General features: G+C 32.8%; 1 protein-coding gene across 2 annotated transcripts; it reads right to left on the bottom strand.

Annotated features, from left to right (window-relative positions):
• Positions 1 to 50,414: 50,414 nt before the first annotated feature.
• Positions 50,415 to 120,803, bottom strand: LOC118192760 (zinc finger protein 830-like). Of its 2 annotated transcripts, none has more exons than XM_035363772.2 (10): positions 120,679 to 120,803; positions 110,396 to 110,546; positions 106,898 to 106,997; positions 92,865 to 92,979; positions 90,321 to 90,351; positions 83,574 to 83,704; positions 79,230 to 79,378; positions 73,324 to 73,401; positions 61,188 to 61,264; positions 50,415 to 50,659 (listed from the first exon to the last, which is right to left on the bottom strand). In XM_035363772.2, the coding sequence occupies exons 2-10, from the start codon at positions 110,503 to 110,505 to the stop codon at positions 50,497 to 50,499; spliced, it is 954 nt and encodes a 317-aa protein (XP_035219663.1). In that variant the 5' UTR covers positions 110,506 to 110,546; positions 120,679 to 120,803; the 3' UTR covers positions 50,415 to 50,496. The 2 variants fall into 2 exon arrangements, with proteins under 2 accessions (XP_035219663.1, XP_035219664.1); XM_035363773.2 differs by having other exon boundaries at positions 120,631 to 120,685.
• Positions 120,804 to 144,179: the final 23,376 nt, after the last annotated feature.

Raw genomic sequence — 144,179 nt, 5'->3', positions numbered from 1 at the left:
ATATTCTTTTACAGTCTTCCAGTTCAAGTAGTTCAAAAAATCTTCCCACTGTAAACATCAAGCCAATAGTTAATATTTCTAATGTTAGTCTTTCAGAAGAACAAGAGAGAATTCTAAAATATAATTTTAACTTCTCACAAACCTGTAAACCCTCGATTCCAAATATTTTGGCTCCTATCGAAAAAGCTTTCAAGTTCAGTAAAGTTTCAGATTCACAAAAAGAAATGATTAGGCATCTTATCGTTCATAATGTGAAATTCAATAATAAACCTTTGAAACCAAATCTAACTGCGAGAGAAAGAGCTACAATGCGCGAAATTCATTCTAACCCGGATATTATCATTTCAAAGGCCGACAAAGGTGGCCAGATAGTCGTCATGGATAAGAACACTTACATGGATGGTGTCACTAAACTCTTAAACGAAGGACCATATAATCCGATCCCTAAAGATCCTTCACCTTCGGACTTATACAAAATAAAAACTGCCATCAAATCTTCGCAAATCATTTCAAGCAACTTAAAACATTCGCTTATCCCATCTGTTGCGAATTGTGCCAGATTATATGCTCTTCCCAAAATTCATAAAAGTGGTATTTCTTTCCGCCCTATTGTATCAAATTTAGGTACTGCCTCGTATCCATTAGCTAAATATTTAGTTTCTAGATTTTCCACTCTATTAGACAATAACATTTACACCATAAAAAATTCAATTTAAAAAAAAAAAAAAAAAAAAAAAAAAAAAAAAAAAACCTTGTAAAAAAAGGTTAAAAACATTTCTCCTAGTAATTTACTCATGGTTTCTTTTGATGTAAAATCATTATTCACCAATGTGGAGGGTGCATTAAGATGTCTAGAAACCAGACTTCGCGAATTTCATTTCTCTTGCATCGAAATTGTTGAGCTAATTTCTCTCACTCAACTCTGTTTGAAACAAACACATTTTGTTTTCCAAAATAAATATTACAAGCAAACTGAGGGATTATCCATGGGAAGCCCCCTCAGTCCCATCCTGGCTGATATCTACATGCATTATTATGAATCAAAATTGTTTGAAACTTTAAACTTCCCGGCATGGTTCCGCTACGTAGACGATACTTTTACCCTGTTTGAAGGTAATAAAGATGATTTAAATAAAGTTCTTTCAACAATGAATTCTATTGATCCTGCTATTCAGTTCACGTTTGAACCTGAGACTTGCAATTCTCTTCCGTTTCTCGACATTCTGGTCACACGTAACACATCCAACTTCAGTACTACAGTTTACCGTAAACCTTCATCGGTTTGCCTTCCACCACACTTTAAATCATGTCATCCGACTAAACAAAAGTTAGCTTCATTTTATTCCTATGTTTTCCGTGCTCTTCAAGTTTGCTCCTCCAAACTAGCCCTTGATGAAGAACTAAATTATTTAAAAGCAATAGCTATTGACAGGGGCTTTTCACCCAACATTATTAATCAAGCAGTTAAAAAATTCTCATCTCAACACACTAAAAGCCACACTCTTATTTTAGGAGATTATAAAAATTCTGTTGTCATTCCCTTCTTTCCATCAATTAGCTATAAAGTTGCACATATTTTGCAGAAATTTAACTTTCGAGTTGTTTATTCTCCCATCAATAAAATTCCAACTTCTATACTCAAGGACCCCATTCCGGATATGAATTCCTGGGGTATTTATAGGATTCCTTGCCAGTGTGGTTTAATTTACATTGGTCAAACTAAGAGAGCCTTAAAATTTCGCGTCAAAGAACATGAGGCATATGTTAGAAAAAAGGAAACACAGAAGTCTTCTGTTGCTCAACATTGTTGGTCCGAAAATCACACTTTCAATTTTTCTGCTGCCAAAATTATTCAAAAAACATCTTCCATTGGAGAACTGGATTTTCTAGAGGCATTTCACATTCATAAAAATCTTTCTGTTCTAGTTAACGATCCTAATTCCAATCCAAATTTGCCTTCGGCTTTTAAAGAAATTATGTTTTAGTTCTGGTTTCGCCAACAGATGGCGCCACTTGCTTATTCTTGTCCAGGCTTTCTTATCTTATGTAATCATTATTTCCTATCTTGTTCATTTGCGGTTTTGCAGCTGAAGATGATGGTTCGGTAAAACCATCAAAACTAGTCCTGTGAAAATTTTGTGAATATAACGCTGATTTTTGTTGTTTGACTTCTGAATTAGTATTTGAATTTATATTAAGAATATTTCCTGTCAGTAAGTTATTTTCTTTAGACTTTATTTGCAGAAGCTGCCAAGTATATTCAGAATTACTCAAATTTTTAGTATACATTTATATGTTTATAAATCTTTGTACAATAAAACTGTTTCATTCCTTAATTTTAACCTTATTTATTTCTTGAAAGAAGATTTTCATAAATTATTAATTAAATTATGTGCTTTAAACAAAATAATAAAAAATTCCTCCTGTTATTTTACTTAAAAATGGATGTCTAGCAGAGTTTTTATTTCCCATTTATAAAGTTTTTATTGATCTCTCCAAATCTTTTGTTCTTGAACAAAGTAATTGATTCACATGACAAAACACTGGACGAAAATCGCATTCTGTGCCTTCATTTTATTTTAATACTTAATTCTCTAAAATTGTGTTTCTCATCTTGTTATACCTCATGCACCCCATTCACCATTGCTAGAGGTCATTCCCTCCTTCCCATAGAGATTTAAATTTAGAAAAGCAAAGCTCATCCACTACGATTGTGAAAGTTTTCCAAAATTGTGCATAACTATTAACAGGAAGTATATACAAAAACTGGATTTTATGTTTATGTTGTGCAATACATTACAACTATGCTATATTTTTCTGTACTGTTGCGACCTTTCCAACTTGATTCAATGCAAATTTATGCACTTTAGTTTCATTATTTATTAAAATTTCAAAAACTGTGCTATTAGAAATTAAAGTACTTTGATATAAAATCTCATAAGCACTTTTTATTCGTTAATATATTATCAGTACCCAAAATTTACAGCAAACGAAAGCAGGAGCGCAAATTAAAGAGACTGAATTTAAATAATTAAAACTGAAAGTAAAACAAGCACTTTTATTATTACTGCAAGGCTCAACCCAGAGGTAGGTTATTACCTTGCATTAAATTTTAATCTATAAAATAATTAATTAGATTTCATTGAAAACTTTTGCTTTTATACTTCATGCTTTCACTGAGATACAAAAGAAAGAAAGACGTCTTCTAACTCCTTGCGAATAACAATTTTTGCCTAAAGGAAAGTTTTAGAAATACAAATAATTTCTCAAAATAACAAAACTACTTTTTTTTAATAGTTTGAACTCTTGCTTTCTGAGATAGATAATGCAAGTGGCTTCATCTTGGAAATAAGTGGTTGATAATATGCAGAACCATGTGCGTAGCAAAACTGAATTTTATATTCAGCTTCTTGCATAGGCTTTTGTGAGCATGGTTACATCCTCTGAGATTATCGCTTTTTCAGAGAAAGTGAAGAAATCTAGATTATACATTTTCTTTTTAAAAACATCAAAATTTTGTTTTTCTTCTTTCAGCTAAACATAAAAGCAAACTTAACTACAATTCTAAGTTCCTGTTGCATTTTAATTTTACTAATATAAATCCGATACCCACTCTCTTCTTTGCAAACTATTTCCATATTTATTCAGGCTATTAAATGGTTTTGCAAACTATTTCAAATTGCCATTCCAGAAACTAATAGCTTGAGGGGTATTGAAGAAGGAAATTGTTTATAAAATCTGCAAAATAATTCCTCAATTTTTGCAATTCATTTGAAATCTACACAAAAATTGTCCTTTTTTATAAATCAATTTTACCAGTAGGGCAGGTAGTTGCTTTTTCAGAAAACAGTAGACTGAAAACTATCGCAGGATAATTTTTTCAAAGAACTTTAAAAATAATTCCTTCTATTTTCTCAATTCGTCTCTAGTTTACACAAAATATCTTGTTTAAAATATGAAGAGCAAAGTTTCATTAATTCTTAGAATGTTTAACTAATTTTCATGATTTATCTTTTCAATACTGAGATAAATTCCTTTTTTACTGAAACGTAAGTTTATTGTGCATAACTTAATCATAATTAAGGAATTAAAATTAACACTTAGCAAGTTTAGCGGAAAATTTAAAACTAACAATAACTCAAACTTGAATAAGACATAAAACATGTTAGAATAAAGCAAAATTAATGTTTTCAGCGGTTCGTTTTCATTTTTATCTAAAGCTAATATAGAGTAACTTAAATAATAGATGAATATATTGTTACATGCGTGCAGATTTGTAATGGATTGAATGGACACAGAACCGATGACAGCTTGATGAAATATGTTTTCCCAAAATAAACAGTTCCGGAATTAATAGCTACCATTTCAAACTACTAAGAACGATAAATACAAGGCAATACACAACCCTCAAATGCGCATGCTCAGTGATCGCTCAATAATCTGAGCTAGACCTTGAACAACTAAAGTGATGCTTTCTGCAGTCTTATATAGTTTTCCCCCGTCCGCCGAGAAATTTCCAGTACCTACATTTTCTCGAAATTGCTCGAAGGCATGCAGTTACACTAACATAAGTTCGAATACAGTTACAGTTACATAGGATGAGACCAGTTACTACAAAAGTTATTCACTAAAATCATCTCCAGTTTGGCGTCATCTCGTCAGTTTGGCGAGATATACAAGTACTTTAATGTTAAATGAACTTACCCCTGTAATCCTATTTCTACGAAATTTGTACATAGATAAATTATTTTAGGGCAATTATATGTGAAATTGTTTTATTTTTCTGTGTAATGTCACATAAGAAAAATCTAAAAGAGATAACATATGCCGTAAAAATAAGAATACAGGGATAAGTCCATTTAACATTGAGTAAATGGGTATCTCAGTAATCGCCAAGTTAATAATGGTTTTGGCTATTTATTTTTGTCGTCAAATTTGGCAAGAAATCGCTAAAAGTCGCCATTAAACACCAAACTTAGCAACCATTGATCAACATTTCAGTCCGATCCCTGTATCACCGTAATATGTATAAAAATTAAATAAATGTGATTGATCACTATATTAGCTGCAATTCGAATCTCATATTGCTTTCCAATAATTTTGAAAAGCATAAAGTACTAGAAATATCTCGGCGGCTAGTTGAAACTATATAAAACTATATATATATGCCGGAGAGAGCATCTGCTCTCAGTTAGTAGTTATAGTTGTTGCGAGTTTTGCCTCAGCGTGAGATCGGAGGTATTTCCGGGTTAGCTTTGTCTTTAGATGCACTTTGCATTGCGTTGTATTTAACGTTGTTAGTAGGTTGAAGCGTAAGTACTGATTCTACTCTGTGATGCTGTGGACACTTGTACGCGTATTTCTGCGGAAAATTCCAGAACTTTGAAGTGTTTGTTTTGATAAAAATTTATTAATTTATCATCGTACCTATGTGCATTCAATCTATTACGAACCCGTACGCACGCAACACTATTTTTCCGGCGTAGATTGGGATTTCTGCGGTCTTTCATGTTACATTACACAAGGGATACTACAATTTACCTATAATTTCACTAAAATTGCTTACATATAAACAAAATTCGTAACAATATAATTTAATTCTTTCCTTTCTCCCCTCTGTACTGATTGTACTTAGTGTAAATTCTTCCCTAAACTAGCAAACATTATTTTCGGTGACTCCTTTTGGTATGCTGAGATGGTCAAGTTATTTCACACTTTATTCTTATTTCACAATATTAAATGAATACTTAGCTTTATAAAGGCAGAACCATAATATAAATATGAATAATTTTTCTCAGCTCTTATGTTATAAAAATGAATTCATGAATTTATTTTTTTTTTCACGTGCCATTTTTCCTGGTCTTAATGAATGTTATTTAATGCTTTGTGAAATTCTCAGATGATAATCAAGTCATTCGGTGGAAGATACTTCTTGCTTTTATTGACGGCAAATATAGGAAGTAACTCGTAGATGAATGGGTTAAGAAAAGATAATAATTTCAATAATTAGATAGCATCAACTCAATTCAAATTGCTTTTGTAATGATACTTGAATAAATATAGTCTGTAGAGCAATTTTAAATGCAAATATAGCTTAGAGGAAATACTTTCCAAATATGCACTGATTACTTTAAACTGACTAATAAAAAGAAGTTATGATTATCAAGATCTATTTTTTTCCTTTATTGAAGACGTAGTAAATGTACAAGAATTCACCAACAGTCGTCCAAATAAGTTCCTATTTTTTCCAACAAATATTTAAGTCACGCTTGCAGCAATAGCAGTATACCAGACCATTACATTGCAAAATCGCAGAGGATTTCTATGTCGAGAATATGAATGGATCGCAATCAGCCTGATCCTTATTTCAGTTTTCTTTCACGTATTATTTTTTTAGCCAATAGACGTGATGCCCATTTTTTTAAATAAACATTACACTTAGAAAGTTTCACTTACTGTAAAGAAGTTAAATGGTTCGAAACTATAATACTAATCTTTGTTTTCACTATGTGCATTCTTGAATCATTTCATACGAAAGGCAACAAATAAACGTTCTTTTTAAAGCAACATAAGGAACCGTTAAAAAACCTACACTGAATCTTTACTTTGCTACCATAATTTTTGAACTCTTATGAATTAAAAGTGTATCCAAATATTATTAGTTCTACACTCTTCTTTCAGTCAAATGTTATTCATGCGAACAACATAATACAGTTGGTAAATAAAAAACCTGCACATACCATCGTATCCAAATAAATTGTGTAATGAACCTTATCCTGATTATGAGAATCAGAGCTGTTTTAATTTCAAATTATATTGCATCCAAGAAATTAGGAAGTAGTAAAAACTGAATCAAATAAATACTTATAAATTATCCGATTATGAAGTCTTGCGAAGTGAACTGATTTTGATAGTGATGTGATAAAAATGATATTGAATGATAGTGATAGTGAAATTAAATTTTTACAAGGTCACTGCAGAGTTCTTTTTATCTTATTATGAAGAAATAATTCAAACTGATGTCTCAAAAACGGGAAGAACTTAGGAATGATTAAAAATGAGTTGTAATGAAATATGGGACGACCATATAAGAGCCAATGAAGAACCTTAAAGATTTCAGCCAAATCACGATTATGCGGATAAAACATTGTGAAAATGATGCCATCTATGGCTAACTGTTGAACAACCCGAGTTTTTTTCATGTGGAACAAACTTCAAACCTCAGGTTGGTTAAATCTAAAAATTAGACCAAAAGGGCTCTCAAGCTTTATGGGCAATCTGCTTTTAGTGAGTCGCCAAATATTATTGCGTAACGAGATTTGTGAATATATTATATTTCATTTGAGAAGCCGCCTACCAGTGAGCGAGCTTTAAAGTCTCTGAGTATTGGTAATTTGACTCGGGTTCACGAAGAACGACCTGGTTGCATGTGCATTTTCATAATTTTCCTTAGGTGTAGCTTGGATACGAACCAGTTACCGGAAATTTCTTCCACAAAGGCATCCTTCTCCTTAAGGAGGTATTCCTCGAGTGCTTTCCGCATTCAAATAACAAAATCCCATTGATAAACTAATTTTCATTTTAAATGTGATCGGGTATAGCTGCAATCACTTACGACCCAGGTTCAGTTTATCAACAGAATTCGGAATTGTTAAGGCTATAGTAGACAAATAAATAAGACGTCTCGTTCCCTATTCTTTCCCGTGGCTTAGATAAGGCTAGCTGGTAACCGATAATTAGTAGGGGATTGTGATAGAAGGATCCAATACAAGCCCACAACCACACGGGTGCAAGACACGGGTCCAGTATGACTATGCGTAACACAACAGTCGAGCAGCCTCTCTCCACGGTGTCTCCAAACTTTAATCCGACCATCGTGGTACTCAAGGCAGAAGCGTTATTCGCCCTAAAACTCAACATCATGTCATTCGGATGTCCATCTCTGCCGTTCAGTGCCCCATTACAAACGCACATGCCTGTGGTTTAAAGGTAGCGAAGCTATGAACGTCTAGCGGACTGTCCATTATACTATAAACGACGTCGAACTGTTCGCGCAGACACCTATAGTTGTATTACAGATTGCATTCATTGTGGTGTGCTTACGGGTGTGGCAGTGCGCTCTATCAATGCCATGCGTACAATATGCCTGTCTTCCCGTGTAATGCTGCGACGAAATGGTTGCAATTGCTCCTGTCCATCAATCGTTCTCTCCTGCATCCACTGATTCCATATTCCATATTGACTGTTGCATGGCTACATCCGACGCGAAGATGGATGATACAATTCTTCTGCCTCGGTCGAACTCAGAAATGGGCTCGAACCATGCTTGTATTTTAACGAGGCATACTGAAGCTGAACACACGCAAAATCTCACGAGAGAACAATTCACGCTATTCAGAACAGCATCGCGGATCATAGATCCTGGTGATGCACAAGCATTTAGCCACTGTGGGCTTTAACCTGTCTTTGGAATTGCTCTGAGGCAAATGGCTATGTATGGAGAATAAGCGCGAAGATACGCTGCCGCTAAACTGCAATGTAATGGGGCTGGATCTAACCTGGTGAGTGGCTTAAAAGATGCAGGCAGAAAATTGGAAAGGTCAAATTTCTATGGAGCCAACTAGAGCGATTCAAAGATGAACTACTGACGTGGAAGTTACAGCACAGGGACTGTGCAGAACACATGTTATGCAGATGCAAACAAATTGATTGATAAAAGTGACAGATGATACATACGTTGATACATTTGTATCATATTGGTCGACAGCAGGAGATTTCTTATACTACTCTTCCTAGTTCCTTAAGGAGTCCCGATTGTACCTGGCGGAGGTGAAAAACATGAGCGAAGTCTTCATTAGGAGAGGCATAAATAGATGGAGCAAATAGTGTGAAGCACCTTACTTCTTTAGAGAATATGCCTGACCGGAATGCCTTGATGGAGAGGTCCAGAAAACAGTCTGCTGGTCACTTGAGGAGGAGTGACGAATCCGGAAAATTTGTGGATGAAACTTGCCAACTAGTTCGTGAGAATATGAAACAAACAAAACTTGATCTAAGAAAATACCAGTGATAGCAAAAGATTAATGTACAATATTTACAAGCTATTGAGATCTCCCATAGAGAGCGTTGTAGCACCCCTCAACTATGTGAGAAAAGTTTCGATTTGAGCCAGAGATGGCGTGGGTTGTGAAAATGTAGTGTGAAGAGCTGTGTAACGCGTATTTGCTATGTAACTGTACTATGTAATATAATGTAATTAAATGTATTTATTTAAAATGTGGAGCAGTTTTGAAGGAGCACAGTTCACATTTTTTGGAACCACCAGTGAGGACAGAGTCGGTCTTGGAAGCTGTGGGTTCTAATGGTTTAGTTGCAAGCTTTGTTTGGGAATTTGTGGAATTTTGCAGGAAGGGAAGGTAGGCTATGTTTTGTTTCAAATTTGAATTGTTGTAAAATGTCAAAATTACCTAAGTTGAAAAAGGAACGTAGCGCAGTTAGGTCTACGTTAACTAAGTTAATTAACAAAGTTGAAGCTTTTATTAAGGAAGATTCTAGCGAGATAGATGCTACGAATAAGGTAGATACTTTAAAGGAATTTCAAACCCAAATAATAGATAAGGAAACTAATTTAAAACGATTAAACGATGAAGTGAAAAATCTTTGTAATTGTGATGATATAGAAGAGGAAATTACTGTGTCAGAGGAATATTCAGAAAACATTATCCTCTTTAAACAAAAGATAACTAATGTAATTGATAGATTAATGAAATATGAAATGAATATTAATAACGTATCCTTTTCTATTCCTGCAACTGATCAAGGTCTACAAGAAAACCAAATCTTTAGAGAAACCAAAACGGTTAAACCAAACCAGTACTGATTATCAATTTAGGAATAAATTGATAATCAGTAAATATTATGGTAATCCTGCTTCTTGGTTAGAATTTTATAACCAGTTTGAATGTGCTATTCATAATAACAGTAATCTTACAAAGATAGATAAATTTAATTATTTAAGGTCATATTTAGGGAGTACAGCATCTAATTATATAAGAAAATTATGATGCTGCTTTAAATATATTAAAAGGTAGATTTGGTAATAAGAATACCCTTATACAGACACACTTGAATAAGTTACTTAAAATTCCTATTATTAGAAGTATAAATGATTTAGCTGGATTGAGAAGGTTGTTTGACAAAGCTGATACTCAAATTAGAAGTTTAGAGTCGTTAGGAGTTGAAACAAAATCTCTCAACACTTTATTGATTCCCATTTTGTTAGAAAGAATTCCAAAGGAACTTGTTTTAGAATTCAATAGAACATATCCAGATAGTGATTGGAATTTTAAGGATTTATTTACCTTTTTAGACAAAGAGATACGGTCTAGGGAAAGGTCATATTTATTTAGTAGCAAAACTGAAAATTATCATAATTTGGGTAATGAATATAAAAGTAATTCTAGGAAATTTTAAAATAAAAAGCTTAATACTAATAGGAATGTATCAACTGCTAGTTATACTACAAATGTTAAAAGAAATTGCATATTTTGTTATAGCAAAGAACATGAATTTTGCGAATTTGAAAGTGTCGCGGAAAGGAAAAATAGATTACAAAGAGATAATCGATGTTTTCGCTGTTTCTCAAATTCCATTTAGCGCAATTCTGTAAAACTAAACTCGATCCATGCAAGAACTGCAACAGCTTAGCTCACCACTCCTTTCTATGCGAAAAAAGTAATAAATCAGCTGAAGTCGAAGGGGGAAAAGAGAATTCAAATGCGATGACTCAGTGCAGCTCCTCTCAGCGGGGGTCAAATGGCAGTGCTTTACTGCAAATTTGTACTGTCTTGGCTTGTTCGAAAGGAAACTTTAAATTATGTCGGTTGTTAATGGATAATGGGAGTGAAAGATCTTGGATAACAAAATCTTCGGCAGATGCCCTTAGCCTTAAAACCATTCGAAAGGAAAGATTGTCAGTTTATGCTTTTGGGTCCACGAAAGCCATAAATAAAACTTACAGTGTAGTAAAATTAACATTGAGAAATAGGAACAATCCTGAGAAATATATTGAGATAGAAGCATTAGTTACTGAAATGATTACTGCCGCACCCATTGCATTTCCCAATATAAATTTTCAAAATATTTTTGAGCAAAAGGTTTTAAATTTAGCTGAGGCACGCATGGATTCAGATGAAGATATTCACATTTTAATAGGAACAGATTATTTTTGGGACGTCATTAAAGAGTCGAAAGTAGAAAAAATAACCAAAACGCTAAACTGCATACAAACTATTTTGGGCCTTACACTCCAGGACATAAAAAATAATTCTGAGGATAAAATTTGGGGAAACATAATATCAACAAATTTTTGCGTTGGCACTGATATGCAGATGCTGTGGAATTTAGAATCGTTAGGAATTACAGATTCTTATAAGTTATCAATTGCAGATGAGAATTTGTAAAACAATTTGAAGATAATCTGAGGTTTGTAGATGGAAGATACGAAACTTGTTTGTTATGGGGAATAAAGCCAACGGATTTAAAAAATAACTTTTGTCTTTCTAAAAAAAGACTTAAGGACTTAAAAAGCAATTTCGGAAATAGTGAATGGTTGGCGAATGAATACAAGGACGTAATTAAAGATCAACAGAGTAAGAATGTTTTAGGGACGCGAAGGAATATTTCATACCACATAGAGCAGTTGTGAGAACCGATAAGGATACTACTAAAGTTCGCGTAGTTTTCAGTTGTAGTTTGAAAGCGAAACTAAATCTTTCTTTGAATGATTATTTAGAGACTGGGCTGAATTTGAATCCCAATGTACTGGATGTTATTTTAAATTTTAGGAAATTCAAAATTGCATTTTGTGCTGATATAGAGAAAGCATTTTTGATGATTGGAATTTCAGAAGAGGATAGGAAATTTTTTTAATTCTTGTGGTTATCAGAAAATACAAATGAAGACTACAAAATAATGCGTATGACACGTTTGCCGTTTGGTTGTAAGTCATAGCCATTTATTTTAAGTGCAACGATAAAAAAGCACTTAAATCAGTACAGGAATAATAAACCCGAATGTGTTGAAACGTTGAAATCTTCACTATATGTAGATGATTTATATTTTGGAGGAAATAGTGTCGAAGAGGCATTTAAGCTGTCTTCTGAAGCTGTGTCGATTTTAAAGGATGCAAGTATGATTTTGCGAAAATTAAAAACTAATTCTGAGAAACTGAAGTCATTGTGAATGCATAATGGACTTAGCGATGATACTTGCACTTCTGATTGTCAGTTGAAGGTTTTAGGCTTGAATTGGAACCCAGTAAATGATAAATTTTCTATAGATATAGCAAGATTAATGGATAGTGTAAAGTGTTTGAAGAGCACAAAGCGATATGTCTTGCATGTTGCAGCAATGATTTTTGATCCAATTGGTTTTGCAGCTCCACTTGTAGTTAGGATTAAGTGTTTGCTACAGGAAATTTGGGAACGTGGTATTGGTTGGGATGAGAAATTGCTAGATGACCTTAAAATCAAGTGGACTAGCTGTTGTTCTGAGGTTAAATATCTGAAGGATATTTCGAAATTTATTTGTGTGTTGTGATGACTTAAATTCAAAAATGGAAATATACGTATTTTGCGATGCGTCTCCTATAGCTTATGGTGCTGTAGCGTATTGTCGTTACTTAAATGATAAGGGTGACATGTCCGTGTCGTTTGTCATTTCAAAAAGCAGAGTAGCTCCTTTGAAGAAATTGACGTTGCCACGATTGGAACTAATGGCAGCAGTCATAGGAGCTAGAATAGGAAAGTATCTGAGAGAGGTTTTTAAGGATCTTATTGATAAATTTGTGTATTGGACTGATTCCTTAATTGTCTTGTTTTGGATAAAGGGTTCTGCGAAACAATGGAAACAGTTTGTCGTCAATAGAGTGGTTGAAGTGCAGGAAAAATCAGATCCCAGGTCTTGGAATCATTGCCGTGGAAGGGAAAATCCTGCTGATTTAGTTAGTAGGGGTGTGCCAGCTCAATGTTTGTTGGAAGGTGATCGTTGGTGGTGTGGTCCACATTGGCTAAAAAGAAAAGATAGTTTTTTCCCTAAGCATCCACTGAAGAATATCCCACTGGAACTAGTAGAAACTGAGAGAAAGGGATACGTTGTGCATACTACTGTGATTAAGAATTTTGTGATTGATGAATTGCTTCATAAATATTCTTCTTGGACAAAACTTTTATGAGTTATATCTTGGTGTCTCAGATTTATTGCCAATGTGAAACGATCATCAATAACAAGGACAAAATCAAATTTTCTCCAGACTGGAGAGCTAGCCGTAGCACATTCTTGGGTAATCAAGTCTGTGCAAATGCAAGAATTTAGTGAAGAAATCGATCATTTGAAAAAGGGAAAACTGGTGAGTCCTCGCAGTAAACTCAATATGTTGAATTCATTCTTAGACTACGAGAGTATTCTAAGAGTGGGAGGACGACTAAGTAATGAGAATGTAAAATATCCAATCATTCTGCCTAAATCACACTACATTACAGAACTAATAATACAATATTATCACTATAAATATCTTCACGGAGAAGCACAAATGCTCCATTCAGAAATCAAGCAGAGATAATGGATTATTAATGCACGAGCAGCCATTTGCAAGATCATTCGTAAATGTGTAACATGCTGTCGACACAGAAGTGAGCAGTCATATCAAGCAATGGGCGATCTTCCAGCATCCAGAATGAATCCCGCAAGAGCTTTTTCGATATGTGGTGTGGATTTTTCGGGTCCTTTCCAAGTTAAACCGAGGAAAAGGCGCGGTGTTCGGACAGTGAAGATCTACGTTTGTGTTTTCGTATGTTTTAGTACTAAGGCAGTGCATTTAGAACAAGTTGGAGACATGACGACAGATTCCTTCATAGCGGCTCTAAAACGATTCACTGCTAGACGTGGAAGACCGGAAGAAATGTATAGTCATTGCGGCACTAATTTTATAGGTGGCAACAAACAAGTGAAATCATATCGTTCGGAACAAAGGGTAGCTAGATACTTAACAGAGGAAGAAATTACACTAGTATGCAAAAATTAAGGACGAAGTCGAAAAATTAGCATATCAGCTGAACGAAGAGGCAGAGCGGACAGGAAGATCAATCAGGAGATTAAGTAAGGTGATGTACGGTAGCACATGCGCAGATATGCAGGTAGACGTAATGGGGGCAGTGTCTGAGTAGTATAAAGCATGTTGTCGGTGTAAGATCAGTATTTCTGGCAAAGAGATTGCACGCGGTATAGCAGTTAAAATCACACCGAGTTGCTGCCTCAGCGAGAAATGGCGAATAATCAATCTGTTAGACGACATCTGGATGCTTTTACCCGAGGTCGAATCATTGGGAAGTTGGAGGAAGGCCGCAGTGTGACAAGTGTGGCTGCAGAGTTCGGAATTGCTCACAGCATCGTTTCACGACTTTGGAGACAATTTCAAACTACAGGAACAGCTATCCGGGGGCTTAGTAGTGGTGGACCACGAGGAACCACACCCGCAGATGACCGGTACATTGCCTTACAGGCCAGAAGAAACAGGCGGCAGACAGCGGGAGAAATCGCTAGACACACGACACAGGCGACTGGACGACCGATATCGCGTTTTACCCTGGCCAGAAGACTGCACGGTGGTGGTCTGTTTGCACGACGCCCTGTACGGTGTGTACCTCTAACGCTTGCCCATCGGAGAAGGCGTTCTCTGTGGTGCCGGGAACACCGGAATTGGAGAGACAATGAATGGGGACGAGTACTCATTACAGATGAGAGCAGATTCAGTCTGAGTAGCGATTCTCATCGCCTACTCATCTGGAGAGAGCGGGGAAGCCGCAATCATCCCTCGAACATCATCGAAAGGGACAGGTATGGAGGTGGCGGTGTTCTCGTTTGGGGAGGCATCATGCTTGGTAGTCGTACAGACCTTCACATCTTCGACGCAGGTTCAGTCAACGGGACCCGTTATTGTAACGAGATTCTTCTTCCATATGGGCGTCTTTTTAGAGGCGCTATGGGCCCGCAGTTCCTTTTCATGGACGACAATGCACCATGTCATCGCACAGTAGCTGCCGAACAGCTCTTAGAGAGTGAGGATATTGAACGTATGGATTGGCCAACACGATCTCCGGATCTCAATCCCATTGAGCATGTATGGGATTTTCTAGGCAGACGCTTGGCAGCTCGTACCTTACCACCAGTAACGATTCCGGAGCTTCGATTGGAGCTGCAAGACGAATGGGCAGCAATGCCTCAACAACTCATTGGCACCCTCATTCTCAGCATGGGCAGACGCTGTGAAACCTGCCTAGCAGTCAGGGGAGAACAATATCCCCTATTTAAGACCGGATGTTTCTTGCTGGACACCCATCACAGGGATGTTTCGGCCTTCAGTCGCATTGCTCTCCATGTTACTTTTTCAATAAAGCTTCTTTTTATCCCTCTGATTTCTCTTTTAGTAAGTGTTGCTTACATTACTCATGTCCTTACGTATTGGGGATCTTACGGTATTAAATGTGTTGATTTGGAAAGCTTTTGTACAAAGTTATTTTGAAAAAACCGTCTCGTCCTTAATTTTTGCACACCAGTGTAAGTGAAATTTCAATCCGACTTCTGCGCCGCACTTTGGTGGACTATGGGAAGCCGCGGTAAAGGCTATGAAATATCATATGAGAAGAGCAATTGTTTCTCAAGTTCTAAGTTTTGAAGAATTTGCTACTTATCTAGCAGAAGTCGAGGCATGTCTGAACTCAAGACCATTAGTAGCGATTTCAAGTGATCCAGATGATTTTTCCGTGATTACACCGGGTCATTTTTTAATAGGAACATCATTAAAGGCTATTCCAGAACCAAATGTTTGCGACGAGACTCTAACACTTCGCAATCGTTGGAAACTAGTTCAGCAAATGTCGCAGTCCTTCTGGAGGAAATGGTCTAAGGACTATTTGACTCAACTGCAAGTTCGCACAAAATGGCATCGTGCTTCAGCAAATATTAAAGTAAACGACTTAGTAATCATTAAGGAAGATAACACACCTTCCTTAAAACGGAAACTGGGACGTATCACCGAAATTTACCCAGGTGATGATTACAGAGTTCGTGTTGTAAAAGTAAAAACTGCTGATGGTGAATTCAAGAGACCCATTCACCAACTGTGTGTGTTACCAATAGACAGTTAAGTATCGTGATAAATTTTGAACTTTAACTTGATATTCATCGATATTCATTTGAATTCTTGACGTTTTAATGTTATTATGTTATTACTTACTTATTTATGTTATTAATTTTGTGTAATTCATTGTTTACATTTACATGTTGTTTAGGCTTAGCATTATTCATTTATAAGCAAGAACTATTTAATCAGGAAATTATATGTTTACTAAGAATAATAATTTCATGTAAGAGGTAGTTTGATGTCCTGAACAGCCATCCGTGGGGAGTATGTTGAGATCTCCCATAGAGAGCGTTGTAGCACCCCTCAACTATGTGAGAAAAGTTTCGATTTGAGCCAGAGATGGCGTGGGTTTTGAAAATGTAGTGTGAAGAGCTGTGTAACGCGTATTTGCTATGTAACTGTACTATGTAATATAATGTAATTAAATGTATTTATTTAGAATGTGAAGCAATTTTGAAGGAGCACACTTCACACAAGCATAAAATATGCTGTGCAGAAACTACATGGAAGAATGTTTGTAGGTTCTACGTCCAGTCACAGTCGGCCACTTATTAGGGCATATTTTCTTAACTCTATATACAAATCCTATAGTGTGATCACTTGAATAAATCAGGAAAATAATGCACACACGTTGGGGATCTTAATGAGTCAAAACAGTACAAATATCCGGCGCCCTGCTATCTGACTGGCCAGCGCAATCATGTGGACTGTAACATAAATGACGCTTGAATAGCGTAGGAAGCACTAAACGTTCACTACAGGAAAATAAAATAGTCGAAACTACGACTATGAGCACCCAAATCGATCACAAAATTATAGTCTATATGTTGAAGAACTGAATGAGTTCCTAGAATGAGTAGAAAATGAGAAGATGAAATCTACGACCGAGAAGTCGGTTCGTGAGGTTCTACTTTCTGATCCATTGACCTGGTCACGATGGTCACAATGCAAAACATGTGTAGCAAACGATTTGATTTTTCTTATCCTCTTTTAGGATTTCGTAGGCTAAAACATTCGAAAAATTTTCAGAATCATTACTCATGGTCCTCTTGTAGAATCTTTCTTTCAGTCTACTGATGGAATCCCATATTGTTTCCATTTTAAGGTCCGAGTGAAAACTTCTATTCCTTACAAAGCAGAGAGCATTGGTGATGAAGCTTAAAACCTTGTTTTGAAGAGTCTGAAGTCGTTTAATTTCGTTTTCACTAGCGTTCGCTCATGCGGACAAGTAAGTAATAATCGGCCGGATGATGAAAGTATACAGTCCCTTTTTTAAGATTGATAGAAAGATGTTTGCTATTTAGTAGTGGAAAAAAAATCTTAATATAATATATTCAAATTCTTTATACAATGCCGTAAGTTTTGCCACACACTCTGTATATGTGGGCAGGTTAGGTGAAATTTCTGTTGAAGGTGATTCCCAAATAGTTAACAACAAAATTTATCCTCGGCACTTGGGCACCGAAGAGCTTCATGCTGCTATCAGATACACTATTTGTTGCCGGAACATAACGCTAGAAGGAACAATTCTCGAAACTGCGCTTCCGCGAGATCGGGTTACCATCTTCACTTGGTAAACAGGCTGAAAGCCAAACAAGAATCAGTTATCGCTCAGATTGGCGAAAGAGACGTTTCCTTTCAAGTGACGATTGCTTTTCCGTGTTGTATTTTGTATCGCTCAAACTTTTCGCTTTAAACTTTATTGTTAGTTATGGAAGATAATAAAAAGTTGATGACTAGTATGTTAATCACTTTCATCTCGACTTTGGAATTTCTAAAAGCTAAAGAGAAAAAACGTGCAAAGAAAAGCCCGATTCTTTGTAATGATCTGTATATTTTTATATATCTGTATATTTTATATACATATATATATATATATATATATATATTTGATTTTATTATTGTAAATAGTCATTTTTGTATACATATATGTATTTAATAACTTTAATGTACATGATACAATGTCATTTACTGATATTTGTTTTGCGATGAGTCAAAAATTTCTATTTCGTCCCCAAAATGTTAAAATATTTCATTAAGGCTACTTGCTCTTTTTTTTTTTTTTTTTTTTTTGTTGTTGTTGTTGTTGTTGTTGTCTAAATTGCCAAGTACAGTTACAAATGCAAAGCTCGTGTGTAAGTGAGTGAATTTTAATGATTAGCCTAATGCACAAAATGCACTTCAATTATTTTTCAACTTTGTATTCCATAGCCATAATAATGTGCTAAGAACTGATGACTACAGTTGCTGCCAATTACGTAATCGTTATATGAAATAGAAGTAACTCCAAATAAACTTTTTGGCAACATTCATTTTTGTATTCATATATATCTTTTTCTATATATAAGCGGCTTAAGTGTTTGTCGCCGACAGTTTATTGTTGCCATTCGGAAAAATGAGAGCGGAAATTAACGTTTCCGCACTTTTTAATTAATATCTAAGCCGATTAAAGTCGTATGAAGATGCGAACGGTATCGATGGATTCGGAGAATTTTTTGGAATCCAAGGATACGCGTCTCGAATTTCAACTCGGTGCCGAGAAAAAAGAATTTGGCACGTAGCCAAATCCCTCTAATAGGGAAAACCCAAGAAAGAAAGTGGAAAATGTAAGGAAAACGTAGGGGAAAATTAGTTTTTAATTACGATTTCGGCTAATTAAAGTCTCACGAAGACGCGAATGGTCAAAATGGCGTGCCACGGACCTGCGGAATCCAACGGTGTGTTTCGCTAAGCCCGGGAGCCAGCCGTTTTGGAGGAGATGATGTTACTTCCCCCCATATTGTATATATGCGCCGATAGTTTATTGGTTGCTTGCATAACTGTACTAGCCACTAGGGTGAAGTTGCCACGGCGCACGGTTGCTGTTTCAATTGAGACGTAGACAATTTCCTGTAAAACTTGCCTTTGCTATGACCATCAATAAGTCACAGGGCCAAACGCTTCAGCGTGTTGGCATTTTTTTACCTGAGCCTGCGTTTGGACTCGGTTAACTTTATGTTGCCTGTTCAAGAGTTCGTGAAAGAACGGACGTAAAATTAAAAATAATTGATGGTCCTCTGCAAGGCGAGCTTAAAAATGATGGAAAGATCTACACCAGAAATGCTGTGTACAAAGAGATCTCTGACATGTGAATTAACATTTTATTATTTAAATTACCTTTATTTATTGAGCTAGCGGTGGCTCTTAAGAAATGTACCGCCAGTGGTTTCCTTCATTGCACTCTACTTTAAGCAATTAAGCAAGTAGAAGAGGGAAACCCCGCGGGGCAGTAACCAAAGGGGCGTCCTCGCCGCCTGCCCTGGGTAATTAAGTTTGAATTAGCATACACCTTTGCACAAATCATTTTAATTTCAATTTATAATATCTAGAACAGCGGTCATTTCGTATGACCGCCGGGCTTCCTAATTAATATATATATATATATATATTTGATTTTATTATATATATATATATATATTATTTTATTATATATATATATATATATATATATATATATATATATATATATATTTATATATTTATATATATATTTGATTTTATTATTAGCTGTGTGTGTATATATATATATATATATATATATATATGCACAGCTAATAAATCATATATTTACATACACATAGAGAGAGAGATGCGATGGTTTACAAGTTGTTGATATATGTTTTAATGTAATGAATAAGATTTATGTTAATGAATGTATACACAAATGTTCTTCATCATTCAGAATAATAAATCCATAAATTTACAATATTTCAATATGTAGCATTTATAATAAAAATATAGTTCTTAATGTGTTTATAATCTGAAAAGCATTTCATTAATAACGGGAAGATAATAGCATATAAATTTAATGTATATCCTCATTATTAGTTAATAAATGTTTTAATAAATATGCATATTCGCTGCTTATGCAGTTTCATTTTAAAAGTAACAAAAGTAATTAGCAGAAAATTAAAGTTGCGCATATACAAACATATTTTTAAAAATCATTCCCCTTAATAAAAAATTATATTGTATAACAATAACATTCTTCTCACACGATCAGCACGAAATACGACAAATTTGGCGAACTTTCGGCGACGAATCATTTATAAACAAATCATCAGAAATAGCACGTCATCACCGAGCACGTCATAAAATATTGTCTACTCTGAAATTTCCTCGATTATAAAGTTAATGAATATATAAACATTTAAAAATGACTTAGACAGTTATGCTACGACAAAGTTTTTCCGTATTTCTTCAATCAAATCGGCTTCTATTTCCACAGTCCATGATTTCACAAAGATAGCCATCGCCATATTGAAAATTATCCGTGATCCTTCAGAAACAGTACTTTCATTTGATTGGCTGATCTCTACATGGAACACGGCTCCAGACGGAACATTTTCGGGAAGGTTTCAAAATGTTGCTCATAGCAGGGACATGTTGAACCTAGCTAGAAGAAAACATTTATCGGTAACCTCCCGTTTAAACCAGTACTACTTTTAGATTCTCGTTTCTCGGAATTTTCCTGCCTAGCCGCGCTCGTCCCTAGAAGTGATAGCCGCTTAACTTCCGTCGTGATCGTATCCCTTGTCTTAGGTTCCAATCACATTATGTTTCGGCTACGCGGGACTTGACGTCGAAAAGGACAACTCTAAGAACCCGTACAATTCCAGGAAACCCACGTAGCTAGGTTATCATTCTCACTTACTACAAAGACCTTGAACGCCAAGAGTAATCGATTATCGCTCAAATTGGGATCACGTGATCCTTCAGAAGCAGAACTTTTGTCTGATTGGTTGTCTCTATCCGGGACCTGAGACATTTTCGGTAAGGTTTGAAAAAAATCGCGCGTAGCCGCAACATTGCTTCCGTAGCTAGGCGGTACTTCCCTTCAGGCGGGGCTCTTTTTTCTAGGAATCCTCCCGTTTTAAGCAGTGCTACCAGAATCTCGTTTCTCAGAAAAGTCCCGTCTAGCAGGGACTGTAGCCATGTGTGATAACCTCTTTATATTCCCTTATGAGCAGTATTTTTGATTTTTCTGGTTGAATGCCCATCTTCCACCTGCTGCACTATCTCTCGATTTCTAGAAGTTTCTCCTGCAGTTTTGCTAAGGCATAGTGGAAGATATAGACAATGCAAAAGTAATAAACATATTTACAAAATGCGTACAAACTGGTAATAAATTCAAAATGCTTTTCTGCTTTTCTAGGACTTATAAAGTCCTTAACTGCATCGTTGAAAACTTGAAGCAGTGGATTTATTGGTTAAAACAATAAGTTACATTATGAAAAATTGTGCGAGGTCTCTTGAATGGCTGTTCAACTGTGGGATCACAATTTGCTAATATGGGCAATATAAGAGAAATTTGAGTTCATCACTTTGGCATCATGATGTACACATGAGGCAAGTTTCATGCTGTTTAAATGCTTCCTTTATAGTGTTGCATTTTGGATGGCCAACAGTTTAGTTTAGTTGCCTAAAAATATCAAAATTCTATTAAACAAATCTATAAAAATCTCACAATTACTTTGCTTTATTATCAAACCAGAGCTACCACTTACAGAAGCGTTAAGTGCTGACATACAAATATACATTTCTGACCCAAAGTGTACATATAACTACTAACATAACTATTTGCTTTACGTGTAGCTTAAATTCTCCGGCAGGTAAATAAGGAAACTTAACTCAAAATTCTATCAGGATGACAGAAATTCAATGAAATTTGCATAGATAATAAAAAATTAAATGATAAATAACTAAGCATATAATTACTCAAGCAAGCTCATTCAAAAGTTTTCAAGAAACTTAATTCTGAAGTTATTGTTGAAAAGAATAAAAGCACTTTGTCGTGGTTTAAGTGGTTCGAGCAGAAAAATTTATGGAAAAGAAAAAATTGAACGCTTTCGAGGATCTTTCTGTGAAAAGGAAGCAACGAAACAAGAATAAATGTTGAATAAATCTGGCAGAAATGGCGGAATGTTGATAAATTGAATTTGACAGCTGTGTGAGACGGAATAATACTTTGGAAGGTGAAACTGGCAAGCTGTCTTTGTTGGTTTCGAATGTTTGATGCTAACTTTTCATCCCGTACATGTCGGAAAATTTAAAAAGCTTTGACAAGTAGGCGTCATAGAAAAACCATTGTTAAATTATCAAAGCCATAACCTTTGGATATATCAGCTGCTCAAAATAAATATATTGAATAAATATTAGACGAAATTCTTTCACAGCGACAACATTCTTTCTTTCTTATAATTCTATTATAGACTGATGTAATTGGTTTCACAGCTCTAACTAAAAAAAATAGAAGCACCTGTTACGTTTTTTGAAAATTTAAGAATAAAGACTTAACGTTTTTAAGTTACAGATAACTTGCATTGCTTGGAACCGAGTGATATTATTTATTCCGAGAGGTTCTGGCCAGAGATTAAACGAACAGTTTTCTAGACCGAATTCAGAACTAACAACGAGATTCAACGGCGAGAATGAATTTCTAGGTAAGAAGAAAGGCAATCACCAAAATAAGCCGTAAAATTCTAAACAGGGGCACCAGTTAAACTAGGCCAGGATGCTCAAAAGAAGAGTACAGTCAGCCCTCTTGGATAAAAATCTTCGAAAGGTGCAAATAAACACGGTAATAATAGAAAATTTATCCCTCCCTGTTATACAGATTCTACTGAATAACGTGTCAACAGAGGCCTTAGTGGACATTGAGAAGGAAGCTAATTTTATTTTGGAAAAATTTTAAGAAATATAAATTATTTAAAGTTCAAAACACGAAGGTTACTGCAGCGCAGGGCAAACATTCTGTGAATGTATGGGTAAAGCGATGTGATGATAAAGAATGATGTTCAAAAATCAATATTTTTTGTTGTGCGTAATTTACAGGCTACAGTCATTTTAGGCACTGATTTTCTAAAAACAGCAGGGGCAAAATTTAATTTTCAGGAAGAGACAGTAGAGCTGCACATGCAAACAAGAGGTATAGAAGCTGGAGAACGTCCAGTATTGAATCTCTGACATGTGCAAGCCGAACACAGAAAAAATTGGAAGAATTGCTATTCTGAATTCTAATGAATAATTTTCTGATTTATTTTCTAAAATATCTGGTCTAACACAAAGAGTACAGCAGGATATCGAATTAAAGTGAGGAGCCCGTGAAAACCAGGCCTTACCGATATGATCTCGTTAAAGAAAAGATTATGGAGGACCATATTCATCATATGCTCAAAAACAAAATAATAAAACACCTATCAGCAGCCCATATGCTAGTCCGGTAGTACTTTGCCGTAAAAAGAACGACCTGCCTCCCTCAAATTTTAAATCCTGGAGACTGACTATTGATTATAGAAAATTAAATAGTTTAATTAAGTATCCTTTTAACCCCTACGCATTATTGAAGAAATCATACGTAACATTAAATCAACTAAATATATGAGCACGACAGACCTAACCTCAGGGTATTTTCAGATAGCAATGAAACACGAGGATGTGCCTAAAACAGCATTCGTCACGAAATCAGGAACGTGTGCTTTACTTAGAATGCCTTTTTGCTTGTGTAGAGCCCCGGCCACTTCCCAGCGAACTATGGGTATTATAATTAAGACACAATAACACGCCGAATAAATACTAATTCAGAAGTCAAACAACAAAAATCAGCGTTATATTTTCAAAATTTTCACAGGACTAGTTTCGATGGTTTTACCGAACCACCATTCTCAGCTGCAAAACCGCAAATGAACAAGACTGGAAATAATGATTAGATAAGATAAGAAAGCCTGGACAAGAATAAGCAAATGGAGCCATCTGTTGGTGAAACCAGAACTAAAACATAATTTCTTTCAAGGCCGAAGGTAAAGATGGATTGGAATTAGGATCGTTAACTAGAACAGAAAGATTTTTTTGAATGTGAAATGCCTCTAGAAAATCCAGTTCTCCAATGGAAAATGTTTTTTGAATAATTTTGGCAGCAGAAAAATTGAAAGTGTGATTTTCGGACCAACAATGTTGAGCAACAGACGACTTCTGTGTTTCCTTTTTCCTAACATATGCCTCATGTTTCTTGACGCGAATGTTTAAGGTTCTCCTAGTTTGGTCAATGTAAATCAAACCACACTGGCAAAAGAATCCTATAAATACACCAAGAATTCATATCCGGAATGGTGTCCTTGAGTATGGAACGCGGAATTTTATTGATGGGAGAATAAACAACCCGAAAATTAAATTTCTGCAAAATAAGTGCAACTTTATAGCTAATTGATGGAAAGAAGGAAATGACAGCAGAATTTTTATAATCTCCTAAAACAAGAGTGTGCCTTTTAGCGCGTTGAGATGAGAATTTTTTAACTGCTTGATTAATAATGTTGGGTGAAAAGCCCCTGTCAATAGCTATTGCTTTTAAATAATTTAGTTCTCCATCAAGGGCTAGTTTTGAGAAGCAAATTTGAAGAGCACGGAAAACATAGCAATAAAATGAAGCTAACTTTTCTTTAGCCGAATGGCATGATTTAAGTGTGGTGGAAGGCAAACCGATGAAGGCTTACGGTAAACCGTAGTGCTGAAGTTGGATGTGTTACGTGTGACCAGATTGTCGAGAAACGGAAGAGAATTGCAAGTCTCAAGTTCAAAAGTGAACTGAATAGCAGGATCAATAGAATTCATTGTTGAAAGAACTTTATTTAAATCATCTTTATTACCTTCAAACAGGGTAAAGGTATCGTCTACGTCAGGGCTCCGCAACCTTTTCTCACCTGCGACGCACAAAAAATCTTTCTGGAATTTCGTGGCACACCAAAAGCTAATGTATATATGTATTGATTTATACACAAAATTTACAATAAATTTTTGTGTTTAATTTGAAAAGTATACAATTATAAAACCATAACATATTTATTTATATGCAATCATAATAATTATCAAAGTCATACCTGCGCTTAAAAAAAAGTTATATATTTTTGAGTTCGAGTTATCAAGGAAGTGCCGAAAAAATTCAAATGCTGACACACTTACAGTCACACACACAACCACACAACAGTGAAATATATAAAAACATTTAAAATAGACATTATTAAGGAAAAAACTGTCATTGTGTATTAAATACATGATAAAAAAATTGCAAAATGTCAAATACATGTATTTGATTGCGGCACACCTATATCCTACTCATGTCACACCAGTATGCCGAGGCACACCGGTTGCGGAGCACTGGTCTACGTAGTGGAACTATGCCGGGAAGTTTAAAGTTTCAAACAATTTTGATTCATAATAATGCATGTAGATATCAGCCAGGATGGGACTGAGGGGGCTTCCCATGGCTAATCCCTCAGTTTGCTTGTAATATTTATTTTGGAAACCAAAATGTGTTTGTTTCAAACAGAGTTGAGTGAGAGAAATTAGCTCATCAATTTGGATGCAAGAGAAATGAAATTAGCGAAGTCTGGTTTCTAGACATCTTAACACACAATCCACTGGAACATTGGTGAATAATGATTTTACATCAAAAGAAACCATGAGTAAATTTCTAGGCGAAATGTTTTAACCTTATTTACAAACTCTATTGAATTTTTGATGGTGTAAATGTTATTGTCTAATAGAGTTGAAAATCTAGAAACTAAATATTTAGCTAAGGGATACGAGGCAGTACCTAAATTGGATACAATAGGGCGGAAATGAATACCACTTTTATGAATTTTGGGAAGAGCATATAATCTGGCACAATTCGCAACAGATGGGATAAGCGAATGTATTAAGTTGCATGAAATGATTTGTGAAGATTTGATCGCAGTTTTTATTTTGGACAAGTCCGAAGCTGAAGGATCTTTAGGGATCGGATTATATGGTCCTTCGTTTAAGAGTTTAGTGACACCATCGATGTAAGTGTTCTTATCCATGACGACTATCTGGCCACCTCTGTCGGCCTTTGAAATAATAATATCCGAGTTAGAATGAATTTCGCGCATTGCAGCTCTTTCTCTCGCAGTTAGATTTGGTTTCAAAGGTTTATTATTGAATTTCACATTATGAGCGAGAAGATGCTTAATCATTTCTTTTCTGTGAATCTGAAACCTTACTGAACTTGAAAGCTTTTTCGATTGGAGCCAAAATCTTTGGAATCGAGGGTTTACATGTTTGTAAGAAGTTAAAATTATATTTTAGAATTCTCTTTTGCTCTTCTGAAAGACTAACATTAGAAATATTAACTATTGGCTTGATGTTTACAATGGGAAGACTTTTTGAACTACTTGAACTGGAAGACTCTAAAAGAAGTTTTTCGAATTTAACTGCAAGGGTGTTATTTTTATGACGGTTAACTGCATGCTCCGTTCTAAACCAAGACTTTTGTTCTAGGGCAGTGAATTTTGGATATAAATTAGCGAGTTCCAGATGAAGCTTATAGAGTTCATGTTCAATTTTGGACAATTGTTGACGTGTATCCCTTATGATGGACCGAAGTAAAGCAAGCTTGCAAATTTAACAGAATTCTTGAAACGCGACTGGAAGGTTTTTGATTACATTTGATTTGAATAAAATTGGTGATAAATTTTTTACATTTACATTTAAGTAAAAAGTCAAGATGATTCAGAAATTTTTGCCGTTTCAGGCGTAATTTAGTGAAACGATTAACGTATGAAAGCATGATAAACAATGCAGAAAATCAAACTAAATTAACTAAGCAATAATTAACACACACAAAATTCATTCTAACCCGGATATTATCATTTCAAAGGCCGACAAAGGTGGCCAGATATTCGTCATGGTTAAGAAAACTTACATCGATGGTGTCACTAAACTCTTAAACGAAGGACCATATAATCCGATCCCTAAAGATCCTTCACCTTCGGACTTGTCAAAAATAAAAAGTGCGATCAATTCTTCACAAATCATTTCATGAAACTTAAAACATTCGCTTATCCCATCTGTTGCGAATTATGCCAGATTATATGCTCTTACCAAAATTCATAAAAGTGGTATTCCTTTCCGCCCTATTGTATCAAATTTAGGTACTGCCTCGTATCCTTCAGCTAAATATTTATTTCTAGATTTTCAACTCTATTAGACAATAACATTTATACCATCAAAAATTCAAAAGAGTTTGTAAATAAGGTTAAAAACATTTCTCCTAGAAATTTACTCATGGTTTCTTTTGATGTAAAATCATTATTCACCAATGTTCCAGGGGAGGTCGCAATAAGATGTCTAGAAACCTGACTTCGCGAATTGTATTTCTCTTGCATCCAAATTGATGAGCTAATTTCTCTCACTCAACTCTGTTTGAAACAAACATATTTTGTTTTCCAAAAATAAATATTACAAGCAAACTGAGGGATTAGCCATGGGAAGCCCCCTCAGTCCCATCCTGGCTGATATCTACATGTATTATTAGGAATCAAAATTGTTTGAAACTTTAAACTTCCCTGCATAGTTCCGCTACGTAGACGATACCTTTACCCTGTTTGAAGGTAATAAAGATGATTTAAATAAAGTTCTTTCAACAATGAATTCTATTGATCCTTCTATTCAGTTCACTTTTGAACTTGAGACTTGCGATTCTCTTCCGTTTCTCGACATTCTGGTCACACGTAACACATCCAACTTCAGGACTACGGTTTACCGTAAACCTTCATCGTTTTGCCTTCCACCACACTTTAAATCACGTTATCGGACTAAACAAATGTTAGCTTCATCTTATTCCTATGTTTTCCGTGCTTTTCAAGTTTGCTCCTCAAAACTAGCCCTTGATGAAGAACTAAATTATTTAAAAGCAATAGCTATTGGCAGGGGCTTTTCACCCAACATTATTAAACAAGCAGTTAAAAAATTCTCATCTCAACGCGCTAAATGGCACACTCTTGTTTTAGGAGATTATAAAAATTCTGCTGTCATTCCCTTCTTTCCATCAATTAGCTATAAAGTTGCACATATTTTGCAGAAATTTAACTTTCGGGTTGTTTATTCTCCCATCAAAAAAATTCCGAGTTCTATACTCAAGTACCCCATTCCGGATATGAATTCTTGTGTTATTTATATTATTCCCTGCCAGTGTGGTTTATTTACATTGGCCAAACTAGGAGAGCCTTAAAATTTCACGTCAAGAAACATGAGGCATATGTTAGGAAAAAGGAAACACAAAAGTCTTCTGTTGCTCAACATTGTTGGTCCGAAAATCACACTTTCAATTTTTCTTCTGCCAAAATGATTCAAAAAACATCTTCCATTGGAGAACTGGATTTTCTAGAGGCATTTCACATTCAAAAAAATATTTCTGTTCTAGTTAACGATCCTAATTCCAATCCATATTTGCCTTAGGCCTTGAAAGAAATTATGTTTTATTTCTGGTTTCACCAACAGATGGCGCCACTTGCTTATTCTTGTCCAGGCTTTCTTATCTTATATAATAATTATTTCCTATCTTGTTCATTTGTGGTTTTGCAGCTTAGGATGGTGGTTCGGTAAAACCATCGAAACTAGTCCTGTGAAAATTTTGAAAATATAACGCTGATTTTTTGTTGTTTGACTTCTGAATTAGTATGGGTATTATATTAAATTCTGTCTTCGTAAATTCTACCTTCATATACCTCGACTATATTATTGTGCCTAGCAAAACTAGTAGGATTGAGCAGCACATAAAAGAACTAAATGAAGTTTTTACATTATTATGAGACGCAGGCTTAAAAGTAAATGCTAGAAAGTGTTGAATACTAGAAAGGGTTGTGCAGCACATAAAAGAACTAAACGAAGTTTTTACAGTATTATGAGACGCAGGCTTAAAAGTAAATGCTAGAAAGTGTTGAATACTAGAAAGGATTGTGTAGCACATAAAAGAACTAAACGAAGTTTTTACAGTATTATGAGACGCAGGCTTAAAAGTAAATGCTAGAAAGTGTAAATTCCCAGCAGTAGAGCTTGGGTACTTAGACTATAAAATTTCTAAACGGGGAATACAATCGGAAGACTAAACAATAATAGCTATAAAGAATTACCCGCTGCCAAACACAGCGAAAAACCTCACCTCATTCTTAAGCATATGTTCTTACTATAGAACGTTCATAAAAGGGTTTGCGCAAATAGCAGAACAGCTGTTAGAATTGAAGCGAAATTTCCGAAGGGGAACGAAAATCTCGAAATTTTGACAGACGCATCGGATTATGCTGTAGACACTATTTTGGTTCAGAATCATCGGCGTGTGGACTATTTTTCGGTAACCCTTAATCAAACACAGCGAAACTACTCGGCCACGGTGAGAGAAACAATGACCGTACACTTAACGGTACAGAAATTTAGAGTATATTTTGTTAAGGCACCGATAATCGTGTATTCAAATCATGCTGCGATGGGACGATTATACTCGGGAAAAAATTTATCGCCAAGATTGATCAGATGGGTATTAAAATTGCAAGAATTCAATTTAATAATCAAAGATACGCCTGGTAAGGAGAACAGAACAATCATAGCAGATGCTTTATCCCGAATAAAATTAGACGAAGAAGAAAAAGAAATAAATTGCTCATGTTAACTTCAAAAATATTAGATTCCCGTGAAACTTTATTTCTGAATTGCAAACTGATCCAGAGTATAGGCATATTTATGCATACTTGCAAGACCCGGAAAATTTTGAACATCCGGATATAGTGGCCATCAGGAGTAGAGCAGAAAATTACGAAATAATCGACAAACTCTTATTTTATACTAAAATAACAAATGAGAATAGTGAAGTAAGACCAGTTATTCTAGCCAGGTTTCGGCTTAACATATTGCACGAATTACATAATGCACCTACTGTCGGTCATCTTGGCATTCGAAAAACGGTGCAAAAAGTGCGCGAAGCGGGGGTTTTTCCGCATATTCAATATGTTGTCACGGAATATGTCAGGTCTGGTCATACGTGCTAATTAGTTAACAATGTAAATTACAGCCCGGCCGGGTATTTAAATAGTATACGAGCTACTTTTCAAACGAAATAGTTAGGATAGATATTTATTAGGCCTTTACCCAAAAAGTGAAAGTCATAAAAATAGCTGTTTACTAGTTATTGTCGATCATTTCTCGAAATTGTCCCCCTTAAAACAGCTTTAGCGAAAATTGTATCCGATGCATTTCTAAATAAATACATTCTAAAATATGATGCACTGCTTAGGGTAATATCAAGTAACAGCCCCCAGTTTATTGGCCGAATTTTCGAAGAATTGTATGCAGGGCTTGGCACCCGCCACCTCGCAGTCAAATATTGCCGAGTGCGTAAATAGGAGCATTCTAAAAAATCATCCGCAGCTATGTAAAAATTTATCACTGACGCTGAATGACTGCATCAATGATTTAACTAATGTCTTGAGAACGGCCGAGCACGATACCACAGGAAAAACTCCTTGTGAATTATTTTGGGGAAGAAAATAGTTACTCCCTTAGACAAGCTGTTCTTTGCCAAGACAAAATTTAAAATAAATTATATTAAAAACATAATAGACGAGGCACTAAGAAACTCAGGCATAGCCAGAGCAAAATAGAAACTGTATTACGATAGGAAAAGTAAAGAATCCAATCTTAAGATGGGAGATAAAGTGCTGAAAGTAAAAAGCGCCGTGTCTTGCGCCCCTCATGAGAAAATATCCAAATTTTATCTTCGTTTTGAAGGACCGTTTATAATGCTGGGTATCAGTGGCACAATGGTGTACTTCAAGGGAGAAAGAGCAGGCAATATTACTTCCAGTGCGGATCAAGTTAAAATGTACTATGACCGAAAGGATATACCTATTTTTAAAGATATTTTACAGGAAGCACCGAACACAGGAGACGGGCACTCAACATCTAAAATGCTACTGCCAGGGTAAAAAAGGAAAGAATCTAGAGTGGTGAAGCCGGAAGGAAAGAAACATCGACATGATGAGCCAAGTGGCATTAACAAACGAAAACTGCAGCCTGCGCAAGAGTGGAACAAGTCAGCCAGGAAGGAAGGCGAAACAAAACCCTATACAAGATCTACCAACCGGCAAACGGGGAAGGAACGGTATTTAAGACATCAGAGGTCACGAATCCAGCCACCAAGGAAGGAAGGCAAGGACAAGATATCAACGCAAGTTCTACAGCGGAAACGCTTAGTAGAAGAGGAATACCCCAGGTGCAAGAAATTACTGAAAAACCAAAGAGCTCCCCAGACGACACTCTAAGGAACTTCTTTAGCCACAGCCCACAAGCGTCCAGCACATGTAGAGTTCGAGCAACAGCAAAAGAAGGTAGCTTGGGACAAAGGAGTGAGAAAGAAGCAACCAGTAACGAGGAATGGGAACAACAGGTCAACACAACGAATTCGAGTCCAACAGATGAACCAAATTCCTTCTTGAGGAGACTTCGTAAAGAAAAGGATATCGGATTTCGCCAAACAAAGCATTAAGTCAAATACTTACGTTCAATGTTCAATCAGCAAGTAATGTCAAGTCAGCAAGTAATCTTGCAAATCCGCAAGTAATCTTGGCTGAATCAAAACGAAATGTTTTATAAAAATTTAGTACCTTTTCAATTTTTAATTTTTGTTTTCACTTTCTTAATGGTTACACAGATAATCAGTTTAATTCTATAATAATTTTAAAAACATAATATTTGACACATAAGATTTAGATTTTTAATTAATGAGTTACAATAGTACTTTTACTCATTTCCAATATTTCACGTAAGATTGTGCAAACATTTGATCTTAATAAAAAACTAATATTTTAGCAATTGCTCAACTGTTCACTGTATTAAAGAGCTAAACGATCGTGTCTCACTTTCAAATGAAGTGCAGTAAAAATTGCATATAATTTAATTGCAATTCAAGGAAAGACATGTGCGGTGTTCACATCAGATTTCTTTAATTTATTTAAATAGTTATTTATTATGCATTATGTTTTATTTAATGCAATGACCTGCGTTATTTTTATTGTGAAATAAAGCTTAACTATTAGAATTTACGTGGAATATACAGAATTCCCTTTCAATTTCCCAAAGAGGCAATTTTTTAAGGATGCATTCAACTTTGGCTTAATACCAGTTTCGTACAGCATCCTTTTCAATGTACCATATTTTTTTAACTGCAACATGCTTTTACACCGTGCGTTTACGAAGTTTTAGGACTAACTTTTTAAACAAATTCGTGCAAACGTGCCAAACATTAGTTCACAGCATTTATTACTATTATCATGACTGCTGTTCCTTCTTATCTGTTTGGCGAACATGACGTGTCCTGACTAGACAGTGAGTTTGACTACAAACTATGACTATGTCCTATGGAGTGTAGCAAAGACGACAAGATGAGAAGGGTTAAATTACCCTTTCTTTTCCACGATATTACAAGCGCTCCCGCACTTCGGGATCACTTGTGATCTGAACGTAAAAATATAAAAACTGCTAACTAACTAAATATAACATAAGAGTTAACTTTGAGTGCTTTACAAAATGACTAACAGAAAGACTGGCCTTTTAAATTACTACGTATGTAGTACGCGGAAAACTACAATACGTGTTTAGCTTTCAAGAGGATTAAAACCTCTGTCTTTAAAGGCAGACAGCAACTGATTGAAGCTCGCGTGAAATATAGTCGCAAGAAGGCTCACTCTCTTCCTATCTAACTCTGCTCTTGGCAAAAAGCCACAACTTAAATACTTAAGTGTTAGCAAGTACAATTTGCATAAACATAGTTAACGCGTTTATTCTGGCTGGAAGTAGAAAATAAGAGATGGTTGTAAAGTTTTAAAACAAACGTTAGTCAAAACATAAGATCCTTACACTATGACATCTCAACTTGCTTATTAGTCCGCTTATGGGCAGAAGTTTCTACGCACTTGATTTTTTTGTTTTTCTTCAGTGATCATCTGTTGTCATAGAATCGAAAGCTTCGTAAAAAAAATAGCAATAAAGTTTTACTTTAAACTTAAAAAAACTTCGACTACGACATTTGAAACATTATATAAAAGCGGTAGAAACGTTTTCTTTCGTATGATCGATTTCGTGATAGATGTGTCATAAATCCAGAAGTCGTCGCCTTTGGCAGTCTCGAACGGAAGGAAACATCGAATCAGTTTGGTAATTGTTCCTGAAAAATCATCACCTTATATCTTCCCAATGCTAGCTTATGATACCTCTCTTCTGTAAAACAGACGGTCCATAAGAGTTTCATGAGAGTCCATAAGAGTAGGTAGTCCATAAGAGTTTCAACTTTAACAAATATAGATTTGCTTTTTGTATCTGCTTTAAATTCTTCCGAACATGTTGTATGCAAAATTTCCTCGATTATCTGCCAATCAATAGCTGTGCTTTGGAATACAATAGGTGGAAGCTTTTCCATCTGCATAGTTCCTCCCTCTGACTCCTCCTCGCACTGCTGATCTAGACTCTTAAGCCTATTTTCTGTACTTTTTTCCGCATCGAGACTTTCAAAGCGATTTTTCTTTTCAATTTCCATCGGATCTGCAATTTTTGGCGGTTTTGCTGCTTTCTTGGAGTTAGCCACGGGCCGTTTTATTCGGACTTTACCTTTTCTTTCTCTGCTTCCTTCTCTGCGTTTTCCTTTGCATACCTTGCTTTGATTTCGGCTATGTATTTTTCCCATTCTGGATTTTTATAGAATGGCATTCGCGAGTTCGTCTTAGAAGAACAGGACATCGAAGAAAATAAAATCTTGAAAAATCAGAAACGTCAAAAATTAAATTTCGACATTATACTTTCAGAATGTTATAGGTCTTGGTAGAAATGAAAATTCTCCAGCTATTTTTCACCGAAATGCACTGCTTGGTCGAACTCAAGTCTCGAAGCAAAATGGCGCAATGAATTTTCCCCTGGATTCGCTTCTGAATTCTTCATCCTAGCAGTGTGCACAAAAATGAAAAAATATCTTCATGAACGAATATTAAAGACATTCATATGTATGAAAACAAATAATTACATAACGAAGCACAAGGACTTGCTAATGAAAATTGTGGCTCCGAATCTATGGAATTGTGAGAAAAAAAGCCACCAGCCACTTAAATGATTTTAAGATACCAAAGGCACAATAGTGCGTAGATAAAACTTTAGAGGACTTCGTAGAAGTATATTGAAAAGGTATTTATGTAATACCCTTATCCGTATTCATTTCTTCAAGGAATGTAGTGGTTACATTTAGAAGCATGAATTGTTCCTTTGTTTTGATGAAGTTTCACTCTTTGAAAGCCGATGAGATAAAGAAATAAAATAAATGGAATTTCTTCTGTAAATATCGAACGTAAAACTTTCTGTTGATAGTACGTTAGGTTGATTTAAAGATTTTTTTCCACTCTTCTTATTTTTAATTTTCCGTTATAAGAGAATCCTGCGACAATCATAAATCCCTTACGGAAACTTTCTTTGCGTTGACGACATCCATATTTGTAGACTTTCTTCCTCCGTTTTCGATAATCAATAAACCTTTTTGTTTGCTTTGTTTTGTTTTCCGTTGCAGTCATTTAGGTAAACCCATGCTTTATCAAGGTTCACGATGCATTTCCATTTATCTCCTTTAAGTTGTAAATCTTGGTTAACTATTTTATTTAGTGTTGCTACAGGTGTATTTAAAAACTTTGCAATTCATTTCTAGGTCGGAAAATTTTCTGTTACCAACGATTTAACATTAGGAACTGTATGTAATTTTTTCCGTTAATCGTTTGAAGTCTTCTTTCTATGTAGAAGTAATGACTGACGGTTTTTCCTCTTCCGATTAATAATATTTTTTATTTTGGGCTTTCTATCTCTATTCTAAAAATGTGTTAACGCTTTCTGTCAGTGTAAAAGCATAAAGCATAAACGCGCGGAAATACAAACGTATAGTGCATTTAACACTGATAAATCCACAGAACACGGACAGTACTTTTATTGACGTGAACAAATCACTTAAGCAAGAAAAGGAAAGTCGTATATTTTTAGGTAATTAACATAACAGATATGAAGTGAAAATGAGAAAATTTGTTTAAAAAAAAGGTTAAATATTATTGTTTTAATCTAAAAATCTTGAAATAATTAAAAGGTTAAGAAGAAATTAAAACCGCGCTGCTCTCGAGTTAACGAGGTAACTGTATGAAACTTGCAGGGGAAAAAAAAGAAAGAAAGAAAGGACAAGGGCTTTCTCTTCAACTGCAGTGCAACTACGCGAAATCAGAACGAAAAAATGACTGAAAATAAATTATTTTTACTTGTATAGATCGAAGACTGCAATCAGAGCCACATTTCGTTTAATACTGGACTGTCAACAAAAATGTTCTGAGACCTTCTGTACTTTGAAAGGAGACAACAAAGCGGAGCAGTAAAGAATTTTTTAGGTAGCTCTGGTTTATTAAAATGATTGATCGAAATCATGAAAAGCACGCAGGTTCTCAAATGATTGATAATACGTTGACCAAACATCAGTAGGCTCTTCCCAACACTGATGTGACTTTTACAGAAGTGAAAAAATGAAGATACAAACGGAGAAGGGAAGAAATTCCTTTTGAGCAGACGTCTGTGATGCCAAACAAGAGCAAAATAGTAGTATAGTAACGTTGCATCGACTGCATCGACTTACAACACGGGAAAGTTGACCTACAACACGGGGATAAATAATGTCACAACTACTTCTATATAAGAAAAAAAAAATTACATTTTATAAAAACATTTACGTATTTTATTGCTTGACCATCTTTCAATTTCACATAAATATTTAAAGAGAAATCTAATTATGAAAAGAAATTTCGACAAACAGTTCGGTGGATTACTGTGTTTCGCATATACTCTTAATTCTACATTTGATTAACACAGTTTCATTTATCAGAGAATTTTACTGCATTTAATTAACTACATTACGTAAGAAATCGTTACATAATTTCCACCAACAGGTTATCATTTCCTCCTTAAAATATTAATTGACGTAATACAACACTTCTTAAGTGTCTATCGACTATGTTGGGTAGAAATTACCTACATATTTGAAAACATACTTTCAGCTTTCTCAACTCACTAATTTACCTTAGTGTTTGCTAGCAAATTTTTCTTTATATTCGGTTTTATTTGTTTGATAATGTTTGATATAGAAAACAAATCTAGATTGTCTACCTAAGAGTCAATGAGGAAACTGGATACTGCATTAATTTAACAAAAGCAAAAGTTTTTGTTGATCGATCAACGATACATCGAAATTTTTTTAAACTATGTAATTGTAAAGTGTGATTCAAAAATATCAAGCAAAAATATAAAGGCAGCTAGAGGGGACTGAAATATGTAGATTTACTAACAGAAAATGCCACTTTGAAGTGGTACCGAAAGCTATTGAGCTAAAGATAAAAGCACTCTGATGGCATAAATCATCATTTCACAAACGGTTTTCAAAGTTATGCATCGTTACTAGCTCGCCGATATGCATTTGTTCTGTGGGGCAGCATCCAGAAACTGAGTACTTTATACACACTTTAAAGTGTACACAGCTCGTATACACTTTAAAAACAAGTAGCCGGGAATAGTTCTCTGTACTTCCTTTGAAGTAGCTGCTCGGTTTTAACCCCAGCATAGTTGGTCAAATGCGTGTCGGTGACGTCCGCATTCATGTATTGATGCATAATCTTTCGAAATCCGCACAGGAAATAATGATTTACGACAGCGAAAAGTTTACTTCTCAGTAGCAGCCCGTACCACTACACTGCGCCATTTCCGCACACACATTCCGTTACATAATCTTACTGTTTCGTGTTCTTTATCCTGCTGTACACTTTTGTCACGCATTTTTTAATCATCATGCATATAAGTATGTGTTACTTTTAAATGACCATTGAAAATTTCGACAGCTATGCAATAGTGCTAACATAAACGATAATAACAGAATTATTCGTCCATTGTTTTTCACAGACCTCGAATATCTATCATTAATGCAAAAAGAATATTTAGCAATGAAAATTTTCCTGACTTCTTACACGAGTAAAGCTTTAAAAGCTGAGAAAGATTTAGAAGACAATTTATGGGATGATAATGCTGGTTTAGATTAGAACTTGTGTAAGAGAAATGTTATGCATATGGCACAGCGAAAATGCTCTGAGCAAAATAAATGTTCTAAGGTCGGAAATCTTCAAACTGGATTTTAAAACGATGTGTGTGACTCTGCACGTGATTCACTTCTCAAAAATAAAATCGCTTAGTGAAAAATGCTTCGGAGCCGAGAATAAAAACGATATGGAGTTGGAAGGAGGGAAAGACAAAAGAAAAATCATTTATCTGATGTGAATCGTCATGTTTACTTTCTACTTACAAACAATTTCGTTCTGGTAAAATAAATCGCTTTGAATTCAGCGACTTTTCTACTACTTCGTTGCAATTTTTTGTTTCTTAATTCTCTTAGCTTGCAGTTGTTCTAAAATGCCAATTCTGAAATCATTCCACAGCTGTTTCTATTTGTAGTTTTTCTCGCATTTAGGTATAGTTTTGAATTATGGACTTAAAAAGAGGAGAGAGAGAGAGAAAATCGGAACGTTATACATCTGACATGGTTTGCACAATAGATTTATGAAACAGGGAAGGAATGTTATAAGAATTTTTCAGTAGTTATAAACCATTTCATACATTTCTCGCTAAAAAGGATTGAACTGGACCACTGATTCAAAAAAAAAAAAAAAAAAAAACTTCTAAGGAATTATCGCATAATGTTGCTCATCATCTTGTGGTCTAAGTGCCTGACACATACAGCTAATAGTTGGAAGTTGGTACCCCTTCATTAGATGGATTAATTTGAATTATCCCTAAAGCGTATCGTTTCGTGAAGGACGTTTCGATCGAAACAGGCTGATGTGCAGTTAAACATGGGAAAACCCGAAAATGCCCATGCAACCAGCCGTTCACCAGGTTATGAGCCCTTATCTATCCCCCAGATGTCTCATGTGTCTCCCCAAACACCTTTAAGTGGGGAAGAATGTAGAAGAAACTGGAGATGGCAGTTTTCTTTTTACATATTTTAATCATTTTCCGTGGTGCGAATGGATACTTTTAAGGCCTTTTCAGAGAATTACTGGTATACTGTTTCCTTCCATAATATGATATTTTTATTGAATAATAATTAAATATATTTCATTCTTTCAGAAAATGGAATCATGTAACCTTAATTAAGACACACTAACACGCCGAATAAATACTAATTCAGAAGTCAAACAACAAAAATCAGCGTTATACCTACAAAATTTTCACAGGACTAGTTTCGATGGTTTTACCGAACCATCATCTTCAGCTGCAAAACCGCAAATGAACAAGATAGGAAATAATGATTAGATAAGATAAGAAAGCCTGGACAAGAATAAGCAAGTGGCGCCATCTGTTGGCGAAACCAGAACTAAAACATAATTTCTCTAAAAGCCGAAGGCAAATTTGGATTGGAATTAGGATCGTTAACTAGAACAGAAAGATTTTTATGAATGTGAAATGCCTCTAGAAAATCCAGTTCTCCAATGGAAGATGTTTTTTGAATAATTTTGGCAGCAGAAAAATTGAAAGTGTGATTTTCGGACCAACAATGTTAAGCAACAGAAGACCTCTGTGTTTCCTTTTTTCTAACATATGCCTCATCTTCTTTGACGCGAAATTTTAAGGCTCTCTTAGTTTGGCCAATGTAAATTAAACCACACTGGCAAGGAATCCTATAAATACCCCAGGAATTCATATCCGGAATGGGGTCCTTGAGTATAGAAGTTGGAATTTTATTGATGGGAGAAAAAACAACCCGAAAGTTAAATTTCTGCAAAATATGTGCAACTTTATAGCTAATTGATGGAAAGAAGGGAATGACAACAGAATTTTTATAATCTCCTAAAATAAGAGTGTGGCTTTTAGTGTGTTGAGATGAGAATTTTTTAACTGCTTGATTAATAATGTTGGGTGAAAAGCCCCTGTCAATAGCTATTGCTTTTAAATAATTTAGTTCTTCATCAAGGGCTAGTTTGGAGGAGCAAACTTGAAGAGCACGGAAAACATAGGAATAAAATGAAGCTAACTTTTGTTTAGTCGGATGACATGATTTAAAGTGTGGTGGAAGGCAAACCGATGAAGGTTTACGGTAAACTGTAGTACTGAAGTTGGATGTGTTACGTGTGACCAGAATGCTGTTTTGTGTGTACTTTATTATTGCTCAATTAATTTAGTTTGATTTTCTGCATTGTTTATCATGCCTTCATCCGTTAATCGTTTCACTAAATTACGCCTGAAACGGCAAAAATTCCTGAATCATCTTGACTTTTTACTTAAATGTAAATGTAAAAAATTGATCCCCAATTTTAGTCAAATCAAAACTAATCAAAAACTTTCGAGTCGCGTTTCAAGAATTCTGTTAAATTGCAAGCTTGCCTTACTTCGGTCCGTGATAAGGGATACACGTCAACAATTGTCCAAAGTTGAACATGAACTCTATAAGCTTCATCTGGAACTCGCTAAATCATATCCAAAATTCACTGGCCTTGAGCAAAAGTCTTGGTCTAGAACGGAGAATGCAGTTAACCGTCATAAAAACACCCTTGCAGTTAAATTCGAAAAACTTCTTTTACAGTCTTCCAGTTCAAGTAGTTCAAAAAATCTTCCCATTGTAAACATCAAGCCAATAGTTAATATTTCTAATGTTAGTCTTTCAGAAGAACAAGAGAGAATTCTAAAATATAATTTTAACTTCTCACAAACCTGTAAACCCTCGATTCCAAAGATTTTGGCTCCTATCGAAAAAGCTTTCAAGTTCAGTAAAGTTTCAGATTCACAGAAAGAAATGATTAGGCATCTTATCGCTCATAATGTGAAATTCAATAATAAACCTTTGAAACCAAATCTAACTGCGAGAGAAAGAGCTACAATGCGCGAAATTCATTCTAACCCGGATATTATCATTTCAAAGGCCGACAAAGGTGGCCAGATAGTCGTCATGGATAAGAACACTTACATCGATGGTGTCACTAAACTCTTAAACGAAGGACCATATAATCCGATCCCTAAAGATCCTTCACCTTCGGACTTATCCAAAATAAAAACTGCGATCAAATCTTCGCAAATCATTTCAAGCAACTTAAAACATTCGCTTATCCCATCTGTTGCGAATTGTGCCAGATTATATGCTCTTCCCAAAATTCATAAAAGTGGTATTCCTTTCCGCCCTATTGTATCAAATTTAGGTACTGCCTCGTATCCTTTAGCTAAATATTTAGTTTCTAGATTTTCCACTCTATTAGACAATAACATTTACACCATAAAAAATTCAATAGAGTTTGTAAAAAAGGTTAAAAACATTTCTCCTAGTAATTTACTCATGGTTTCTTTTGATGTAAAATCATTACTCACCAATGTCCCAGTGGAGGGTGCATTAAGATGTCTAGAAACCAGACTTCGCGAATTTCTTTTCTCTTGCATCGAAATTGATGAGCTAATTTCTCTCACTCAACTCTGTTTGAAACAAACACATTTTGTTTTCCAAAATAAATATTACAAGCAAACTGAGGGATTAGCCATGGGAAGTCCCCTCAGTCCCATCCTGGCTGATATCTACATGCATTATTATGAATCAAAATTGTTTGAAACTTTAAACTTCCCGGCATGGTTCCGCTACGTAGACGATACTTTTACCCTGTTTGAAGGTAATAAAGATGATTTAAATAAAGTTCTTTCAACAATGAATTCTATTGATCCTGCTATTCAGTTCACTTTTGAACTTGAGACTTGCAATTCTCTTCCGTTTCTCGACATTCTGGTCACACGTAACACATCCAACTTCAGTACTACAGTTTACCGTAAACCTTCATCGGTTTGCCTTCCACCACACTTTAAATCATGTCATCCGACTAAACAAAAGTTAGCTTCATTTTATTCCTATGTTTTCCGTACTCTTCAAGTTTGCTCCTCCAAACTAGCCCTTGATGAAGAACTAAATTATTTAAAAGCAATAGCTATTGACAGGGGCTTTTCACCCAACATTATTAATCAAGCAGTTAAAAAATTCTCATCTCAACACACTAAAAGCCACACTCTTATTTTAGGAGATTATAAAAATTCTGTTGTCATTCCCTTCTTTCCATCAATTAGCTATAAAGTTGCACATATTTTGCAGAAATTTAACTTTCGGGTTGTTTTTTCTCCCATCAATAAAATTCCAACTTCTATACTCAAGGACCCCCTTCCGGATATGAATTCCTGGGGTATTTATAGGATTCCTTGCCAGTGTGGTTTAATTTACATTGGCCAAACTAAGAGAGCCTTAAAATTTCGCGTCAAAGAACATGAGGCATATGTTAGAAAAAAGGAAACACAGAGGTCTTCTGTTGCTCAACATTGTTGGTCCGAAAATCACACTTTCAATTTTTCTGCTGCCAAAATTATTCAAAAAACATCTTCCATTGGAGAACTGGATTTTCTAGAGGCATTTCACATTCATAAAAATCTTTCTGTTCTAGTTAACGATCCTAATTCCAATCCAAATTTGCCTTCGGCTTTTAGAGAAATTATGTTTTAGTTCTGGTTTCGCCAACAGATGGCGCCACTTGCTTATTCTTGTCCAGGCTTTCTTATCTTATCTAATCATTATTTCCTATCTTGTTCATTTGCGGTTTTGCAGCTGAAGATGATGGTTCGGTAAAACCATCGAAACTAGTCCTGTGAAAATTTTGTAGGTATAATGCTGATTTTTGTTGTTTGACTTCTGAATTAGCATGTAACCTTATTTCAAAGGATACATGATCCTTCTACAGCAAATACATTTCCCCTAGGGAAAAAAAAAAAAAATGGATACGTGTCATTACATATCTATTATAATATAATAAATAATATTTAATATAAACAATGATCATTATAATTGTTTAGTTATGATTAGGTTTGGTTTATTTAATTACGGCAAAGCACACTAGGTGTGCCCAAGGAGAGGGATGCCTTCGTGGAGGACTTTATAAGGGGAACTGGCTCGTATACACGTTACACATGAAGAAAACCATGAAAACGCCCATGCAGCCAGCCCATTCGCGGGATTCGAACCTCGGACTGAACTACCAGTGTTCAGCGACTTTACCGCTCGGCCGCTGGTGGACTCTAATCATAATTAGGAGATAAACTTGTAAATATCTTTTTTGTCTAAAATCTAGCTTTGAAAATCTACATAATATTTATGAACACAATTTTATTATAAATCTAAATATACACATAGTAGACTGCCAGATTCGGACACCACAAAATATCGCAGATCTGGAGCGACAACTGATGAATTGCCTGGCAGAATGTGTCACAGGATGACATTAGGAACTTCTACCACTCCTTGCCTCGACGATTTCAAACATGCATTGCCGCCAGGGGCTTTGAACATTCAATGGGTGATTGTGAGCCGTGAAGAACAGGTACTATGACCTTGATTTTCTAATCATTTTATTATCTGTGTATGAGCTATACACATATTTAATTTCATCAAAAACAAGCACTTCCTTCATGGTGCTTTTTTCGCAAAGATTTTTTTGCAAAAGAGTGTATTTACCAGTGTGCTATCGAAAATGGTGAACCATTTCGGATATAGTATGTCATTTACTGTAATTTTCAATTATGATCCCGATTTTAGGCTATATATCCGAAATTATCAAAGGAAGTTACTATCCTAATTACGCAATTGTAATTGATAAAGTATTTACACTGTAATTACAATTACAAAGAAATTGAATTGCATGAGTTTAATTAGATCAATTAATGCATGAATTGTAATTCCAAATACATGCTCCAATTAAAAGGTAATTGTAATTGCATTTTGCTATCTGATTACTAATTGAGGTGTCTTATTGATTTATCCATGTCCTACCACAATACCGTACAATATCTTTATAAAGTACGTTTACAGCACGACTGAATAATCAATGGTATGGTTTGGTTTGATTATGGCAAAATATGCTAGGGTGAGCTGTCTAAAGGAAATGTTTTTGAGAAGGGCTTTTTAAAGTAAACTGGGTTTATCTACATTGGCCATGTGGAAAAAACCACAAAAATGCTAATGCAACCAGCCCATCACCTGGAATCGAATCCAAGTCGAACTACCAGTGTTCAGGAACTTTACTGCTTAGCACTGGTGATCGTTAAACTAGTTAACAATTTTTTACAATCTTTCTCATGAACATTTCAGGAACTTATTTCAGTGTAAGTGAATTCATTAAAGACTATTACCATTTCATCATAAAAATTAATTTCATATTTGAAAGGTTCAAGAACTTCTCCTTTTGTATGATTCACATATGAACAACTTTGCTTTTCATTTGGAATCTGACAATAATAAATACATTCACATTCAATCATTCAAATAAAATTTCTTAATTTACATTAAAATTTCTCCATCAATTATTATATCTTATATGCATTATGAATTTAAATTTATATTAGTTTATAAATTTTATTTTGTGTAATATTTGCTGCAATATATAAAGTAATTATGTCTTTATTAGATGGCACTTGCTCATACATTTGATCCCTGGAATTACGCATTCCAGGGATCAAATGTATGACTAGATGAAAATGACCAGATATCCCAAACGTCTGATTTAAGTAATGATACAGGTCAGCGGATCACAACCAGGCCAGTATGGCCACCTCAGGGTCGATGAAATTTAAATGGGGTCAACAGCCAAATATGCACCTGCAATTGATCAGCAGGATCAAGCTACCACTGATCACAAAACAAAATTTATTATTAAAACTGACAACCCTTCAGCTAAACAAGTAATAAAATTCAAAAAACATTTATTCTGCTTAGCTGATATATATCCATTCTTTAGTAGCACTCCAAACAAACTGCAAGGAAAAGATATCAATCTCACTCAAATTAGAAGGATTATCTTTGATTTTCATTCTAAACCTGACTTAGCACTAAATCCAAGAAAAAAACATAGGCACTAAATCCAAGAAAAAAAAAAAAAAAAATCTGCCCATAACCTAAAAAGGAGACAAGACATGGTCAATCTGGATATTCTAGCATGGCTCAAAAACCACTGAACTGTGATATATCTAATCTTGACATTACGGTGCAAGATGGAGATTTGAATTGAAAGAGGATGGTTCAAGCACAAGTGAATCAAAACACATGGTTACACTACTTTCTGGAATTGAAAAGAAACCTAAGAAAAGTATCTCCAAATAAAAGATTGTTAACAAACGAACATTACCATCTTTTATATCTTCTTACCTAGTGAAAGCAGGCTTCTGCCAAGTGAATAAATCAGTACGGAAAAACAAGAAACAGGTTAAATATTTTCAAATGAGGTGATTTATGAATTAAGGTATGCAGTTTTATGTCAGGCATTGAAAAAAACTACATCATCATCAAGCACAATCATCACATTAATTATAATCGACTTTTACACAATTAGAATCAATGATTTTATTTCTAAAACTTGTTTATATTTAGTTGTAAAATTAAAAAAATAATAAAACATAAATCTAATAAACTTTTTTTTTTCAAAACTTTTGTTACTATTCTTAATCTATATGATTATGTTGTATGCTATATATTGCACAGAAAAAAAGTAAGGATTCTGTGAAGAAAACCATTCTTTTAAAAGGCACTGAAGAGAAAGTTGGGAATTCCCGACACAGACAATAAACAAAGTAAATTTACAACAGCAATTACATTAATACAACAAAAATCTATGTTTTAAAATAATACACAATCTTTTTTTTAACAAATAAGAGAAAATTATATTATATATTAATTTTTAAGGACTTATACTTTTAAAAATCAATCCTCATGTTACAACAAAATGGCTCAAATGATTATTTGTTGCTAGTATATGTAAAAAGATATTAAATGCATTACCAGATTTCAAAATTATGTCAATTTATTTCCATGTGTCAGGGGTCAAGTATGTTTAGCAAACAAGGATTTCCTATTGAATTTAAGAAATCATCACATTAAGTGTTGAATGATCCAAATTTGAAAATCAGAGAAAGCCACATTGTTTTTTCATGTTTCCTGCTCTGAAACACCTAATAATTCCTAAAGCCTAAATATTGAAAAGTATATAAAATGACAAACAAAATTTAAATTTTAAATATAAAAAAACCCTCAGCTAATGAACTAACACTGAATTATATTGCAAAAATACATGTAAAGAGCTTGATGTCAATGTTTTATTAGCCCAGGATTATAAATTTTGTTTTGGCATTTTACATTGAAAACTTTAAATGTTGGTTCACTTTTAAAACTGTTGCCACCAAATATTACAGTCCTGCGTTATATTTAAATAAGTTAAATAATGAAGAATCTGCGTAAACATATATATATTTCTCACACTGTGATAAAACGATAGTACCTAGAGCTATCAAATTTTTAATAACGTATATTTCACCCAAATATGGGAATCTGGAATTTGTTTCATTAGCTATTTCATATAATGTAAACCTTTAACGAATTTTTGATTAACAAGCTCAATGATTTGAAAGCGAGCAATGGTAACACTGTACAAAAAAAATATTTTTTTTTATCTCTAGCACGCGAGACTGTGTATCGGAAATTCTAAAGATATACTCATATTGAAATTATTTTGCGATATTGCTGTTTAACTGAAATTTATGGTTTAAGTGCAAAGATCCTGATATGATGTTTAATAAATAAAGATAATCAATCCACAAAAAGGATTAAAAATGTCTCTTTGGGCATAATGTAAAATCTGAAGGCTTTCAGATTTTTTTATTTTATTTTTTAATTTTAAACTCATTCAGTAATATGGTTGGTCTTTTATAACAACACAATTCCCTTAATGAAAAAACCCTATTTTTGTATTACTTCTGTGATCCACTAATAGTCAAGTTGGTAATAATGTGAAACTGTCAGTTTAAATATTTAAACTACAGTGAACAGCTAGTTGCAAGAGTGTTTTCCAAATGTGTAATGCCTTAGGAAGTCCTACAAGAGTACACTTCTCTCTCTTAGAAGATAATCATCATGTGCTTTGTTTTCAGCAAACCCAAAAATAGACTTTGACAATGATAAGATACCCAATTTTCAATCTTCATTTGTGAATTCATGACTATACAAGAAATAAAGCAGCAAAACTTTGTAGAACTGTGTTAAATGGGTATACATTTTTTGGATGGAAGTTTTAAGAAAATTAATATTTACAGGCATATTATGAATTGTCTGTCATAGTATTTAAATTCTTTTCATTATAAATCATAGCTCAAGAAAGCCACAATGTTCTTCAGAATTTCTTCAAAACAGTAAGAGATTGCACACTTCTGTAGCATTTAAAACACCCACAAGTGGGATACGTGTAAATTCACTGCCGCGGGTAAAACTACAGAAAATACTTACTTTAAAAATATTTATCTTTTACTGCTAGTCTAGTAAATATAATACATAAGAAAATTAGTAAGGCTCTAATTGTGCCTGACTTTGGTGGATAAATAGTTCACTAAAATGTGCAGCAATGAAACTTATTTAGAAGTGCACTTTTATCACAAATAAATGTTCAATGTCTCTCTTTTAATCCGTAACAGGGGAGGTCAAATATTGGGACATAACCGGGGATGGCGGTCAAAGAAACCATGTCTCATTATGGTTTAAATAAAATGTTCTAATCAAAATATTAAAATTTTATTTTACCCATACATTCTATAAACACTTATCTTCAAACAGAAAAAAAAAATTATTTTACAAAGAAATCAATCAACACTAGAAACATCTTTTCTGCAACATGAACTTTTTTTGTGAAAAACTGCTTGCAAATGTAAATTTTGCAAATAAAACCTATTATTTTTTATGAATAATAATTATTTTCCATTTATTTAACATGTGATAGATACATTCAGATGAAAAATACAAATATTGTACAAAACATAACAGTACCTTACAATCAGTAATACCATTGTGTTCTTGCAAATGTATCAACCTACTCAGCATATTCTTGTGCACATTCGTGACATAATTTTTGTGTACATACCAAACAAACTGGCGTTTTACAACTTAAGCATAAATTTGTTACTTAAGCATATTTTGTTTGTGAAAAAGACTTCTCGAACGCTTTTAGAATCCGTATTTTCACCCAATTTTCCATATGCTCTTAATCCTGGAAGATGAACTATATTATGTGCGGGAGTTCTCGCATTTCATTGAGGTTCAATAGATGACCACTTGAAGCGGTTTCTCCCATAATAATATTTTATAGATGAAAGGGATTCAGTCTCTGGTTCAGTGCATTCGTTGCCAGATTCAGAAAATTCTGATGCCGTAGAATGCAAACTTCATTTGCAAAATCTTCTTGGAATTCATCTTCATCGCTAAATTCACTTTCCATTTCATCAAGAATTCTTTACAGCACTTCTGTATAACACGAATTAGAAGGATATATGATATTTCTTGGACCGAGTCTCATAGCTATGTTTCCACCTGGGACAGAAATCGTAACACAGAGAGGGAGGTGCGGTCTGACCTACTGCTCTCCGACAAAAGAGTGGAATTTCACAATGAAGCAGGTGCAAAAAATGTTAGCCAATATGTGAGAATTATCAAAGTCACAAAAGGAGAAGCTAGCAGGAGAATCCACTCAAACATACTAAATATAGAATAGGGGTGATAGGAACATACCTATAGCGGTCTCTGAGACCGCACCTCCCCAGTTACAGGTTAAATGCTAATTGTAATATGGTCCAGAATCATTTTGGGATACCAGTGTTCCAGTGAAAAAATAAGATAAGCACATAATTTATCCTTTTTTTTCCCAAGTAATATTTCTGTTACTGGCTGTTGTAAAGTATTTAACAGTTAACATGCATATATCTTTGCAGCGAAAAGAGGGAGCTTTTTCACAATTCCTTATTATTTTCCTCGATAGATCACATTACATTTGTTTTTGTTTGTGTCCATTTCTTTCCATATAAAATTGGTTCACTCCTATGTCAGACTGCTCTTGAAATTAATTTTAAAAATCATCACCAAAATAATGTTGCTTTTCTGACTAATTTGTAGATTTATAATCTCTTTAGCATTAAATAAACATAAAAATGTGTTCATAAACTTCTGCTGCTTGTTCTGCTGAAAACAGTTTTTTTATAAGATAAAAATGAACAAATTTTATTAAAACATTGTCACTTTTTTTTATTTTATTTTGTTTCATTTATTTTATTTATTTATTTATTTATTTATTTTGTAAGCATTATCAGGTATCCATAATGTTGGCTAAATTTGTTATTGGTTAAATGGTTCTGTCGGCTAAATGTCCCTGTCCGCTAAGTGTCCTGTCGGCTAAATATCCATCAAGGTTCTGCCGGCTAAATGTCTGGTTAAGTGTCACAAACCACCTAGAAACTCCATAAATCACAAAAATTCATGTGGATCTAAAATTAATCTTAATTCAGTTATGCATTCTTAAGTTTTTTCACAAGATGCACAACACTGCATTATACTCACACACACAGGGGGAAAAAAAAAGCTATTTATATCAGAAAAAATGAATTTCATTTAAAATTTCTATAATCATCCTTTTAGTATTAATATGTAGCATATTTGCATAACAAAATATTCAAGCAAATGCTTGAATAGTAGTAATTTTAATCATAAAACAAATATTCAAATAAATATCAATAAATCTATAATTATGATTCATTTCAGTCTTGAAGATTTACCTATAGTAATATAACTATGACTTGCCTTTAATGAAAATCAAAATTATACATTTTATAGAAATTACAAAATTGGTACTTTATTTGCTTTGCTAGAGGCAATTTTAGAAAAACTGTTATTTAGAAACTAAAAGTTAAAATTTTTATAATAAAGAATTATATATTTTAAACAACATAATTTTTATTAAGTACTTGTTGGCAATTAATTTAAAAATTATGTTGTTGTTTCTAGAATTGTATTGAACATCTAATTTTTGTCATAATTTTCATTAAATGCTAATTAAATTCCCCTTATATTTTTAAATAAAAATGTATTAAAATAACAAACAGCATCAGTACTTTTCTATCTTATCCAAACTTGGCAATGTCATAAAACCTTATAACAATCAAGATGAATTGTACATATGAGAGTAGTTCAAGAATTCTAAGCATAAATATGATGGGTTAAGTTACTCAAATGACAACACATGCAAGGATAATCAGCCTAAAGAAAGGGATGCCTTTAGGAAGGGCTTTCCAAGGGAAACTTGATCGTATTCACATGGGAAAAACCACATACACAGCCAGCCCTGAGGGGGGGCAAATATGATGGAATGATTCAATGTTGTGAAATGACTGCATTATCTTTTGAGAGTATAAAAACGAAAGTATACACAGTAGTTATCGTTCTTTCATTTTTGAGAATTTATTAAATACTATCAGTCAACAATGTCTGCTAATATTAAAAATAACAATGATTATTTGATGACTGAGTTGAATGGGGAAATCATGATTGCCACCTAAGACAATATTCTCAAACAGTTAATTTAATATGTTATTTCAATGAAAATTTTGAAATATTGTTTAATATGCTGTTTAAACATAACAAAATTTAATATGTTGACTGCCATGAGGCACATGCACATTTTAACCCCAGACTGCTAATACTTGTGCATTGTTTATTTACAATATGTTATTTACAAATTATTTACAAATGCACAAAACTATCATTGCAGTACAGATACTATTATACATGACAGAAAAGAGTTTAATTTCAAATAATTTATATGTGCATAAATGCAATAATTATTTCCCATAAAAAGAAAAGTATCCAAAAAAGAAGTTAGAAGAATACACAAATGTGAATGATTCAGAACAAAAAGTTTTTCTATCAGACAAGTCAGATATTAATAGAAATTATATCCATGCTTTAGTTTATTCTTATAGAATAATAAATAATAAGGCTAAAGAAGTTTTTGTGAAAAATGTTGATTTTGTATTATTTTATGAATAAATCTTTTTTTTTTTTTTTTAATTTCTTTCTACTAATACATATTTACTGTTCATACACTAGGCACCCACTTCATATAATTAACATGTATTTGCTTGCTTGTATGATTTAATAGGTAGTATGAGAATATTCATAGCTGGAAATATAAATTAAATGGACAAATATGTGTACACTTGTCATGGATGCCCAGGGCCAAAATGCTGCCATTAGTTATCTGGCAGGTAATAAACACATTAACAAATTTTAGTGTTTTTTCATCCTCCAGATAGTTTACATAAATTAATAAAGTTTCATTTACATTTAGCCTACAGAAAATGGTCAATACTACTCACCTAAACAAAAAATGGTCAATTTTCTATTTAAATATTTTTATAAACATTTTTTTTTTTTAATTTTTATTTAAAAAATATATACAAAATTTTACAATAGCAGCTTGGTAAAAATATTGTCACATTTTTTTAATACTCTTAGACCTCCAATCTAGTAAATCATCCTCCTCAAGATCTTCATCAGTACTTCCTGATATGTCTCCATCTCCTTCTTTCACTGGAGCCTTCATTTTAACTTCTTCAGCAAGGGTCTCTAAATTGTTTACTCTTTTCCATTGCTGTCTGGAAATATAAAATTATTCCCAAATAAATCTTTAACAATTCAAATACCATTTAAATCATATATATTTATAAAAGCAGATTCAAATTTAATTAACAATTTTCATTATTTTCAGGCTTGTTTTAAGGAAGAAAATGATAGTATGAAATTCATAATTTAGAATCTCGAAAAAGTTTTATAGATAACACTTTTAAGATAAAGAGCATAAATAGAATCTAAAAACCTACTAATTTCTTAAAAGATCTAGAATCAGTAAAGCATACAATTTACAATAAAGAAAAGGGGGGAACTGTGATTATCAATCTCTTCTATTGAATACACACAGTTAAGGCATTTGTTGGGCTGAAGAAAAACTGTAAATTACTGTAAAAAAAGTACCCTAAGTAAATAATGATAAATGTGCAAAACAGATGTGTTAACATTTAATCAAATTTGAACTGAAATTAGAGAACACAAATCAATGAATCATGTAAATTAAAAGCTCATACATCTAGTTTTAACTGTAAAATTATACTTAGCTTTTTATTGTTATTTATACATGTTGTCTATTATTTATATGCCTTTTAACTAATAAATAATATACAACATATTATAAATTACTATCATAATACATGCATAGGTTATCATGCTTTAAAAATGCAGTCAAAAACAAGTCATCATTTACATTTACTGAAATAAGTATTACACTAATTCTGATTTCTCTTTGGCAAAAGAAGTTACACCGAAAAATTTAATTCACCTAAGTAAAATGTAACCAAAATAATAATAATAATAATAATAATAATAATAATAATACAGATTCAAATCTTATTTAAGATAATAAATATCTTAAGGTCACTGTGAAGTTACTTTGAATGCAGAAACAAACACGATTCTTGCCCTTTTAATTTGAAGTCATTTTCATCTAGACTAAAACATACTAAACTAAAATTATTTCAAACTAAAAAGAAAAACAAACTTGTTCGTCTACCCATTTAAAATAACTTCACAATGATCTTCAAACATTTATTATCTCAGATAAGAACTTCAGTACAAAGATTCAGTACCTTCTGATTTTCTAATCATAGAAGCAATTATACTAATTGCATTGAGCTGCTAAAGATCTCCAATATGGTTGGCACTGAACTTTCATTCACAGAATGTAAGGGCTTTTTCCTTATCAAAACATATCCTTAAAGGTTTCAAAAAATTCATCTATGACAAAAACTACTTATAATATGATTCTGATGTAAAATATATTGTTTACATATATATTCTTGAAACCCAATTTTTGCATTGTTCCACTTTTCATTAGAATCTGTTACCATTCAGAAAAACATAGGATATTATTCTTTCATTTTTACTGTGTTATTAATTAGCAAACTAAACTATTTAAAAGCAATAGATGCAGTTCTTAAGAATATTAATTTTTTACATTTTAATCTAATTTAAATAAAAATGCATTAATTCATGTTATACCTAATTAAAAATATTCAATATTTATATAGAATAACATTCTATATTTTATTGCATATTTATTTATTCCTAAATGCATACTCATCTAATGTCCTATAAAATATTTTGCTATTCCAACTGGACCATCTCTATCAATAATCTCTATTGATAAACTGCATTAAAGAAATTTTTTGGGTGATCAATAAAATTTGAACCTTTTCAGGTTTTTTGTTTCGTTCTTGTAGTTGATTTTAATGCTTTTTGGCTAACTGTACATTGCTGGTCATTAAAATTGCAACAACAGGAAGAAATGATCTGAAGAATGTCAAAATCACACGAAAGCAAGAAGAGGTTGGGACATGCAAATGATTAGTATTTCAGCGCATTTAGATGACACAGGAGGGAGAAACAACATCTGAAGCACTGCATAAAAAAAAAAAAAAAAAAAAAAAAAAGTTGTATAGTGGATTTCTCACTTGGGAACCGCTTTGCAAGATCAGAGCTTGCTCAGAATATCGTGTTATAGCTCAAATAAGATGAAGAAATGTTTACCAGCAAGTGTCGGAATTTGAGAGGCAGGTTTGTTGCTTATCAAGAGCATGGATTATTGTTCTGTGATGTTGTCCATCACACTGGTCGACATTCAAGCCTTGTCATGAACATGAAAATCAGTGGGTTGCAGAGGGTCATACTAAACAGCGTGCAGGATCTCAATGCCCTCCCATAACTAACGTCCAAGATAACAGACATACTGTGAGGTCAGGCCAACAACATCACGGACCATTAGTCATTAAATGGGCATGTTTCCATTCGTATGGTGCATGACGTTTGCAGCAGCATGGAATATCAGCACGGCAACCATTACTTTGGCTTCCCTTGACAATGTAGCATAGAGAGAGACAGCGACTCTGATGTGCAGAAAGACAAAGCTGGATACAGGAGTGGCACAATGTTGTCTTTCCAGATGAGTCCCGATTCTGTGTGCAGTATTTTGATGGCCGTATACATGTCTGGAGGCTCTGAGGAGATCATGTGTAAGCTGCCTGCATTCAGTATCAGCATAGAGGCCTTATACCTGGTGTGATGGTTTAGTCAGCTACTGGGTACACGACACGCATATCTCTAGTTTGGATCAATGGCAATTTAAATGCAGGTTGGTACATTTCTGATATCTTATGTCCAGTGGTTGTGCCTGATCTTTGAGGCCTACCAAACACCATATCCCAACAAGATAATTCAAGACTACACGATGCACATCCTGTTCTGACTTTCCTTGATACACAAGGTATTCGATTGCAGCCCTGTCCTGCATGGTCTCCAGATCTGTCACCCATTGAAAACATTTGGTCATGGGTTGCCGAGAGACTGGCCTGCCACCCCTCTTCAGCTAATATGGTTGATGAAGTGCAGCAAAGACTTGAAGTAGCATGGAATAAGTTGCCCATTTCTGTCATACAAACCCAGTTTGTCTCCATGCCTAACTGCGTAAAGGCTATTTTAGCTGCCAGAAGTGCCAGCTGTTTCTACTAATTTTGCACCCCTGGTAAACACCAAACTGCTTAAAAATTTAATCATTTTGTCCTCATGTCATACTGTTTACATATAATAACTATCTTTTTTGTATTTGCTTTCCTTCATGGTGTTGCAATTTTTATGACCATCAGTGTATTTTGTAATTTTCTTTCATTTTTGTACTGATAAACTCTTCAGTACGGAGGTAAAGTCTTTATTTACTAAGTACTTTTAAGTACAATGACGATGTAATTAATGTACCCTTTATTGATGTTAAACAAAATTAAATACAAACATTTACTTATTTTACATCGGTTGAGTTCTCATAAATAATTCTACAAATGTCTACAGTAGATTAAGACAATATAGATGAAGTAATACTTAATAAGGAAAATTATGCTGAAGAGTTCTAGCAGTGGGGAGTTTGAAATTACACAATTTAGGTTTCATTAACCCTCTGAACTGCATGGCCAGCTTTATCCAGTCATGAGATTTTGTATCACTTGGTATATATTAGCTTATAATTAACAATATTTTGCTTTCTTACTTTCTTTTAAATATAAATGTCATCTTAATAAATATAAGTTTATGAATATAGAGTTAGTAAATATACAAATTTTGCTAATAAAGGCTCTTTAAATCATGACAAGTCTTTATGACAGATCCAAAAACTCGAGCCGTTTAGAGGGTTAATACAGTAAATTTCATTCGTTCCTAGGAACAAACTTCCTTAGCAAAGGCTAAAAATGAAAACTTGGTAGATTTGATGCTTTACCAGTTCAGAAATTGCAGTCTTAACTAGTTAAGAGTAACCATAGGTTAGTAAATCATAATGATTTGTCATGCAAAATTAAAAAGCTGATCAAATACGTGAGTTTACAAGATTACTATACTTTTTTGTCCATCATATCCTTAAACATGAAAGACATGAAACTACTAGTGAAATGTTTCAAATTAGGAAAAAAAGCCAACTGAGAGTTACAGGTTTTAAATAAAACTGTTGATTTCAAGAATGATCTGACACAGGTCCCTCTTCTTGCTTCTAACAGGTGGCTGAAGAAAAAAACTAAATACATTGTTTTCCTTCCCTCAGCAAACATTTTCTGCTCTTGCAGAAAAAGAGCTATTGTCAGACTGCACTTGAAATTAATAGATTTATTGAAAAACTGATTCATTACATATTTGGTTGTTTGTTCTTTCCACTCTTTAAAAAACTTACCCTTGAAATCATTGCCACATTTTTTTATGATAACTTACTTATTTTCATTAACAGAAAATAAGCAGATTGATTTGCAAACAAGAGTTCAGAGTTCATTTTCTTTATCACAACATAGAAAAAAATTTTATTGAATTACTTTCAATTCTACAGATGAAAGGAATATGTAAATAGCCCAATAAGCAAAAAATTCAAATTAACATATTATTCATAACAGAATCTTGAAACATTCCATTTTTCAAATCTCTTAAAAAATATATTAACACTTTTTAGATTTATTTCAAACAAACTACATCAATTTAAAAAAAAAAAAAAAAATTAAGCTTACAGCAGTAAAATAAACTTATTTGTACATCAAACATTTTTCTTCTATTCTAATATTTCACAATCAGGTGGCAATGTAAACAAAGGTAGTTCCAGTTTGCATAGTCTGGCACTTTGTAACATTTTGATTTGCATCTTCTTGGAAAACAGTCTAGTGAATCATTTTAAGTAAATTAAAAGCATCTGTCAGAAAAAGTATTAATTCTTTAATGCTGTGAGTCTTTTATACTATTTTTAAACTGTTTTTTACATTATGACTTGTTACATTCTTCTAACAGATCTTTCTTTAAAGTCTTCTATATAAACCTTTAAACTATTTTGAATATTGTCATCAAGATCCATATGTCAATCCAACAATCACTTTAACCCTTTGAGGGTTATGAGCGAGTTCAGCTCACAATCAAATCGTGCTTCATAATGCGTACAAACGAGTTCCGCTCAGGAGCAGGATTTCGACCGAAACAGTTAGAAGCAAGCACTACTCGCGTAGTGAAATTTTTCCCCAATGTGCACTGATGAGCTGAGCTCATTTGCCATTATTATTCTGCATTGATTATGTTATATAGGAATCCTACTCAAGAAATTTAGTTTGTTTTACTGTCTACAGATGGCAGTACGGGTTCCATGAATTTCTTTTCATAATGAAGGGGGGGATTTTTTTTAACCTTGTTCTTTTTATGCGTACTTTGGCACATTTTTTAGAGTGTTTGTAAAGTAAAATGGCTCAAAAGCGAAAGTTAGATAATTATGATTGTGATACAGAAAGCTTATCAAGTTTTGAGTCTGATGAAGACTTTTCACAGTATATCAAACTCAGAAGACGATTCAAGTGATGAGGAAGATTTTTCGAGTGTTCGACAGTGGTGTAAAATTGATTCAAGTTCTCATGCTCCTAGCCGATTTAGTTTTACTGGTAAGATGGGCATAAAAGCTTGCGTGATAAATATTTCTGATCCACTAGAGTACTTCAAGCTGTTTTTAGGCAATTACTGTATTTAAATGCTTCATAAAGTTTTACATTAGTTGTATTTATTTAGTCCTTTCAATTTAATATTTGTCTTATATTTATAATTAACTATTATTATTTATATAATTGATTATAATCATTTATAATTTACTATTTAATAATTATCATTTATTAATTATTTTAAAGTACGTAAAAACTCCTATTTGTGTACTACAAATATTGTAAGAAATTTTTAAAATGCATGAGGCAAGCTATCTACGGCATCGCCAGAGCAGGAAGATTGGTGGGGAAAACAGCTGCCACTTTCGACTACTGTTTACTAGTAATACTGCGCGAATTAAGTAAACGAAAACTGCTCATTTCCCTAACCGTCAAAGAGTTAAAGAAAAGAAAATTGTGTGATAAATTTATGCACTACATTTGTCCAAAAGATGTACATTTGTTCAATGAAGAGCCTCTTGCATGAGTATAATTCAAACACTGGTAATTTAAAAAAAAAAAAAAGACATTTCAACACTTTAATTAAAGCAAATGCAAGTGCAAGTTAATATTTATGGACAACAAAGGTGGCTTGATGCACCACCTTTTCTCGTGCATTGCAATGTATAAATTGCAAATTATATTTTCTCATTTATATATACAATCTCTCTTTCTAATCACAGTATTGTTCTTATAATTATTATGAGTGATACAAAATATACTTTTACTAAATTAATATCATATGATTTATCTGAAAAATGTTTGGAAGAAAAACTCAGAATATAATTAATCCATCTGTTTGTCTGTTCAAAAGCATATTTCAAAAGTCCTGAGCACATATTTGAGCGTACTGTGAATTACGATATTATAGATTTAAGGCATACAGTATGCAAATGCTACACAGAAGTTAAAATGGATAATTAACTGCTATTACTAGAATGTAGCTTTTAAGGAAAAAATTTTTATGACTAAAATCAAATATAATTATGGCCGAGTCAAATTGTAGATGTTTCTTAGTTTAATAGAATGGGAAAGGAATGGGAAAAATTAAATGAAAAAAAATCCAACAAGATGAAAGTGTATTTGATGAATTGACATTAAACTTTATTTTGGTTGATTTAAAATGTATGAATGAATAATTCTGTAGACCCCATTCCTGAGTTTTTCATGTGCATGTACTAAATCTAAAAGTGATGAATTTAGTAAAAAAAAAAAATTTGTGAAAAAATGCATTTTTCCTTTGTCAATAAATAAAATTTAAAGAATAGCTCTTCAGTTTTTTCCCAAAAAAACATTTTATGATATTTTAGTTTAGGAGACACAAATATTAAATAACACTATTTTACTGAAAACATTTACTTTCATGAGTTAAAAACATGGACCTTATAAGAGATAGACTAACCCAGTGAGCGGGGCACGTGTCACCGACGTGTCCGCAAGAGAGAGTAGGGAAGATCTGGTTTACTTTAACACTGAAACTTATGGCGTTTGTATCACATAACTGTTTTTAATTATTAAATGTGATACATTGTACAGTGATGAGATTATGAAAGTCACAGTTTTTTCCCAAATAGGATTTAATAAATCCCATTAAAGCACCTTTTACTGCATTTCGTCCATTTTTTTCACGTGTAATTCTTGTACAAACATCTGTACTTTGGTAAAACGTTAAACACTGTAAGCACAAAATTTATGAACTTAATTTTGCGTAAAAATAAAGTAAAATTAAATAATATTGATAGCACGTGATGTTTTTAAATAAATAAGGTAAAATTAAACAAGATCTGATATTTTTTTTTTTAATTTAATGAACATTTTCAGGCAGTGATTTTCAAAACTATAATAACATTACAAAATGATCATTTATTTGATCATATCATCATTAAATTATTAACATTAAAGTGGATTATTTATTTTAGTAATTTATAAAATTTGGAGCATAAAATTTTCTGAGTGTAATGAAGGATACGCCCAAAATAAACCTTTTTTTTTAGCGTTTTGTGTGTTACCTGTTGAATATCATGTTCTTCATCTGCAAACCACATACATTTGAAAACAGCATATCTTTAGAATTTCTGCACTGGAAATAAAAATATTTATTTTCCGTACAGCGTTATCACTGCTCGCTTTGAACTCGTTGATTTTGTTAATAAAAAATTCGTTAAAGTTTTACAAAACATGAAATAGATTAAAACAATTTTGAAATTCGACCGTCCAGATGCCCATGTTCGGGTGGAGGATTACATTATTCAAAATTTGATGGCTCTAGATTCCGTCGTTTTTGTCACAGTGTGAGAAACATACATGTATTCATGCAGAATCTTCATTATTTAATTTCTTTAAATATAATACAGGGTGGTAATGTTTGGTAACAACAACTTGCAAGGAGACACCGACATTTATAGTGAAACAGTGCAAAATGCCGCTTCAAGCTAATAAATTAAATTAACAGTAAATTAAAAAAATCTTATGCAGAACTAAAAATAAATTTAAAAAATAATCACTGTAAAATACAAGCAAAATTAATTATTACGGTTAAATACAATTTTAACATTAGAATTAAATGTATAAAAATTAAGGAGTCAAAAATGTTTATCACTATGATTGATTATGAAATATAATTGAAATAAAACTCCTTTATAGAAATTGTGCTTTAGTACTCTTCTATAATTTTAAAAGAGCAGCACAATTTAGAATTTTAAACAAAACTTTAAAAAATTTGTTTTTAAACATTTTACTATTTTTTACTCATTTATGCTAATAAAAAGCATAAAAATTGCAAGAGAAAATTGCTTTTTTGAAATTTTCTATTAGTTCAGATTTAAAATATTATTTTCTAAAAGAATAGTTACAAATTTCCTTACAGCATAGGAAAAGCTAAAAAAATATCCAGCCCTGAAAGCAAGCAATAGCTTTATAATTATTTGCAATGCTAATTATGCTTGATAAATATGCTAATTTTTTTAAATCAATCTCAGTTTCAAAAATAAAAATATGGAGAAATTCTAATTTGTGAAATGAGGCAATACAACCAGCTTTTTCTTGACAATCATACACGCTGCAATAGGCAACCACTGTTAAATTTCTGCAAGTCGCCCCTACCCCTCCGGATGTGATCAAGGTGACAGCTGAGAACGCGTTAGACAATGGAGAAAACTGATTTGGGTTGGTTTATTTCTTATAAGGTCCATGGTAAAAAATAGTTGCAGAAAGTAAGTTCTATTTATTTTTATTACTACAGTCAAAAGTCGTTAATCCGGACTCGTCGGGACTTCGGCGATTCCGGATTATCGATTTTTCCGGATTATAGATCATCAGTTTAAATCTCGTAAGATGGCATGCAGAAATTCTAAAATTAAAAATGTGAAACCGTAATTTATGAAATAAAGAACAATTGTGATCTAAAGGGTATCAAAATTTGGAAAAAGAAAAAGCTTAATATTTATTTGTTTACTTTATTAAACATTTCTTTCAATGTAAGTTGTTTAAGTTTTGCTTCGTTTCATGTGATAATACTTTCTATTTAATTCTATTAAACAGACATAATTTCTTGTTCAGTTACAAAGCTCCGCCGTTCAAGTCCTATAATTGCTGTGTCAAGAACACCGACTAATTTGTCAATAAAAATTTTTTTGTTTTCAATAACCTCTGTCACTTTTCTTCGCTATCGGAAGCGAATTATAATGACGAGGAACTTGTTTTAAATCATATCAAAGACGGAGCATATCGAGATGAAATACTACGTTTGGTAAGGAATTATAAGCCAAATAAAATAAAAACATCTGCGCTGAAGATAAGGATAGTGCTGACAAATCAACTTCCAATTCATTAGGCGCCCGCCGCCGAGCAACGTGAAATTGATAAACAGATTTCGGATTTCAAAACATACTTTCGCTTTAGATCCTTTATATACTAACAAATATATATCGGAAATTCTATTTGATATAATCGAAAGTTTAAGCTTACTTTTATAAAATTGCTCTTACAGTCTGCAAAAAATAATAAGCCGGAAGCATTTCGAAAATTAAGGAACAACGCAATCATCAACATTAACTGAAATAGATAATTAGATAATTTTAGCTTATACGTCCATTATACATAAAATGCGCACGCGAAAACGCATTCTGCACTTGCGCACACTCATATGCGCAGTCGTAAAAGGTCTTACGCGCACGTGTGAACGCCTCTGCGCATGTGTCAACGTGGCGCATGCGCAGAAAGTTTTTAGTTTTGATGTCCGGATTACAGATCATTCCGAATTATGGGTGTCCGAATTAACGACTTTTGACTGTATAACTTATCTTCAAATTCAAATTTGACAAAATATGTTAATTCATGTCTTGAAAAAATGGTGATGTTTTCATGTTCACATGTTGTGCAGCAAATATACAAAAACAAAATAAATATATAAATAAATTCAAATTAAAAATATGACAAATTTATTCATTTATTCAAGACTGGACTGTTTGACGTATGTCACAGTGAGCGAGGGTATCCAAAGGAAGGGATGGATGTATGCTTTAATGAAGGAAAGAGAAATAGGTGATTATTTATACAAAATCAAAATTATTAGAAACTGTGTATGATTTTCAGCATTAAAAGTTACATCTCCCTTAATAAAATGCATACAAAAAGTTCCATACTTCACATAAAGAATTTTGGAAAAAGGCATGCAATATTTTCATGAAGCCAACAATAATTAGATAAAAACCCTGTTTTACACAACACAAATCTATTAATCGGCAAAAGAGCGACATTTTATAATTGCCCCCTAAATGTGACTGAAAAATTCTAAATTCCCATTGCTAATATTCATTGAAAAGTGATATATGCCAGAAGATTCATTCTTGTATATCCCCACACGTTTTGCATAAAGTAATAATGGGATGGACAACAAAAGAGATACATTTTATATTTACAGAATCTTCCCACTCAGAGGGTTGAAAAAAATTTTTTTATAAAATTCTTCACCAACTTTGAGTAACACTTAATTGAAGGATATGCTATCTAATTAGAAGTACATGTGAACATTTAAAGACAAAAAGTATGCAGCTACCTTTCTCAAACAAGATTTACTAATATATGATTTATAACTTACATTTGTTCATCTATCTGTACAATATCTCTTTCCAATGTACTCTCTTCAAGATCTTCTTCAATAATTGTTTTTGAAACCTAAATAACATTTTGACATTAAAATAAAACAATAAGTATATATCCTGCATTTATATACCTACTTTTGGAAAGAAGGGATAACAAACAATAAAAAAATAAACACATAATTAACCATGTAATAGCTTTATATACCTATTACAATATTTTAATTTACTGATACTATCTCTACTACAAACAATGACCATCGATTTTACTCCTAGAATGGCATAAACATATTTATCTGTCATGAGAACTGTTGTCATATTATCTTGTTACTTAAACCATTCCATATTCCCCCAATGACCTAAATATAAATGAAAAGTTTTGAAAACAAAGAATAAATAAGTAATTGCATAAATTTAGTTAATATTTTTTTTAAATCATCCTACTCTTCAAGAAAAAATCCAAAATGTTCTGTTATCCAAAGGGTTAAATTTAAATTTGATAGTTATTCTGCGACAATATAAGACATTTTCAGTTCATCAAAACCATATTATAATTGGCTATTTTGGCAACTGTTATTTTATTTTCATAAAAAGTTAATAGTTATTCAGCAACATACAGCTATGCTACATAAAAATGTAAATATAGGAGGTGTTTACACTTTCTTACAATGATTTCAATAAAGAATTAAACCAAACACTTTTGATCAAAATTGTCTGGCAACAGCTTATTATTTAAAATTTGAAATATCTCCTGCTACTTTTAAATTTGTTCCTCTTTCAAAATGCTGCATGTAAACAAGCTGTGGACTGAGAGATATGTTTTTGCTATTTCCAAAGAAAAATATTCCTATTCCACAACTCAAAACCATTGAGAAATGCACAGTATTAGAATTTCTAAGTGCAAAATAAGCAACATTATTAATCGCAAAGGGGAAAATCAACAGTCATTTCTTCTGCATAAAAAGAAGACTCCAAATGATACCTAAAAAAAGATATGGACTTCTTCTAACGTTAAGTTAAATTGTTGGTAACAAGAAAAAAATCCACTGATGCAGAAGTCAGTTGCAAAGTCTTTACATACATCTATAGCAACAATAAATAATACATCAAGATTTACAAGTTAAAACAGATAAAAACATAACATTCAAAAGCTTTTGCTAAGGCATGTGACTCAATGCAGAACACTTTATAGAACACTGCATGAAAACTATTTAGCAAGAAAAAAAATTGAAACACACTGTGACCCTTGATGAAACATGGGTTTACCCAAATGCCTGAAAAAAAATTAACAAAAACAAAGAGAAAAAATTGTAAAAACCTGTTTCCATCAGGAAAATTTGGAACTTAAGTATTATCACAACCACCTTGGTGCAGTTTGCAGAATTTTACAGATAAAAAAGAATAATTACTTTTATTGTAAAAAAAAATATTATATTACACATATACATATTGTGTTCATATTCTACATTTCAATATATATTTATTCCAAAAGGCAAACAGTAAACTTAGTTACAAATAGGTTTTTCTTTCTGTTATGGAGAAAGTTTCATAGTAATCGATTTGAGGAATGATTCAAAGCATTGTTCCTTTATCGATTTTGCAATAAAATTATGTATTCCTGCAGAAATTTCACATTTCTTTTCTTATAGAAAAATCCTGCATGCATGAATTTTAAAAGAGAGTTTAAAACAAAAAATAATCATAATTTTTCTATAAAAGCCATTGGAACTTAAAATACAACAAAAAGAACTTGTATGAAAATGGCAATGTTGGAAACTGAATATTTGTGACACACATGGTTGTCTGAATAACTGTTATACAAGTGGTTCCCAGAGTTCAGTGCATTCTACAGCTTTGGCAATTTTTACTAAAATGGTTATGATGATATGAAGTACTGAAAATTCCAGTAAGGGATTTATGATTATCATAGAACTCTCTTACAATGGCAAATTAGAAATAATATGGGGGGAAATTAAAATCAACTCAGTGTACTATCAAGAGAACGTTATATAGTTGATATTTACAAATGAAATTCTATTTTTTTATACAAGTGACTTTCAAAGCGTGAAACTTCATCAAGACAAAGCAACAAGTCATACAGTAGACTCCCGATTATCCGCGCCTGCTGCACAAAGTTTTTTTTTTTTTTTTTTTTTTTTTTTTTTTACAAGTGTAAAGCAAAGAAAATAAAAATGTTAACAAAACTGAGCGAAAAGTTAAATTTGCTAACATCGTGCTTATTTATGGCAAATCCCAAGCCTTCTCAGAACCTTCCCTTAGGGCTTCTCGGAGCCTTCCCCTCTGATGAGTAAGTGATTTCTTACTCACCCTTGCAGTGCTTGCTCCACCGCCCTGTCTCGTCTGAATCTTGCTGACATGTCCACTTCCTCCCACTCGCCATTGTTAGTTTGAGCCTGATAGTGTTTGCGAACCAGTCAGAGTTAATTTCTTATCTTTTATTGTGTTCAGTGCTTGTGCTTTTTGGTTTTGTGTTTTTCGTTATCAATTTAAAATGTCAGGAAAATGAAAGAAGTTTGTGTTGCCGACTGCGCAAAAACAAGAATTAATTTCCAAAGTAGCAAACGGCGCTACAAGGCAGCAGATGGAATTGGATTACGGAATCGCGAAAACAACAGTACGTGACATTCTAAAGCAAAAAGACAAACTGGTGAACTTTGCATCAATGTCGGACAGTGCTTCCGCAATGAAAACGCGAAAAACTATGAAGAGTTCTACCTTTGATTAGCTAGACACGGCATTGACAGAGTGGTTAGCTCAAGTTCGAAAAGAGGGTACTCCTGTAAATGGTCCTATCATTGCAGTGAAGGTAAAAACCTTTTTTGAGTTGTTAAGTCTGAAAGGAAATTTTGATGCGTCTTCTGACTGGTTGACTCATTTTAAGCAGCGTTATGGAATTCGAAAAATTGGACTTCATGGGGAGAAACTTAGGGGTGGCCAACAAGCAGCCGGTGATTTCCACCATAAACTTGAAGAATTTGTTTTAAAAGAAGAGCTATCTTTTGAACAAATTTACAATGCCGACGAATCGGGACTTTTGTGGAAATGTCCTCCCACTCGCACTTTAGCATTTGAAAGTAGCAGGTCATAAAAGCATCAAGGAAAGGATAACTATCATGTCTTGCAGTAACGTTACCGGTGGACATAAACTTATTGAAAGTAAAAAAAAAAAAAAGAGAGAGAGAGAGATCTTTCAAAGGCACAAGGATAGAAAATTTGCCCGTTGATTACTTGAACCCAAAAAAAAAGGATGGATGAACCGAAACATTTTTCAAGAATGGTTCGAAAAAATCTTTGTTCTTCAAGTGCGTAAACATCTTAAATCGAAAAACCTGCCTGAAGAAGCTGTGCTATTTATCGACAACCCACCTTCTCACCCAGCAACAAGCGTGCTAGTCTTCTGATGGACAAATTTTTGCAGTTTCTCCCCCAAATGTTACTGCACTAATCCAAACCATGGACCAAGGAGTCATTGCAACAATGAAGAGAACATACCGAACCAAGTTGCTAATGACCAAAATTAAAGAAGGTTATGATCTGGAAGAGTTTTGGAAACACTACACAATCTTGGACAGCATCTACAATATTGCATCTGCATGGGACTCAGTGAAACTGTCAACCGTCATAAAATCATGGAGAAAACTCATGCCTAATGTTGAAGCCAACAACAACCTAACCCCTTTGAGTTGTGAAGAAGAGAATGAAGATGTAGACACGCACATGGCAACTCTTGCCGATATGGTGAAAACAGTTCCGGGTGGTGAGAACGTCGATGCTGAAAACATTAACAAGTGGTTGGAGTGTGACGTCAACAAGCCTGGCTTCGAACGCTTGACAGATGACGAAATTGTGAAGAAAGCAAGGGGAGAGACCGAGAATGAAGGACAGCGAAGTGAAGGCGAAGAAGAGCTCACTGTGCAGATGTGGAACACTCACAAAGCGGCTTTGCAACAAGTGATATGGTGAAAACAGTTCCGGGTGGTGAGAACGTCGATGCTGAAAACATTAACAAGTGGTTGGAGTGTGACGTCAACGAGCCTGGCTTCGAACGCTTGACAGATGACGAAATTGTGAAGAAAGCAAGGGGAGAGACCGAGAATGAAGGACAGCGAAGTGAAGGCGAAGAAGAGCTCACTGTGCAGATGTGGAAGACTCACAAAGCGGCTTTGCAACAAGTCAATGGACTGAGCTATTTGGAAGAACAAGACGACGTGGAGTTGGCCAAGAAACTTATGCTAGGAAAAATGCAATCTCGGATCAAGAGAAAATGCTGCCAAAGCAAGAAGCAAACACAAATGACTGATTTCTTCAAAAAAGCGTAGTTTTATAGTTATGCTTTTGTAATTACATAATACATTACAGTATTAAAACAGTACATATGTATTAATTTTTCTGTGTATCCTTGACGCCTCTTGTAAGTACAAAGCACTTTTCTGTTTTCGTTAACAAAATGCATTTTAGGTTATTTTTGAGTGATATACTAAAATATTAAGCATTAGTTAAACATTTCCTGCTGTTTATTTTATGTTTTATTGTACATAAAACGATTTTTCAAAGTTGGAATGACTGTTTTCTCTTTTGCTATACCCATTTTTAGCTTTTTTCGGATTATCCGCGATTTTTGTTATCCGCGGCGGCCATGCCACCCAATTCCGCGGATAATCGGGAGTGTTCTGTACTTCGAAAAGACCCACCACTTAAAAAAATGGAGACACACCCATCTTGAAAAAATTAAGATTGATAAAGGTAATACATATGTACCCTTTTAATGTATTCCTACAGTCTACTGAGATTTCACCTATAGACTAAGGTACCCTTAGTTCCTTGAAAAGAGCTCTTTCTAAATGCAAACCCACCACAATCGATAGACTCTGGAATGTAGTGAAAGAGGAATGGAAATCCTTGGAATCTCCTGGAAATTTTATGAAAAGCCCGTCTTTCACGGAAATCAAGAGGCAGACATATAGTATATAAAAAAAAAAAAAGCTACCACACTGAACATTTAAAAAAATTACTTTTTACATTTTAAACATTAATTAAATGGCCCGAAATTGTTCAAAAAATGTGTAAACACCCTCTGTGTGTGTGTGTGTATATATATATATGTTGTAGGATCTTAAATTCACTTAGTGCGAAATTGAGTTATTCTACTACTTGTGCAATTGCTGCAAAGTAAGTTAATAATAATTTATTTACTAAAGAAATATTGATTATATTATCTCCTAAGATTAATTTTAGTAGAATTATCTTAAAAGAGTGATTGATATATATATACTGAATAACAGAAATTAAAAATCTTTTAGAATCAAAATATGATTATAAGGTCACTAATTTCTTTTTTAATTACTTGATTGGGGAAAATGTCAATTTACACATTTATCACTCCTCTAATTTATTCACATTCATTCCCAACTTCTTATCTATTAACAATGCATATTAAATTGGAAATTAGATACCTGCTTAAAAAAGGGTAAAGATACTAGGACAAGAACATTTCTGACAGGAATTTTATCACTGCTAATGAAACAGCAGTATGATTAAATGTTAACAAATAAATTTGAAAGAAGCAAATGGAAGCATTTTAGATTTATTGCCTCATATTTTGAGATACCTACAGATAATTTAATTCCTTGAGGGAGTACTTTCACAAGAAATCATACTTATTTACAGATTAAATTTTCAACACTGAGGAATATAAAATTAAAACAGAAATGAGAGGGAAATACTGCCATTAATAAATATAAAATAACTTTAAGGCAAAATAAAAAGTACTTTTAATACCAAAAGTTTAAAATAAAATATTTATAATAGTTCTTAATCTTGAAAATTCAAAGTATTATTAGGAACATTTCAGAACATGAAAACCTTCAAATAATTTTAAACAATGTATGCCAAATCAAAGCATTAACTATGAAGCAGAAAATTTTAATTAATTTATTGACATAACTGTATTTAAAATGACAATTTTTGTCCTTCCAGTAGTCAACAAACATATTTTTAAACAAAATTGCTTCAAGTTGGATCCACTGGAGGTTTCACTATCTCTCATACACAGACATATGGTAAATAATGATAACAGCACATTAAAGTTAGTCATACTATGAAATTCTAACCAAATTTTGGTAGAAAGTATTGTATCGGCCCAAATATAAGATGAGCTTTACTCTTTGAAATGGCCATTTGAAAATTATAGCCTTCTTATGCAAAACCTAACATTTTAAGCATATTAAGGTAATTAACTTATATCTTAATTATTCATAAAAATATATTTACCTAGTTTTGCCTCATTTAGGTCATTTAACTATCTTGTAAGACACCTTGATATCTATGAAATCATCTCATAGAAAAGCCTTTTTCTCCCATAAAACACTTTCAAAATTATTAAGTTATCCCTACACACATTACGGTTTTACATATTCAAGCCAATATAGTGCATCTCTGCTACAAAACAGCCTAATATATATATGTTATTTTTAAGCAAAATACTGAAAGACGGCCTAATTGGTTGTTTATAAGCGGAAATGTTTCCTCCGTCATCTAATGACTGTCAGAACTGACTATCCTTTTCCCTGAATTCTCATATGACAGTAGATCATCAAATATTAAAATTATTCTCAAGTAACAAAGATGTTGGAAAGACACCATATAAAGGTTAGGTCACACGGCAAAGCCACAAAGGCTATCTGCTTAAGCGGACGGATGCCTTTGTGGAAGACCTTTCTGGGGAAAACTGGCTCATATTTGACACACAGGAAAAACCATGAAAACAAGCCATGCAGCCAGCTTGTTCACGGTTTTAAATCCAAGCCAAGACAAACTACTAATATTCAATGGTGTTAGAAATATGCCATGTGAGACAAACAGCAGATAGGATTTCCCCTCCCCCCTCAATATCCCAAGGGATAAGGAATCATTTTCCTTGTAAAGTACACAGAATGATGCTAACTGAAGGATTAAAATTTTTAGGTTAATGAGAAAGAAAAGCATTATAGCAATCTCAAACAAATTTTCAAGAGATGTGTTCTGATTGTGCAGCTAGGTAATTAGCAGTTAAAGGGTTAAACCACATTCACAATATAGAAAGTGTCTGCTAAATTCTTTAATAATTTTAACACTTACATCACTGTGGACAAAATATCTCAACTTCCAAGTATATTCCAAGAATGCTAGCAACAACATAACTCATTGTCTACACAGAATGTTTTCTTAAATTTTTGCAGCATGTCTAGTGACTCATTTTTTTAACTTTACAGCACATTTTAGTCCATATAATTCCCCCACCCCAAAATTTCAGTAAGATGGTACCAACAACACAATTTTTTAGCTTTGACAAAACTTCTGTAACTGTGTAATTTGTTTTACACTTTTTGTTACATTTCTTGAATAGTATGGATATTTATTACTTTTTTTGAAAGAAAAAAAGAGCAAACAAAAGCTTTTTTTAACTGATGATGCAATAAAATTATCTGATGAAAAACTTATTAACAACATCACTCAGACAGGAAAAACAGTTGTAAACTTGGTGACCATGTTTCTGCTTCAAGCACTAAAGACTGACATTGAAAAAAGTGTAGAAGGAGATAAAGCAAATATGGATTCACTTCTGAATGTTGCAACCTTGAATACTGATATTGATATAATAGAAAATATTTACGTTGAATGGTTATATGATTATGAATGTGCAGATCTCTTGGCCTCCTCTTATTTTTTTCATTTAAATAAATTATACAAATCACTGTATTAGAAACTAACAAGCACATGGAGCAATGCATATGTGAATCAACAACCAAACTAAAAAGTAAGTACATCATTGGAAACTACCTGATGCTGCAGAAGTAGACAAATTTTTGGGACTTATCAAGAAATCTTTCTTGAAGACTACTGGTCAAAAGATGCAGTGTTAGCAATACTGTTTTTAGAGACAAAATGGCAAGAGATCAATTTTAATTTTTACTAAAGTTTTGGTACTTCGGCAGTAATGAAGACACCAACAGGAATATGCTACATAAGTAGTAAAAGATTTGTAATGTTCTCCTGGATAATTTCAAGGAACTTTAGATTAGTCAACAGTTTTGTGGCAAAAATCCATTAATTAATTAATTATGTGGGGGTGAGTGAGTGAGTGAGAGGTTATTGGTGCAAAACCAAAGATGATTGAAAAGCGCCAAACACAAGATGGGATGATTACAATTGATACAATTAAAATACAATAAATAAAAACAAGTGGACAAATGTACCAAATCCAGAGGATGAAGTCATATAAAAACAAGGTAAAAGCAAACATTAAAATCCAAGACACAATCTTCAAAACAAATTACATTAGGTGATAAAAGCCAGTCTCTTTTAAATAATAAAATAAATTACAATTGACCTCTCTTCTGATTAACACTAGAATTACGGTGGTCTTCGTATACCTAGAATTACAGCGGGTGTCATTTTGACCCCTTGATAAGATATCTGCATATTTATCTATATGATATAATATATTTGTGAAAAAGAAATTAAAATAACGCAAATTATGACAACTACAGTTTATTTTAAAGAATATAGAGAATTTGTATGTATGTAGTCAAATAATGAACAAGCATTTAAATATTTCCATCAGAAAATGTAATTTTTTTTCATTTTCGATAGCTTACATTTCAGAAACACAGAAAATAAAATGTATAAATATTTACACAATTTTTTCCAAAAAAAGTGGTTTTTAATCCAAATATTACAGTATTTTAAAACAAACTTTATGCTATTAAGAGTACGTAGAAATATATAGAAATATTTTATTTACAGATAATATATTAGTCAACGCAGCAATTAGCACACACGCTTACCTTTCTGATTTTTTGTGTACAATATCCGCATACATATTTATTACAGTTGTCGCAAATATTAGAAGTTTTGTTACCTCGCATTTCCTTACATGACATTTCTTCCTTTTTTTTTGATTCTATTGAATCTTGTCCATCCACAAAGCCACTTGAAGAGAGAACAAATTTGTTTTTACTAGATATATATTCTTCTCTTAGTTCTTCTGCCAAACGCAATAGAAAATCCCTTCTGCTGATATTTCCTTTTGTAACTTCCTCATACAGAATTCACGCATTTATGCCTGCTAAGTCCAAAATATTGTAGAATACATGTACTGGCCAACGGCATGATGGTGCTTTCACGGAGTACTTTCTTGCCATTTGGTCCAAAACATCTACCCCGAATTTTGTAGAATTGTAAACTGTATTACATCAAGAACCTTTTTTTCATTAGATTCATATTCAACTGATTTTTCCTTTTACCTTGATATGGTGTAAGTGTTATATAGTCGTGTTTCATCACAACTAAAGAAAAAGTTCGTTTCTTACATTTTTTAAACTAGATGAAATTTCTCTTTTTGCGCGATTTACTCTTCCACATGACTCAATCCTTTTTATTTTAGGGATTTCGCAAGTTTTACTGATGTAAAGAATTTTTTTGTAGTTATATTTCGGCCAGTATTTTTGTAAGGATCAACTAAATGATTTACTACCTTCTCTCCTAAACTTTGATCACTTGGTCTCCTTTCATCTTTTCCTAAATATGGAAATCAGTTTAATAAGTATTTTGTCCTAACGTCTACTGCTAGCTAAAATTTTATTACGAATTTATCGGGCTTCTTAGGCATATACAGCAAAAAACGGCATCTTGTTTTTGTACGGAATAACTGTTCATCAATCGTAATGTTTTCATTTGGTTTGTAACAAAGCTTACAGTTTTCTGTAAAAGTATTCCATACCTCGGATATTAGTGCAAATTTATCACACTGCAAACGTGAAGACCTTGTTTGTTTATTATCAAAACGGAGAAATTTCATAATTTCCAGAATCCTATCTCTACTTATAGTTTCATGAAAAAACTTTGGTCCCCAAGTCTTGGACCACAAACTAAGAATTGGTAAGCCCTTGGCGGCTAATGCCCCCCTTACGTACAACAACGCTATGAATGCTTCCAGTTCTGCTAATGAAATAGTGAAAGAGTCATTATGAAGTTTACGCTTGGCTTCAGCATCAGTACACTCCTTTATGACGCGTAAAAGGTTTTCATTTATTATTAACTTCCACGCACTAAGAGCTTTACCAGAACAAATGTGACATTTAGCATGGATGTTGGTCCTGCATTTTCTCACAAGATATTTTGCAAGGGTCGCCGACCAGAAGTATTTGAAGTATTTTCTACTTTCCATACAGTTCCATCACGAGCAATTTCTTTACAAGTGTTAGTCTGATTTACGTTGAATTTCATTGCCTGATTACTCTCTATAATAAATTCAAAATCATGAGATGTTTCATCTCCATCTTTATCTGTAGAATTATCTTCGATTTCAGAACCGGAAGCGGCATCAGATAGTTCTTGCATCAGCTTCATGATTTCTTCATGCATTAGTCCTTTTCTACGTGCCATTAGTATGTCACTATAATAAATTCAAGTAAACAGAATAAAATTTTCCACTAAAACTTGTTATGAATAATAAACAAAATATCTACAAACATTCAGCTCGTAATAATCTCTTTTCTCTGTTTTCTTTTCACAAAAAAAAGTATTGCATATATTTCAAATCATGTGACGGGCAAATGTGAAACTACGCAGACCAACCATATTCTTTTCCTTTGTTTGTATTTTGTTTACCAGGTGCAAATTTTACAGAAGTAACAGTGTTCAGATAATACAACGGAATGTATTCACATTTCTTTTCTCTCAAAGGGGTCAAAATGACACCTGCCGTATTTCTAGGTAAAATCATTTGATAGGGCTAAAATAAAAATACGATTTTCTTGAAATCTTTACTATTTCGTAAATCACAATGATTTAGGAAAAGCCGAGAAAAGATTAAGATATTTGCAAAAAAAAAGAAGAGCTGTCAAAGATAAAAGTTCACTAGGTGTCAAAATGACCCCTTCCGTAATTCTAGTGTTAAACGGTCGAGAGGTAAATCACAGCTATTAAAATATTTCTGACGAAGACTATTAAAACAAGGACCCTCCATTAAAATATGACAAACAGATACACAAATATTACAATTTAAACAAATAGGCTAATTTTCAGCTTTCAGAAGATAGTTATGTGTCACTCTAGTGTGATCAATTCTGAGGCGAGTCAAACGAACGTCCTCTTTGCGATTTCCAGCAAAATCCCAATACTCAAGGCTATTGCCCCTAAGAATATGTTAATACAGCAATACAATTAAATATAATACAAATTTAATTTTTAAAAGCTCAGTTTGGTAATCTTTTCTCTTCATTATTAATGCAAATCCTTATTTCTATGACATCCATTAATTAATTTTATAATGGGAATTTCTTCCTTCTCCTTTGGCAATTTCTTCCACTAGGTTCTTATCACTTTCAGATTTCTGTTTACATCTAAATTTCATCTCTAGTTGCAATAGATTTTCCTTTTTTGCACAATAAATTACTTCCATAAAGAATTCTACATTTAGTTTTATACTACATTGCATGTCTCAGACGATGCATAATGATTTTCCTTTTGGGAAAGAGTGGTTTTATTAAATTTTAATCTTTATTATTATTTTATTCTAAATACATATATTTTGAAAGCTAAAAATATTGTACATCAGTATTAAGTTTAACTACTTCAAAACTCTTTTCAGCCAAAGATTTAATTTTTGAATGGCCTCTGACAAATATACCTTATTCAGATACACACTATAAACTCTACTTCCAGTAAAAAGCAATGAATGATATCTTACATTTACTTTTTCATTTTCTTATAAATGATGTTATTTATTGATTATAGATATCTTGATATTTATATTGTATTTGCATTGAAAAATGAGAAAATTTTTCCTTAAAAAAGCCAAAAACATATCCATTTTATCCAGAAATAATTTACATGTGTCATTTCAAGCTGATAAGAATTCTATTTGCAACAGATGATGATTTATCTTCAGTATAAAAGCTGTTGTCATTTATTTTTATGCTTTGTTTAATTCAGTGGTTTGCTTTATTAAAATCATACAAAAATGTACAAATAATGTTTGATTAGTTAAATAAAAGCAGCCTTTTAAAATAGAAAGAGCTATTTAAGAACATTATTTTGTAACTTAAATCAGTAAAAATAAAAAAACCTTACATTAGTTTCTTCAGCTATAGTTTTCTGGAATTTTTCCCATTCTAGTTCTTTAGGATCTTTATATTCAATATTTCTTGCCTAAAAAGATTATACAGATTAAAACTTTCAAAATTTCAAAAATATTTTTAAATAATAACAAACAAGTATATACATATCTGTTCAGTCTGTTCAGCATGTATATATTTATTAAAAAGGGTTAAATATTATTTTCCAGCAGCATTTAAATTTATTTCATTCAGAACCAAAAAAAACCCACAAAGAAACAGAAATATAATAGCATGCACAACATCATGAAGTACAGTACACACTATTTAAATCCGAAAATCATTACATCAAGCAGAATACTTATATTAGTTTAACTTGAGTATATTATGATTAAATTAATTGGTAGAAATATGAATTTAAAAAAAAAAGAAGAGAAAAGGGAGATGAAAGAAAGTATTCTGAATAATTACTACAGATCTATAAGAAAATTATGACTCAGCAGCTAATCATATAACATCATAAATGCATTTTAGGAACTGCACTAGTAATGTAAGTGTTTATAAAAATGATCAATTGTATATACTATATCAGTGGTATTCAATCTATGGATTATAACTTCATTAACTATATTCGGATCACAAGGTGGATGAAACAACTGTAAATGAATTTAATTGACTATAAATACATCATTGACAAACTTTTGAGGATGATCTGATGACACACTAGCCTCTCAAAATCTAGCTAATACAGTCCAGTCCATTCTGTGCTATTAAAAATAATCAGATGGTATGCAGTTGGAGTACTAAATTTTGGTCCATTAAATTTTTATTTCAGTCAGAGTTAATGGTTATTATGCGAGCAGCTAAATCGGCACTAAATCAACTCAGATAGTTTTGGCAATAACAGGATTTTGGCATAACAGGTTAAAAAATAATATATATAGGTTTATATATATATATATATATATATGAAATAATAAGAGCACAAGGAAAAACCAGAGCAGTGTCAATGCTTGCTTAGATCCATACTAAAGAAGAATTTTGATTGCGTAAGTATGCTAATAATGTTAACTTGGTAATCTCTAAAGAACTTGGCAGTCGAGGCAATTTTAATTCCATTTTTATTTGCAGCGACCACAATCACTTGGCACTCTAGCCGTGCCTTTCCACAAAAGATTTACATTTTTGCTATTGTTAAGGTAGAAAGCAAGACAGCGAAATTACATCTTAGCACAGTAGAGAGCAAAAGCTGAAGTGCGTAGTTAAGCAAGATGGACGCCCGTGAAGAGAAAAGTTTTGGTTTGCAATTTGGTGATTAGTCAAGAGGCACCTGCATTAAGGGTTATGTAAGATTGCAAGATTAATTTGAATGACGCAGTTTACACTTAAGGGCTATTTCTAGGACAGATAGATGAAGTTCCCTAATGAAATAAAAAATATAAGAGATTATAGTGAATTAAATTTAGATTTTACTTTCATATTTTTTATCTTACACAAATATATAAGATAATAAAATATGTGAATCAAAATTATAATTTAAATTAACGGTAAAACATTAATTCTCCCTCTTCTAAAAATTACAATAACTTCTCTGGTTTACATCATTTCTAGATCGTTCTATGGCCTGCGCAGCTCTGATGACATAATAATTGGGAACTGAAACTACCACTGTAAACCAAAACTTTTCTCTTTGCGTGCTTCCATCTTTCATGACTACGAACTTTAGCTTCTGTCTGTGCTGTGCTTGGACGCAATTTCGCTATGCTGATTCCTATTGCAAAAATATCAATAATGTAAATGTTCTTGAACAGCATGATTAGGGTCAGAGTGATCTGTGGCCACATAATGTCAATTGGAAATAAAAATGGAATTAAAATTGCCTCAACTGCCCCTTTTTATTTACGAAGTCAACACATTACCTTATGACGCAATCAGAATACTTCCTCTTCAATATACGAGGGTAAGTTGAAAAATAAGTTTCCCCTGTCGACTGTGGTCAGAGTTGTGTATGAAAGTCAAAAAATAGAATGAGACATTAAAGATATGACACACCTTTATTTTTCCACATAGGTACCAAGTACATTGAGACATTTGTCATATTGCTTGATAAGCTTCAAAACGCCCTCCAGGAAAAATCAGAGCTTTGCATATGGAAGAAGCGTTGAACGGCTTGTTTCACTTCAGTATTGCTTCCAAAGCGCCCTTCCCCGAGATTTTTCTTCAAAACCAGAAACAGATGGAAGTCGCTTGGTGCGAGATCAGGACTGTATGACGGATGGTGTAGGCGCTCCCAACCAAGAGTTGCAATATGGTTTTGCGTTGCCGTCGCCGAATGTGGTCTGACATTGTCATCCAACAGCAGAACGCCAGATGTGAGAAGGCCAGGCCGCTTTTTCCGAATCGCCTCTTTCAATTTCGACAGGGTGTCACAGTAGATCGTAGCATTGATGGTTCCAACCTCCAAACAGTCTAGCAACAAAACTCCTTGTGCATCCCAGAAAACTGTGAGGAGCACTTTACCTGCAGAGGGAGTTGTCTTGAACTTCTTTCGGACAGGACTTTTTGATGACGGATGTTTCAACTCCATAGATGCGGCCTTCGATTCTGGCGTGAAATGGTGGACCCACGTTTCATCCCCCGTCACAATCCGAAGCAGAAAGTCATTGCCATCTTCATGGTAACGCATGAGATGTTCCAGGCTGACCCCCATGCGTTGTTCCTTGTGTGTCGAGGTCAATTGTCGGGGCACCCATCGTGCTGACACTTTTCTGTATCGAAGAATGTCGTGGATGATGTTTTAAGCTCGCTCATGTGAGATTCTAAGTTCTTCTGCTACTTCATCGATGGTGATATGCGGTTCGCTCTAATCATGCCATCCACCTTCCTGACATTTGCATCTGTAGTGGCCGTGCACGTCCGTCCAGCTCTCGGTATGTCCTCCACTTGCTGACGTCCATCATTGAATGTGCGACACCATCTCCGCACCATTTGCTTCGACATCACACCTGGCCCATAGACTTCCATGAGGCAGTTATGAATTTCTGTTCCTGATACTCCACGAGCCCATTCATAGCGGATAACTGCTCTCACTTCCTCCTTTGACCACGAATTCAAAACGCACCTTCTCTCCATACCTACCGGGGCTCAAATGAGAGGCTGGTCTCCGCTTTGCGTAGGCACTGCAACAGCACAATCCGCTTGATTTGCAGCGACCTCTACCCGATGGTGTATCGGTGACTTGCGCGTTTTCCTGCTGTGTCGCCTTTCGCCCACAGCCGTTCAATGCTTCTTTCATACGCAAAGCGTGAATTTTTCTTGGAGGATTTTTTTAAGCTTATCAAGCGATATGACAAATGTTTCAATGTACTCGTACGAGAATAATAGAATAAAGGTATGTCATATCTTTAATGTCTCATTCTATTTTTTGACTTCCATACACAACTCTGACCACAGTCGACAGGGGAAACGTATTTTTCAACTTACCCTCGTAGGATAACTACACATGAACAGTGCTCCGTCTTTTCCTTGCTATTATTGCTATTAATATTTCATATATATAATGCCATTCTTATAAATGCTTATAGTAAAAAAAAAAAAAAAAAAACTACTCAACTATTCACTTAATTGCTAAGCTAATTTTTTTTCATCATAATGCATTTGTTCTGTTTCTACTTATTCTTAGGGAGGAAACTAATGCAGAAACAGACAGGTGAAACCGTAACTAACTAAATATCAACAGAGAACTAAACTCTTAAGAGTTAGCTAATTTCCACACTTTTAGTGATCATACTAGTGAAAATATAGTGCATTGTGTTGTGTAAATGCATCCGGGACCGTGCCGTGAGAGGATCGGATAAACAAGAGATAAATACAATAAGAAAACACATATAAAGAAAACATAAGAAAGAGGTTTCCAGATTAAAGTACAAGTTTATTCAAATTCCTCAACAATTAAAATTCGGTAAATTAAGAAGGGGAAAAAGGGGAGGCAAATTTTAGCCATTTAGAATTAATTTAGAGATTCAATTTAAAAGTCAAGTTCAATTCCCAAAAGTTCATAGGAAAAATTGATAACAAAACAAAACTTATCTGTTATGTAGACGACTTGAAACGCATCCGGAAATGTCTCGGGCAGGCCTTGCATTCTAGGAGAAATCAGGTATAAATAATCCTCTTTTAAATCCTGGGAGAAATACAATCCGTAAGAGGAACACTGACGACTAATGAGTCTCACGCTTTCAGGAACACGAACCGAAATATTGAAAAACAATTCCTCCATCATTTTCCAGCAACACATCCACACGCTCAGCATTGAAGAAAAATTGCCACTGGAACAAGCACCAAAGAAGAACCTTCAAAATTCGCTGACCGGCTGTCGAGGATAGAATCTCACATTGACGTGGAGGAACTTGGCCGATTAATGTTAGGAATTTAACAAAATGCTGGAGGAAACTTTCTTATTTTTAAGATACTTGAGAAAGTCCTCCTTGACGATGAAGACCAAAGTCTTTTAGATATTACATAATAACTTGCCCACTCTTCAATTTCGCCTTTTTGCCAAAACGCGGCCGGGGAGCATATTTGCCACTCCTTACCGGAAACACATCTCACTACGAAATTACATCTCCTCCTTTCTATCGTTCAACCTAAGAACAAGTTCGAAGTCCAAGTCTTAGTCAAAACATCAGTCCCAAAAGTGATTCAAACTCGAATTTTCTTAGTCTCCTTCACAAACAGGGTTCCCACAATGGCTTCATTTATCGCCCCCTCAATTTGGACAAAATTTCCGTTTCTTTCCCCGAATGACAGAATTAGGGTGATCACACACACGCGCACCTCATCACTTAGCCAACAACCAGACCCCTGATCGCCAAAACCAGAATGACTTACATCGAAAGTTAAGTGGCAACCTCTGACCCTTCTGTCAAGTACTTCCTGTTCTAAAGGTCAATTGCACAAAAGAAATTTCTTCTAGAACATTCTAAAGGACAAAACGTGCGAAATCATGACTTAGCAAAATCGCCTCCCTTCCCTGCTTCTTTTCACAATGAATCAAAGCTTGGACAAAAATTGCAAATAAAAGAAAAATAAATAATATTCTTTGAAACTAAATAATATGCTTAGAAGCATCTGTTTTTCCCCGAAATTAAAGCATTAAAATAAATAATTCAGAATAAAAAAAATTAAGATTTTCTTAAATCAAAAAATCATTCACCTAGTTTTTTATAAAACGATCAGACAATTATCTACACAACACATTTAATGTTTTTTATACATAAGTTTACACTTTGCGGAATCTGGAATTCAAATTTCTATGGAAAGCTGGCATTAGCGTATGAACAAAGTACACGAAAATTATCTTCAGGAGGGATATCTTCCATAGATGATCTTTCAATTTATGTCGATTTCTATAATACAATGCTTCATGTACTTGAGACACTTCCATAAAAACATACACTTAGTTAATTCTGTTATGGCAATTGATTCATTTCATTTTCATTCACTGAGCAATCAGAACTGGATTTCAATTTAAATATTTTCAATCTACTATTATTCCATAAATCACAAGTAAATCACTAGTTTTGCTTAAAATTTATACTAATTTATTATAATATTTAAAGCACCTGAATTTTATAGAATCACTATCATTAATGCAAATATATCTATGCATAAAATTCAAAAATGTTTTAAATGTCATTTTTGTTTATTGCAATATTTCAGTCAAGGAATTTCAAAATGGGGGGGGGGATATTAAGGAAAAAGACATTTTATAGTACAGCAATATATATAACTAACAGTTTAACTATCACTACAAAATAATGAACACAGAAGTTTTAAGAAGAAAGCATCAAATATTTCAGGTGCCTAAACCTGAAGTATAATAATAAGTTAACATAGCTTTATCATACTGATAAATATTACCTTTGCATCTAAAACTGGATCATCAAAAAAACCTTCAGGTAATTGATCATCATTCACAATTTTTGATGATGAAGATTTAAGCTCTAATGTAGGATCAACTGAAGCAGCAGTTGTAATATCAGAGCCTGTTGGCCCATTTTCAAAAAAATCTAAAAATATAATGAAAGCATATTAAAATACTAATCAAAATGCACTTTACTACCTTTATTTATAAATTTTATGCATACTTATAATTACTGAAAAACTAATACTACTGGATAAAAAATTAATATTCACATTTAGTAATAAAATTAATATAAAAACATGGCTCAACTCGGCATTTACATCTAAGGATGCAGCATGTAGCTGAATAAATGGTAACAAAAAGTATCAACCAAAACATAAAAATCAATCAATTGTCGAAGAATTTTAGCATTTCACTCTACTTCGCTGCTCATGTTTCATCTCTTTTTTAAAAAAATAAGTTTTGGCAAAAATCCCTCAGAGCACTGGAATTGGGTTAAAACTGTTTATATTACAAAAGAATAATATCTAAATTAAAAGTGAAGTATTACATGAGGAAGCTTATAGTTATTTCAAATACAAAATAAAAACATTAAGAATGAAAGTAAACTGAGCTTTCTCAATACCTTTATGCATAATTGTCACAGTATCTTTCTTACATTTCCAGTTTAATCATTCTGATGCAGGTTCAGAAAGTATGCTTATTTAGAAGCTATAATTTAATATAAAAATATATACAGTACGAAGTCCGAGATCCGGACTTGTCAGGACTTCAGCAATTCCGGATTTGGGATTTTTCCGAATATTAGATCATCAGTTTAAATCTAGTAACATGGCATGTAGAAATTATAAAATTAAAAATATGAAATAATGATTTATGAAATAAAGAGCATTTATGATCTAAAAAAGGGTATCAAAATTTAGAAAAATAAACTTAATAATTATTTGTTTACTTTATTAAACATTTCTTTCAATGTAAGTTGTTTAAGTTGCTTCGTTTTTTTGTGCTAATACTATCTCTTTAATTCTAGAAACAGACATAATTTCTTGTTAAATACCATTGTTCAAATCCTGTAATTGCTGTCCTGAGAATTCCGACTCATTTGTCAATCAAAATTTTTTCGTTTTCAATAACCTCTCTGTCACTTTCTTTACTATCAGTAGCAGCTGAGTTAGTTTCTGGATCTAGAACCATACTACAGATTTTGCCATCCGTTAACTGATCGATGTTTGGGGCACTTTTATCGCAATGAAAAAGTTCTGTTATATCATCTTCATTTATTACCGCTTCTCCACATTTCTTTACAAAATCCATTAACTGGAAAATTTCCCCCTTAGTTTGCGATATCCGAAAACCTTCAAACTGTGGCTATCAGCTTCATCATCTTCCCCATCGAATATGATAACTGGCCATAAATTATGCTAAGTATTTTTTAAAATATCAGGACACATATCCTCCACGATCTTGCTACTGCACACAGCAGATTTTATGCTAAAATATTTCAAAAATTCTTGAAATAGTCTTCCATTGTTCAAGAAATTTAACATGGATTTTAAAAATGCTACTTTATATTTGCATTTCAGTGTTTCGATATACATCGGCTGAATGATGGACGTACAATTTGGAGGGAAAATAATACTGATACACTATCTTTCACTAAAACTTTAAGTGAAATACGAGCCGAACAGTTGTCTACAATCAGGACTACTTTTGAGTCATCAGGTAAGCCAACCAATTCAAATGCTGCCGAGCCTCGGGTATAAAATGATTTTCAAACCAATCATTCATTAACGCTTGTGTCATCCATGCTCTTTTATTTGCACGATATATAACAGGGAAAATTGTTACTCCTTTAAATGCTCGAGGTCATGTATGTTTTCTGATTACGAAACGTTTGCACTTGTGCATTCCTGCAGCATTTGCGCATGCTAAAATAGTTAGTCTCGATTTGGAATCTTTGACACCAACTGGAGCCTTTTCTGTAGAGGTTGCCAAGTTATTTGGAAGTACATATTTCCAGAAAAGACCAGTTTCATCAGGGTTGTAAATTTGTTCTTGAGATAATTGTTCAGTAGTAATGACTCCAATGAATTCATCTGTTCATTTCTTCATGAAATATTTTGGCTTGAGCAATTAACATTGGACCCATCCATGGCCTGCCCTCACTGACCCATTCAATCAACATTTTGTCATGATCGTCATGTTTAGCAAAACAAAAATTTTTTCTGTTATTCATTGCGAGTGGGGTGTCGGAATGCACAAAAAATTCAAAAAGTTCTTTTTTCTTATGTCATATACAGTTGACTTTCCAATGCCATACTTCTTGCATAATTTTGAGATGGATATGGCTTTATCCATTTTTTGCAGCAATTCCACTTTTTGTTTAATGGCCATCAAAACATGCTTTTGCTTTGTAGATCCTTTGGCAGCTCCAGAATTAGAAACTCTTTTCGACATAATCAAAAGTTCAAGCTTTAATTTTTATAAAATTGCTTTAATAATAACAGTCTTCAAAAAATAATAAGCTGGATCAAATTAGAAGATTAAGGAGCATTGCAGTCTGCTACATTAACTGAAATGCCTTAGAATCAGTAAAGATAATTTTGGCCTAGCTTAATAGCATCCACTATACTTTATTGGTTATGTATAATAAGATTGGCAATGAAAGACAAATTGTTCCGCTAAATTCTGTCTTGCTTCTATTGCATATTGAATTAAGCCTGAATTGTATTAGTTTAATTATTTATTACCTGCATCTATTTCTTGTGCATGTTTAAGACTAATATGAATCCTGAATAAATAAACTCCCCACATATACTTAAGGCTTTATCTAGGGTCAGCGCTAAATACCGCCTAGTGCAGGCTCTGTGGATCCTAAATTCTGCTACAAAGCACCTTCCTAAGTTTTAAATTTTCCCCACCCCTAAACTTTGGATCCCAGTGCTTTCCTTAAATTATAAAGAATTCCTCATTCCTTAATTTTACCACTCGGTGCTTCCCTAAATTCCAAAAATTTTGTCTTCCCTAAAATCTGCCATTCGGTGCAGTTATATTCTGCCATCGTTTCTGAGTTTATGTGAATAATATATCAGTTATTCTTAATTCAAATAGCACTAAATGTAATCTTTTGGGCTATGAGATTCATTAACAAAACTCTATTTTTAACATATGAAAAGAAACTTCTCTTAAATTTTTCCTTGTCAACATTTCTTAGCCCATTTAACTTAAATCTGTTATCATCACCAAGTGTAATGTTAGCATAAAAGGTTGCCATACTCTTCCTATTCAATTACTAATATAAAAAAAAAAATTTTAGACATCACTGCAGGAGTCATTACTGAAGCTGTCATGTATTGATAAACATGCGGGGATGAAAGCAAATTATAATAAATAATGATTCGGCAGGTCGGTGTCAGAGATATAAAATACTAGTAGGTGTAAAATAATGCTGTTCCTATGTAGAATGTTTCGGTCTGAGATGTATGCCAAGCAGATACTCAGCTACAGTGCCAAAATATTAATCTCACAAATTTATGCTTATATGATTGTTTTTTCAATAACAAGGTATTTTAATTAGTGCCTAAATGAAATTAAGAATTGGGACTCTCCACATGTTTCATTATGGAAGGAAAAGTCACATGCACATGCGTAAAGCATACCGAAAAAAAAAGTTTGTGTCTTTGAGGTCCGGATTTTAGATCATTCCGGATACTGGACGTCCGGATCTCGGACTTTGTACTGTATTAAAAATACAATTTAAAACTAATGATGGCAAATTAAAAGAAAAACTCTATTCACAAAATAAAATTAGGTTTACATAAAACAAAAATAATAAATTTCCTAAAATTCTTGGCCTTTATATCATTAAAAATTCCTATCAGGAATTTTTATTCCACAAATAAGATGCATAGTTTTAATTCCTAATACATTAATAATTACCATTTTAAATGAGACTAGAAATGTATTTTCATTTATTTATTGTAAATATGTTTAAAAATTAATTAAATTAAAAATTAAGGACGAAAAGCTTAAATACAGGCTATTAAACTATTCTGTATCATGTTAAACAAGCCAGTTTGTTATAATACAGCATTGTTTCCTGAGTGCTTTAATGTCTTATTTTAGCCAAATAATTTACAAACATATGTATAAAATTTATTTACACATAATGTAAGATGTACCTTGAAATATATATTGTTATATGATGTACCTTGAAATTAAACTTTTAACAGAAATATGGCAGATTATATGATGCATTCTTTTAAAAACTTCTGCAATGCGATCTAGAGTTTCACAGAAGTCGGTAAACAAAACTTTTTTTTTTTTTTTTATTTAGTTACCTGGTGGTAAAACACCTTCAGATACATTCTCCATCAACTTATTTCCTTCTGCCTCTTTATCATCATCTTCATCTTCAGATGATGATGAATATGCTTCCAACAGTGCAAGTTGTTTGGTATTCTTTACTTGCCTTAAATGAAAAAAATTTCCTACCAATCAAATTCAAATAAAAAAGGTACTAATTTAATAATGCAAAGTAAAAGCATAACAAAGCAATAGTTCATTCAAAATGTCTGCTGAAACTAAAATAAAATCTTTAAAAAAAAATTGAAAGTGCCAAATGTGCCCTGTCAATTTTCAGTCACGTTTTTGCAAGCCCCTATCAGATACAAAAACATTTTCATTCCAAACATCCACTTCTTGCATAATTTTACATTTTATTAGTACTTAATCAAATACACAAATTGCATCCATGTGAAGATCCATTTCCTCATTCAAACTGTCCTGAATTTCTTTTGTCTTCCTTAGTAATATAAAATCAAATTTTTCCATGTCTTCTAAACTTCATTTGATCACCCTCTCCCCAAATTTACTAACATTTTAGCTTATATTTATTATCAGCAACTTTTTTTCAGATGCTGAAATATATTCACAAAATCTTTAGTTACAGTTGCTGCTTCTGTAGCTGTAATAGTACCATTTGCAATGATGATGATACATGTTTGGAATATAAACAGTTTTATACCCATAATTTCAAACAGGGTCAGTAAACAACTTTTGTAATGCAAGAAAATAATTTTGTTAAAGAAAATAGAACCAAAACCATTAACCATTCAAGCATGCTTAAAATTGTGTCAATTAAGGAGGGTCAAAGGACAAAAATCTTACCTCTGTGTTTTAACAGCATGTTGCAAATATTTAGAGCAAAATCATAAATAATTCCAAGTTTTTCAATTTTAAAGTATTCAGATACTTTTACTGTATATGCATTAAAGTATTTATATACTTTTACAATATATATAATAAAATATTTAAACACAATGCTGTTGCAAAACATTCAGTATCCATTGATAAACAGTTGACAGCACACTAAAGGCAATAAAGCATAATTTGTTTTATATCCTTTACATATTTACAATATAACTGTGCCAGTGGTGCTATTCATACTTATGTATTATAGCATATTTATAATACATAATGGTAAATACATAACAATACTTTTACATACATATATAATAATATTATATACATGCATGCAGACAGCATCTTGCACATGAATATGCAGAGAGTATGTACCGAGCATATACAGAGCATTTTGTATGTGAATTATTTTTCAGGAAATTTTATAAAAATTTTATAATCTTTCTTTTCTTCACACAGAAAGGTTTATTATCCTCTTGTATTTTTTGTAGATTCTCATCAGTACATTAATACATTTTGTCCTTCAATCTTTTTGTCAAGTAGGTCATTTTCTCAATTTAATTTAAATTTTTGAAAATTCCAGAGTGCTCATTATTTACTTATCTTGTATTGCACAATTCTTCTCCTAGAGAGGAATATGACTAAGAGTTCTATTTTTTCCTTAGTTATTTGGTTTTAAATGCTATTTGAAGGCACTGGTACATGCTAATCTCTGGGAGTTTTAAGTGATAGTTTCTGTTAATGAGCACTTGACGATGTAATGATTAGGATCCCCCTTTTCCCCACATATAAACTGCCTGGAATAAGCTATGTTTCATTCAGAAAAATAAGGGGGAAAAGGGCCTAGTCCTCTTTTTGATTGGATGGTTTGTACTGGTTCTGTATGTACTAACATGATTTAAGTTGGAACAGCCTTCTTCCCTTATTCAGCCTTTACTTTGGTACTTTCCAATTATTCTGTTAGGAATAAATGTACCTTTCCTTTTTTGCAGAAAATAATGAATATATTTTCTGGGCAGTTCGAGTTCCTGAGGGCCAATATCACTGCAGGCCACTACGGAGAATCAAATGCTTTTTCAAATCAAGGCAAATTAATGTTGAACGTACATCTTGAGTTCTGTTTTTAGCCCAAAGTGTGTTAGCCCAAAAGGGCTATTAATTTCGTTTGGGCATTTTGCATTGATTCACTTTTCAAACCGTTGCCACCAAATATTATAGCCTTGTATTATAGTTAAAGAAATTAAATAATGAAGAATCAGAATAAATGTATGTATGTTTCTTGCATTCTACTAAAAAATAACTATACTTAGAGTTATCAAATTTTGAATAACATAATTCTCCACCGAATATAGGCATCTGGAAGCCCTAATTTGGAATTTGATTTATTATCTATTTCATACTTTGTCACACATTAAAGAATTTTTGATTAATATACTCATGATTTCAAAGCGAGGAATGGCAACACTGTGTGGAAAAAGAAAAAATATTAGCTCCAGCGCGTGAGACCGTGTATCGGAAATTCTAAAGATATGCTCATTTTAAAATTATTTTGTGATATTGCTGTTGAATTGAATTTTATGGTTTAAGTACCAAGACCATGATATTTAATAAATAAAGGTAACACACAAAACGTTAAAAAAACGCTCTTTTGGGCATGAGCCACTGTCAGTTGCATTTGCGGTAGTCTAGTATATGGATAAGAATCTAAACTGCTTTTCACGTATAGCCTTGTTTATGATTAGATGGTGACACAGGCAGCCTGTGTACTCTGTCAAGAATGTTAACAATTAGTGGAAGAAGGTATATTGGATTGTACGAGTTTGGCCTTTCTGGATGTTGATCTGGCTTGCTGAAGAGGATCACTTGGTCTATTTTAAAGCAGTATGGAAAAATTCCTAGCTGGAGGCATTTATTACATAGACTTGTGAAGATATTCCTTTTTAATTTATGAATTATCTGAATTAACTTATTGATGATCACATATGGGCAGGTGCTTTGTATTTAGAAAGCTTTCTTATGATATCTGTAATTTCTTTTATTGTGAATGGTATGTCCTTTGGAGCATTAGATAAAACCTAATGTCACATTTCTTAAGAATTGTTGGTCTTGATTATCTAGTGATGGGTCATCTGAAAGAAAAACATTGCTTATTATTCCTATTATCATTGCAATGGTGACCAAAACTGCAAGTCTACAAACAACTAACTGAACTCAAGGTCTAAATATTCCATAACTCTGCTAAATCATATGCAGTGTGCTGCAGACACTCACAAGAAAGGAAGCAATGTTTTTTGTTAGAATTTATTTTGTTAGAATGATATTTTTTTGTGAATAAAAAAGTTGAAAAATCACTGTTACATAAAAACATTGCACTACACAAAAGCTTACAGTGACTGATGGGGAGGGATGAAAAATTTTACACTGTAGTTGATCAGTCAAAAAAAATCTAACTTGCATTTGTTATCTAGACAAGCAACTTATAATATACACTAGATTTACACACGGCATTCTCTAAATGCATCAAAGAAATAATTATGCCAAAATATCAAGTTTTGTCAGAAACAGATTTTGAAAAAACTCGCAAACTTTTACTGTTATGTTACACAGTAGAAGTCCAGAAATCCGCAAAGCTTGGGACCAGAGGTTGTGCAGATTTTAGGATTTTGCAGATTTCAGGACAGAAAAGATAAAGTATAATATTCGAACTAAAGTGCAAAATAAATAATGCGTATTAGATACATTTAATTAAATTATTACATACATTATTGCAATAATTTATTATATTCATTAAATTATTATTACATATATAAATTGATTATATTATTCATTGTATTATAGGTACACAGCATTGAGGTTTGCTGATTTCACCTCATGCAAAGGTTTCTGATTTAGGATTCCGCTGTTAGAATCACTGTTGCTGTAAAATTTCAACAGCTTTTCTTTATTTTTCCATACATCATACACAATCATGTCGCAATTCCACACCAATCTGCTATAAATCGAGGAGTAGCAGCTGCCTTCATCTTTTGCAGAATTTGCACTTTTTTGCGTTACCGTCAATGCAATGTGTTTACGTTTTTCAACGTTGCAAGCAGTAAAATCATGAGTGCATTTCTTATCTGTCAATGTATTAAAAAGGGCTGAAATTTAAAATATTCTTAATTTATCCACAAAATATCAGGATATAAAAAAAAACAGCACTAAACAACCTCGTGAAATAACAAAGCTCAGAAAATACAACCTGAATAGTGAACTTGAAGAGTTGAGTAAATCGTCTGCTTTTTTACCTCGATGCAGACATTAGAGGGAGAAAACTTTTATCTTTTATGACTTACCTTTTTCTGGTCATTAACTACTAAAGATTTTCGCCAGTAGATCACATTAAAGTGCACTATGCAAAGATATTTCCAAATAAATGGTACTAGGGAAGTACCAACACCCGTGGGCGAAGAAAATTCAGCTGCTTGAGCAGGCATATCTTAATACTTACAAAAATAGGCATTCATCATAAAAATTGTGCAGTAATAAGCAATGACATTAAATTGAAGCATGCAGGCAGGTGTAGTGAGTTATATGGAAACTTTCATCTTATTTTTTTAACTTTTCTTTTATGTCAATAATTTGGTATTTCCATTATGACTCATTATTATTTGGTAATTATGATGTCATTATTCAGTAAGTATTTTTTCTTCGATATTTCATACTCAATGTTTTGGTTTCCAGAATCTACAAACTGAATGTTTATATTATGAGGCAGAGTTCAAAGCCACATTTTAGTTAAAAAAATAAGCACCTATAAGCACTTTTCAAGCACATTTTAAGAAAAAAAATAAGCACCTGTCTAATTACATCATACACGACTGCATAACCTTAAAAATTAGACTTGTAATTTAAAATATGAGAAATGAAGTACTTATTAAGAGACAACAAGCATTACCTCAACCATGGAAAATAATTACTTTTTTTTGTTGTTGTTGTTTTTAGTTTTAAATAATAGTTCAATTTACAGAACTTGTTTACAATGAGAGAAAAAAAAAACTATGAAGAACTAAACTATATTACAAGATTTAATGATGAAATTTCAGTTCAAAATAGAGAAAATAAATAATAATAAGGTATATTTATTGTATTCACTTGGAACCTAATAATAAATACAATTTATTTTTCCACTCATATTGATATTTAAATAATTTAAATCTAAATTCTGAACATTTTCTAAATTTTCATTGTATATCAGTTTTCTCTTAACAGATATTGCAAGCAAAGTAATTTAAGTAAAAAAGAGGAACATTTCTGAAATCAAAAGACAGAAATTTGCTTCATGCAGTCATCTTTAACAGTAAAAGATTAACTAACCCGCACACTTGGAAATTGCCAAATATTCGGACAGTCGAGCGTAACTTGAAGGAGCGGAAGGGGGGGGGCGGGTAGACTGTAGCCGCTCTTTAGATTTTTCTGCTAAATAAATGCTTTTGACATTTCAATATGTGCATCATATAAAAATAAACCAACCGAACTAAAAAATATTCCGCTTAGCAAGGACAGTAAAATTCTTTTAAGTGTTCATGAACAAATTTTTGTAAGACTGAACATCAAAATTAATTATCTCTGCAAAATATTGCAAACGTTATTGCGCAATTTTCCGTAATTCTTCCCTACGTGATATTACGCAATCGGAATCAACAACTGCCGGTATTGGAAGAATAAAGAACTAAATAACTGGGGTGTTTTTCATTCTAATTTTCAACAGATGGCGTTAAATTTCCAGAATAGAATCATTCTTCGCTTGGGTTGGTAGACCGCAGAACTTTTAGTCCTATTCAATCCAAAGTGACAAAAAAAAAAGAGACCTCCCAACCTTCGTACTGTATAATATATTGGCAAAAAAAATGAAATTATTTTGACTATTCGATTACTTTCCCTTTATTTAAGCCATTCCGAATATTATTCCTTAGAAAGCTAATCTGTGTTAAAACAGAATCATTTTTGGAAGTTTACTATACTTCAGCAGTTATTGCAACTATGTTATTATAAACATTCATACATATGGTCATAATATAAGCATAACGATCATAATAAACACGAATATGAACTGACCAAGCAGAACGAGAATGCAAATTTTTAAGATCTTGATAGAAATTCAAACGTGTATAGTATTTGGGTGGGAGGAAAAGAATGCCGAATGTAGCGGAATTTTCTACTGCTTTCGCAATTCTTTGACCAATAAAAGGACGGGCACCTGTCTGTACTCTTCGTGCACACCAAAGGTTATGTTAATGCAGAGAAAGGGGGGGAAAGCTATTTCTGGGTGTATGATTCATCATCTGACATTCCATATTAGGAAGAAAAGTTGTTTATTTAGTTTCGGCTTTGGTACAGAGGAAAATAGCGCGTTCATTAAAAAAAAAAGCACTAAAAGCAAAAAATAAGCACTATAAACAAAAAAATAAGGGCTTTAAAGAAAAAGTAAGCACTTATAAGGGCCTTTACATTTTATTTTCAAATATAAGGACTTATAAACACTTATAAGGACCGCTACGAACCCTGTGAGAGGCAACGCGGATTTCAGGAGTTGGCGGATTTCAGGTCGGCGGATTTTCGGTATTTGACTGTATTAATAAACGTTGGTTTATATTTGAAAATTCCTTTTTTTTTTTTTTTAGTTAAATTTCCATAATTTCTTTTTTCTATAATTTGAAATCAAATTTTAAATGGTTTTTTTTTTTTTTTTTTTTTTTCCCCTCAATTTAGTCAATTGACTACTAGAATGGGAATTACGAAATTGCCATCTTTTCGTTGACTTAGTGTACAATAACTTTATTGCAAGCTAAAGAATAGAAGAGAAGCACACAAAATAAAAAAATAAAAAAAACAAGCTTACTAACTGTGATTCCTCCACAGGTTTAATATTTTCAGCTACAAGATGAGAAAATATGTGCATTAAATTCAAGAATACAATAAATTATGAAAATAAACAGAATAATAATCCTAAATTTAACATTACTGTGCAAGCTAATAATTAAATTAAATGCAAAAGAAACATCAGTTTTAAAAATTACACACAAAGCAGAAATTTTAGTAAATAGTATATTATTACAACAAACAGAAAATGTTTACACTTTATGAAATGGCTATAATTTTTTGTAGTAATATTGAAATTACTTAATCACAAAACCTGAAACTAGTTAAAAAATCTACTTTAAGTGCTTAGTAATATAGTTTATTTATTCACATAAAGGAGAATTTTATGTCATTTGGTAATCTTCAAATGTCCATTACATTTCATTTTGTTAAACAGCCCTCCAACAAGTTCATCCTACTTTCACAATAAATAGCTCTGGCATGCATTAGTCAATCAACTTTTAGACAACTCTTATTGTAAAGACAAATCCTAAACAAGAAAACTGTTAATTGCATTGATTAATATTACATAAATATAAACAGCTATGCAAATTCACAGCAGCATACTAGTGGCCTAATTTTATGCTTCTCAGAACACCATATTAGAATTCACAAGTTTTCATAGATGCTACTAAAAATTACACCATTTTATATGCCAAAAAAATAGTTTATGAATAGAAGGGTTTGTTTCAAGAAAATTAACAAAGGGTTCCCATTTTTTATTAATGTAGTTATTTATAAGGATAGGTAAATTATTCTTGTCCCATTTGTTTTACATTCAGGAAACCTGTTCCTATGATATGCAAATTAATTTTCCTACATTACAGCATTAAGCCCAAAATCTGGAATCAACGTGACTGACTCCAGATTTTTAAAATACCTAGATTTTTAGATCCCCAATTTAAATCCAGTAAAATAACAAGTAGAAATTATGAGCGAAATTATTCTTTATTAATGTTTCTTTAAGAAAGAGATATTTTGCATAAGGAAAGATCTTTTTTCTTCTGACCAACACCATGTGAAATTAAAAATGCAACTCAAAACTGAAACAGCAACTGATAATTAAAGCATTGCCATCATAATCTAAGGCTTCAGTTATATCGTCTTTATTTAGCAAAAAATTTTGCTTCTCTTATAGCTAAAAACTTTCAAATTTGCAACTCTCAACCTTATGATAAAATAGGGAGCTTGCGATGAATTGTGCATTTTTAAAAATATCTCGAGACACATTTTCTCTTGATCTTGTAATGCCTCTCACAAAGCATATTTTATATTAAAATATCTCTAGAAGTCTTGCATGGTCTTACTTCAGCATCAGTTCTTAAAAAGTTAACTTTATATGAGTCTTTCAGTGTGTGCGAAATTCCTGTATCCACTGGCTGATCGGCAGATATACAGTTCTGAGAAAGAGTAAGCTGCTTCAAAACAGAAAGTTAAGGGAAGAGCTCAGTTTGCTATGTTAACTAAACTTAGATTCCTCAGAATCCTCGGTTCTCCGTTTCCAACTGATGTGCCCCCACCCCCAAAAGAACAAATGACCAATGTCCCACTCAAAATAAATGTACCAGGGTTTTACGTTTGTTTAGCTCAGATAGAAAAATGCTAAACTCTCAGTCACTGAAGGATGATCATAGCAAATGTCAATACAATGTCAATGTATTGCCACTGGTCACAATGCAATTTTCACGCCAGCAGATATTTGAAAGTGACATATAGAAGTCTCACTTATTCAGAAGAAAAATTGCTTTTACGGTACACCTGCCTTTTTCTGAAGTCCTAAACTTTACAAGTTTGGCTACAGATCTGGATATTGGACATGCAGGTTTTGGACTTGTTCTGTACATGGATATTTCCAGATAGAAAATTAAACATTTTCATTTGATTATAATAACCTAAGAATTTTAATGGAAGTAGATTTAAACAGAAAACAATGCAGTGTTTGCTTTTTAATTTAATAAAAAAGTCAATTTGAAAAATATAATCAACTAATAAAAACATATATACTGGATCAGTTGAGGGTAATTCAGATTTTGCATAAAACACAGTTTCTTGCACATAACTGAGAACCAACATATAGAGACCACATCTTAATTTATTTCCTTTGAAATAAATCATATAAAGTATTTTGCTTTTTACTAAATTATAACTATATTTATTCATAAGTTTCACTAACATTAAATTTGAGTTTTTAAAACACAGTATTAATTAATGATACTTATTAATTTATTAAACTATTTTTAATAAATAAAAACTGCATTTATCTCAGTTTATATATGTGTGTGTGTGCATGTAAATTAAAAATAAAAAATAAGTATCGCTTTAATCAGCACATGATTTTAATAATGGAAAATGAAGCATATTAAGTTTCTCTTTATTTACATTAACTTATTTCTATAAAAATATGCACTTAACATTTAATAACTGAAATAAAGTAATTTAACAAAAAATTAATTCTCACTGGCTCATTTTCCTCATGTGATGGGAAAAAACTTTTTTTTTTTTTAATTTTTACAAAACTCATTACATACTTTTCTGTTTCTTAGTAACTTCAGGTTGTTGTTCTTCAATCCTTTTAATTCCTTTGAAATTGGAATTAGCATCTTTTGAAGAATCCAAACCACCTTTTTTCTTTTTTACAGCATTCTAAAATATAACAAAGCATATACAAGTTTTTAACTTGATTTTTTTTGCATATAAATATAACTGAAAGTTATACATGGGCCATTCAAGGTTTAGTGGGACTTCAGAGAAAATAGATAGCACAAGAAGCACCAAACTATATAAACTTTTCAAAGTATTCTCCGTGTATGTCGAGGCATCATTGCCATTGTTGTGGCAGCTCTCCGATTCCTTTGGCGCAGAAAGAACTTGACTGTTATCATAGTCACTGGAGGACATCGTTCTGCAGTGCTTCATCTGCCATGAATTTCTTCCCTCCCAGATGGTCTTTAAGGAGTGCAAACAAATGATAATCACTGGGGGCTAAATCTGAACTGTACAGAGGATGGGCAGTACTTTCCCGTGCATTTTGGCCAGAGTTGTTGTTGCCACATTGGCCGTGTGAGGGTGGGCGTTGTCATGGAGAAGAATGACATTTCCAGACAACCTACTACGTCTTATCTTGCAAATGGACTTTCATACTTTATGTCCCAGAAGTGCCATGATCTTTTCAGCGGATGGCTGCGTTTTGCTTTCTTTGAGTGGTGGGCAACCTTTATGCCACCACTCCATGCTGCTTCTTTTGCTCTATGGGGTTAAACTGTACAACCATGTTTCATCACATGTGATGATGGATTGTAACAATTCATCACCTTCGGCTCGAAATTGATTCAGAAGCTGTTCATAGACCATCATGCATGACCTCTTCTGATCAAATGTCAGCTGGCGGGGAAACCCACTTTGCACATTTTGCGGAAGCGTAAGTGGTCGTGAATAATTGTCTCAACACTCCTGACACTGATATTCACCTTGGCAACAATATCCTGCACTGCTACTCGCCGGTTCTCAAGAATCATTTGCTCAACAAATGCGATATTCACTGGTGTGACTGCAGTCGGGCAAATGTGCCCATGCGCTACATTTGTCACCAGCTCCCGTCCTTCATGAAACTGTTCACACCATTCATACACTCTTATCCATGACATCGTTTATTCACTATACTGTGCTTGCAATCTTCTGAAAATCTCAGCTGGTTTACCTTTTTCCTTCACAACAAATTTGATTACACACAGCTGCTCCCAGCCACAAACACACTGCTTGCCACCATGTTCACTGCAATGGCTGCGCATATGCCAAATTACGTCATGCTGGGCGCTAGTTACTCAAGAAGGAATACATTATGTCACCCACAAGTTTCATCATGATTCAGCTATTCATCAATTAGTTACGTACGAAAATCCCGGCAGACCTTGAATGACCCTTGTATTATAATATTGCCATCATTTTATAGATCCACAATAATTTAAATGTGCATCATATTCATTTCAATGCTTAACTCATAAATAGAAACTTACATGCCTATGAAAGTAAAAAATGTTGAAAAATCACTTATATAATTTTTTATAAAAAAAAAAAATTTAACTTGCCAAATTTTTTTCTGTTTGGACCAAGAATAATTTAATTCCCTTGGCGGAAGTGTTTAACCTACGTACTTTCCTTTTTTTTTTACTGATGCACGAGAAGAAGAAGGTGCATCATTCATTCTTTCAAATAATTTTAACAAAGTGCATAAACCACATTTTCATTATTATCCCTTACATTAAATATGCCAAATTTCAAAATGTGTCAAAATGTAAATTTGCCTATTTCCTAGGACATTTTGAATAAAAACCTCTAATTTTTTGCAGGTATGCTTAGAAATACATCTACTTCAAGATGACATTAAAAATTTTATAGGTTATAATACAAAAATGTTTTCAAAACATTTATAAAAAATATTTAAAAAAATACAAATTTTAAAAATAATCATAAAAAATGGGTGAATTTTATTTGAATGAGCCTAAATTTTGAATTTTGGAAGAAAGAATCAAGTATGTTTAATAAAAAAAGATATATTATTAAATATATATCAAATTCAATTAACATTAAGAAGATAAAATTTTGAGAGCTAATTTTTTAAAAATTACTCATGGGATTTTTACAAAACTTGGCAATCTGGCATAATTTGAGTCGTAGAATCGAAATCTGGAAAAAAACTGGCATGTCATTTCAGAAAAAGTCTGAGTTTGTGTCAAAATACCTATATTAGAACAATTTATTGTTACGAAATATCCAGGCGCTGAAGATAGCTGAGATAAGAACTGTTTTGTTCCGCAAAGCAGCTTTAGGGTTGGCATAAAATGGCAAGGAACGGCAGGGTTGCCACATCTGGCGAGAAATTGCCATTTTCAATAAAATTGGCGGCATGCCATGGACTGATGGAGAACCTTCTGGGACAAATTCTTACCGGTTTAACCCAGAATATTCTCGAACACAAGCCAAAACTATATAAACCCTGTTGGTACGTGGAGAGTGAGTGCCTCGTCTAGAGAGTGCAAGATAGTTAGTCCACGTTAGTCAGTCTGTGCAAAGTCGATCGAGTTGAATGCCAGGCCTAGTGGGTCGTCTAATGCATCAAAGAGTCTCTTAGTGTATTGCGGTTAGTGCATTGTCGACAGAGTATGTTAAGCTCTAGGAACGACTGAACCGAAGAGTCAGGAGCTGCGCTCTGTGGGTCATCGAGTGCATCGTGAGTTGATGCGTGAGCAGTCTCGAAAGTATGTGAAGTTCCAGAACGACCGAGCAGAGTCGGGAGCTGTACTCTGCAGTGAAGCTGTCTCCACAGTTATTGCCTGCCAGTGGGAAGGCTGTGTCGCTGATTGTTCCAGCGTGTTTATTGTAGATCTTCAACGACTGTAAAAAGTGTTATTGGAGCTGTCCTGATTAATATTGGTAAATAAAGTGTTTCGATACTTCATCAAGTGTCATCACTATTCACTCCAAATCCACATGAACCCCGTACGAATGTGAAGAAAGAAAATAACGTTAACAACTGGTGCCACAAAATAAGTTAATACTATATATAAATCTAATACATATCCTAAGTTGCGCTTTCGAGACATGAAAAACACAAGCTGGATATCGTCAATTGGCCCAGTAGAACAGGCGATATAGAACTATCCTTTTTTTTTTTTTTTTTTTTTTTTTTTTTTGGTGCAGTGTACATTATGCAAAGAAAAATAATGAATGTTGTGTTTATTTTATTGATGTGAACTGCATCATTTTATACCACATAGTACTGCCAAGAGTTTTCATTTTCATTGCATAATGTTGATTAATTGAAAAGTTCCTTTAATGAGATTTTTTATAATGCATCTGTGCAAAATAATAGCAGATAATCAAAAAGCCTGTAATATTGTACAAACAAAGAATAAGTAATAATTAAAGGTTGAGTAAGATTCTATAACTCATCAGTTAAAGGAACACCGAAATCATCCTAGATGTTCCTTTGAAGAATGATAAAGATCTTTTTAGAATCACCACACAAAAGAAATCTAGTAACATAACTGTTGGGGGAAGGGGGGAATATGCAGTAACTAACATTTTATGTACTGCTTACCTCATTACAAGCAGCAAAATCATGTTATTTTTCTCAAGTCACACGAAATGAAAATTACTAAGCAAAGAAATGTTAAAAAAAGGGTGAAAAGGTACTTGCTATGGACCATAAATCCTTGTCAATGGACTTTTAGCAGTTGTCACTTTATTCTTTTCATTGATGAGAGTACCTTTTAATAATAGAATTTGCACCTCTTAATAATAAAAAAACACTAATCAGTTTCACCAATCATTAAATAATACTTGACTGTATCTGAACCAGATCACTAATCATTGACTGCAAAACATGAATTAATGGAATTTTGCCCTGTAGAATTGTGTTAAGAACATTGAATGATGACAAAATGAAGTGTACAATAAAGAAAAATGCTTTGTTAATGCTCGAAGACAAAAACACATTCATTCTTCACAAGATAAACTTACAATAATCGGAAAATGTATCCCTTGTCAGGCAATTTTTTTTGGGGGGGGGGAAGAGCACTTATATTTTGCAGTATTAGTTTGAGAATTGCCAATTATATTTATTGCTCATAGGTGAAGAAATTACTTGATTTTTCTTACACCTATTTTTAAGAGTGGAAGTAATAACTACATCTCCATTTAATTAAGGTACTTTATAACTTTCAATAGAACCTTTTATCTTAACTCTAGTAACATTTACTTCTTCCTTGAAAAATGTAAGAAGTAGGTTCAATTGATCAAAGATTCTAGATAAACATTTCTCTAAAGATAACAGCATGTACATACATGTTTCAGATTTTATCTTATTTTAGTAATGTGTAGCTGTTGGAATTGTTTCAAATTTCTCTCTCTTTTAAAAATATTTTCAAGATAATAATAAACATCAATAATGTGTTAAAGCTGGCCCTTTTATCATCTGTTAAATTTAAGAGGTGACAGGTGCACCTCATAATTTGCAAATCTGAATTTGCATTTTTTAAAAAGCCTGCAACATTAGTTTTCAAGACTACCACTCCTGGTGCACTGTTGGCACTAAGTGCTAAGCAATTATCCTCAAGAATTGCACTTTCTAATAAAGTTTTAATAATTAGCTGCACTGCATATTAAAGTCTGTTGAATCTCCTTCTAAAGTGGGGACAGAAAGTAAACTACACTCAATTTCTGATGGCTCTGGATTAAAAAAAGAAGCAACGATTGGATACAGTTTTGAATTGGTATTTTTGGTTCCATCTGTAGACAGGCAGAATGAAACTGTTCTAATGCAATCAATAACTTAAGATTTATTTTTCATATCAAGTTCATGAACCCATTTTTTTGTACAACTGTCTTTGCACTTGAATATTTTTTAGTAATTTCACTCATGGAAAACAATCCTTAAACAAAGCTGCAGTAAGATCCAATCTACTCAGTGGTACATTGTGCTCCAGCAAAAAGGCAGCAGACAGGCATTCTGCATTAATAATTTTTTGGTCCTTTGTCTCTACAGAAAAATTTACTTTTTTCTCAAAACAACTCACACTGTCCTTGTGTATGCATGTGTTTAAGAACACTGGCCCTCCCAATGCACGAAATTGAAAAATTACACACATCATAATTATATTACATTTCCTCGAAGAAATAATAGGAAGGAAGTCATCTGAGTATTATTTTATATTTTTGTAGACATAACTAAGGCAAAATATTGCAGTTTTAAACTGTTTCAGCGAAGCACATGAAACTTAGGCTGTTCACTTGTGAGATGAATGAAATAACAACCTCAAGCTTGCTTTGTGCTCATTGGCTAATTAATATATGCCAGATGACCCACAGCAGTACTTTATTCTCATTGGAGAACTGTAACGCGACATTTTCAAACATGCATTTCGGGCTCACACACACAAAGCAGAAGCACACCATATCTTACTTATGAAACTACTTTGGTTTTCTTTTAAAGTACATATTTAGAAAAAAACCAAACACTTTCAGATGGCAAAAATCACTTTTTGAGTGCAAATAATGAAGTGCCCAAGCTACATGAAAATCATGAGAAATTCTAAGAATAACAGAAAGTCGGGAGATATATGTTGCAAATCAGGTTGGTGAGAGAACTGTAGGAAATCAGTTTTGTCAAGCCTAAATCAGGAGAGCTGGAAACTCTGCTTATAAGTTAAGAGGTACTTTTTTATTTTAACAGTGACCATGGATTTATTGCTGAGTTGATGTATTGTTTGGCGTATCACCGAACAATACATCAAACCTGAAACTATAATCAAAACCAAGTAATAAAAACTTGAAATCCCTTTTCTCACTTGTAAATATATGTATATAACAATAATACACTGGTTATCATACGTGAAGAAAAAATCACAAAAATCACGATTACTGAAAAAGGTACATGTAGAATTTTATGAAACTTACCGACAATATACAACACATAGTAAGGTATCAAATAACATAAAAAGAAATTACCAGATAATTATGGTAGTATAGAAATTAGCACATGTATAAAATGAACAAATCGAAGATGTCAGTTTGCTATAGTAAAAGTACCTTCAATATGGAATATAATCACCTCTAGAAGCAATACAGCACATTCAGCGATGTGTGATGCTTTCAATTATGCGGTCTATCAGTTCCATAGGAAGCGAGAGCCATTGCTCTTGCAAAGCAGTTGCAAGTGTGGCAAGGATCTAAGGGGGAGGATTGAGAGCAGCTAAACGTCTCCCTAAAGCATCCCAAACGTACTCTATAGGATTCAAGCCCAGGGATCGAGCTGGTCACTCCATGCGCATAATTGTTTCCTGTTGAAGATAATCATATACGATGCGAGCCCTGTGTGGTCTTGCATTGTCATCCTGTAACAGGAAAGCATCACCTATTGCCTCGGCATATGGGTACACATAAGCATCAAGGATGTCATCTCTATAAACATGAGCATTCACGGTTCCCCTTAGAAAAACATGTAGGTCTGTGCGTCCACCCAAAGAGATGCCACCCCAAACACAGACACTGCCTCTTCCGTATGCATCTCTTTCACGGATGTTTGACAGATGATAACGGGTTCCAGGTTCTCCCCATATCAAATAATGCCTACTATCGCGTTCTAGACTAAACCTGGGCTCATCCATAAAGAGAATAGCCCTCCATTGCTCAGGCGCCCAGTGGACATGTTGTTGTGCCCACTGCAAATGGTCCCTCCTATGGCGTGACTTAAGCATCACGCAAATGGTTGTTCGCCTCGCATACAGACCACCTTCGTGAAGCCTTCTACGCACCGTTGATGTTGACACCAACCTTCCAGTGCCTGCAGCAAGGGAGGATCTAAGAAGAGTCGGAGTAGCGGTTCTATTCCTGAGTGCCTATAATGTCAAATATCGGTCATCGGCACTCGTCGTAGCAGTTGGCTGTCCTTGGCTGAACCTCCTAGGTGCCAAATCTGTGATTTGAAATTGCCTCCAAAGTCGTATTAACACTGAGATCATCCACATTATCTGTTTCCTCTTTTACATGTCAATTAAGCATGATAAATTCATCTGAATATTCCTTGCAGCTTATAACTTCGGTTTGTAAAGGACTCACATTTTGCCATCTGGCCACTTCTGTTTGACTTTGTCCTGCCTCTAGTCTCCCAATTGCTTTCTGTCGTAGTTCTGCAGGCAAATGATGCCTGAAGATCATTGTTACGAATTGGCTATCTCAGATTTCAGATGTGACTATCACAGTGAAATCTGTGGGCTTGCTCTCAAACATGGACTTTTATGCTTCTTGCAGATGACGTATTCTGAGTGCAGTGCCATTAATTTGCATATTGGAGTTTTACTCAGCTACTCTTACTTGGCAACATATTCAAATTTTACACGGTTTGGCTTATTTTTGAGGAAGTTATCGCTATTTTTGTGATGTTTCCTTAATTTATGATAGCCAGTATATATAAGAAAAAGAATTAAGGAAATCTTAAAAATATAAATAACTAAACCAAATGAATAACCGAACTTTAGCAACAAAAATATATTGTAATTAAATTATTAAATACTAAAATTATAACTATGCAAAGCATAAAAAATATGCAAAAAAAAGCTGAGAACCAGCAAAAATTAAAATTACGAAGCAACCCAAACCAAAATATTAGAGCAGTCAAAATCATTTTTCCCCCCCTATCATAAGAGAGAAAAATTCAATTTCTTATTCTAATTACAGTCAAAAGTCGTTAATTCGGACACCCGTAATCCGGAATGATCTATAATCCGGACCTCAAAGCTAAAATCTTTCTGCGCATGCGCATAGGCGTTTTACTCGTGCGCGCAAGACATTTACGACTGGCATATGCATCTGCGCAAGTGCAGAATACGTTTTCGCATGCGCGTTTAATGTATAATGGACGGTAAAAGCTAAAATTATCTAATTATCTATTTCAGTTATTGTTGATAATTGCGTTGTTCCTTAATCTTCAAATTAGATCCGGCTTATTATTTTTTGCAGACTGTAAGAGCAATTTTCTAAAAGTAAGCTTGAACTTTCGATTATGTCAAATAGAATTTCCGATGCTGGAGCTCCCAAAGGATCTAGAAAACAAAAGTATGTTTCGATGTCCATCAAACAAAAAACGAATTGCTACAAAAAATGGATAAAAGCATATCCTTTGTTTATCTAACCGTTCCAAAATCTGTTTATCAATTTCACGCTGCTCTGCGCAGGGGGGGGAGGCACGTCGCGGCGTGCAATGAACTGGAAGTTGATCTGTCAACACTATCGTTATCTTCAGGGCAGATGTTTTTATTTTAGTCGGCTTATAATTCCTTACTAAATGTAGTATTTAATTTCAATGTACTCCGTCTTTGATATGATTTAAATCAAATTCCTCGTCATTATAAATATCACGAATACAAATCACATAGTTTTCTGGTTGCAATTTTCTAATTTCGGCTATGTGTAAGGTATGCTTTACGCATCCGCGCGTTAAAAGAAATGTTTAATAAAGTAAACAAATAAATATTAGGCTTCTTTTTTGGTAAATTTGGATACCCTTTAGATCATAATTGCTCATTATTTTATAAATTACGGTTTCATATTTTTAATTTTATAATTTCTGCATGCCATCTTACCAGATTTAAACTGATGATCTATAATCCGGAAAAATCGATAATCCGGAATCGCCGAAGTCCCGACGAGTCCGGATTAAAGACTTTTGACTGTAATTGGTAGGACAGATCAAAATTTACATGATAACATGCAATTTTCTAAACACAGATAATAAATAAATAAAAGCAATTAATTCCAAACAATTGCATGGCATCATCTCCTATGGCAATCTGAACCACGAAAAAAGACTAAAAGCAAACAAACAAAAGAAAAAAAAAAAAAAAAAGAACAGAGCATAGAATAAAGCACCCTGCTTTATTTCATGCCTTGGTTTTTCGTTTTTATATAACAATGCTCTATTATTAAGAAATGAATTACAAAGATAAATTGCTTTACTAAGAAAATCTAAATTTTTTCCACAGTACTTAACTACTGTTTGCTACTATCGTGCCAAAGAAACACTTCTAAAACTGAATTGCAAGAAAATTTTAATTTACACTTACCTTAAGATATAGACAATCATATATAAATGACAACATACTATTGTTTAAGAAAAATATTATTCAATGTGGATGTGAATAGAAAAACTTACCCTAGTAAATTTTGGTTCTTTTTAATATCTGCAACCCTTCAGGAATAGGATTCATGAGGCAATGAGGTGTCACCAGAATAGTTATGTAGCAACCTGTGATATTGTCGAGATGTATTTATGTGGCAACCTAGATACGCGCACAACAGACAAACATTTCATATGTTTCATGTTTTACTTTTCAAATGCAAGTTATTTTCCTGGTTAGTATTTGTTTTTGCAATAAGTATTTTAGAGGGGTTAATGGAAGTGTGGAGTTAGTTTGCTGATGATAAAGAAAGTGTTGCATTTGTCCAAAAATATGGCGTTTTGTCCAATAGTAGAGATTGCAAAAAATTGGCATTAAATAAAACTGTACTTCTTAAATAATCGAATTTTATACAATGTGATTGGAGGCAATTTCTGGTGTTATTTTATGCAAAAACAAATTGCTATGTACATGTGGCAAACAGTACCAAAACAATTACACAAGGATTTCTTGAAAATGTAAGTGTTTTATTATGGATTTTTTTTTTTTTTTTTTTTTTTTTTTTAATTTTCTTGACTGTGTAGACCACAATTATTATTAGTCATAACTACTACTAGCTAATAACTATTATTACTTCCATCAATAGCAACAAATAAAAAGAAATCAATTATTCTAGAGATACTTAAGTGTTGTCATGCCTGAAATCAACAAGTAATTACCTTTTTAGTAAAAAAAGTAAAAACCCAAGCGCTACAGAGAAAAATAAGGATATTATAATATGAAAAATTGAATTTTGCTTCCCCCCCCCCCCGTTTAAATTTTATATAAAAGAAGACTGCAAGCGGCAACATTCTTTGCAGTTGAATGCTCTTTCTGGAGTTCTTAATCCTTCTTCCCCAACCATTTTGAAAATGGCTGTTGCTTAGCAAAAAAATTAATCAGCAGCAAGATGGGGACTTTTTAGAAAGAAGGTGCACATAATCAGAATGTACCATATCTTTTCCTAAATATGCTTTCTTCGTATTGAATATTAATTAATATTTAGTACCTGTAGCATTATCTACATAATTGCATTTGGTCTCTGTAATATTTATAGCTCAGCAGACAATAATTGCTCCAGAAAATCATCAATATTTTATAAACTAAAATAAGTATTTACACATTAGTTCAATCAAGTAAAATTGCCAATTTTTCAGAAAGTAATAAAGTATACCAATTTTATGCATAATATAATAATTCCTCAGTTTTAACAAGCAACGTCATCATTTTCACATGTGTTCTTTTTGTTTTATTCTTAATTGCAATGGTTTTTATAAATACTTTTATGATAATTTTTTATTTTAAATTCAGTTTTAAAATGTGATATATTTGGTGAATTTCCATATAATGGATAAAACTATGGTTAAACTCCAGCAGGGATACAGTATTTTGAAGGAAAATCTTGAAAAAGAACTGAATTAAAGTGACTACATCAGGGTTGCCACTCAAACAGGAGAATGAAATTCCCTGACTTTTCCAGGTGTATTTTAAGAAAATTTCAATCTATGCACATAACACGAGTTGGCTGTGCTGAGAGATAAATTAATAAAGGTACCACTTGAAAACACAAAAATTTTCCAATACATATGACAAAATCACTTTCCCAAAGCATCACTATTTTAACTGTAATAAGAGTTGTTTTCTCCGCTGATTCTCCAAGATTAGAATTTGCCCAATTTGGACTTTAAAATGTACTTTTCGGAGACTTTTTGCAGCTAAACAAAAGAAAGAAATCTCTTTAATGATATTTCAAAATAAATTCAGGTATTTTACATTTATTTAGCAGCATACATAAGCAAAACATATGTGCATTAAATTTTGTGATGGTGTGTCATAATACTGCTAGAATTAGTTTTAGGAGTATGCCAGAGAAAATTGCCTGGAATTTGAAAGTATTATTAACTAATAATAAATAAATTTAGAAGGAAGAAGCCAAATTAAATTATACAAATAGCATTACAGTTAATTACTTAACTATTAAAAACTGAATTGCAGTAATCAACTATATTTTGGCAAATATAATTATATTAAATGGTTAGCCTAGATGGTTGATTACTGTTATTTTACTGTTTAAAAGATTTTGTGGTAAAATCCTAGTATACGGTACATCCTTGGCATTATTTCGAAAATTGTTGCCAACACCAGGATGACCACGTTTACTTCTCATTATAATATCATCAAATCCTGTGTGTACTGTAACTGGGATTGAACCGACTTTGTTTTATATGAGAATGGAAAGGTATTTTATTTTGTACAACATGCACTGCACATATGCATTCTAATTGCACGATTTTCAAGGTTACCGGATACCAAAGTTGTTGAGAAAACTTGCTTTGCCTTTTTAAAAGGCAATCTGATTGGACCTGTGAAAACTGACTCTGCCAGCGCTGCCTAAATGATGCTCATGCAATACATAATTCGTCAAGAAAAGTGATCACTTCCAGCATTAGTGTAAAAATCATTTGGGGGGGGGGGGAGATTGCCATATAAAATTCCCAGACTTTTCTAGATTTTGACTAAAATATTTAAATTCCCTAATTTTTTCCCTGACTTTTGTTTAGTCAATTTTCAAATTCCCTGACTTTTTCTGGTTTTCCAGGTAGCATGACAACCCTGCTGCATGAAACTTCCACTAAATTAGGTTTACTGATTGACTTTTTGATAAATATTTATTAAAATAAAAAATATGTATGTAGGTGCATATTAAAATTTTACAATTATAACTTAACATCTATTTTCCTGTAAAAAATTGCCAAATTATGCAAGATAGCTTAGATAAAAGTTCTCAGAAATTGCACTTACAAGAGCAAAGATACTTCTGATGATAAGTGATGTACAGAAATGAACTTGAAAGAGGCTAAGCCATTAAGGAGCCAGGATATGAAAAGAAATGGAGAGTCAATCAGTGAACAGGAAGCTCTGAGCGGCTTGATTTCAACATACCCAATTTTGGGGGAAAAAGTTCTTGTCCACATACGAGTAGTGGCCTGATGGTAAAGGATTTGTGGGGTGCTCGAATATATAGGCCTACAGTCGATACATTCAGTAACTGAATACTGTAACAGAATAACACTGTGATGCAGAAGTGTATAACTGACTCGGACAACTCAGTGTAAGCAGCATCCTTTTTACTGTCTCAATCAACATTTTAACCAATATATTTGGAAAAAAAAAACATGAAAGGGTGAAGTTGCAAAAGTCAAAGGATAAAGTGCCGAGGGACGACTATATTTATTTTTCCTCCATTGCAATGATACTGTGATTAAAATTAATTATGCTTTCTTCTCATAAAATCATTTATTAAAATCAGATTCAAAGTATATAATGAGCAAATAAAAAGGTTAATTCAAATAAACAATTAACACAGATAGGCTTTATTATTAGAATGTTTTAAATCATATATATATATATATACACTGAAAGAGCCAAAACATTATGACAACCTACTCAACAATGCGCTGTATGACCTACAAAACAGTCACAACTCACCTTGGAACGGAAGACATCTCAAATGTGCCCTAGCGGGTTAATATCTGGTGGATTGGGTTTCCAGGACATTAATTGGAATTCATCTTTATGCTCCTTGAACAATGCCAACACAATTTGAAACTTGTTACATGGGGCATTGTCCTGCTGAGATTACAGATACATTTCTAGTTGGAAAGAGAGACACCATGTAAAGGTGCAACTCATCTACAGTTATGTTCAGAGTTTACAGCTTTCATAGTCTTTTCTACCAGCAGCCTGTGTATCACCTATTGTACCAGGGGGGAGCAACTATATGCCTGGAAGAGGTATACCCTGACACAACCATTGATGTGATGAATGAGAAATCATGATTCATCCAACCAGGCATTTGTCTTCCACTTATCTATGTTCCAGTCTTGCAGTCTTGATGTTCCCGGGCTCAGTGTAGGCATAATTGACAATGACGCTTAGTCAACAGAGGTACATGAATGGGATGCATGCCGTGCAGTCCCATATCTAACAGTGTCTGCTGAATTGCGTATTCTGAAACACAGACTGCTATAACACATCGGTTTGTTTCCGAAGAACAACTGTTTGGAACAATTTTTCTGCTTTGTCACAACAGCCAATCAATACAGATCACTTTGGGGTCAATGCAGGGAAAACTGGTTCCCCATTACAAACAAGCTGATAGCATTCAAAGCTGATAGCTGATTGGTTGAAAACGAACAACCTGCAATTTTTTTGGAAAGGAAGGAAAAAGTCGCGGGTCTTTCTTTCAATAGTAAACCAGGCAGAAAAATTGTCCGAAACAGTTGTTCGTGTGAAACAAATGCCGTGTGATATGGGCCTTACACTTAGACCCGCATTGTATTGCGCTTTCAGCTCAGCCACTGTCAGGAGCTGATTTTGCTGTACCAAGCAGGACAACCTCTGACATCCTTTTTCTTTCATGACATACGGACATCCAAGACCTTGACATCTACTGATGGTTTCACCATCATTTATCTACTCTGTATAAATACTAATAATGGCACATCACGAACAATCTACCAGTTGTGCACTTTCGAAGATGCTCGTTCTGAGTCTTTGAGCCATTACAATATGCTCTCTATAAAATTCACTTAGATTTCCCATCACTCGCAAAACTAAATGCAGAATAATTCCTTACATTCTCTAGCAGCAGTTAAATGCCATTCCCACTTAATCATGTGCCCTCCATGTCATCAAAACAGGTTCATTGAGAAATGTGGGGATGGTCATAATTTTTTGGCTCATCAGTGTATATATGAAAGTCCAAAATTACCAGTTTCATTAGTTATCTGTGTGTGTGTATACATGCATGCTTTATTAACCATCAACATTATATATAATAGCTTTACCTCTTTGTGAATCCTTCCAGCTACATGAGCCACCCATAAAGAATTGCTTTTTATCTGGATGTTGCAAATTGTACAAGACAGTTGTCCTAAATTATTATATCTAAAAAAGATCAAGAAAACTAAAGGAAAAGTTCATTATGATAATTAAACTTAGAAAACACAATTCTTAAGCTTTTATATCACTCTTTTATCTTAATCCAGTTTCTACCTTAATTAAAAATAAAGAGAAATAAACCATTCACATATATTAAAAAATATACTTGTTTTATTCACATATTAAATGATACTGATGATGTCATAAAACCTAACTGATCAATAATTGATTGTCATAATATCACAGCCACGTTTAAACTTAGTCTTCAATTAACCATGTCACATTCTATTTGCTTTGGCTGCTTTTGTATTTAATAGTTTTTCAACCTCCTTTAATCCTAAATAACTTTTTCCCCATAGTGTTTTAGATTCCTTAAGTAATAAATAGTGAACTATCCACTTTTTCATGAATACAGTATATTACAAAGCAATCACTATGTAACAATTTTATGCAATTAAATTACATTTCACTGAAAAAAAATGCTATGAAAATGAAAAATTCAGAAAATCCATAATAGTGAAAGCAGAAAATGGTTTTAAGAAAGACATGCCCTAATTATGATAATTGTATGATTTATTTACAGCTCGTACAAGGAGTTATTGATAATTAAATTTAATCCAAAATTTCGACAATTTCAGACATCACTCTTAAGCACATGCTGTAGCCATTAATGAAAATTTTTCTTTTTTTAAATGGGTAATCCAAAAAAATGTATAAATATTTCAGATGACAAAAAAATTGCATTCTGCGATGAAAAAATAAGATTAAGCTGAATTAACAAAAACTAAGAATTTAAAAAAAAGTCATGGGAAGACATATAGTAAATTGGATTTGCAAGAATGCAGTCTAAAATTGAAGTTAGCACATTTGTTACAATAATAAAGCTTTATGCACACCTCAACAAACAGCCGTAAATGTTTGAAAATATGTACACGTGCTTTCAGTTTTAGGTTCAATTTGTACACATCAAACGAATTTTCACAAAACAATTTACTTTTAATCTGCAAAGAAACTGCCTAATGGCTGTGCATTCAGAAATTAAAATGAAGCTGAAAGTGACCAAATACACAAGTAATATTGAATAATTAACAGAAAGGAGCATAAGTATACCACTAACATATTAGTGGACTTTCAGGACAGCCGTCCCATATACGCATTCCCTAAGAACGTCTCTTACAGCCGGGTGTCCCATCCACACATCGCTAGAGATTGTATTCAGAGGACGGGTGATGCGTATGCGCATTTTAAGCTGGAACATTTTCCTGAAGGCCACTAGATGACATCCTATGTCCATTACTTTTGAAATGAACACAGTTTTAAGTTCCTCACCTTGAGTTTGATATATTCTGCTTGACTTTGGTATTTTACTCATCAACTCTTGCGAGGGTGGGGGAGAGGGAAAACGTAAACAGAGGTGAGCTCTTTAAATCGCTGCGTGCTAATGAAAACATTCGCGTGTCTGATTTATATCCAATTCTTTTTTTTATTCTATTTTTTCCTTTACTATATAAGGTCTTTTAAGGTTAGTATGTGGAGTATTGTTACGTTTTGCATTGCCCTTCAGATATATTTCCATTTCTGCTCTTTTTATTTCGGAAAGCCTCACCTCCAGTCTATTATAGGGGAAAGGCGCTATTTATCAGAGGAAGAATACCCTCGTATGGTCAATGAACCATTTATTAATGCAGATGAGAGTGATGATTCATTTTCTAAAGAGTTAGAAAGTGATACTTTTTCTAAGAATTAGAAAGTGATACTTCTCCGTACTTTGAGATTTACCATAGTCTTCATTTTAAATTTGTTACTTCTTACTGTAAATAGTCTTTATAGTGTTGTTTTATTAATGGATTTTATCAATTAAAACTTTGAAATAATTTGAATACCGCTTCCGAAAATTATTTTACAACACAAGCAATTTTTTAAGTATATTTTCATGTAAAATAAAGAAAAAAAAATTATTAAGTGCTAATTTTAACATATACAAAAGTTCAAGTAATAATCTAAAAGAATACAAAAAATTACGATGCTAGAAGCGAAACTTTAATCTTTTTTTTTTTTTTTTTTTTTTTTTCTGATCTTTTTTTATAAAATTAGGCTTAGTGATGCAAAACCTCCGTCCTCTACGGTGACTGCCTTCGATTCCCTTCCGTCCCGCACGAGCGTCTTAAACAAAGGTGCACCGTCACGAAAAGGTTAATGACTCTGATCAATATCATAATCAATGATTACTTATACTAATCTCTCTTAGTCATATGTTATCTGTGTTTAAATGCTATTCATTAATTTTAAAATTGCATAGTTTTAAATGGTGAAAATATAATTTCTATTTGAGCTCTCTGTCATTTGTGTGCATCATGATGGATAAACATGATTTAGGTTTTTTCCATGATTTGAAATGAAAAAGGAAAACGTCTGTGTTACAGAGCATGGAAATAGGTTTAATTCCAAAGGAGGTTAAATAGTCTGTATACAATGATAATATGGATTTCATATAAAGGGAAGAACTGAATGATGGTTTTAATAGTGAGTGGCGTAGGAGTGGAAGAAGATTTATCTTCCTTTAGGCAGATAAATTCCTCAATAAAGATAAGAGGTTTTTTTTTTCTTACTTTTTTATGTATTATATAATCCTTATTTCATAATTTATAACTGATTACAGTAGGTGCCCAATGAAAGTTTCTACAATTCTCTAATTTTTTTTAATGAAAAGCGATCACTGTGTACATGGCAGAAACACAGTTATGTAAAATAATATATATATATATATTATTTAGAGTATGCAACGACAAGGCTGTGAGCAGGGCTAAATCTGTACGACTCAGTGATGTTTTTAAAACAAAAACAGATCACTCACTACGTGTATGGTGAAAAAACAGTTGTGTATTTTATATTATGTACAATCCATCATTTTTAAATTTATATTTATTGAATTAATTTTTATTGTATTTTTAATCATTACTTTTACATTTTAAATTTTTATCTTTTGATAAGTTGATAACATTTGCTGAGTAATAAGTTGATAACATAAATATTGATAAGTTGATAACATAAATATTGAGATAAGTTGATAACATAAATATTGATAGTTTTGAGATATTTTTGAAATAAGTCACCAAAATTTTCATAGTTTATGTTTCATATATTTTTCTTTCCAGAAAATTATTGAATTATTAATAGCAATGGACTTTATAATAAAATTTCGAAGTAATATGCCAAGAAACAATTTTTTTCATCTATAACTCTTGTAATTTTGTTAGATAATCAAAGACATCAAAGACATATCAAAGACAAATCAGAGACTACACTCAGATGTATACACAAATATTAGAGACTGTGACACAAACATGCGATGTCATAACTTCACCTTAAATATATATATATAAACAAGCTTCAGAAAAGGATACTTTGCAAAAGGGGAATCAACTTTCTGGATTTTCAGATTTTCTCGTCTTTCCTTCATTAACCTTCTCAAATCATCTTTTGATAGCTTTTTCTGTGCCACGGGTGACGACATTATGATGTATGTATAAAACGCACATTAATGTGATGTGAAATCTACAAGACAAAAAAAAAATTAAAACATCAAAACACAAGAAGCTATAAAATTGATATTCATTATAATAACTCAACTCATTGCATCTTAAAACATGTCATAATTAGTGATCACTACACTAAAAATAATTTTAATACTCTCGATTATCTGGACTAATGCCAGGGAAGCAGATCACAAATAACTGAAAAACACAGATGATCCCAATTGCCAGTTTTCATGCATATAGTATGTGTTTATTTCTTTGTTAAATAATTTTACTTCATTTTTTAGAATATTTTTTTGAATTTCAATGTGTATTTTTCAAAGAGCTATTTTATCATTGTATTCCCCTTTGGTCAACAAAGTACAGTAGAATTTCAACAGAAGTCATTGCCAATATTTCCTTCATTTATATTTTCATTAGTTTTTCATTGAAAACTTGAACTTCTCCATGCATATTTCACCACTGATTGGTAATTCCTCAGCTTCTTTCTTGATAAAGCGATTCAGCTGAGCTGAATCTAAATTTTTGGTGTAGAGTTTCATGTTCTTTCAGTTAGAAGGACTTACTGCACTGTCATAATCTTTTCTGAAGGCCTGTAACTTCTTTTTTGTTTAACAATAACATAAAAATTTTGCGCATCAATTGAACATTCTTTCAGAGAGCTTTTTATCCATTTTTTAATCAATGCAAGTTTTTGCTTTAATGTTAAAACAAACTTTCTTGCACTTAGTATTTGTAATGTGCTCTTTATTCACCTTTTAATTCTAAAATTTTAAATCAATCTTTAAAAGAACACGAAAAAAATAAGCATGGAACAAAAAACTCCAGTAATCAACAATAATCAATGCCTGCAACTATGCACATGCAGAATGAATTGTACTAGGTAAGTGTTGAAGATAAACCTTATCATCAGCTACAGGCATTCTCCACCAGCCAATGCAATGGAACATATTGTTATAGTGAACATATTGTTATAGTGAACATTGACTTGTATATGCTAATTAGAAGCATAAAAAAGATTTAATATACATCATTATACATAATGTAATAAATTTTAACATATAAATTTTTCATTAAATTTAAAAAGTTTATATTCTACTCCAACACTTATTTTCAAATACAACAAAAGTTAAATTTCAAGTGCTTGTCAAAGACTCTTTAAAACCTTAATATCAGTGCTAACACAAAGTACCATAATGATTCAGCTAAGATTTCATACATATGAGCCAGTTTTCTTTAGAAAGCCTTCCAACCCTGACACAGATAGCCTTCCTATGCTTTCAAATAATCGGTACTGTTCCGTTAGAGTGGCGTCAGTTAAAAATGCGCCACTTTTTTTTTTGCCGCCAGTTCTCGCCAAGTATTAAATTATAAAATAATAATAGAGTTCAAAAGAATAAAAAAAAATTAATTCTGTAAAAAGTAATTTTTTTTTACTTTCATAATTCTTAAAGAAAGTAAATTTTTCTTTTTAATTTTGTAACTTCGAATATTCTACACATAAATAAAAAATATCAAAATAAAATTAAATATATAGTCGACGGCGCATAAATTCTATTAAATATGATTCTAAATGGTGACGAGCAGTGTTCCGCTGATGTTTATTTCTCCATTTAGCACTGCCCCACAATCGCTCTACAATTTGAGTATGGCATCCAGTTTTGGGGTCTACAAAATTATGGCTGTGATTCATACCCAGCATTTCTTAGTTCTTGCTGATATCCTTTCCTGCAATTAAAATATAATGCTGCTATATGCGATGTTTTCTTGAATAGCAGTCATTAATGCCATAGCACAACAATCAGGAACGCCGACCAGAAAACATTCTTTGTTTTCCCAGAATAAACCGTCAAATGCCCATTATTCTGGAAGAATACGCCCAATGCTGTTTTTCCTTCTTGTAAAAAGACTTTTGTCTGTTTCTATGATTTTTTTTGGCTCCGCCGATTTTAATTCCTTTATGACACATCAAACTATTTGTGGCAGTTTGAAATCATAGTGAAGTCGTAGAATCATGAATACATTAGTTCCAACAAAGCGAATTTAATTAAAAGATTTTTCTCTTCCATCAAAATGAGACTGTCATGTCATAATTTTTTTACAACTTATAAAATGACCCAATTACTTACTGGCATGGAAATTTTAAAAGTTATCTGAGGAGATTTATGTTAGTTCCAGACTTTTTGTGATTGCACCGTGGGTGGTGAGGCAAATGTTGAACATGTGCCACTTCTATGATCCAAATTTGATAATGAAAGAAAGATCTTAAAACTTGTACTTAAAAATAATAATACTAATTGGCCTCATGATTTTCATCAGTTTATTTCCAAGAGAAGTGTCTTTGACTACTTTTGTAATTATTGCAATCCTTCATAAGTTCCCCCCCCATACTGTGTTTCAAACTTACTTCTGTAAACTTTATGTGATACTTTGTAATACATAATACATAATTTGTGTACATGGGTAATTTCTTGTGTTTAAAATATTTTTTTAAATGTAAAATAATAAATAACAAAATGCAAATGTAAAATAATAAATAATAAAAAAACTCAACAACCTATGGTATGCAGGTCATAGGTTGCCGAGGTTTGCCCTAGTTGCTCAGTGTCCTAAAATCACAACGGAAATACCATACATATACAAAAGTTGTTCACATATCTAGTTTAATTATTGCTATATTTTTATTGCTTGTGATATAAATAATGATGTATGATGAACAACTTCTGAAACTTAAGAGTTGTTTATATTAACAGTAGGAAGTTACTGTGTCTCATTGGAAACGAATTTTAAACCACATCTAAGTACCAAGATGTAAAAAATGTATGGTGCTGCTATCTATTGGTGTTATGTAGAGGCAAAAGATATGTAATAATTGATTCTCACTCTAAAACAGGGCATGAGCATTACATATCAAGGGATTAAGTTAAAAAGGAGAAAAAAAATTAAAAAGAATTAATGAAGCTACTATTGTAAAGAAACTACCGCTTATTTTCTACTTGATACTATTGTAAAGAAACTACCACTTATTTTACTAATTGTTAAAAATTTTCAGCATTTTGGAGAGGGGAGAAAAAGCAATGAAGGTCTGTATGACATAATCTAAAATGAGCATCCAAGTCGAATATGTTGCACATTACGGTTGAATTTTGCTATCCCATTACCCACCCAACCCTCCCGTAAAATCGCCAACTTAACAGATGGAAAACAGGCATCATTTAAGAAAAAAATGGTCTTGTGCTGAAAATTATATAAAACAAACATCCATAATGAAACACCCAAAACTTCATAAAACAGTAATATATTTGCTAAATTAAAAATCCAACAAACACCCATAATAAAACACTTAAATTTCTGTTTCCTTGGTTTTATCAAGGAACACCCAGTTATAAACTTTTACTCATGCACATGAAGGTTTGGATATTGTTACACATGTACTCAACAATGCTAAAAATAAGGCAATTCTACAGAATTTCAAAATAATTGCATATTTACAAATCAAAAATATAATTTAATATTTTTCTTTTATACATACTTAATTTGGAAGATTACAAGCAATTTATTATATTTTATATACATATATATGACTATTCTTGATGTAACAGTGACTGCATGATGATTAAGTGAATTTCATATTTTTCCTTTTTTGACATGATAATCTAATGCCTTTAACATAGTTTAAAACTTTTTGAGATGAAGCTGGAATTTAGTAAAATAACTTATGAAACAATATAAAATACCAGTCTCAGGGAATTACAAGTTGCAAATTTAAGCAAAAAAGACACTTCTGTGTTTTCAAAAAATCATTTGCCAAACAAACAAATCATTTAATAAAAGAATCAAAGTTTCTTACTTGCATAAATATAATTTCGTTAAAGTATATTTAAGGGCACCCCTTGCATTATCTCCAGGTTGTTTCATTTATTACCAAGCTGTTTCATTTATGGTAACCTATGTTATAGAAAACCTATTATGGCATAATTGGTTGCATGATAGCAGTGAATTTGACTGATAAGAAAAGATTTGTAAGAGGTGTTTGTCTGTTGTAGGAAATACATTGCTTATTTTATGGTTTACACGGTAAAATGGTTGAATATAGTAACATTATTTTGAAGTTTCTGTACGATTTGGAACAAAAAGGAAAAAATGCATAAATTGACTGGTGTGTAAATAAAGGTTTACTCAGTCTTCCATTTTTTGAATGGATCAACAAAATAAGAACCAAGCTCGCTCGAAGACTAATCATTACGGGTTCTGCGGCAAATGCTGACACACTTTGGTGCCAAGGTCAAGAAAGCAGATTTTGGGGCACTGCAAGACATGGCGGTGCTACTTTGGTAGACGGTTGCACGGGTTTGGCAATTTTTCTTTTGGCGAGTAATACGACTTATAGTAAACCCATTGCTGGATAAGTTATTTATGGTAAACAATACTTTGTTGTCATTTTATTTTTTAAATAATGTGCTTTATTATGCATAAATTCCATGTTTTAAATATTATTAATGGCTTCTAAATATTAAAAATGAATTTAATTTTGCACTTTTATTTGAAATAAAAATTTTGTTGTTTATAATGTTTTATATAATTTTATGTTGTGGATGATGTAATCAATGACGTAACCTTACTTAAAAAGTAATTGGCTTTATTAATATCTATAAATTTAATCTGATGTTTTTAAACATTATTTATGGCTGTTAAATATTAAAATACAATTTAACTTTGCATTTGTTTTAAAAATGATTTTATTATAAATGATTATTTAAATAATTTTAATTCTATGTGTGATGTAATCAGCTCCCTGATTGGTTACTGAATATTTGTGCATTACCGAGCCATTTTAAAATTTTATTATTCATCTGTTAAATTCCTCAGATTTGAAATGGAATGGATATGTCCGTTTCGAAGATGAATGTTGTTATTGGTAATTACCAGGAATTATTCGTATCGGAATTAAAAAAAATTTCCTTTGAGACCTTATTTTGGCCAACCTGTCTTTCCTAATCAAAGATTTATTTATAAATTGTTAATAGCATCAGAGGAAATTGATTTTAAATTTTTGGAGAAAACCTCCCTAATTCTTCAATGAAGTGCGAGAAATGTGAATCGCAGATGAAGATCGTTAGAAGACCGTTTTTTTTTTTTTTTTTTGTGGTACTTATCAATATACAACAGGTAAAACACTTTAAATATATCAATATACGACTGGTAATTGTATACTTCAATTACAAATATATATAATTATATATATAAATACATATATTTGATACATACAATTATATATATTTGAATATATACAACTGTATACAGCCAAAAGTCGTTAATCCGGACTCATCGGGACTTCGGCGATTTTGGATTATCGATTTTTCCGGATTCTAGATCATCAGTTTAAATCTGGTAAGATGGCATGCAGAAATTATAAAATTCAAAATATGAAACTGTAATTTATGAAATAAAGTACAATTATGATCTAAAGGGTATCAAAATTTACAAAAAAAAAAGGCTTAATATTTATTTGCTTACTTTATTAAACATTTCTTTCAATGTAAGTTGTTTAAGTTTTGCTTCGTTTTATGTGATAATACTTTCTCTTTAATTCTATAAACAGACATAATTTCTTGTTCAGTTACAAAGTTCCGCTGTTCAAGTCCTATAATTGCTGTGTCGAGAAAACCGACTAATTTGTCAATCAAAATTTTTTCGTTTTCAATAAACTCTGTGTCACTTTCTTCACTATCGGAAGCGAATTATAATGACGAGGAATTTGATTTAAATCATATCAAAGACGGAGTACATCGAGATGAAATACTACATTTAGTAAGGAATTATAAGCCAAATAAAATAAAAACATCTGCCCTGAATATAAGGATAGTACTGACAGATCAACTTCCAATTCATTGCTCGCCGCAGTGTTCCCCTCGAGCCGCAGAGCAGCGTGAAATTTATAAACAGATTTCGGAATGGTTAGAGAAACAAAGGATATGCCTTTCTCCATTTTTTGCAGCAATTCCACTTTTTGTTTGATGGACATCGAAACATACTTTCGCTTTGTATATCCTTTGGGAGCTCCAGCATCGGAAATTCTATTTGACATAATCGAAAGTTTAAGCTTACTTTTATAAAATTGCTCTAACAGTCTGCAAAAAATAATAAGCCGGATCCAATTTGAAGATTAAGGAACAACGCAATCTGCAACATTAACTGAAATAGATAATTAGATAATTTTAGCTTATACTGTCTGTTATACATTAAACGCGCATGCGCACACGCATAGGCGCAGCCACAAAGGTCTTACGTGCGTGCGTAAACGCCTATGCGCATGCATCAACGAGACGCATGCGCAGAAATTTTGTAGCTTTGAGGTCCGGATTATGGGTGTCCGAATTAACAACTTTTGACTGTATATCAATTGTATATATTCAAATATATATAATTGTATATATCAATATACGACAGGTAAAATACTTTAAAAAAATGTAAGTACATAATTTTCTTTGGTACTATTCCGTTTTGAGGACCGTAAAAATTGCAGCGAAAATTTTTGTGCAAAAGCGCCAAATCTAGCAAACGTACCTATTTAACAGCCCGCCAAATCTACTGTACTCGCTGATTTCAAATTGCGTAAGTTTAGATAGTTCTATATTTCTTAAGATACCATTGAAATACTAGTTCAATTTTTAAATCCTTTTTTTGATATCCTATGGATTTAACAATTTGGGAATTGCCCATGAAGAAAAGTCTGCAATAGAATTTTTTCAAAGAAAAGGATCATTTTTATAATAAAAAATTATGTTTGACCAGGCAACGAGATGAAATTATGCTCTCGCGATAATTCGGTAACGAAATGGCGATGCATGAATAAATTCAGTTATGTTTAGCCATTTTTTATATAAATTATAATAATGATCTGAAATAGTTATTTACTCTTATGCTTCCATTCAGTTATGTTTAGCCTTTTTTATATAAATTATAATAATAAAAAAGTATTATATGAAATTAACCTTTCATATAAATTAAAACAATAATCTTCAAATAGTTATTTACCATTATACCTCCTTTCTTACGTTAGGGTTGCCGCAATTATTTTTGGCTGCACTGCCATCAACAATAATTTGCGATTTTTTACGGTCCTCAAAACGGAATAGTACCTTTTCTTTTACTTTATAATTGTATACTTCAATTTTTATTAAAAAATTAATACGTTTTCAAAAATTCCTGAGATATTTATTCCCACATATGTTTTAATGTTAAATAATTAAATCCTATAAAACTTATTTTAAAGTATTTAAGTAATATTTTAATTCGGTTAATCTTTGGATTATGGTAACTTGGTGATTTTTTGGCGACCAACCCTGCTACAGCAACCTGCTTGTTTTTGTTTGGACGGCATTTTGTTTTCAAAAAGTAAAGGCAGGGTTTTTTTTTTTTTTTTTTTTAACTCAACATTTTTTTCCAACAATCGGCTAGCCGAATTACGCTTATGCTAGAACTTTTATGGAACAAAAGTGCTTAATCATGACAAAGATTAGGTGCGAAATTGGGAGAAAGTGCAGAATCACAAACTGCTTGACGTGTTTTTAAGAATTGCACACACACGGTATCCATGTACACGTCGACCTAGTTTTACTTAAAAAAACCTCCCAGAACTGCACAAAAATGGCATTGCGCACACTCTTGACTTTTCCATGTACACTGCTAAAGTCCTAGCTAGTAACCTTTATCGCCTTACCAAAATGTCGCCAAACTACCTGTTACCATATTCCAAAGATTAGCCTTTAATTCTTTTAAACCTTAGTATGGTGTTTTTAACTTGATGTTCAATTTAAGTAATATTTTAATCTAATTAAATGTTGGCACTATGTTTTTATAGCGGTGTTTTTATTCTATTATATGAAAGTAATAATTTAAACTTACTTACTCTTAGTAAATGTATTTATTTACATTTGCCAGCCATCTTAAATACTACCTGTTACCATATTCCAAAGATTAGCCTTTAATTCTTTTAAACGTTAGTATGGTGTTTTTAACTTGATGTTCAATTTAAGTAATATTTTAATCTAATTAAATGTTGGTGCTATGTTTTTATAGCGGTGTTTTTATTCTATTATATGAAAGTAATAATTTAACCTTACTTACTCTTAGTAAATGTATTTATTTACATTTGCCAGCCATCTTAAAAAACAACTTTTTCAACAAAAAATGAATCCATTATTTTTAACGATATTTATTTTTTTAAAGTTTCGAATACTTCATTATATGCATAAAATACATAAAAAACAGCATTTTCAAGATGGCTGACGACTGTAAAAACCGCGCCAACAATTGTGGCAATGTAAATCGTCAAAAATCCGTGCAACCATCAACCAAAGTAGCACTGACATGGCCCAATAGGGATGTTGCACCACTGAGTTTAGTTTAGTAAATAAAAGTTTACTTAATAGCCATTATATGTGTCATGTGTGTGCAAAGGAAATGCGTATGGCCGAACGACCAGATTGAGTTCGAATCGACCAGATTGACTTTTCTGATATCTTTGAGATTTCTTTACTGCTGAAAAAAGAGAAGACATCAGTCATATGGTGTGAAAAACAACTGGATATGAATCATAATACAGCTGTAGATTGGAACAACTACTTAAGAAGAGTTTGTATAGAAGTATTAGCAGAGCGTGAGCCCAAAAAAAAATTGGATGGTCAGGGGCGTAGCTAGAGGGGAGCAAGGGGGAACATCTGTCCCCGGGCGCAGAATCCAAGGGGTGCCAAATTGATGTTACGACATTTTAGAATTAAATGTTTTCCATTCTTGGCAAGCAGTAGGGGTGCGAAATCTTCAGTTGCCCCTGAGCGCTAAAAACCCTAGCTACGACTCTGTCGGTGGTCCTGAAAAAATAGTTGAGACAGATGAGAGCTTATTTACAAAATGAAAGAACAATGCCAGTCGAATTCTTCCACAACAGTGGATATTTGGTGGTGTTTGCCATGAAACAGACGAATGCTTTCTAGTTAAAGTTCCAAACCGTTCTTTACCAGTACTGTTAGATGCGATAACAAATCACATCAAAGAAGGGTTAATCGTCTATTCCGATTCCTGGAAGGGCTACTGCACAACTAAAATGGAAGAAGTTGGTCTACAGCATTTCAAAGTCAATCACAGGTACAATTTTGTTGATCCTGGTGTAAAAATTCAGAAAATTGAACGACTTTGGGGCAGTGCCAAATGGAGTAATAAAAAACATTGGGGAACTTCTCACCATCATTTGGAGTCGTACCTCGCTGAATTTATGTGGAGACGAGGAGTAAACGATCTATTTGAGCAAATTCTCAAGAACATTAACGTATTCTGGAAAAACCAATAATTGTAAGCATTCTTTTTCAGTAAAACTGTTTTGTTAATAATTCATTAATATTTGTTTATAGTTAAACTTGTTTTGCTTACTATTAATAAATATTGGTTTATAGTTAAATGTTTTTGACTTTTAGTCATTCGCTTTGCTTGGCGAATCGGCTCGCGTTTGGTTCACAATTGGCAATATTTGCGCCCGCCTAACGGAAAAGTACCGTTATTTCATCGTTTGATTTAAAATGTAGTTTGTTGAGATTATATATTTTTGTTTGGCTCTAGTGTCGAATTGGCTGCTTCTTTGACTTTTTAACTGAAAACAGATTGATGTGTACATTGAAAAAGTCAATGGAGTGCACAATGCCAAGTTTGTGTAATTCTCTGATTTTTTTTTTAAGTGAAAATAGATCGACGTGTACATGGATACCGAGTTTGTGCAATTCTTTGACTTGTTATTTTGGCTTTGCGTAGTGGCTATTTTTTGGGCAAAAATCGCCGCTAAACAAAGCCAAAATAGCAAGTCAAAGAATTGCACAAACATGGTATCTATGTAATCTCCAAAAATCGCCAATTTTCATCAAGGGGCACCCGTAATTTTTTCTTACACTTCTTAACTTACACAGAAAAACCTATAAATGTCATAGATCTCTAAACGGTGAAGGGATAAATAATTTATTATTGAATAAACATAAGAGCCACATTCTCCTATAAAATTTCATAGAGGTTACTTTAATTTTACTGAGGTAAAAGCATTAATATGATCTACTCACACATTAATACAAATTACAGAATTCAAATCCTCTACAATACGAACTTACCTCTATGTGGGAATTCGTTGTTGACAGGTTATCTTCACGAGAAAAAAGGGGGAAAAAATGGGAGGAGTTACGAGATTCTCTGGGTTGCATGAAGATCTACTAATAACTTTCTCGCCAAGTAATTTGGCGTCATTGGCTCATTCTTATTTCTGGAACTGTGGTTGAAGGGTGGTATGTTTTTGATCCGTAAGTATGCTAAAATTCTATCGTAAATTTTTAATACCTTGTTTTCCAAATTTACACATTTTGCTTGATTAATTTGAAGTTGTTTGTTTTTAGATGTGCGCAATGGCAAATTTCAGGTTATTCGTCAAATACCCAAGGTTTCTATTTCTCTGGTAAGTGTTTGCTTTATATCTTATATTTATTATTAAATATGAAAAGTAATTTTTGCATGGGTATATTTTTTCATGCTCATTTTCTGTTTTACGTGCTGGTAGATTTCTGGCCGATTACCGTGTTTTTAGATAAATGCGCCATTTTCATTTAGGTCGTGTAGAGATTACTGTTTCCATTTTACCACGAAAATTCTAACACATGTAAAAGCTTTACTAGTAAACTTTTGATTGAGGATATTTCAAGTAAATGTGCCAATTTAACGGAATTTGTGTAGAAGTTGCTCTTCGTTAGGCCTTTTTTGAGCCAATATGTTAATTAGTTGTATTATTTTAATGTGTTGTTTTGCAGATTAGTGCAGTTTATTTGACAGATGTGTAATGCTGTTTGTTGAAAAATGCATTAGAACCAATGATGGTAAGAGCTTGGCCTAGCAAATTGGTAAAATATTACCTGCTCTTAATTACTGAACCATATTGTAGGATAAAATCTGCTGTTTATGTATGAAAATTTGTACTTTATCTCTGATTATGTGGTATATGCCCAGAATTTCATTATTAATGATCGATTCATTAAAATTATTTTTAATTGTCTACTTTGTTTTGTGTTGCTGCTGCTCATTCTGCATTTTTTTGGGGGGAGTAGATATAAAAATTAATTCTTGTTTTTTCTTTTTTTTCCCTCCATGTCTCTTTTTATTGTGCTAGTAAATTTCTGACTGAACTCATTTCAAGTTGAATGTGGTATTTTCTTTAGCTCATGTAGAGATTCATCAAGTTTTTGCTGGTAAATTTTTGAGAAAATTTCAAGTAAATGTGCCGTTTTTACTTAGTTTGCATAAAAATTGTTCTTCTTTATGCCTCTTTTGAATAAATATGTCAATTCTTGTTTGTATTATTTAATATCTTGTTTTGCATATTAACACAGTTTATTTAACAGATTGAGATGCGAGAATATTCATTAAAACTAATGCGGGTAAGTTCTTGGCCTAACAGATTGGTAAAAGATTTTCTGATCTTAATTACTGAATTTTATTGTATTCTAGGTCTGCTTTTTATGTGTGAAAATTTTTATTTTATCTGATTATGTGCCAAATTTGATGATTCAAGAAAAATGCCATTTCTGTGTGTAGCTAGTTCGTTGTTGCTGTTCGTCATGCAGTTCTTTTGAATATGTATCAGTTTGAAAATTTATTCATACATGTGTATTTTTCTCATCCATTTTTGCTGTGCACTTTTTCTGTAAATATTATTTTTATTTAGTCTATATAGAATTTCCTCTTTGTATTTTTTTGAATAAGTATGATAATTAGTTCTTGTTTGTGTTATTTTAATGCCCAACAATTCACTTTCGAATGTTTGTTAATTATAGAAGCTAATTTTACTTTCTGCTTGCAGTTTTTAACTCTCTACCTTTTATCCAGACATTAATAACATCTGCCTTTTCATTTCTAAACTTAAAATATCGCAGTCGGGAAAAGGTTTCAATTTGAAAAGTAGTGGCTTTTCTAATTGCAAGAATTTCTCTTCAGAATTATAATTAACATAAGCTGTGCATTCTCTGCTGAGTATTTCATTTCTCGAAAAGTCTAGTAGACCTTTTAAATTGCAATTTTAATCTTTAATTTTTTGGATATAATTAAGAACGAATTCATTTGGAAGCAATTTAAAAAATAAAGGCATTAAAATAAGAGTATGTCATTTGCTGTATTCAGAAATTTCCAGCCATGCATATCATTTAATAATTATTTATTTTTAGGATAAAAAAAAGTAGTAGCAGATGGTCCTACCAATTTGAATAAATATGGAATTTAGTTTTTAATAGTTTTATTTATTTCATGTAATTTATGATATTAAAGTATAAAGGCTATGCTCGTGGATTTTCTAGTAAAGGCAAGTTTCCAATCAATAGCAGTTTTTAGTGGTTGAGCTATGTATCCAGCATTTTTTTACTATGAAGACTAATCATACTAAAAAAATTTGAGCATTTTTTTCAAGTAAAAATTAGTATGTTATAGCTGTGCCAGTATCATTCTGCATAATGACAAAAGTTCATTAAATATGTTAGTGACATTTAAGTGTTGGTTTTGATTATCATGCAATTCTGAAACTAAATTCAGAATTTCATTATTGACAAAATTTTTTTTTTTTTTTAATTCTGGGTATGAATGTCTGAGCATGTGTGTAAATTTTAAGTCGTAAGAAACGAAATTAATTTGTTAAATTCGTTTCTTTCATTTGATTAATTCGTTAAACTTGCTGTTATCTGTAAAAAATTTTCCTATTGAACTTTACCTTTCATTTTAGTGGCACATGTGATAATAGATTTTTAACCCCCCAAAAATGAAAATTTCCAAGTGTGGCTATAGAGAGTATGCTCAAGTTCATAAAATAACTTAGTTTTTCTTTATCATCACCTTTCTGTTCGAGAAGCTTTTCTGCAGCATACATTGACCACCCCTTTTCTATTATAAGAATACAGTCAGAAGTCTTTAATCTGGACGTCCATAATCCGGAATGATCTATAATCTGGACCTCAAAGCTACAAACTTTCTGCGCATGCTCGTTTAATGTACACTCATGTCCAAAATTATCTTTACATACCCAAAAATGATGATATTCAATGAAATATCGAATCAATGTGATCCGTATTTGCAGGAAATGTGTGAAAACCAAGCCTAATTAGCATTAACCAATCAAAAGTAATCAAACGGTTTGTGATATGCAAATCTAGGCATTACGTCATCCAAGGGTGAATAGCGCTTTGCCCAAACTGAATATTTGAGTGAATTTCTGCAACATAGCGTTTGATTTCAGTGTGTAGGGACTCAAAGCGGTTTGTTATGACTTCGAAGTATCATTTGGAAGAATCTGTAACGTGGCGAATTATCGGCCGTTTAGAAGCAGGGCAGTCAATCATGGAAACAGCCACATGTCTGAATATGTCAAGACAGACAGTCTCTAAGCTATGGAAACAGTTTCAAAATGATGGAAGTGTTGTAAGGAGGCCTGGACAAGGTCGGAAACGAATGACAACAGCTTCTGAAGATCGGTATCTGGCATTAACTGCCCGTCGTAACAGAAAGGCTATTGCTCGCCAGTTAAGTTCAGAGCTTGCAGCCGCCACTGGAACTGTTGCATCACGGCAAACAATATACAGAAGGCTTAATGAAAAATGTCTTTATGCCAGAAAGCCAAGGGTATGTGTTTTACTGTCTTCACAGAAAAAGAGGGATCGCTTTAATTGGTGTACAGAACATCAAAACTTGGACTGAACATCAATGGTCCCATGTTCTCTTTACTGATGAGTCTCGGTTTAGTTTAACTGGTGATTCTAAACGTGTTTACATCTGGAGGGAGTCAGGAACACGAAATGATCCCTCGAACATTGTGGAACGTGACCATTTTGGTAGTGGAGGTGTGATGGTATGGGGTGGAATAATGATCGATGGACGTACGCCCCTACACGTGTTCAGCAGCGGATCTGGGACAGGCCAGATATATCGAGATGAGGTCTTAGATACTTATGTAAGACTTTTCAGGGGTGCATATGGACTTGACTTTTTATTTATGGATGATAATGCCCGTCCACATCGAGCAAACCTCGTTGATGAATTCCTTGAAAGTGAAGACATTAAGCGAATACCTTGGCCACTAAACTCTCCTGACCTCAACCCGATAAAGAACTTATGGGACTACCTTGGAAGAGCAATTGCACGTATACATCCTCCTCCTAGAGGTGTAAATGCTCTGAAGACGGCATTGCTGGAAGAGTGGAGATTAATTCCCCAAACTGTGGTTAACAACGTTATTTCCAGCCTTAAAACACGTTGTGATATGTGTGTACAAGTCAGGGGAGATCATATTCCATATTAAATTCGTAAGACTTAATTCTTTTTCTGAATCATTCCTTTTTTTCTTAACTCTCTTTGTCACACTTTATTACCATTTTTATTGTTTCATGCTACAATTTTATATCATATGAGGTGATCTTCAATTTTTTCTTTTGCATTTATGTGTCATCATGTTATGTATGATTCCACGAAAATTCATTAAATTATACGTCATAGTCTCTGAGAAACCCGTGAATTTATGCATGTAAACATAATTTTGGACATGAGTGTATAACGGACGGTATAAGCTAAGCTAAAATTATCTAATTCAGTTAATGTTGCAGATTGCGTTGTTCCTTAATCTTCTAATTGGATCTGGCTTATTTTTTGCGGACTGTTGGAGCAATTTTATAAAAGTAAGCTTGAACTTTAGTTTATGTCAAAAAGAATTTCCGATTCTGGATCTACAAAGCGAAAGCATGTTTTGATGTCCATCAAACAAAAAGTGGAATTGCTGCAAAAAATGTATAAAGGCATATCCTTTGTTTCTCTAACCTTTCCGAAATCTGTTTATCAATTTTACACTGCTCTGCGGGGGGAGGAACATCACGGCGCGCAATGAACTGGAAGTTGATCTGTCAGCACTATCCTTATATTCAGGGCAGATGTTTTTATTTTATTCGGCTTGTAATTCCTTGCTAAATGTAGTATTTCATCTCAGTGTACTCCGTTTTTGATATGATTTAAATCAAATTTCTTGTCATTATATTACGGATACACATCAAATAGTTTTCTGATTGCAATTTTCTAATTTCGACTATGCGTAATGTATTCTTTACGCATGCACGCGTTGAAAGAAATGTCTAATAAAGTAAACAAATAAATATTAAGTTTTTTTTTTTGTATATTTTGATATCCTTTAGATCATATTTGCTCTTTATTTCATAAATTATGTTTTCAAATTTTTAATTTTATGTTTTCTGCATGCCATCTTACCAGATTTAAATTGATGATCTGTAATCCGGAAGTCCCAACGAGTCTGGATTAAAGACTTTTGAGTGTAGTAATTTTAGAAATTTATTTGCATGTCTCCTGTGGACTTTTATTTAATAGGTAACTAAAGCCAGTATGGAAATTAGGACATTTTTTATATTGAAGAATAATTCATTGCTGCCTACTCTCCTTTTTTAAATTTTTAGTCTTAACAAAGGAAAATGTTTCTCAGAAATAAATGGAATGTATTTAATTAAACTTAAATTAGGCAAATTCCATTCCCTCAATCTCTAATGATTTTCAAAATTTTTAAATTCTATTTCATTTGAATTGTACTTTTTCTTGTTACATTTTATTGATGTTATTAAATTTCATTTGGTCAGAGTTGTCTTAATCTGTAGTCATTTCTAAATTTTTATATAAAGATTTAAAAAATGGAATTAGCCAAAGAATATAAGAATTAAATGTTAATATATTTTACAACAGAATTGAGTTTCAAATAGTTCAATAATCTAGTCCATGTAAATTTGAACTGAATTTTAATTTGATTTTTCTATTAATTCATTACATTTATTTAGGCGCCTAGAATGTGAACGTGGTAAATAAAATGGCAAGTACCCATTCCTCAGTATATTTTGGTGGGAAAAAAGTTCTGAAATTTATGTTCAGTTTGTAGTAATATTATTCAGTTAACTTCATATTTGTTTAGGAATTTCACAGAGTGGGGGATCTTCTGTGCAAGATACTGAGAAAATTTTGATATTCTTTATGCTAAGAATAATTTCAAGAATTAATAAATTTCAGTTTTTTTATATGATAGACTGATTATTCAAAGTAATATACACCAAGGTCACCTTGGATGATCAAGAGCTTGTATTATACATGCATATTAACTGTTATAGGATAGCTATGGACTTTGGTCCTTCAAATTGTTTTATTAATATATATACGGTATTCAAAGAACTACAAAAGGGTGGAATGTAGTGAATAAAACATTTTTGCTTCTGATAGAAGTGTACAACTGACTGAAAAATGTAACAGCCATCGTTAAAATTCAACATCATTTGAGAGATCTTTCTTAAGTATAGTACATATTTTTAAAAAATGAAACTGTATACAGTCAAAAGTCGTTAATTCGGACACCTATAATCCGGACCTCAAAGCTAAAAACTTTCTGCGCACAGGCGTTTTACGCATGCGCGTAAGACCTTGACTACTGCGCATATGCGTGTGCGCAAGTGCAGAATACATTTTCGCCTGTGCGTTTAATGTATAACGGACGGTGTAAGCTAAAATTATCTAATTATCTATTTCAGTTAATGATTGCGTTGTTCCTTAATCTTCGAATTGGATCCCGCTTATTATTTTTTGCAGACTGTAAGAGCAATTTTATAAAAGTAAACTTGAACTTTCGATTATGTCAAATAGAATTTCCGATGCTGGAACTTCCAAAGGATCTACAAAATGAAAGTATGTTTCGATGTCCAACAAACAAAAAGTGGAATTGCTGCAAAAAATGGATAAAGACATGAAGAATGTGACAGAGAGGTTAGTGAAAACGAAAAAATTTCGATTGACAAGTTAGTCGGCATTCTCGGCACGGCAATTAACGGGACTTGAACAGCGAAACTTTGTAACTGAACAAGAAATTATGTCTGTTTATAGAATTAAAGAGAAAGTATTATCACATAAAACGAAGCAACTTAAACAACTTACGTTGAAAGAAATGTTTAATAAAGTAAACAAATAAATATTAAGCTCTTTTTTTTTTTTTTTTTTTTTTTTTTTTTTTTTTTTTTTTTGTAAATTTTGATGCCCTTTATAATAATTATCATAATTGTTCTTTATTTCATAAATTACGGTTTCATATTTTTAATTTTAGAATTTCTGCATGCCATCTTACGAGATTTAAACTGGTGATCTATAATCCGGAATCATCGAAGTCCCGACGAGTCCGGATTAACGACTTTTGACTGTATATGAATTTCTGGAATAATGTAACATATTAAAAGAAGATAAATTATGTATTGAAGTGAATTATGCATTCAGTATTTCAATAAATTTTCCATTTTATACATTCTTAAATCAATATAAGAATTATCAGTATTTTTAAAATCATTAGTGTAGTTGTTTTAGGAAAACTTTGGTTTAAATTCAGGCTTAGATACTAAGAGTTCTGTTTTATGAAGCAAAAGTATCTAATATTTGTTTTGCAATTAAGTTGAGCTCAAATCATTAAATGTGAATGACATAATAGAAAAAAAAATCAGAGTTATTTTAATGACTGTGATGATGATATGTTATCCCTTATCACAGGAAAATACTTGGTATTTTATTTCAAGAAAAAAAAAAACCAGCTGGGATGTTCTGTGGAGCAAGGTTTTTAAATTTTTAAATCCTGTTCCTAGAGCAGACTTGCTAGTTCTTGGTTGTAGGTAAAGTTCAAATGGTATTTTAAGAACCTGAGGCTTAAAAAAAGTGGGGAATAAATAAAGGTTAATTTTTTATAGAAAAATTCATTTATATTTCAGTAGTTGTTATTATATTGTGTGGCTATTCAATTTCTTCACTAAAACATTCTCCAGTACTTACATATTATCTCATCGACTGTGAAAGTTAGGGAGATGCTACCAAATTTCTGTTAGTTGTTCCTGTGGAACTCTGAAAACCTGACGCATCTTTATTTAACAAAAAATCAGTGTTCAACCTGCTTTGTAAAAAAGCTTTCATCAATTTCTATTAGTTTGTTTTGCCTTCCTGATTTTACTTGAAGCTCTGTTTAGAATGCTATGAGTGCAGACTTTCTGCAGGTAGTTTACTGTTTTGTTGAACATATTGTATAGATTACACTTTTTTATGTCAGATTTCATAACTTTGAAAGCAATCTGCTGCTTGCTGTTCTGTAGAAATGTTTCCTAATTAAATTTTTTTTAGCTTAAAATCTTACTGCATACTGTCAGGGTCGAATTTATGTATAAGCTACACGAGCTATAGCTGAGAGCCCCCACTTTCTTGGGGGGGGGCCCAAAAATTAAGATGTAGTATAAATAATATTAAAATATATTACAGTACAAAGTTCATTATCCGGAATGATCCATAATCCGGACCTCAAAACCACAAACTTACGCATGCGCTTAAAGCCAGTAAAGCATTTACCCACGCGCAACTTCCGATAGCGAAGAAAGTAACAAAGAGCGTTATTGAAAATGAAAAAATTTCGATTGACAAGTTAGTCGGTATTCTCGACACAGCAATTACAGGACTTAAACAATGGAACTTAGTATCTGAACAAGAAGTTATGTCTGTTTATAGAATTATAGAGAAAGTATTAGCACAAAAAAAACAAAGCAACTTAAACAACTTACATTGAAAGAAATGTTTACTAGACAAATAAATATTAAGCTTTTTTTTTTTTTTTTTTTGTAAATTTTGATATGGATTAGATCATTATTGCTCTTTATTCCATAAATTACGGTTTCATATTTTTAATTGTATAATTTCTGCATGCCATCATACCAGATTTAAATTGATGATCTATAATCCGGAATAACCAAAGTCCCGATGAGTCCAGATTACGGATTTTGTACTGTATAACAGACTTATAAAGGGCCCCATATCTCAAATAGCTTAGGACCTTATTAAGTCTAAATATGTTTCTGCATACTGTTAAGCACGAAGTTGGAAGCAAAATGGTTTGTATATTTCTCGCTGCTCCTGGAATAGAAAATTTACTTTTGTAGATTTTTTTTTTTTTTTTTTTTTTTTTTTTTTTTTTTTTTTTTTAAATTTTAAACAGCTTTCCTGTATTTTCTTGTTTCCCACCTACAACTCCCTACCAAAATGATTTTTCAAAATCCCGTTTTATATAAACGAGGTGGAACCAGTATTTAATAAGAAGTCTCAGGGAAAAATAATGACCACATCAATTTTTTTTTTTCTACGGAAGTTACTTCCGTAGAGTTACTTAGCATTAGTTTCTTATTTTCTATCTTAAGTTAAAGCCCAAGTGGAGACTTCATGTAAGCCCAGGATTGGCCAACTGTAAATGGTCTCAAGTTAAATAAAAGGATATTTAAACCCTACTTTGGACTTGTTGCTCTAGACTTTTAGAAGTCAATGAATAGTCGCTACACAATTCTCAAGTATTCTAGATACCAAAGGCAACCAATTCTACTAGAATCTTGTATCATTTATAGTGGAAAATTATATAGATCAGTATATAACTATTATGAAAATTTGAAAGCATCTGCAAGAAAATTGGAATGCAAAATACATTCATGTTTTATCAGGATAACGATTCTAAACATGCAGCCCTAAATGTTCACATGTGGTTTTAACTGTCCAGAAGTTATCACAACTTCTTCCTTCATTTAGTCTTCAGACTTAAATCAAATTGAACATGTATTGAGTGAGTTGGAGAAAAGAATAAGTAAAGTAACATTTCTTCAAAAGTTCTATTTAAAGCTATTCTTGTGAAGGAATGGAACAACAGTTACAACAAAAAATATAGATAAATGCATGTGAAAAGTGTAACTTTAGCTAAAAGGTATCTAACCATTATGAGTATTGAATGTCCCATTATTTTATTAATTTATTTTATTTTTTTATTGACTCTTTCTTCAAAGTATTCGAATACTTATATGAGTTCATTTTCAAAACATTTTGAATATCTTTTCTTAACCAAAAACGCTTAGACCTTTTTTTTTTTTTTTTTTTTTTTTTTTTTTTTTTTTTTTCAAAATAAGGAACAATAGTACATGTGAAAGAAAAGACATTTTACTTATTATTATTAACTGATATTTGGAAATAAAATCAAAGAATGCAAGTGTTACAAAATTAATTTCATAGGTTTTATAATTTCATGAGTTAAAACTGATATTTTAAATTTAAAAATACAAAAACATGAATATTTGTCTTATTCAAAACATGTTTGCAAGTGCAAGTATATATGTCTAAATGGCTGGCAGTTACATAAGGCATAAGAACTTTTAAAGACATACGATATGTTAAACTTCATATCTTAAAATAATTTACATTAATGTCATAGTAGAAAGACAATTTGACTGCACTATATGTGATTTCTTTAGGGTAATTAAAGAAAATTACACCACATGTGCTCTTTCCCACCTTTCCATCTTATTTTGCAAATAAATTGAGCAGAACGTAATTTTTTTAGCCATATGATACCTTCGGTATGACATACCAGGCTCTATCTAGTAATGCAGAAGTGGCACTTGTAGTAGTTCATTCAGGAGAAGGAAAATCTCGTAGAAGATTGAAGGGGGAAAATTGATCGCAATCAGGCATACTGGTGGTCCTGGTACGTACGATGAGACAACAGTTCAGTGATTCTTAACACAAGTTGATTTTTATGTTATAATGTAACATGCTTGTAAACAAGATTTTTCTGAAACACAAAATAAATATAACAGCACAGAAGGGCTATTTAAGTCCCAGAAGTATGTTGATAAGTATGTTTTTCATTCAATCTTAGCCATTTGGTTAGGTGAACGGATCAACAAAATATCATGGAGAGAGAGGAGGCTTTTAGAAGGACCGAGCAATGGTGTTTAAATCATACTATAGAATTACATCCATCTAATCTTATGCTTATTATGAAAAAACTAGAGGAAGAATATTACTCACTTAGAGATGTTCCCAATCAGTCCGAGGAATAATTAGCTTATCTTAATGATCTCAAAAATCAAATCGCAGCACTAAGCCAGTATGTTATTGAACTCAAACTGAGGATGAACCCACTAATTACTCCCAGCTACTATGGAAACTCAATCTACCGAATCTCATCAATAAATCTACCGAATCTCATCAATAAATCTACTCAATCAATAAATCTACCGAATCTACTAACGCTAAAATTAAGCGTAAGAAAAACATAACGGATAAAGAAGGTTTTACTACACCTCGCATAACACATAAACGCACTCTTTCAAAAGCAGAGATTAATGAACCAGCACAGAAAAACAAATTCCAGAAATTAAATCTCGAAGACAATATGTATTCTACTAACGAGCAGGGTGATTTTATAGCCCCAACAAAAACGACAGGGCATATCCCCCTCCCACTGTCCTAGCCGATTTCAGGCGACTGGGACAAATTAAAAGATGCTATTGAAGAAAAGTTACGAATCAAAAAATTCCGCGGAAATTTATCCGGTGGAACTCTTACCATCAGAATTTACGACTCTGAACATTACAGAATGCTCACTGATTTTTTAGATAAACTTGAACTCCCCTACCATACTTTTAAAATGAACATCGAGAAACCGATTAAAGCTATAATCGAGAAACTGCCAAAGACTGCTAATACTGAACGTATCAAATCTGAAATAAAAGAAATGGAAATACCCATCCAAAAAAACCGTCAAATCACTCATGTTATTGAGGGGGAAATTATCCATTTACCTGTATACTTAGCTGAATGCACCCGCAATAAAGAAGGTAAAGCTATATATGACATAAAGAAATTAAGAGGACTCGACGTGTTCGTGGAAACCTTACAAATCTCGCCCTGGCCCCATGCAATGCCATAAGTGCCAGCGGTACGGACATACGCGGGATCGCCGCAAATACAAAGCATGCTGTTTAAAATGTACAAAACCTCACGAGACCTATACTTGCTCCCAAACAAAAAAATGATGAAGATAAACCTCCAGTCTGTGTCCTCTGCGGAGCAGATCACATTTCTTCTTTTAAAGGTTGCCCTAAGCACCCACTTAATATACAGAAACAGATTGAAGAAATTAAAGCCAAAATAGAAGCGACGAAGAATCAATTCCATTACGACAAAAATGAATTCCCGGCCTCAATCCGAAGGAGATCCCTAAACGTAGTCCTGCCTGGCAACAGCCATCCCGAGATGAAAGCCAACCGAAAGGATCAAAAACTAGCCAATTAGGATTTTATGAGAGGTTAAAGTTACAAATTAAAGATTTCTTCTAAAAATTTTAAAATGCTAAAGGAATATTTGAAAAATTAGAGGTCGGCATGGCCGTTTTTGATTATCTGTCAAATATTGATTATGAATTTTAAGCCGATTCATAATATTCCTAATCTTATTTCAGCTACCAAAAGCTTTATAAAAATTAATTTCTTCAATGCTAACGGTATCCGTAAGCAACAACCTCAGCTCATCCAAAGAATCTGTAAGGAATCTCCTTACAGATTCTTTGACTGTACTACTCATCAGATACTCCACCTGGTAGAATTTATCGCCCAAGAATTTAGAAAAAAGAATGGAGTAGCAGCATGCTTTCTCGATTTTGAGAAGGCATTTGACCGAGTCTGGCATGCTTGGCTTACTCCACAAATTGTCAAATTTCCTTCTGCCTAATAGCTTCATTAAACCTACCTACTCTTATCTCTAGTGTCGCACGTTTCAAGTAAAGATGTGGAGAAATTCTCTCATCAAGAAAGAGATTTTCCGAGGCGTCCCTCAAGGGTCTGTTTTAGGACCGAAATATTTTAATATTTTTATAAATGACATGCCTTTCCCACTACACTCAAGTATTTATAAATATGCGGACAATACAGTTATCTTAACCAACTCTAGAAATCCACAAAATGGTCTTGACAAACTCCAAATGCAAGCTAATCTAATCAACAAATATTGTGAAATTTGGAAAATTAAACTTAACGCAGAAAAATGTTGTGTTGTTTTATATCGCAGATACAGAAAAAAATTTCCAGTTAATTCCAATATTAAAATAGATAATTCACCTGTTCCAGTAGCAAGCTCATATAAATACCTAGGAGTGTACGTCGACAAAGCTTTAAATTTCAAGGACCTTATCCAGTATACCATCAATAAAGCTAATGCAGCGTTTATGTCTCTTTACTCCCTGCTTGGAAGGAAATCTAAATTAAATCTGAATACTAAGAGAAATCTTTATATCACCCTCATCAGACCAATTCTACGCTATGGAGTTCCTGCATGGGCAGCTGCCGGATAAATTGAACTCTAGAAAAAAAACGTCTTACCTAATAAGATTCTCCGTAGCATAACAAATGCACCTTGGTTTGTGCGGAACGCGCAAATCCATAAGGGTTTAAAAATTCTCCCGATTCATGAGCAAATACTAACTACAGCACACAACTTCTTTGAAAAACTCACAATACCTAGCCATTAAAGAACCCACAGATAAAAGACCGCGAACTATACATCATAATGCCTTATGGGTGGTAGTGTACAGTGTATATCTTTTATTTCTACTTATTTTACGTATCTTATTACTCTTCATTACTCAAGATCAGTTTACGTTATGGACTATGCTCTGACAAAGCTTATGGACTTTGATTGCAACTTATATTTCTTACCTTTTATTTTTATTTAACCAAGAATTTATTTAGTACTGTGTAGTGTTTTAAAGCAAAGACTTTGCTTTCAGTGAAAATTTTAGTTCGCGGTCTTATGACTCCTTCACTCGCTATTGGCCACCTCGCATCACGTGGTGTTTACTGTGCAACTTTAAAGAAATTAATTTTCTAGCATGATTACTTAATTTTACTGTACCCAAATTGTGTTTCTGAAGAATAAGGACATTATTAAATCTTCAAATTCACCTTTTTCTTTTCTTTTTTTTTTTTTTTTTTTTTTGAACTCTACAGACTTATTTGGGCTACAATGAACCTCTGGTTGAGGGGATACCCCCATTTTAATGGATAATAAAGAGCGAAATAATGAAATATATCATTATTTCGCTCTTGGGGACTCGCATGCCATGGCTGAAGCTATGGCAGCGGTATTATAAATATAACAAATAAAATACTTCACGGACATAATTGATGTTTTCTAAAATCAAAGTTTTTTAGGGTACTTGAAAAGAATCTTTATTTAACACGTGGGTGTGTAATCTTTATTTAACACAGTGCCACAGCAAAATCTGGTAAAATATTCTGTCGGATCATTTTTTTTAATTCTAGTGGTTTCGTGTCTTTTTTATCCTAAAAATCAGTTCAGCACCTCATCTGAATATATTTTTATGAATATTTAATAAATAGATAAACAAATAACAGGTTTAAAATATAAATCCTATTTATATTTTAAACAATAAATTTATTAAATTTCAGTTCATTGTAAATTAACACAAGAGTTCTATGTCTCAATAGGAAAAATTGGTAAAATTAGACAAATACTGTATTACAATATAAATAATAAAACATAATACATAACCAAAAATAAATAACTTAGTGAATGTGTAAACATCTTAAAAAATATCGCTAGTCTTGTATTCTTTCAATAAACAACACAATCCCATTTAATTATAACTTCGTTGTTTTACTTCATAAATAATGATTACTTATTGCAGCAAAATCTATTTTAAAATCAGATAATAATCTATGAAAAAAAGCTTCCAGAAGCCGAAACCAAGAATACGAAGAACTTTCTGAATGTAGAAATAATTTTAACCATATAAATTGATCCATTTGTGAAGCACCGATGACTCACACAGCTTCAAACAACACAAAATTTGAGTCACATTCGATGAGCATGGCTCCGAAAAGTAAGGCCTCTATGAATCATCGATGATGTACATGGCAGTCAATGTGTTAAAGTGCATGTACAAACTCAATTACTAAAATAAAATAATTTTTTAGCTAATCGTGCATAGTTTAATATCTGTACAGCTTAAAAAGAACGGTGTAAACTGTTTCATTTGACTTATGAATAATTTAATGGGCAGTTTTTTTATTACGCACATTGGTGCTACATAAACTGCCATAAAAAATCAGCAAGACTAAGCTAATGTTTGGTCTTCATGACAGCTGGACGTGCTAGTCATGAGAACAGGCAAAGGCCAAATGCAATAATTCTTTATATCATGACTGTTTTCGATAATTCGAATAATGTTATATACCAAGCTCGCAATGCCAAAAATGAAAAAAGTGCCAAGCATATTAAAAAAAAGTGTTTAAATTATAGCGATTTAAAAATCTGGTTAACTGATAAATGTACGAATTATTCAAAGTTATTTAAAATTTATAAAAAGTATTGTCAGTCTGTTATTGAACAGTTACATTATTTATTATATTTTTGAGACGAAAATGCGTAGTTTCTAGAGATTCTTAGATTCAATAACGGTAACTGTTAAAAGTTAGCTGTGGATATTGTCTTTAAATATGGTTAAAAAATGGCATAACATTTGCATCATATTCAAATATCACACGAAATAATTTTTAAAAAGTTTCCCTTTATTTAATTATAATTAACAGGGCATAACATAAAATCATTCACAAATATTCAAACGTGATGAAATCGTTCATCACCTTATTTGTGACGGAATAAAACAAAATGCAGTAAACTCTCTAGTTGCGTCCATCTCTGAAAAGAACAAAATATTTCTAAGTCTAATATCGGTACTGAAAATCACTTTCGCACAAGATCGAAATCATATGGAACCTTGAGAAGTAGAGAGGATCACCTCAAAAACAGGTAAGATCCTGAATACTGTTAATTTTTTAGAACTATCCTGAAACTGAAAGCGAAACTAACGATATATTATTTCAGTTAGGTGTTGCGTTGTTTAGAATAAAGACATAAATACAGGAGAACTTCATTAATGTTTCTTAAACTTTCTATTTACACAGGAGTTCATCTGTCAAATTTATTGTAAATCACTTAAAATCGCTGAATATGAATTATTTTAAAATTACGCTATGAATATACATTTATAACAGAGAAAGGAATGTGACATTCCAAGTCATTTTATGTCTCATGATTATCAATAAAGCTCTAAATAAACATCGGTAAAATAAATTAACATCTCTCTAAGATCTAATATGAGGTATGGTCTTTTCTATAGCCAGACAGGTCCTGTAGCGTGACGGCATACTAGACAGGACGCAGATGAAGAGCCCCTATGGCAGTCGGTCTCATTCCTGCAACAAGACAGTTTTCAACTCCAGGATGGTTCTTGGAAGGGGGAAAATTGCCCTTCTAAGAGCGTCCCAGACATGCTTTATAGGGATATAATATTTCAGTTAGGTGTTGCGTTTTTTAGCCAGGTGGCGAATATCCTCATTTTCCAGGTTACTGTTGACCAGCTGAGCCCTATGTGGACGAGCTTTGTCATCCATTAACAGGAACACCGGACCAACTGCGCTCCTGAAACATACGATCTAAGATTGCCTCTCTATACCTCATAGAAATCAGAAAGCCTTTGTCAAACACATGAAGGGGGGTGTGGGGCCGTTCAGCATAATACCTACCCAATTATTACACCTTCACCACCGTAATGATCCTTTCTCATGATGAGGGAGGGATGGTATCGTTTTCCAGGCTCTTTCCAGATGCAGGCACAATAAGAATCAATGGCCAGGCATATCTCGGCTCGTGTAAAAAGCACGCACTGAAGTCTGTGTATTGAAGTGAGCGGAACGCAAATAGCAGGTCTTTTGGCATACAGCCCTATCTCATGAAGCCTTCAGACAACTGTAAACCGTGAAATTCGGATTTCAGCGGCAGCATAGAGCTCAGGTGAGAGTTGTGAATCTGTAGCAGTTCTGTGTCGCAGCGCTGAAAGAGGCAAATAGTGAACTTCAATCGTCGTTGTGGATTTTGGTCGGCCTTGGACCTTGGTTGTGGATCTTGGTTGAACTTTTCAAAGTCCTGAAACTGTTTCCATAAATTGCTGACGACACTGGGTGTCACATTGAGCTCTTTAACTACCTGCGCTTCTGATTGATCTGGCGACGATTTACCGTTAATCGCCGAGCGTGGCTTTGAAACAGGCATGTAACTAACTGGCTTTTACCCGAATCTGGGAGAACTCTTCTAGGCCATTGGCTTTATACATACACACCGTAATCGACGAAACTCTATAGCAAATTACTGTGGCTACCATTGCATTTAACTCTTTGATTCCATCGCAAAAGTGGATGCTAGTCCGAACTGGTGATAAAAAAGTTTCCAACATGCAGATAGGTGATTTACTGTAATGTGGTGCCAACTTGTGGTTATAGAACACATGAAATGGAGAGATGAAAAAATCCTCGAAGTCTCTGATATACACAGCAAAGGGGCAATGAAATAAGAATACAAATGAAGTGTAATACAATTTAGATATTAAAAAAGGAGATATCAAATATACACAAATACATACAGGTGCAATCACAATGCAGATTAATATCCAGTATTGTTGATAACCCCTCGTGCGCTGACATTCTTTTCACGATCATAGCTCCGCAGATACGCACATGTACGGATACGTATTCGACTCTGAATATTTGCATAATTCTTTGGCGGCATAATTAGTACCTTAGATTCAAAACTTTTCTTAAAAATAAACATAATTTGCAAATTCTCTTAATTTTGCCCACGAGTGACTTAATGAAAAGTTCATTGAATTAAATTCGGTAATTTTTTTTTTTAATTTCCTGTGCTATAGTCATTAAGTTTGTCAATTAAGGATGCAAAAATATCATTTCAAACAATTAATAGTAATCAAAGTGTGACATAATTCATGAAATTTTTCATTAAATCAGGATATTGTAAAGTCGAGGTTATTTTTACTTAATCATATTTTAGGAAAATGCTAAAACTTTAGTATATGTTTCCAAACTGCCCAGGTCTTTTATGCATGCAAATAAAAATATTGTTTTTCTTTTTTTTATTTTAATATAAGATAAATTTTCCCGATTTCATACACTTCAGATCAAATTAATAAAATAAATTGTTAATTCAAAGTTGAAAACAGCATTCAAACTCTGGAGCTTAATGAAATGACAATTCTCTTTCAGTATTGTCAGTGTATGGTGTCTAAAACACAGGACTAGTCACCTGGTGAAGTACAGGTGACATAATTTTTAGAATTCAGGAAGTTACTTGATGGCAAAATCTTGAAGATATATAGATTACATTGGGAAGTCAGTCAGAACGTTCTCTTCCTTTTTTAAGCCTCTTGCTACTGAACAAGGACCAAAATTCTTATGCATATATGACATGTTCTTGTATTGCCTTCTTTATAGATCTTAATAAATTTTAAAACAAACTGCAGTTATATTCCTTTGAAGACTTCTATCTCTTAATTATTATAAAAATCAAAATGAAATAAAGATATAAAAAAGGATGCTCATTATTTTTGAAGTTTTAATGTGAAAGATAAATTAAAAATTACACTACACTGAATTATAACTTCTGAAAACTGGCAATTACAGTCAAAAGTCGTTAATTCGGACACCCATAATCCGGAATGATCTATAATCCGAACCTCAAAGCTAAAAACTTTCTTCGTATGCGTCGCGTTGACACATGCGCATAGGCGTTTACGCGTGCGCGTAAGACCTTTACGGATGCGAATATACATGTGCGCATGGGTATAATACGTTTACGCATGCGCGTTTAATGTATAACGGACGGTATAAGCTAAAATTATCTAATTATCTATTTCAGTTAAATTTGCAGATTGCGTTGTTCTTTAATCTTCGAATTGGATCCTGCTTATTATTTTTTGCAGACTGTTAGAGCAATTTTATAAAAGTAAGCTTGAACTTCCGATTATGTCAAATAAAATTTCCGATATATATTTACTAATATGTAAAGAATCTACAAAGCAAAAGTATGTTTCGAAGTCCATTAAACAGAAAGTGGAATTGCTGCAAAAACTGGATAAAGACATATCCTTTGATTATCTAATCATTCCGAAATATGTTTATCAATTTCACGCTGCTCTGCGGGCGAAAGGAAACGACACGGCGCGTAATGAATTGGAAGTTGATCTGTCAGCACTATCCTTATCTTCAGGGCAGATGTTTTTATTTTATTTGGCTTATAATTCTTTACTAAATGTAGTATTTCATCTCGATGTACTCGGTCTTTGATATGATTTAAATCAAGTTCCTCGTCATTATAATTCGCTTCCGATAGTGAAGAAAGTGACTCAGAGGTTATAGAAAACGAAAAAATTTCGATTGACAAATTAGTCGGTATTCTCGACACAGCAATTATAGGACTTGAACAGCGGAACTTTGTAATTAAACAAGAAATTATGTCTGTTTAATAGCATTAAAGAGAAAGTATTATCACATGAAATGAAGCATATTAAACAACTTACATTGAAAGAAATGTTTAATAAAGTTAACAAATAAATATTTAGCTTTTTCTTTTTGTAAATTTTGATACCCTTTAGATCATAATTGCTCTTTATTTCATAAATTACGGTTTCATATTTTTAATTTTATAATTTCTGCATGCCATCTTACCAGATTTAAACTGATGATCTATAATCCGGAATCGCCGAAGTCCCGACGAGTCCGGATTAACGACTTTTGACTGTATTATGCAGCAAGGATGATAAATACTTCAATAGAATAACAAAATGTAGCCCAATGAAGATTCAAGAAAAAGATTAAGAAATTCTCATGTTTTTTATTACATTGTTCCTTAAGCTAAAAAAAATTTAGAACTACCACGAGTGATTTGTTTTCTCATAAGCTCAAGATTTGATTATCTCTGAAAACAATCATCTTGCAGAGGTAAAATGGCAGTATCGAATTAAAAATTTTAGTGAATCCAAAGTAAAATGAAATAAGTTTTGTACACACACTGCAGTTAAAAAAAAAAAAAAAAGTTGTGGTTGGATAAAAATGCACTTGAGTTACATACGCGGCATTAAACTGGCATTTCAAGTTTAATAATTAAATGCAAAAACAAATTTAGATGGAAAAATCAAAATTTTATGCATGCATACACACACACAGGGGGGAGGGTAAAGATGAAACTTATTTGTTTATTTTTATTAACAACAATTTATCCTTGCACTGTAATACATAAGAATTATAACTATCTCTGCCATATTCACTAAATGGAAAAAAATGAATAAAAGTTTAGATTAGGATATTTGAATACAGCAAAGAACACGAGGGCTATCTGCCTCCCCTAAGGAAAAATGGCTCACATTTACGTTACACACAGAAAAAACCATACAGCCAGTACTTTCACCTATGATCAAACTTCCAGCATTCAGCAGTCTTAACTCAGCTACGTGTGGGACTAAATGAATAATCAGAATTAATATTTAGATATTCTATGACTTGAACCTAAGTATAATATATAGTGTTCATTAAAATGTTTTAAATAAATCTAATATATATATATATATATAAAAACTTAAATGTGTCATTTACTGATATTTTATGTATGAAATATATGTCTTTTAGAAAAATTTTAATTGCTTAGATAAGGAGAAGTCTTTTGAGCAAAAAAAATCAGTATGCTGGGGTTCTCCATCCACACATTAATAGTTCAAAGCACATTGAAATCATTAGAAATGGGCTAGCCATAAAGGTGGCTTTGTGGTTTTTCTGGATCCTAAATAGAATACCAGCCATAAAGGTAATTTTTATCTTTAGATAGTTAAGTCACTGTGTGCTTTTTCATAATCATTAAATGTTATGTTACAGAAATTTACGTCAGTTATTTAATTTGTGATTATATTGCTCAAATGTGTAAAGCTTAGTTAAAATTTTGATGTAAGCACAATATCAAGATACCACACTATCTTGAACTTTTAATTATATCAGTCTTTGGAAGTTTTAAGGTATTTATTTTTTAAATGTGTGAGTAGTAAACTAATACATATCCATGTCATAATACATTTTAAGCTAATAATGAAATGCAAGATCATCACAAAGAAATTGGATTATTTTTATAATTTAACTCAGACACATTAAATCATTATTTAGCATTTTAATGTACATTTTTGAAAAAGAAACTTGATTGTACACAGATCTAATGCTTTTTTAGAATGAATTATAAATAATTAAGGACATCAGCATCTCCTCAGCTGGAAATGGAACCAAAATTAACGAAACCACAGCATTAACAATTCTGTTATTAAATCAGCTATTAAGTAGCAAATATAATTACTAATTTTTCAATAATTTAAAGTGATTATAAAAATATTTCACATTATAATATAAATGTTTCTCCCTACAAAATGGCAAAAAGCATTAAAATTATTGACTAGCTTTTGAACAATTAAGTACTATGTGACATCATTAGATTATTTTGAAGCAGGAGGTGTGAAAAATGTGCAATGTTCTCACAGGAACCCTGAAACTCTAGAATATGCATCGAGTCTGTTTTCAATTACACCATGAAGACATGTGGAAGGACAGGAGAAAATACTTTATTTTATAACTATCTTACAAGTAAATGATCAACAAACATTTTGAAAGGAACAGAATACATCTACAACATACAGAATACATATCAGGACAAACTGGTAATATTTGAGTTGATCTTCATTACTAAAACCACCTTAAAATACAAGTTCTAGTAACCCAGTAGAAACATAAAATCATTATTTACCATTTTAATGTACATTTTTTTAAAAAGAAAATTAACTATACAAAGATCTAATGCTTCCTTAGAATGAATTATAAATAACTAAGGATGTCAGCATTTTCTCGCCTAGCACAGGAACCCATAAATTCAAGAAATCAGTGTTACCTACTCTGCTATTAAATCAGTTGCACGTTAAAGTTTTAATCTTTAATTTGCACACATTTAATCAATATATATACTAATTTTTCAATAACTGGAATAAAATCTTTAAATCTGTTTATTTTTATAGAGTCAATCAACAGTTTATTTTTGTATTTCTTATATCAAGTGCCCAGAAAATACCCAGTATGATCATTATGTATTAGTTTCTATACTATATTAACTTATTAGTTGTATTTTGCTATTTAACTTGAAGAGAAAAATTAAAAAATTAAAATAAATGATAATTAGCTTTCAGTTGCCTTTCATTTTTTAATTAATCTCAAATCAAACATAGTTCAGTTTGCTTTATAAATGAAGCTAGCTATTCAACAGAAAATTCTTCAGCATGTGAGTGCTATTTGTCAAAAGGGAGGAGTGCTTTTGTGGAGGACTTGCTAGAGTGGTATCCAAGTTACAGATTGGAAATTTGCAAAAATGCTCATGTAGCCAACCCTTTCGATTGGAATCCAACTCAGGTCAAACTATTAGTATTCAGTAACTTTACTGCTTGGCCACTGATGGGATCCAAATCAAACATATGTTTAATTATTAAAATGAGCTATTGAACAGAAAATTCTAAAAGAAACGATAATTACTTATCCAAAACAAAAGTAACATAAATTTATCCAAACCATTTTAATTTGCTAATTAAAGGAGATTTAAACAGTTTATTTATAATTTGAAACCATGCAATATGATTTCTTAATTTTTTACAAAGTTTAACCATATACAACATGATACACCATTTACTTATTATTAACTAGTTGTATGAGGTGCATAGAAATTTGATGAAAATCTCAATTATAAAGTATAATTTATATATCACAATGACAAGTTTGCATAAGTAAGTTGAATCAAGGATATTTTGTTGTTGCAAATCTGTTACAATATAAAAACAGATCAAATTAAATTAAGATAAATTAAAATTATTAAATATTTATTATTATACTTGTTTTGTGTTATAAAAACCTCCTGAAATCGGTCTAGAGTAATAGCTATTCTGATCATTCACAATTTACGAATTTTATTTGAGAAAAGATAACGTAAGTTCAAAATTATAAAAGATCTAACTATGAGATGTTAGAAAATAAAATTACGACTAATATTTTGAAACTACATTTGTTCAAAGATTAATAAACCATGCTTCATATCGAAAGACTTTTGATGATCCTGATAAAAACTTAATTCAGGAAACACTGAAAAATATTTCAGTGATACGAATTATTGTTATAGTATTAAGTGATTAAAAAATATTTCAGAGTATATCGTAAATGCTTCTCCTTATAAAATAGCGTTTAATACGTTAAAGCATTAAAATTAGTGATTAGCTTATGGAAAATTTCTGTCTGCATACGAACAAAAAATTTCAGTAAAGAACAAAGAAAATGCGCGAAGATCCCAAAATCACGACAAATTGGCGATATTTGAGTTGCTCTTCATTACAATGACATACATAAAGTACTTCTTCTAGTAACCCGGAGCCCAACTCTTCATCTCAACGTCATGCCTGATTGACTTTCATTATAACCAATGAGAGGGTTCCATTTAGTGGGAGGAGCGAGAAGAGGTCCGGTTAATAACGTGTCCCCTCTATGTGAATGTTGATTTCAAAGTTGCCAGAAAGTTTTGACCAAAAGTAGTTGAGAGAAATATCAAATTTGAGGGCTAACAAACAGCTCAACCTAAGGCTCCTGTATCAAGGATATCTAGTTGGCCTTGATCAAGTATACCTTCTAGAGGAGCCTAAGTCGACATAGTTTCCAGCGGGCGCCACGAGGAGGCCGATGCTGAACCAAAGGCTCTAGGGGAAAAGAAGGCAAGCTCTCGTAGACACAAT

Source organism: Stegodyphus dumicola, chromosome 3, assembly GCF_044657685.1.
Source record: "Stegodyphus dumicola isolate Sdum_Otavi_A_Nest chromosome 3, ASM4465768v1".
In the NCBI taxonomy this organism is placed as follows: Eukaryota; Metazoa; Arthropoda; class Arachnida; order Araneae; family Eresidae; genus Stegodyphus; species Stegodyphus dumicola.
This window is presented reverse-complemented; position numbering and strand designations above follow the sequence as displayed.

Excerpts from the sequence above, each read along its gene's own strand:
- LOC118192760 (XM_035363772.2), bottom strand. The coding sequence starts at position 110,505 with ATGTCGTCACCCGTGGCACAGAAAAAGCTATCAAAAGATGATTTGAGA. Across the intron at positions 83,705-90,320 it reads AAACCTGTGGAGGAATCACA|GCAAGTAAAGAATACCAAAC; the intron begins GTTAGTAAGCTT and ends TTTTCATTTAAG. Across the intron at positions 50,660-61,187 it reads GTACAGATAGATGAACAAAT|ACAGCAATGGAAAAGAGTAA; the intron begins GTAAGTTATAAA and ends TTATATTTCCAG.